The 122,500-nt window shown below is 41.0% G+C and overlaps 8 protein-coding genes across 8 annotated transcripts in view; 5 read left to right on the plus strand and 3 right to left on the minus strand.

The window, feature by feature from the left end:
* Positions 1-4,326: 4,326 nt before the first annotated feature.
* On the plus strand, positions 4,327-20,354 carry LOC310952255 (uncharacterized protein; the record flags this gene model as incomplete). Its single annotated transcript, XM_083920821.1, has 3 exons — positions 4,327-4,423; positions 17,867-19,614; positions 19,890-20,354. The coding sequence occupies exons 2-3, from the start codon at positions 18,025-18,027 to the stop codon at positions 20,352-20,354; spliced, it is 2,055 nt and encodes a 684-aa protein (XP_083776947.1). The 5' UTR covers positions 4,327-4,423; positions 17,867-18,024.
* A 3,100-nt stretch (positions 20,355-23,454) lies between these two features.
* On the minus strand, positions 23,455-29,020 carry irf10 (interferon regulatory factor 10; the record flags this gene model as incomplete). Its single annotated transcript, XM_083920506.1, has 8 exons — positions 23,455-23,559; positions 24,741-24,859; positions 24,983-25,369; positions 25,472-25,576; positions 26,283-26,340; positions 26,578-26,654; positions 26,964-27,159; positions 28,856-29,020. 8 exons carry the CDS (start codon positions 29,018-29,020, stop codon positions 23,455-23,457), a joined length of 1,212 nt encoding a protein of 403 aa, XP_083776632.1.
* A 2,335-nt stretch (positions 29,021-31,355) lies between these two features.
* Positions 31,356-53,469, minus strand: bmp7b (bone morphogenetic protein 7b). The gene is made up of 7 exons (XM_083920382.1): positions 52,784-53,469; positions 38,325-38,517; positions 36,933-37,081; positions 34,857-35,060; positions 33,717-33,793; positions 33,023-33,133; positions 31,356-31,793 (listed from the first exon to the last, which is right to left on the minus strand). The coding sequence occupies exons 1-7, from the start codon at positions 53,181-53,183 to the stop codon at positions 31,644-31,646; spliced, it is 1,284 nt and encodes a 427-aa protein (XP_083776508.1). The 5' UTR covers positions 53,184-53,469; the 3' UTR covers positions 31,356-31,643.
* Positions 53,470-60,154: 6,685 nt separating this feature from the next.
* Positions 60,155-67,750, plus strand: spo11 (SPO11 initiator of meiotic double stranded breaks; the record flags this gene model as incomplete). The annotated part of the gene is made up of 13 exons (XM_083919636.1): positions 60,155-60,267; positions 61,421-61,534; positions 62,329-62,417; positions 62,767-62,833; positions 62,985-63,093; positions 64,333-64,419; positions 64,670-64,706; positions 64,869-64,978; positions 65,087-65,186; positions 65,642-65,679; positions 66,024-66,100; positions 66,512-66,623; positions 67,631-67,750. 13 exons carry the CDS (start codon positions 60,155-60,157, stop codon positions 67,748-67,750), a joined length of 1,173 nt encoding a protein of 390 aa, XP_083775762.1.
* Positions 67,751-69,956: 2,206 nt separating this feature from the next.
* LOC310951427 (5-aminolevulinate synthase, non-specific, mitochondrial-like) lies at positions 69,957-74,513 on the plus strand. Its single transcript, XM_083919635.1, has 11 exons — positions 69,957-70,047; positions 71,154-71,359; positions 71,475-71,651; positions 71,831-71,950; positions 72,042-72,261; positions 72,389-72,573; positions 72,769-72,948; positions 73,126-73,290; positions 73,389-73,657; positions 73,814-73,976; positions 74,194-74,513. The coding sequence occupies exons 2-11, from the start codon at positions 71,170-71,172 to the stop codon at positions 74,352-74,354; spliced, it is 1,830 nt and encodes a 609-aa protein (XP_083775761.1). The 5' UTR covers positions 69,957-70,047; positions 71,154-71,169; the 3' UTR covers positions 74,355-74,513.
* A 4,238-nt stretch (positions 74,514-78,751) lies between these two features.
* LOC310952314 (dual specificity protein phosphatase 7-like) lies at positions 78,752-84,150 on the plus strand. Its single transcript, XM_083920890.1, has 3 exons — positions 78,752-79,437; positions 80,123-80,551; positions 82,502-84,150. The coding sequence occupies exons 1-3, from the start codon at positions 79,050-79,052 to the stop codon at positions 82,810-82,812; spliced, it is 1,128 nt and encodes a 375-aa protein (XP_083777016.1). The 5' UTR covers positions 78,752-79,049; the 3' UTR covers positions 82,813-84,150.
* Positions 84,151-93,904: 9,754 nt separating this feature from the next.
* tnnc1a (troponin C type 1a (slow)) lies at positions 93,905-98,242 on the minus strand. The gene is made up of 6 exons (XM_083920194.1): positions 98,157-98,242; positions 96,758-96,788; positions 96,425-96,571; positions 95,296-95,410; positions 94,759-94,895; positions 93,905-94,589 (listed from the first exon to the last, which is right to left on the minus strand). The coding sequence occupies exons 1-6, from the start codon at positions 98,178-98,180 to the stop codon at positions 94,558-94,560; spliced, it is 486 nt and encodes a 161-aa protein (XP_083776320.1). The 5' UTR covers positions 98,181-98,242; the 3' UTR covers positions 93,905-94,557.
* An 18,134-nt stretch (positions 98,243-116,376) lies between these two features.
* slc6a1a (solute carrier family 6 member 1a) overlaps positions 116,377-122,500 on the plus strand; it is a gene marked incomplete at its 3' end in the record, with an annotated part of 7,178 nt that continues 1,054 nt past the window's right edge. Inside the window, exons 1-12 of the mRNA XM_083920829.1 lie at positions 116,377-116,423; positions 117,425-117,808; positions 118,050-118,181; positions 118,319-118,419; positions 118,592-118,701; positions 118,852-118,984; positions 119,685-119,819; positions 119,918-120,021; positions 120,706-120,830; positions 121,019-121,131; positions 121,817-121,948; positions 122,150-122,252. Of these exons, the coding sequence (XP_083776955.1) occupies positions 117,577-117,808; positions 118,050-118,181; positions 118,319-118,419; positions 118,592-118,701; positions 118,852-118,984; positions 119,685-119,819; positions 119,918-120,021; positions 120,706-120,830; positions 121,019-121,131; positions 121,817-121,948; positions 122,150-122,252 (1,420 nt within the window). The 5' untranslated portion in view covers positions 116,377-116,423; positions 117,425-117,576. The remainder of the gene's footprint in view (positions 116,424-117,424; positions 117,809-118,049; positions 118,182-118,318; positions 118,420-118,591; positions 118,702-118,851; positions 118,985-119,684; positions 119,820-119,917; positions 120,022-120,705; positions 120,831-121,018; positions 121,132-121,816; positions 121,949-122,149; positions 122,253-122,500) is intronic.

A 122,500-nucleotide genomic window follows, 5' to 3' on the forward strand; every position in this document is an offset into this window, starting at 1 on the left:
GTTGCATTTACGTGGTCAGGTCCTTTCACCATCTTATGCAATACGATATTTTTCACTTTGTGAGTAACCCTGGATATTTCTGTCTGCTCCACCGAATCAGCTATTGTACCAGTGCACCATAAAATAAAAGATGCACATCTTCTCTCACTCTCCCAAAACTCTCCCAATGGGCTTTGAATGTTGGAGTGTGTTCGTGTGTTTGTGTGTGTGTGTGTGTGCATGCGTGTGTGTGTGTGTGTGTGTGTGTGTGTGTGCTGAATACTACTAGTTCTGCTAACATGGCCCAAAAATAGCAAACTGGAGAGGTGTGAAGTAAAAAAGGAAAGGACATTTTAGTAGAGGAGTAACTGACACGGGGTGAGTCACTTACACACACACACACACACACACACACACGTACACATGTTGTGTGCTCATCCAAACTGATGCACATATAAGCACACACATGCAAATACAGTGCATACAAAGGCAGAGTAACAACAACACACACACACACACTCAGCAGTAACAAGGTCACTGTGAAAACTGTGTGTGTGTGGTATGTGCCTTTGTATACACTGTATATCCATGTGTGTGCTTATATATGCATCAGTTTGGATGAGCACACTACGTGCGTATCTTGTGTGTGTGTGTGTGTGTGTGTGTGTGTGTGTGTGTGTGTGTGTGTGTGTGTGTGTGTGTGTGTGTGTGTGTGTGTGTGTGTGTGTGTGTGTGTGTGTGTGTGTGTGTGCGTGCGAGCATGTGTGGGCAGGAATAATGTGATTAGCTCTCTTTCTCAGTTTGTGTAGTTTGTGTTTTCATTTTTTACTTTTTTTCTCAATGGATTACAGTCCTCTGGCAGCCTTTACAATCTTGTGAGCTCTGTGGACTACCGTAGGTCTGAAACTGTAATAGGGTGAGGTGGTGAATATCCAATAAAAGTGTCAACAAGGTCAGGTGTCCCCTAGAATGATACTAACACCCCTTCTTTTACTATAAGCTTATCACAGTGTGATTGGTTACTCACCAGGCCACACTGTGCTCCACCAATCTGTATGAAGAAGTGGACTTATCCAGGCCCCCAGGAAGTACAGACTTTAAAGCCAAATTGATAAAGTGGCCAAACCGTGGAATTACAACTTCCGTGTCAGTCACATGATACCATTAGGCCCATAAAGACTTTCCCATTGAATGACATGGCGAAAGAGACTCACAGAGTCTCTAAATCCGTGGGTATATTTTTTTGAGCTTCACAACCCCTGTAAAATGATTCATGTTAATGTCAAATTTTGATCTGTTCAGTCCGATAACACTTTGAAAGTCTATAAGAGCCTCAAGATTACATCATTTAATCCCATTCAAGTTAGCCGGGGAGCTTAACCAGAAGTAGTTGACTTGACCAGCAGAAGTCTCTAGTGCAGGACTCAACAGAACCCGTTCTCTTGATACAATACATCTATGATTTAGACGAGAGAGTGCATGGACCTGGGCAGGAGCAAGGGGTAAATCTGATTGAGGACCCAAGGACACCATTGTGGTAGCGACTTGTCAATCACATGGAAGCCACACCCTGCTTTGACATCTATTTTACTCGAAATTGGACCATAATTTACGAATTAATATCATGCTGCATAGAAGAAGACTTGAAACCAGCCATTGGGACCATAAACTCATTAGGAAAATGTTTGCTGAGGTATAATAAATTAAGTGATAAGTAGGGTCATTTTGTTAGAGACTTACTCAGACTTTTTGTGCAACCAGTGGAATTGACTCCCTCATGACTTTTCTGCATTAACTTTACTTTTGATGATCATTTCATTTCTAATCTAATAACTTTTTATCACTGATTCTATAATTCTTTACTAATAAATAATTGTTTTGGATTTTCTTAACATATATAGATTTATTTAAAATGTCTGCTGGCATTGAGTGTCCATTTCTTACGTAGTCGGACCGGCATCTTCTGGGGGGGTCCTCTGCCATTATCAGCTGAATTTGTTGTGTATTGGTACAGTGATTTGTCATAATTGCTTCACTGAGTCTGCAGTATCATCAATGAACTGAAGAAGCAGGGTTACTCATTTTTGATCAACAAACAAATTTTCACCAAGCGAGCAGAGGAATGTTTTTTTCCCAATTCTATTTGCATCGGTGTTCATAGGATGTTGTAGTGTGAATGCAGAAGTGAGAATGGGAGCGAGAGAAGGAGAGAGGAAATGATACTAAGACGCTTAGCCTGAGCAGTGCCTAATGATCACAAGAGCAAAACATACACGCATATGAACCCATGCGCACACACCATGTGATCGTTTGATTAGTGCAGTAGTCACACCCACCCACTCCTTCTCGTTGTTTGATCACAATCTCTCTCCTGCGCCTGCATGGGCTCCAGTCAAACAGAAACTTTCAAAAGATAATGCTAGCTCAACATGAAATCAGTGATGACCTTTGTTGCTGCAATAACTTAAGATACGGTATGTAGAAGAAAGATTATGTTCAGTAAAAAAGGTCTATTTTAGCATAAAAAAGCATTTATAGACATTTAAAGTGTCTCTGTTAAAGATCCCATATTATACTAATTGTTACATACTTTTATTTTGGGTTTCTACTAGCACATGTTTATATGCTGTAGTGTTAAAAAAAAAACATAATTTATCTTATACTGTCTGTCTGAATATACCTGTATTCATCCTTCGTCTGTTGTAGCGCCTGTCTCAGTCCCAAAAACCCAGTCTTCTCGGATCGGTCAGTGTCTCTGGGTCTTAGGTATGTCTTAGTTCAACATTTCCCATGCCCAGGAGCCTATTGACAATTAGGGGGATAAAATAATCAAATATGGTGATTTTAACTGTTCATGTTTTTATTATAAGAGCTCAATCCGGCATGTAGGACAGCGAGTCTCAATTAACTGCAGGTCATAGATTCCAACTCTCTTTGACTTTGGACTGTAGAGAGATCCCAGTGCTGTAAGCTGCTCATGTGACTTGGCCTGACCTATCCTGACACCTACAGCTCTGGACCTGAGTCAAATGTGATGACAAAGGGAAAAAAATAGTGAAAGTACTGGCCCAGGTGTTGTTTAAAGGTCCTGTGGTTAGGATTTAGGGTGATCTATTGAAAGAAATTGAATATAAGTGGGTTTTGTTTAAAGAATGGTTGCTTTTGTTACCTTAGAATGAAACATTTTTTTATCTACATACGGAGAGGGTCCTCTTCCATAGAGTCTTCCGTGTTTGTTGCAATGCCATGTGTCTACTATAGCTCAGAAAGGACAACCCAAACATTGGCTCTAGCCACTGTAGTTCTCCTATGTTTGGCACATGGGGAAAGTTTCAGTTATTTACAATCTGCAACCTCACTGCTAGATGCAACTCAATCCTACACATGGGTACTTTTTTCAGTAATTTTGTAACTAAAAACATTTGAATACTATTATTATTTAAGCCCCCCTTAAAGGTTTATGCCAGGTCATGATGAGAACTGGGGCAGTACAGTAGAAAAAAAAGCCCATGACTTACTGCCGCATACACACAGGACATCCCCTTACCTCGCAGTGGTTTCACAATAATATGTGTGAGTGGTCTTTTGTGGTTTCATGCTTGAAAGAAAAGCACATGATGCCACTGCATGCAGATCATGACCAAGTGACTAAAAGAGAACTAACTCCTTATGGCTATGATGAAACCTCAATGTGTCAGATTTGACTATGGTATTGGTATTACACCCCACCTTAACACCGGTAACATTTCAATACTTTATGATAATGTTTAGCTCCCTCACCTACTGTACTGTGTCCAGCAAGCACACCTTTCCCATCATCCCTGTGTGCTGCGATTGGCCGATGAGCTAAGAGGCTGAGGTGCTGCAGCAAATAGCACAACTCGTGGGCTGGTCCATTCTGCAGCTCGAGGGAGGTTAATGAGTGAAGCCGCTGGGCTATCAGCCAAACATGAGCAGCAATGCTAAGGCTCCCACAATGAGCCTGACTGTATTACCACTGAGCTCTGTCTAATTATACACTCCCAGAGAGGGAGAGAGAGGAAGTATATTAGGCAGGGGAAAGAAAAAGTTATCAAGTGTCACTGTGTGTCAGAGAGACTTACTCAGAGAGATGAGTGTAGAATGAAGTTGTAAGGGTGAGATAGAAGGTGTGTGTCAGTTAGAGTGAAGGAGAGAGAGGAGGAGGGAGGGGGTTGGAGAGATCAAGCAAGCTGGGGAGAGAGAAAGAGAGCGCACTCACAGGGAGATAGAGGGAGAGAGAGCAAAGAGGCGTTTAGAGAGTGAGAAGGAGGAGAGGCAGGAATAGGATGAAGGGAGGGGAGGCTGAGCAGTAGAGAGAAGGACGAGACTTGCGGTCTCAAAACTGGATATTCCTACGTGCCTGCTGCTGCCTGATCCAATGAGTAAACTCTCTGCTACCTGCTACACAAAGGCACCCGGCGAGGTATGTGACCACAACACCTCCACCTCTGAGTGTGTGTGTGTGTGTGTGCGTTTGTGTGTAAAAGAGAGGGAGCGCAGGTGTGTTAGCAACTTTGAATGAAGGGATAAACATGACATGCTGTTTGAATGCTCTGAGGAAATTGGTTCATGAGTTTCTGTCGGTACCTGTCACCCCGAGAGTGAGCTGGGTTAATTATAGGGAGAAATATATTTGAAATGTGTGTGTGTGTGTGTGTGTGTGTGTGTGTGTGTGTGTATGTGTGTGTGTGTGTGTGTGTGTGCGTGCGTGTGCGTGTGTGTGTGTGTGTGTGTGTGTGTGTGTGTGTGTGTGTGTGTGTGTGTGTGTGTGTGTGTGTGTGTGTGTGTGTGTGTGTGTGTGTGTGTGAATGAGCGTAAGCACTCATGTAAATCAGCACCTGTGAGTGGGTGTAATTGTGGCATTGGAAGGGCAAAACAGAGTTCGAACAAGAGGGAGAGTGTGACAGATCCGGAGACAAGGAGTGTGCGAGGAAGAGGGAGACAAACAGACAGACAGACACACAGAAAGTGATAGGTGGAGGTTCATCACTGAGCATGACGGCAGATCAGGACTTTCAGAATTAGAGCAGTGGGCTTAAATAGCCCTGGTCCAGAGATAGCCAAGGGCCCTGGAGGAGCCCACTTAAACTGGGAGGGACGGATATGAGATTGGAGAGGGTGAGGTTTGTTGAGTTGGGGGAAAATTTGGAAAGGGATCGAATGAGGGAGGAGGAGGAGAGACAAAATAGAAGGTGCAGATGTTGGATCTAAATCTGGGAATGGTCTCCTGCAATCAAAGGGAGGATGTGCAGGTGTGCAGGTGCATCAGGCATCTGTAATCTAACTTCTTATTCAGGATAGGTGAGAAAACATGCAGTGAAAGAACTCCCAATGTCACCTTTAATTTTAAATGACAACTTAACAACACCGCTTTGTCAAGGACTAAATGTATCTGTTTCTGCATCCCTCTGTTGGGAACACAGAGCTATGTTTGTGGTTCTATTATTGACTCCACCCAAAGCCCTCCTCATTTCTCACCATTCTCGATGGAGAAATACTACGCCAATGTGCACGATTATGATTTCTTTATGTCTATTTCTGCTACAGCAGGCGCTGTCCTTCTGCTGCAGTAATACCCCATATGCTGCTTATAGGAAAATTTCACAGGTTCAGATAGTTCTCAGCTATAGATGTCTGACGAGCAAAATGTGTAGCATTTGTCCCCGCTGAGTTAATTCACTTATTTCAATTACGTGGACGATCTGCTGGAGTGTCCAGGAAGTCTTGTGGCACTGAGAGATTGCTTCAAGATATGCTCGTTTTAAGTGCACAGTTACAAAATGTGCTTCATATATAAAATGAGCAATTTTCCTTCCCCTTTTCTATTGTTGGATTTGTCACTATCATGGTGTAGCGAGAACTAATATAAACCTGGAGCTTTGTTTTATGACTCTGGCTATGTAACAGAGAAGTGTCTTCCTGAATGATGTAAAGATGAGAAAGAAAAGCTGAATGTAGGTTTGTTCCTGTATCTCATGGGAAACAGAAAAACATGTGACTGTGGACTGAATGACAAATACAGCATGTTCTCCCGTCCCATGTTCCTTATTGAGTAGTGTCACCCCGAAGAGCCGAACAGGCCTCTTGTGGGAGAAGGTTGAGTGGCTGCTGGCCCTTTAAGAGGTCTATTTTTACAGGGGCACACTCATGCATGGAGCAAGGCGCACAGTGGAGGCAGTGGCACACGGAGACTCTATCTGCTCAGCCTCACTTCTATGACTCCACATAAAACATCCTATAGGACCATAACCTTGTGCCTGAATGGCAGGGAGAGATTCATAAAACTTGTTCAGCCCATAGAGGAGCATGTTTGTTTGTTTTTTACCGCAAGCTCAAACACGAATATCATCAAAACTGGAAGTTACGAGGTTTGCTCCCGACGAGGAGAATCAGCCCCTTTCAAGTGAATCTCTCTGAAGTCTAAAAGTGATAATGAGTGGGAGCTTGCAATAAAGACACCCTTATGCACACTGTACACAAATGTGCCAACATTCCCACATACTTGTTTTGATATGCAGATAGCTATGAAAGAAATCTGAAAACATTAATGCCCCCTTCTTACAAACACATAATACACTTAGTTTACTAACGCCCACACACGCCTCGAAAGAAGCCACAAAAAATGAACACATTTTAGAACATTTTAACACAAACACACATCCTTGCACTTAGAGATAGTGCTATGCAACCACGTAAAAAAAATTACTTATACATCCTCAATATCTGGACCTAAAATAATCTTCTCCTTATGCAACCTGTATGTTATATAATGCATGGCCTGTCATTATCGCAGCGCTCTTTCACGCCCTGCTGTGCCTCTCCATCTACAGCACCGTACAGACAGGCAGATACACACAACCTGCACCTTGTGGTGACAGTCATACTCTAGCACTCTCACCCACGTTGAGTGTGTGCTCTCAAACAGCCAGCCAGTTGAGTGAAAGGGAAAGACAGAGAGTGGGTGGGGTGGGGGGAATGAAAGTGAAAGAGACTAAGAGGGAAAACTTAGAGAGTGAAGTGTACATTCATGCAAAGACTACATATTTGTATGATTATATGATTTTGTGCAAGTGTGTCAGTAAATTGTTGGGGCTTAGCAGGTATTTGCGGCTACATAACTCCTTATACCTTATACCTCCTCCTAACTTTATTTGTGTAATAACTTTGTCACAGTTATGGGCAAAATACTGACTTGCATGTCTTGCATGTGCATAAGCTTGCACTCTCCTTTAATTGAAAAAGTATATAAAAAGGCTCACATAATTTTTAAATTATCCTAAATTTAATTGACAAATCAAGAAATATGCAATATATCAATACATGCATACAGGGCTCTACATCCAAAATGACCTTGCCTTACTGCAAGTTATCTAGGAGACAGTATAGCAACTCAATGATATTTCACAAATCTATCCTATAAGATACATGCTGATCGTCAAATAGTTTTGCTATTAATGCATTTTTGAATGTGTCGAGGGGACCTCCATGCCAAATGTTCTCTCTCACATTTGAAGGGTATGAGAATTGGCCTGGGAGCTCAGCCGAGGAGCCAGGAGTATGATGAATAATCCCAAATAGAGGCAGGTGTTTGAATACAGTTGACACCGTGCCAGACTACTTTAAGGTGACAGACACAACACACCTGTTGGTGGGGGTGCCCCATGAGAAGGAAGTGCAGGAAGTGGTATTTCATAGGATGCATTTACATTCAAACCCGCATATGGGTGAAGGGAAGAAGATGTGTATGCACGCGAATGTGTGCATGTGCGTACGCTCTTTGTTGTTAGTACTGATCGTTTTCTTCGGCCTTGACTCGCTAACTCTTGTGTATGATCAAGCAGTATGTTCTTCTCCTCCTCCACACTTCATCTACAATAGGGGTCAACGACCTTTCAACCCTACCACCCACCACTTACGCCCACAGTTTTACAGCCATCTACTGCTGGAGCCCAGCACTCAACACACATACAACAACACACATATATTGCACAGTATCGTTTTGGTATCACTGCACAGAAAGTGTATCATCTGAGACATCCAGTAGCCTATGACATCAATAGCATGTTGAAAGCCTGTCTTGAAGTTGTGTATCACTTTCCCTACCACTGCTCCACTATTCATTTGTTTTTTATCCTACGTAACATTAAAATCACTCAGCAAAACATATTCCTCTAATTTAATTTGACTTCTTTTTTTCTAATTAATAGCAGTGATTATCAAATAGCTGCGTTGTAAAGGTTCTCTATCAAGTGGGACTCTCCCTATTTTCATTTTGAAAACAAGCATTAAGCCCACTCAATCCTATTTCAATATAATTTGCAGCACCCTCTTTGACAAACAGCATAAAACGTGTGTTGCGTAAACGGCTGTGACTGTGTGTGGTTGGGTAGCAGATTTGGTGTGGGAGGGGTTGTAGAGCAATAGCAATAATGGCAGTGTGCTGTATAGAAATGTTGCCTTGAATACCGGCAGTGATAAAGGTACTCCAGACAGTATCTTTGAAGCCAGTCTAGACAGTCACTCTTAAAATGAACGGCTCTTGAGCTTCCAATGGGTGACCTGGCCATGCTCGCTCAGTGGAGAAGTCTTGCTGCTGCTTCAGCTTGCTGACATTTCGCTGCTAAAGAGAACCAACAGAAAACCAAGTTTGACTATCAGTCGCCAAAAACAACAAGTTTTTGGAACGAAAAGTAACCCCATCACCCACCCACCCTGCCTTCACACACATACATACATGCTTCTCCTCTCTCTTTCAAGCTGTTTCTACCCAATCAGTCTTTGTCCCATTCTCTTTCTCTATCCTCTTCTGTTCCCTCAATCCCCCCCCTCCCTTGTAAGGTATTGATCTCATGGCGTGAGACTACTACTCGCATCAAAGGCTCTGAGTTAGGCTAATCATGTCACAAACTAGTGAGAGTGACTGCGACCTGTGAGCCAGTGCAGCTGAGCAGGTAAAAGTTTGTCAAACTAACATAGAAAAAACAAGTGACTGTGCTCCAGCAGTATGTCACATCACTACCAGAACAGTGGCACATTTAATGTTTGTTTCAGGCTTTGTACATGCTTTTGATGCATATGATGCCAACACAATGAAACCAAATTCATATCTTTGTGGTTGAAAATGTAGCTTGTGCAGATGAGGCATATTATCAGATTAAAGCAGTGGAAAAGTGCAAAAATGAAACTCCCGTCAGAAGCATTTAAATGTCAATGAATGAAAACAACATCACACCCACCTTAGAAAATGTCAGCCATGAGGTTTGCAGAATACCTGTTAACTGTTCCACTTGTTTCCTGCTGACCTCTGCATGTGCTGTGTATGTACAGTATGTGTGTATTAACAGGAGCAGAGGAACTGAGGAACACTGCGGTAGTCTGCCATGGTCAAAGGAAAAGGAGAACGAGGTGGAGGAATTTTTGGTTCTGCTGACTGGCTGACCTGCATGTAATTAGTCAAGTCATATTTTTAACTGATATTGCGTAAAAGCCAGCTTAAGAGCCATAGCTGCCCTATTTATACCCTAGGGGCTAATGGCCTGTACCACTACACAGGGGGATTTCCTCCCAGAACTATACTAAGCCTTCCTTAGGCCGTACCAGTTGGGATTCACAGGGATTAACCCAACAATACATTGCAGGTGTCACCCTCTAGTCTGCTACACTCACACTGTTCTGCTCTCTTCCAATCAGCTCTTTTCTTACATATTTAGCATGGTCTGTTCACAACTCTGCTTTTAAAGTAAATTCTGTTTAATTTTGCTGCACTGATGGCACACATGGTCAATCGTATTCCTCATCAAATACACCAGATTTTCCCATCAAGGTGTGCAAGTCTGTCATGCTTGAGGACATTTCCACAAAGAGTAAATCTAAATCTTTGCGTGCAGGGCTGCTGGCTCATCGCGTTAAAGAATGGGTCAGAGCCCTGAAGACTGGCCTGGCCTTTTGCCCAATAAGCTATTGCCTGTATCACCCTGTCCTTTTATCAGCTTAGCCCGGCTCCTTGTGGAGTAAGCCACCACACACGGCTAGTAGTACTCCCCTCCTCCCCTCACCCCCCCCCCCTCCCCCCGCCATCACTCCGACTCTCTAGCTATCTATCTATCTATCTATCTATCTATCTATCTATCTATCTATCTATCTATATACACAGGGGGGATTTCCTCCCAGAACTATATATGTATATATATATATATATATATATATATATATATATATATATATATATATATATATATGTGTGTGTGTGTGTGTCTGTCTATGTGTGTGTGTGTGTGTCTATCTTTCTATCTAATATCTCATCTAAAAATATATTTAACTTTTAAATATAATTCAACTGAAAAATAAATGTTCAAAATGAAATAAATAAAATAAATAATACATAATAAAAAATATGTATATAAAATATGTACATATAAATTAATACTGTCAAAATAATAAATAGAAATAAATTAGATCAAAATAAAAAAGCCTGTCCGTCTGTCTGTCTGTCTGTCTGTCTGTCTGTCTGTCTGTCTGTCTATCTATCTATCTATCTGCTGTGCCCTCTAGCCCCCTTCCCCCACTCTCCTCTACTCTCCCCTCTGTTCAGATCTATTACATTCAGCAACAAATTTCTGCTGCATCAGACGTCCATCATAGATCCCCCACTCAGCCTGAAACGTGATCAGACACCCCATACGAGGCTACGCATGAGGAAGAGAGAGAGAAAAGAAAAGCAAATTGACATTTTAATGGCGAAAAGGAACGAGGCTAAGTTGTTTCATGTTCAATCAAACGAGGAGAGGTCTCACCTGTGGAGGTCTTTGACCCCTTTTACTGCTTAGTTACACTTCCATCACTATTATTTGTCGGGTGTTGTGTGACTCATCTGACCTTTTCATGTTCAGCCCTGACCCTGTTTATGTGTGTGTGTGTGTGTGTGTGTGTGTGTGTGTGTGTGTGTGTGTGTGTGTGTGTGTGTGTGTGTGTGTGTGGAGAGAGACAGACAGACAGACAGGAACAGCAAGCATGAGATGGAGAAAGAGTGCCCAAATGTCTCAGTGGTGTCATAAATGATTGACAGCACAGTGTGACTCCACTGTGAGTTTGCTAGTGTTGATGTTTGCCTGTCTCTGTGTTTGTGCGTCTTCAATATGCTAAATATCAAAGTGTGCATACATAAGTAGAACACAACAGTCATTTCTATACCTCTATATTGTAGTAAACTCCCCTTTGATGAACCACGTCCTTGCTTTATTTTCTCCTCTTTCACTATGACTGGACTATTATTTATGAATGTATATCACACACTGACTAGTGATATGATTTAATTCTGCGTGCCTGATGCGCAGCAAGCAAATAATGTGCCTTTGTCGGGTTTCTTTTTATTCTTTATCTTCTACCTAAATTTTGACTCAAAGCTCTCAAAGCCTTGCCAACATATGCGCAAAAAATAAATCGAAATGTGCAGAATGATTGGGGATGGAGTGCTATGACTTTTCTCAGAGATTCACCTAGACATTTTCACGAAAACTGCAGAAAATCCCCCAAAAATTCCTTAAATCGATGTGAACAGAGCTCAAAACCATCCCTCTTTGGGGCTATACCAAATTGCCATGCTTTAATTACCTAAAAAATTACTTTTGGTTAATGTGTAGGAACTTTTATCATGCTACTGCAGAGGTTTTGTGTTATGTTGAACAGTATTAGTGGTTAAAAAAGCCATTTTAATGCATTCACTGTGCTGCCCCGAGCTAATCAGTATTAGCCGCATTCAACTGCTAGCGAATGTTAGCGACTATCTGGGATTTCTCCGTTAATAGTTGTTACACGGAAAAACTGTCTCGATGGCTTATTTGATAAGTGTATTTACCGAAAAGGACCCTGGGATGAATTTACGCCGGGATTTCAATTTAAGCTCATCTAAGTATTGTCCTCTGCTTGCAGAATATGTCGAACTGCAGATTTTAAGTTGTACTCTGTAAGATTTTCATCCATTTAATAGTATTTTAAGTTACTATCTGTCACAGAGTGAGTTAAAACAATGGTGATTGATCATATGACCCACTAATTAAAGCACTTCTACTTGCCTTTCTCTAATATCTGCGTCTGTGGCAACATTCCCTCTCTAAAGGCAAATCCACCGCCATGTTAGTTACGCTGCTACGTCCCAACCGCTGTTGGTCTTTTGGCCAAGATCGTCACAACTATTGTGCTGCGTTCATTTGTAATCGGAAAATAGAGAACTTAAGTCTATAACAATAAAGTCTACAAAAGAACAAAAAAAAAAGTCAACACATAGTGACACATGGAATTTGCTCCATTATTGTACCTACTTAAGTACTTACTTACTTTCTAATAATTGAATTTGCTTTAGAACTTTACATTTGTTTTATTTTTATTTTTTTAATCAATATATTACTTGTGACCTTGAGTTTAAATCATATTGTTGTAATGAATTATTTATGTGGTATATAATGTTAAACACTTCAATACAAATTTCCAAGTCAACTCTGACACCTTATGAGCAGTTTATAGAGGTGACATACTACCAACTGTACTTTCAAATTAGTTATTACGGTTTTTTAGTTAAAAACAAAAAGCAAACTATACTACAGTACAATTGTCGTGTTTGTAAACCAGCTTTTATAAATTAAGAAACCTTAAATTCTTTGCCTATTGACTCTTTTTTTATTGAATATTAATACAATTATGAACAGATGGATTTTTCCGTTATTTTGTATCATCATAAAGTCTTTGTTTCTAATTAATGTATTGCTCACAATTACATATTCTTAATACATTTTTTTAAAGACTGTATAGGGATTTAATTTCTATTTGTCATTACAATGCAGCCCTACTATCAAAACAAAAACCTCACAATATTGTTTATCCCTTCCAAACTGCTCCAAAATGAATCTTTATTCTATTAATTGTGAGACTTGTAATAAACCCACATAGATGCAGCAATTGCCAGAGCAGACACTGCTGTGCCCACACAACCTCAGTGCACAACATTTCCGACAGCATTCTCTTTGAAAAATTAAAGTAATCTCAGAAAGGCCAGGGGAGACTATCATGGCAATTGTTAACTCACTGTGAGGATGTTTAAATGTGGCCTTCAAGTTGATGTGTCTACACGCACATCCAAATCTGATTTACTTTCCAGTCCATAGAGGTTGCGGAGTTCGGCATGGTTAACCTCTAATTTCAAAACGTTGTGTATACTTTTTGCTCTGTGTTTGAAAGGTTGGATTGCCTGGAACTCTCATAGAAAAAAAGAAAAAAGAACATACTGCAAAGATTGGGTTTTATAATTCTCCACCAATTATGAGATGATTGCTTCATTATATCCTATTTTTCCCTGTGCTTCAATTTAAGTTTTTGTTCCTTTAATGCCTTTTGCACACTGGTTATTAACAAAACCTTGTTTGAACTGAGGTGCGGCCCTTTTTCTTTGAGGAGGAGATGAAGGGGTTATTTGCATGGCATTGCATTTTCAACCCTGTGCCTATCTATTATTTTGTAAAGAGTTTCTATATTGACAGGTTTCTGATTTATTGCCGTGAATGAGCTACACTGCTCTCACCGATTCAGTCTGAATAAGCCATACCAGCCATACCAACATACTTCACTTACGCTGACTAAATCACTGAGGCATGTCATTCAGAGCTCTCCTGCAGTGCTCTTGTTAGCATATGAGCCTCTGTGTGTCTGTCAGTGTATTCATAAAAGCTCCTTAAACAACAGGTTTGTCACAAAGTGCTTTGATGAGAACAAAGGACACAATTTCAAATGAAAACTACAGATAAACAAAAAGAACTAGTGTAAGATTTGTGTGCGTGTGTGTGTGTGCGTGTGTGTGTGTGTGTGTGTGTGTGTGTGTGTGTGTGTGTGTGTGTGTGTGTGTGTGTGTATGTGTGTGTGTGTGTGTGTGTGTGTGTGTGTGTGTGTGTGTGTGTGTGTGTGTGTGTGTGTGTGTGTGTGTGTGTGTGTGTGTGTGTGTGTGTTTGTGTGTGCATGCTTGATTGATGTGAGGTTTAGTTTTGAGTCAGAGGCAGCAGCAAAAGCCTAAGTCTGAGAGTGTGTGTGGGATGAGCCTCCTACCACGTCCCTCCCTGTCTCTCATCAACTGTCTGTCTTCCTCCCATCCATCCTTCCCTCTCTTTTATGTGCCTACATGTCTTCAGAACTATAGATTCATGGCTTCATGACTGATTAATTGATTTATTCATGACTTTTCACGTTTAAAGAAACATTTACATAAATGGGGAAACTTAAATGGAAAGCGTACCTTCAGACAGAACAAAAGTGGCATATAGTCAACATACCTATACCGCCTACTAGTATATAATATGTATGTGCTGCATCCTTGACTGTTTGTGTGTGTACGCACATAATATGAGTGTGTATGCATGTTTGTATCCCTCACAGTGATTAAAGCAAGTGGGCGGCAGCAGCAACTGGTCTGCCTGTGTGGCTCTGCATAGCAGACATGTTTCTCACTGCTAGATATTACTCATTTCCTCAGCCCTTTGCACACACACACACGCGCACACACACACACACACACACACACACACACACACACACACACACACACACACTCTCTCTCTCTCTCTTGACACACACACAGTCACATACACAACGAGACAGATAGCAGGCTCTCAGTTCTTTCCCTCAGTTTGGTGGGCTCGCTGGTGTTATTTCATGCGTACAGAGATCAGAGGCAGTGTGTAGCTGAAGGCTGCTGATATCTGTTATAACTGGCGGCAGTGCTGTGGAGGAGCAGTGTAGCACAGTGAGAGGAGTGGGTTGACCCTCCGGGAGGACAGGAATATGAATGACTGCCAAGACTGGGACGTCTGCTCAGCCCGCACTAAGGTCAGTCTCACATCGCATCACAACAACTACAGACTCCATCAACCCGTCTGCATGCTCGGTATTCTATAACTGCTATTTTGGTTTAAAAGAGCTGTTATAGACAGCTTTTATATTGCAATTAGCACTTCTGGACAATCAATTGATGTTTTGTTTGATAGTAAAACTGGCAAAACTAAAGACTAGTATTCTATAGTTCTGTTTTTTTTACGTTTGGAGGCATAAATGCAAAAATGATTTTATGTGTTTATGCTCAAGTCAAAAGTCTTGAGAGTTATTTAATTGTTAGCTATGTATACTATAACTATGCCTGTTATCCATCAGATTTTATGTTTTTAAATGCTGTGAGCACCGTAGCACCAGCTAAACTCCCGCTCTTTGTGCATGTCTGCACAGTGTAGGAGTATTCTGTTAGAAGACATTTCTCTGCAAACTCCTCCACATGCACAATTGTGTTCTTTGTTTTCTTGTACTTTTTTGGTAATTTAATGTTGGTTCTATTTTGAAAAACGTTATCATAAGGGCTGTCAAAATGACAGGGGTGTCAGAGTCATTTGAGGAGAGATACTGATACCAGATTTTTTTAATGTAAGAAATCTGGATTCTCGACAAGGTATTGTGCAGTCAAGGTGAAGTAGAGTTCCCAAGTATTAAAAATTGATAAGTTAGACATATACAGACCTTTTAGTGTGAACTAAGCTCAGCTTTTTTTACGTGGGAAGTATTGTGGTTTTGCTTTTTCTTTTTTAATTGGCAAATTAGATTTATGATGTACCGTAATATTTATATGTATATACCTGTATATTTACAAGGACCGACCAAGAATAAAATACTCCCCAAGTACTACCCCTCGAAACATTATTAGTTATGTAATCAATGTCATCTGAAGAGAACAAAAACCGAATATTAGTTTAGGAAACTTTCTTTTTTTTTTTGCATATTGTGTAAAATGGAAGGAACCCATGAGAACACCTGTGTCTGTTTCTACACCCCAACAGTGTGATACTTATAATAAATGATATTGGCAACTATTTTTCTCTATTTTATTTGAGTAATTGATGCAATATTACCCCTATTATATTTATAGTTGTCACATTTGATACATTGATTAGATCATCATGATTAATTTGATAAAAAACTGATTATTCTAGAAATATTTAAATGAAGATATGTATGGACTACTTCACAAATGATTGCAGCTGCTGTCTCAGGCAATCTTTTCTTTGAATAAAAGCGTTGTTTTTTTCCCAGAGGTCACTGGGTTTTCCAGCCTACAGAAGGCCATGTTATCTTTCAGCTGAACTGAAAAAATATCACTTCAACTGGACTTAAAATGTTTTACCATCACAACAATATGTTTGTTGACCTGATAGTTGTCAATCATAGACATTTCCCACAATCTGCTCCATCACACCAGTCCTGTCAGTGTCTGGGGACAATGAATCCCCCTCCTCTCACCACCCATCTTCAGTTTTCCACTCAGATGCTTTGACAGCTTGCTCCACTCTAACACTTTCTGTTTTTGGACCAAGTCACTTGATGAGCAACAGTTTACCCGCCTCTCCATGGAGTATCCCCATCTAACCTCTCTAACCGAGTGGATGTGTGTGCGTGTGTGTGGACACAGTTGCCATGGTGACAGTGTGGTGGATGGTGAGACGGCAGGGAGTTGGTAGGCTGTTGAGACAGACTTGTGGCTGAGTGCGGGGCTGAGTGGCAGCATGGTGCTGTGGTGTTGTGGCGGCGGCAGGAGCAGTGATGGTGGTGATGGTGGTGGAGGGAACAGCTGGGCTGGTGGTGCGGCAACCCTCACTTCAAAAGAGCTCATTTAAAACGTTTGGAAAAGAATGAGTAGAGCTCCCCCGCGCTTCTCACTGAATGAAACAAGGCTGCAAAAATCTCTGACACATTTGAGGACTCGAACACAAACACACACGCACACAAAGACCTAAACAGACAAACACACTTTCACACATATCTCCCAGAAAAAGAAAATTACACATGCCCACAAACATGGCACACATGCATGCATGCACATACACACACACACACACACACACACACACACACACACACACACACACACACACACACACACACACACACACACACACACACACACACACACACACACACACACAGACAATCGCAAACATTTCCCCACACCCCTGCTGTGACACATAATTAATATGCAAAGACACATATCCTGCATCCACAACAACTGGTGGTAATATCAACAATGTTTCTGTCAGCTTTTGGGTGGGTGGTGACCAGCTTTGCTTATCACTGGGGGAGTAAGTACAGCCGCCTGAGGGAGTATTTGTGTGTCTGTTGCTGTCCGTGTGTGTATCTGAAAGAGAAGGGGTGGGGGCTGCTAGTAGTAATCTCATATGGAATACAGAGAACGGCCGGGGGTGTCGTGGGGGTGGTTCATGAAAGTGGTACAAAAACATATCTACATATTCCAATCATCCCCTGAGAGTCAGAGATGAAAACTCTCCTGCTGTGAGTGCAGTATGTGTGTGTGTTTTAGCACACACACACACACACACACACACACACACACACACACACACACACACACACACACACACACACACACACACACACACTCACATACTGCCTTTGAACTTCATTGGCTGCTAAATGTATTTTTAGTCCACATGTGGGAGTAATGTGTTTGAATGAAATAAGTAAGTTGGGTAGTTTCAGTCCCACCGCAGTGCACATAGGTAATGACTAATTAGTGACAAGCTACGAGTTTCTAACCTTTTCATTAGAGTCGCTGGCTGATTTCTTGCCATCTGTCTGATGCAGCTGAATGTTTGTTTGCATGTCTGAACAGACTGACAGTTAAGTCTCAACTACAACTGATGCCAGGACCTGACAGACTGTACTTTTTCTGCACTCATACTTAATAATCTCTCTTTCTTCTGTCTCTATCCTCTCCCTCCTTTTTTACCTATCCTGTGTCTGTTTCTGTCCTCTTTCACTTTCTCTCTAGATGAGTGGCACATCAGTACAAAAGAATCAACAGTGATCTGACAGTGATGCTGTGTAGCAGCCTTCCCCTCTGTCTGCGCCCCTCATTCTCCCGTGTTGCCCATGTGACCTAGCCTACACCCACACACAGGGGGCCCCCAGAGCCGCTGGAGCCAACCCATGAATCCCAGCCCTGACCGTGGCAAAGAGTGCCTCCCTCCAAAGAAGAGGGAGTCTCGGCAAGGATCAGCAGAACACCACATCCCTCTGGATGAGTTTAAACCTCCTGTGCCGCTCCGGAGTCGGTCCAGCGCAGGAGGAGGGGAGGGAGGCAGAGAGGCCATTGACAGGGACCGAGCTCTGATTAACCCAAACCCCCACCTCCTACATACTCCTCCACCCCTTCCTGCTCCAGCACCAGGCCTCCCCCTGCCCCTACCATGGCACCTGAGCTACTCTCCCTCTGTCTCTCTCCCCCTTTTCCCAGGGCAGGTCAACGAAAGGAGGGGCTCAGGGTCTCCCGCCTGGAGAGATGATTCTCTCCCCTCACCTCTGCCCCACCACTCCCGGTGGCTTAGAGGGGAAGGACCCCTCTCCTTGACACCTTCCCCTTCATCCTCCTCTGCTTCTTCTTTCAAGACTCCCTTCCCAGCTGAATCTAGAGATATATGGTCCTACATTAACAGTGGTCGGCGGGACAACAGCTCCTCTCTCTTCTCCCCATCATACTTGTTTAGCCACCACTCTCTCTACCCTCAAGATACAAGCTATGTTGAAGCCAGACATAGATACCTGAGCAAGAGGCCTAACGGCCTGGATGGGCCAGGCAGCAGGACTGCCTCAACCTCCAGGCCGCTACTAACAGGAGAATATGGGAACGATAGCAACAGAACAAGGCTGGACATCAGTCCACACAGCTCTCATACCAACGGTGGACGGAGACAGCAGGAGGATCTGACATCCCGTGTCCATTCTGGAGGGCCATTTTTGTCAGACTCTCAAACTCAGGAGGGCCCTGAGTCACATTCCTCACTGCAGGACAGACATACGCATGGGATAGTTAAGACCAGCTTACTCTCCACCAGTCCCCATTCCCTCGGACCGGTCCCCAGGGCAGGAAGAGGAGGACTAGTGGACCCCCTAGGGGTCACACCAGCTGAGGCCCAGATCTACTACTCCTTGGGATCGGTGTGCCACCCAAGCCCTCAGGTCCAGGCCTACCCACCCTACAGCCCCTCAGGAACAGCTCTGTACAACCTGCACAGGGAGCCAGGACCCAGGCAGCACAATCTACGGAACTCACCACACTCACCCCTGGGCCTGCTTAACAGCCATGACAGGTTGCAAAGAGACCAGGAAAGAGACCAAGAAAGAGACAGAGAAAATGTACTACAAAGGGACAGGGAGTGCGGTCAAAATAAAAAGAAGCACCTACAACAAGACCAAGAAAGAGACAGTGAGCGTGAGAGACGACGGGACAGAGAAAGAGACAGAGGGAGAGAGTTCTCTCCTTCTCATCTTCACACCTCACCCCCGGCCCTTCACCCATCTCCCCCTGCGCTCCTACCTCACTTCACCAAGGGTTCTCTGATTGAGTTGGCTAGCGGGCGGTTGAAGCGGGTGGAGGAGCTGCGGACGGAAGACTTCCTGAGGAGCGCAGATACGTCCCCAGAGTTCCACCTCAGCACCTGCACTGTGCTGCTGATTTCCCCCAGTAGTGCACAGGGCTTCAGCCACCTGCAGGTCCACCTCACAGACCGCAACACTCAGGTCAGCTTTCTCTTTAGATATATGCTTCAGCTTACACTAGTCCAGCAGATGTCTACATTACATTATTTACAAAATAAATAAATGATTCTCTGCATGACCAGTAGAGTGTTAATGCAAATCAGTCACAGTTTATGCTGTAGATGTCCTCATGTGAAAACATCAGTTTAAATCTAAACACGTGTGAATCCACGCCAAAGTCAGACTGTGGTGATAATAAGTGACAGACATGAGAGACCTCTTGGTTAAGTGTGTAACAATGTTGTGGTTTTGTGTAGGAGTTACTGAAGGTCTTGGTGGAGTATCCCTTCTTTGTGCAGGACCGAGGCTGGTCTTCTTGCTGTCCAGAGAGAACCGCACAGCTGTATGGCCTGCCCTGCCGCCCACTTATGGAGGGGGATGTCTGCCTGGCTCTCACCCCCACACCAACCCAAACCCACCGGACACACACGCGTACCGGCTCCAGGGTTCATCGCACGCAACTTCTCTCCAGGGCTGCAGGAGAAACCAGCAGCTCGCACAGGCAGGAGATGCCACCTCCTCCTCCTCCTCCCCCTCTTCCTCATCATCCACCTCCTGTCGCACCGGCCCCTCCTCGTGCTCTGGCTGCAGAGCTTCCCGCTCAGGAGCAGCTGCGTCCACGCAAGCGGCGCTGGTCTGCCCCTGATACCCTTCCCTCAACTGGAACTGATGAAAGCCTTCTGGATTTACCTCATGGCTCTAAGCTAATGAAGTGGCAGTAGAAACTTGGAAATGCATACGTGCATACTACACACACACACACACACACACACACACACAAGCACATACACACACCCTCCTTGTCTCTGTTGCACCTACCAAGACAAATAATGGAGAGACCTAAAGGTAGGGTTGCAGGGAAGGAATAAAAAAATAAATAGAAAACGCAATTTACGGGTGTCCACTCTGCTGCCCAAAATATGAACTTAGTCCACCCCAGTCTATCCCTTGTTTTTTTCCTTTCCTTTCCTTTCCTTTCCTTTCCTTTCCTTTCCTCAACCTTACTTAGCACAACCCCCAAAAGGTGCAGCAGCTGAAGGATCTCTGGATGGCTCCTTACAGACACACTGAAGACATTTAGTGAGACAATCAAGCACTTGTCTGTGTTCACTCTGTTTTTGTAATGGTTGTCCCACACATGTACTTACTGACAGTGTTTTCTGCAGGGTATCGATTTTCAATCAGTGTTATGAAAGTAAACGCTATTGAAGAAGTGCAGATATATATGAACAAAAGTTGACAATATATATATTACATTACAAATGTTATATACAGTAAATATGCTAAACAGATTTAATGCAATCTCTATGTCAAATTTGCAATGCATTTTCGTTTTTATTTTTATTTTTTAAATTGTCTTGCTTTTGAGCCGATGTCTACATGTCGACCTGAGCAAGCAAGGTGAATGTATGAGCAACTCTTCGCCTTTTTTATTCTCATCACTGGGAGTCATTTCAAACAAATGATTGTTCGTCAAGGCATTACCCTCCAATATGTTCTTAACATTATCTCTGAGAAAGGGAGAACACTAATGAAAACTGCGTAACAGACAATCCCACCCACACAGACAGGTCTGTGCCACATCGCCTCGACACTCATGGTGTTTTTCCATTAAAAACTGAATGATGGAAAGAGTAAAAAGGGCAGTATGGCTGAGAGTAATGGTGCTAATAACACGTTGGAACATGATGCTTTGTGAATACTCTTGACCCCTGTGTACTGTATGCTTCTGTTCCCCATCTCATTTTTTATGTACTGTATTTGTTTGAAGGCAGGGAAAATGATGAAAGTATTTTAAACTCAGATACGGGTATCTCCTCTGATTCAGCACACTCTCTCACTTTAGTTTTTGTGTTTGTTTTTTTAAAATTTTATTTTCAAAAAGAAAACCTTACTTGTTGATTTTTCTTTTTAAATGTTATAGCTACAAAAAAATGTATATTTTTAAAATTGTGAATCTGTTATATGATGTTCGCTAGAAATAAAGGAAAAAAAGCTTTATAGATTTAATTTAATGTGTGAATTTATTACCTGCATGTGTTATAAAGTACTATACACTTAAATTAGCATTTAATACATGCTAAATATGAAAATACAGGCACCTTTTTTTACATTAACAGTATGTTCAGTATCATGTTTTACTGGGTTAAACAAGATGTTTTCTTTTATATCTGATAACTCTTCCCAGACTAGTTGGATGTTGGACAGGAAAAGACAGAAGATAGATATGGATATATGACAGAATATCAGCTGTGGCTATACCACTGCTTTATTAGCATGTTTTTTAAATAACCTAGGCACAACAAAAACCTGTATTTTGTGAAAAAATGCAGTGAACAAAATTAGAGAACACTTTCTGATACTTTCAGATACCTCCCAGTTATTGGTGTCATTCTGGCACCTGGTGACAATTTACTTCATTGTTGGAAACACCCTATTTATCTGGCAGCTCTCCTGGTTAATTTGCAAGATAGCAAGCTGCTCTAAGGTGACTGAAACCCTGAGACATCCAGATAAAGGATAAAAGGATGACCCTCTCAGCCATTGCAAGAGAGGTTGAGCATTCCAAGTCTTTGATTTCAAGGATACTGAAACTTTACGCGGACACAGATTAATTTAAGTCCCTCAAAAAGGCCGGTCGTCCACGTAAAAGTGCACGACAGGGACAGGATTATGCGAAGACTCTCAATAGGGAATCAGTTCAACGCTGCAGCTTGAATTGCTTGCCAGTTCAGTGCTGAACAGGGCAAATATCTGCCTCCGCACATAGTGTCTCGTCCGTTAAGACAATTTGGACTAAAAGCCCACTCTGCAGTGACCAAACCTCTCATCAGCAGAAAGAAAAAAAAGGCGAGACTTGCCTTGGCTGAGGAGCATGTTGTGTGGACAGAGGAGAACTGGTCCAGAGTGACTTCAGTGATGAGAGTACATTCAATTTATTTGTGTCTTATGGGAAACATTATGTTCGACATAGGACTGGGGAAAAGACTGAACCCAAAGAAGTCAGTTAAATTTGGAGGAGTAGTTGGGCCTCTTGTGTGAATCTCCTTTGGCAACATGCAATACCTCCACTGCAACTGTCTCCCAATCAGCCCACAATTATCTTGCAAGACCATTCCCCCTGTAACACATAACGGGTTAAGCAGTTCCTTGAAGCTAAGAATATTGAAACAATGAAATGGCCAGCCCAGAGTCCAGACCTAAACCCCATAGAGAATCTCTGGAAAATCCTTGGTGACAAAGTAATGGCTAAGAAAGCCACTACAGTGACTGGGCCAAGATCAAAACAGAGCAGATTTGCTGAAGTCATTCAAAGCAAGAATCCTTTTTTAATCATATAGCCCTAACAAAACATTGTTTAAATCTTCTTCTTCCTCTTCTTCTTCTTACTGTTTTCAAATTTTGCTCAGATTTCTTCACAAAATAAAGGTTTTTGGTGTCTTGGTTATTTAAAAAAACAAAACATGTTGGCAGCAGTGGTATAGCAACAGCAGATATTCTATTAAATTCTGAACAGTAAAGAAATAACAATATTTTAGAATAAATCAATTATCAATAATGTGTTCTCTAATTTTGATCTCCAGTGTAAGGTAACCAAAATAAAGAATTTCCCATTGTGCATTGCAAATAGGTCTACAATGCAAGACATTCATCATTTCATCATCATATATACATTTCCAATGATTTTGCTCTATCTTATGTATTATTTTCTCTGCTCTTAGGATGTCTTTCATGTTGATCACAGGGAAGGAATAAAGTTTCAGTAATCCACGTGTATATTGTCCATGGCCACCCTGGTGCAAGGTAGCTTTCCTTGTCCTCCTACATCTTCTCTCCCTCTGTGTTGCAGGTGTGAATCGTCTGCTTCTCCTCATTCTCTCCAAAGTTGAACCTCTGCAGCAGTTCCACTGCAAACAAGGGCACCACCTGGCCAACAAGACAGTGTAGTACACATTCAGTGTGATTATGAGGACCTCTACTGGTGCTTGAAAATACTACTCTACACTTCGACTAGGAGGAAGCGTTCCTAGGAATTGTTAGGTTCAGCCTGGGCTGTTGAATATACAAGGGTTGACATTATTTTCAACATAAGGCAAGAACCAGGAAAAAGATCAACATACTGTATTAAAAGTTTTAATTGTGCAAAAGTTCCGATCTAACTGAGATCCTCTTCAGGCATTGCCAAACCACTATCACAGAGCTGAACAAGCAATTAATAGAAACAACTTTGTACAGTTTTCATGCTGATAGTCTTTTCTGGATGATTTGTGGAATTTATGATATATATCTGATTCAACTTTTGATGTGTCATTCCTGTAATGTTAATCTTGAAGTTTCTAGTTCCTTCTCATAGAGGCCTGCTCTGTCCCCTGTGCGGGTAAATCAGACAGCATTGTTCAGCTCTTCTCTGATTGGTCAAGTTGGAGAGTAGATTGACTCTGAATCACGCAGATCACGATCACCTGAGTGATGAATGTGTTTGTGTCTATATTTTGCTTGTTCTGCTTTGTGATGGTTGTTGTCTTTTGGTTGAAAATATCTGTTAGATCAAAATGTTGCAGAATTTACATTTTCTGGGAGCTTTTAATACAATATGTGATTCCTTCTTTAGTTTGATTTTTTGATCAGTACCTGAAAAAGTTGTTGGGATGTGCGTACCTTTCAGCCTGTTCATACTTTTCAACATGTCATAAAATCAATAAAAACTTTGTAAGTCCAAGCTCATGGTTGTTTGAAAAGATTATGGTTTGGGTTAAAATAAGTATGTTTGTAAGGTAACAAATAGTTAGCTTTGACTTTTAGTTTTACACGGGACACAAACAGCAGCATTCTGGGTGAAAGTCCTGTGTTTGTTGACTCATCCATCTGCCCCGACCTTCTCCTTACGCAAACTTTGTCATGATTATGGGGTTTATATACAAATTAAATGGAGCATTACTTTTCATTGGTAGGCTATAAGTACAAACAGTGAATGAGAACAGCCTGGAAAGTAAAGCATTTCTAAACTGAATCCCTGATAATAAAAAAAACACATATGCATTCATGGAAAATATGCAAGAGAAGAAAAACAAAAACAAAACCTGACCCATAGTCTCTTTTCCACCCACCTGTGCCATGATCAGCTTCCTGTTTTTAGATATGTTTGGGTCAGGATACTCCTCTCCGAAGCAGAGCTCAATCTCATAAGAAGGTGTGGGTCCCTTACCCTGTAAACAGCTCTGGAGCTCTGTACGCAAACATTTTTATATTATTTATAAAACTAACAGGTATCTAATAATTTCAAACTGATTTTTAGAGGCATTTTAGAGGCATTTTTTCATTTGGTTAAAGTATGCATGTATTGTCTTACCATTGAGAAATGTGGGTATATCAAGCAGTTTAAAGGTCTTTTCTCGCTCCAGTTTGTTGGGCCGGTCAGTGTGTCGCGCCATGGGACCGCTCCAGTACACCCTACCCTGGCAGAACCGCTTGATGAACACCCCATCAGGAGCCACCCATAATAGCACACCCCTCTCCAGATGACAAAGAAGACGGTTCATTGCTTCAACCATGCATGGCGGAAGGGATACAGAGCATGGGGAAGGGAAGGAGAGCTGCTGGGCAGTGCAGGGCCCGTAGATCCTTTCATTTCCCAACGGGACGCGGCCCTGCAGGATGAAGCACCCATCTGGGCTCCTGGTGGTCACTTTCATCACCCTCTTGCCCTGGTACAACAACATCACCTGCATACGAAAGTCTGTCCACACAAAACATGACTTGTGTTTGAGGACATAAAGTGCAAAGGCCAGTTATGTTGTTTTTTGTTTGTTTTATTTAATGCTTTATCCCATAGACTTACCTGATATAGTAAGTGCAGGGCTGAAAAAGGTTATAGGAGCAAGACTCTGATTGACAGTTTTTCTTCCTGTGAGCTCACAATACATGTGCTCCCTCATCAGATCATCTAAAGCCGAAGGGAGACATTATTCAATCAGTACTTTCTCAAAACAGTATGGGACACAACAAACTGCTTTTCAAATATGTTCATGAGTAAAAATCCTACCAAAATCATGTGATGTGGGCCCAACAGAGGGCAGCATTTCTACAAACCAAATGGGGTCAATATACAGTATATGTGTTCAATAGATCCACATAGGCAGCTAGTATATCCGCCCATGTGGGCCAAAGATTGGTCAAAGATGGGAAACAAGTGAAAGCAAATATTCACAAGCCCCATGTTACACTTGCGTTAACTTGTGAATGGACCAAGGCCAAATACAAGTAGGGAATATTATTGGAGAAAAAAGGGCCTAATTTGATTACAGGGAGCGATAGTGCTAGAAGAGGCAGAAACAACTAATCAGTCTATGAACTAATCGGCCAAAAAATTCTATCAGAATATCTCTACTCAAAACCAGAATTTTTAACTAAGAAAAAGTAAGAGGATCACAAAGCCAACTTTGGTTGGCTCGTTTAAGAAGCCATATTGGTAGCCCCAATATGGACAAATGTGATCAGGCTCTGTTTGGATTGTTCGAGTTGTATTCAAATGGCAGGCCAGAACAATACTGTGCCAACATGGATATAGACCATTATATGGTTGATCATTTAAGTTTCTTTTCAAGGGAAACTCTGCTTGAAATTCTGTAGAAGAGAATAGAGTTTGTTACCAGTCAATGGTTTTACTTCTTCTTTACTTGCGTGAATTGATTCCATTTCACAGTGAAGCTACAAAAACAGAAACCACGATTAGACTAACACAACATGAAGTTTACAGCTAAGATTTAGGATATCTTTTGAGAGATCAGATCAGTTGAAACGGTTCCTGTTGTAAGAACACACTGTTGTTCACCATCTAAACTCACTCACACTGTGGCATGAAATGACTCATTTCCCCGCTGTCAAGCAAGTTCAGTGCTACAGTAATTCAATGTATAGCTTATTCACGCCAAGTATATGACTTACTTGTTTGTCCAGAAAACCGGGACTCTTTGGAGACCTCTTAACCTGAATGATCACTTGATCCTTTGTCTGGGGAGATACTAAGAGAGCAACAAGAGGGAACAAAAATCAGAGCAAAGAAACCCAAAAGAGGCCGTTTAATTTAAAAATAAATAAATAAAATACACGTTATATTGTTGAAAAGCTGAAGGAGAAATGACGAAAAGGTCATTATTTAAATACAACATTTCATTCCCGTTTTGTTTGCTTTAATTTACAGTTTTCTCTCTCTTATTGTGGTGCATTTCTTCAAGGAGTGTAAAGAGGACACTGTTGATCAACACACACATAATGCACATATAATGTAATCAATAAGTGGATATGAAAGGAGCAGTTGTGATCATTTTTACCTTGTGTTCTGGCTTCCCCACTGTCATGCTGGATAAGGTAGACTTTATAGGGTTCAGTTATGTCCAGCTGGTTGCGTTCAGGGACCTCCTGGAAATCTGTGCTCTTATTGAGTGCACAGCGGAGACGGGTCTTCCACATGGTGGGGTCAGCTTTATCCCTTCCCTCCCTGAACTTGCCCTTGTATACGGCCCAGGCCTGAATGTGAAGATTGAAATATTAGTTGCATAATCAAATAAATAAATGAAAATTTTAAAAATGTGTGGTTAACACATATTTCAGCTAAGTGCAACATCTCTGGACAAAGCCAGAAAAAGTTGGATGGATTTTTTAATCGACTTTTCATACAGTTTTGAAATTCTATATCTCCTGAACACTTTCTGCTAATGGAACCACATTTGGAGAACATGTGTAGATTATGTCTGAGTCCCAAAATAAATTTAAGTCAAAAGCAACTGGACTTGGTTATTAGTCTAAGAAGACGTTTCACCTCTCATCCAAGAGGCTTCATCAGTTCATGTACGCGGCTGACCAGGCTGGGACTGGTCCAACTAACTGGTGTGGAGATCCAGGTATTTAACCTCACACAAGGCCGATGATGGCAATGGAACCTTTGTGCTTCAAGTGCCAAAGACCGTCGTTAGAGTGACAGTCGTTGGTGAGAAGTAGGTTTGGACTTCGTTAGTGCACTATTGAGTCTAAACGACAGTGATTGGAGTCACAGGAGGCCATTTGTGAACAGTTGTTCTTTGAGGTTAGATTGTTGAATCTCATGAAGGGATGAAAGGCCAGCATTGTTAATTGGAGATAAGTGGTGTCTCAGACCTCCTCCTCTGTTTCTCTACTTTTACATAGATGGCTTCTTTTACTCCTCTTTCAAAACCATCTGTCCTCACTTTCCAGGATGTGGACATTGTTGTCCTCAAAGGAGTCCCAGCCTGGTCAGTTGCGTACATGAACTGATGAAGCCTCTTGGATGAGGGGGGGAACGTCTTCCTAGACAAATAACCAAGTCCAGTTGCTTTTTACTTTTTTTTTCTTATTTCTTTGGGGATAACGATGACCTGGACAAATGAGAATATTCACAGTATTATGTCAACGACATTTGAGTGGACAACGTTGGTGCCCTTTGGCCTATAGGTGGCGCTGTAGCCGCATCAACTGATTATAAAGGAATTAATCTGTATGTAGACAGTCTGTCCCATATCTCAAGAACTGTTCTACTGCAATGGTAATAGGAAAGAAGAGAAAACAATAATTGTATCCAGCCTACTACAGCACATCATTCCAGACTAAATAACCCAGATTCAATTTTCAAACTTTTGAAAACAAGATGGATGGATGCAGGCCAATATGTTTTGATTGGGCACCCAATTAAAACCTTTAACTTAATGGATGTCTCCTGGATATTTGAAACCTTTTCCTTTGCCTCATGAACTGATCGGGATTAAAATGATTTAATGGCATGGATCTATGAAGAAATAGCCTACAAAGTGTACCTTGTAAAAAATAAATAAAATAAAATAAAGTAAAAATAATAAAATCAAAATAGTTAGGCAAATAATGTAACTTTTGGTATGGAGATTAAAAGTTGACAATTACGAACTTCTGCTAGGGACAGCATTTTACTATATTTTACTTCATAATATGCAATTATAAACCTGTTTACAATTATAGCATCTCAACATGGTACAATGTGCAAATATTTATTATTTAAGTATTTTGAAAATACATTTAGCAAAAACATTTAAGGGTGAATGTTGGTTTGATTGGTTTACAGTAGACTGGCGTTCCTGAATCGATTTATTTATCGGAATAAACTCAAAACCTGCTCAAATTATACTTGACAATAACTTTTACATTATATACTTTAGGAATATGAAAAAGGGTCGACCTTAAAGAGCGCTGCGTCCTCCGTCTGTTTGTAGTCCTTCTTGGCTGCGTGCTTCCACGGAATCCTGAACATAGTTTTGTCCTCATCTTCCCAGCACAGTCCGTCGTATTCCCCACTCTCTATCTGAGTTATCAGCCACTCTTTCATGTGCATCTTAGCTTCCATCTCCAACACAGACTGGAGTCTTACGGGAACAAAACTTCACTTTCAAAAGTCAGACATGCATGTGCAAAGGTGCTTGAGCGCAGTTTAACCACGCTCCCACCTTGCAAGCGGAAAAAATAAAATTGAATATTTTATCCTGATGCTGCACCAGCTCCTAAAATAGGTTTAATCACAAAGCTGTGCCCTGATAATATAATGCAGTTCATAAGAAATGCAGACAAACAGACCTCAAATTTACAGCATATGGAGAAGTCTTAAAACTTAAGTGCGCGCATGGGAGCGAAAGCGAAAGCTTTGAGCTCCTTTAATACTTTCGGTTTCCTCCTGCTTACCAAGTTGCAGCCAAAGTTGAATCATCTCCAAGTAAGGTGTTGATATAATGAGCTGGATCATTGAAAGGCTGTCTTTGTGTGAAACTTATTCACAAATACATAACTATTCTGCGAATATCATATTTGTGTTTGTATTAGTCAGTTTGACTTTTATTTAACAAAGCACGACTTCTGCCTTTAGACTGTTGAACGATACTGTTCACAAATCTCCAAGTCACCTTAATATATATTTATTATGGAGAAGCTAACATTTACAGTCCACAAAACTTCGAAATAAAATGAATATATATTTCATTTAAACTGGAAAATTCTCATTTCACCCTAGCATGTGGGCAGGACATCACCAGTAAGAGTGAATCACACAGACCAAAATGAAGCACACACAAACCCACACACACGCACGCACGGACACACGCGCGCGCACACACACCCACAAACCAACACGCACGCACACACACACGCGCGCAAACACACACACCCCTATACTTTCATATCGAAACGTTCTTGTGAAAATGAAACTATGTGGGTGTAAGGGATTTTTCTCCCCTCCTCTCCTTTAGAAGCTTTATAATGCTGAGAGATGTATTTATTTCTTCAGATCAGGTAATGATAGCCTACTGGGTAGCCTACAGGTGGACAACACAAAACCAAAGTTCACATCTATAATAAATATCTGAATATGAAGGTTCATAGTGTGACATGTAGAAAAACACACTTTATAGTTTTCCACAGCAGAGGGCAGTGTCAACCTTTTTTGCTGCCAATTCCCACACAAAATTATCTTTTTTGTTATTTAATCACCCAAGCGCCTGTGTATTAGAGGGAGATTATGCTATGACATAACTATTGACATGTTGTATGGAGCAGGTTGCAAAACATCTAGCTTGTTCCAATCTAGGGCGAATCTAGTATTGGCTGGGGGAGTCAATCAGTTGAGAATAATGTCAACAATTTAAAAAAAGACAGGGGGATAATTTGCACAACTGGCAAAGACAAAAAACCTGCATCCACATCCCAGGCCTAAACTACACACACACACACACACACACATACAAGCACACTGAACATTTTATTTTGCAAATGGGAAAATGTCCGAAAGATCTCAGGTCAGCAGGTAAAAGGATGAAGCTAAAATTCAAGCAAACATTTGGGCGTGTTGAGAAAGTGCAACAGCAGCGTGTCAAATCAATTCCGCTTTTCTCCCAGTTTATTGTTGTGCCAGTTCAGCAGTAAAACATGGTTGAGACATCAGAGCACAATGTAGAACGTCTTAGCCAGCTCTCAATAAATAGACCTTTTAAATATGACAGATTGTGTTACAGCAGAGGAATAAAAACCTGGAAATGCCTCGCAAACAGAACGAGATGCTTCGTACTCTCTCTCACTCTTGACAGTTCAGCTGATTTTTGCTCTATAAAATGTGTCAGGTGTATGGAGCAGCTTCGACTGATGAACTATGCAGACATTTAAACAAGTCTAAGTTGTCATAAATTGCCTCCCACCATCAGTGTGTAGAGTACACGTGAGGCAGAGAGAGGCAACGCTCGTGTCAAAGTCTCTTTCTGTCAACTTTGTTTTCATTTCCTCAGAGTTTGAGTGTACTATTGTGTAAAAGGAAACAGGCAGCATCACATACAGGAGAAAACACAAACCCAAGTGACATTCTAGGAAATAAATACACTTCTTGCTTTGTTTGAAAAAAACAAATATTTACACAGTATTGTACATTGAAGAAATTCAGAACATCCATTCGGGTCTCTCAGTCATAAAAATATATATATATATATAATAAAATCTACAGTAAAAGAATCAACTACAATAACAATTATTGAAATAAACAAAAGATTGGCAACTGAATGAATATACAGTACAATCACTGCTTTTAATGTCTTGTATACACAGTAGAAAGCACAAACGTGTGTGTGTGTGTGTGTGTGTGTGTGTGTGTGTGTGTGTGTGTGTGTGTGTGTGTGTGTGTGTGTGTGTGTGTGTGTGTGTTGTGTGTGCGTGTTTGTTTCTGTGTGGCGAGGAGTCTAAAATTGATTCAAATTCCTCTTGAGCCCGACAACATCATGCAAGTAACAAGAGTATCTTCCCAACTGTCTTTAACTTTTAGAATGTTACATGCGCTATATTTTGTAAATCATTCCCAATGTTTCAAATGTGTCCTGACAGCAAGACGAAGAAGCTCTTTCAACTCATATGTGTGTGTGTGTGTGTGTGTGTGTGTGTGTGTGTGTGTGTGTGTGTGTGTGCATGTGTGTATATCTCTATGTGAAGATGCTGACAGTCTAGTGGCAGCCACAGGCTCTGACCACCATGTTGCGGTACTTCTTGAGAATGACGTTGGAGCTGTCATCGAAATAGAGGACTGAGATGGCGTGGAGCTGTGTGGGGGCACAACAAGGCTTGGGAACCGTCTCTGGGTTAATAAAATGAACCTGGGAAGAGTAGGGGGAGATCAAATGTTAAAATCATCATTACACCACGAACAAATATTGATAAATGGTAAAGGATCACACAATAAATCTCACGGGTGTGGGAAAAAAAGGAGCCTTTAAAATGTTGACATTATCCTGTGTCACATCACTGATGACAGAAGGGGTTTTCTTGGCTCAGAATGGGCCTCTAAGGACTGATTACGCGTAACAGTAAACCTTGGATTGGTCCGCATACAGAAAAGGCAATGCGTCTGTGTTACCGTATTGCATTTTCCTGTTGTTTCGGACCATCTGATGAACAAAAAATGTCTATTATACAAGTTAGTTTGTCTTGCACTGCCAGACAGCGGTGTGTCAGTGCTGGAGAAAAGTCAGGTTGCCTGAGTAAACATTCTGGGAAGGGGGAAAAATGTTTCGGCTTGTTTTTACTTCTGCTGTGACATTGCACTTGCAAAATACAGTAGATAGTGGAGATAGTGGAAGGAGAGAGGAATGCCTGCTGAAAGAGGTGTGTCAGGCTTTATCCCCACAGTCGACATCCCCTGAGACCATGCTTGAGTAAATTAAAGCACAATTCAGAAAACTGTTATAAAAACAATAATTTTATTACAACATTGGAAGAGAGAGGGGTGTGGGGTTGGGAGAAGAACGGCAGTCTTTCTAGTGGTCCGCTAGTTAAGTAGAAATACCAGAGGTAGCTAACATGCAAACCAAAAGAGCTGGACAGCCTAACCCTGGACAGTAAAACTGAGATCCCATGAGCACTAGCTTCTCAGTGGAGCACTCAGGCCCAGTCAAAACAATGCAGCTTAGCTGGCTCCACCGTGAGCCACATGTGTAAAATATAGCGTCTTCAGATGAGAGGGGTGTTGACTACTGGAAGTCAAGGACGTATTCAAGTTTTTGTTCTGCTTGTTCAACAGCTGTTTGATAAATTGCTATTAAACACATTCAGAGAGGATTTGAATTTATATTTTCATTTTCAGTTCTTCTAACTTTGATGCTGGTGACCTTCCTTTAGCGTTGGCCAAAACTTCTTTGTGGATGCCAAACATTCCTCTATGCAAAAAAAAAGTCTGGACATTTGCTCTAAAATACAATCTGCAACTGCTTTGGATAATCGAATAAAGTAGTTCCAAAAGCAACGATGTTGTCTTGACAGTTGATGAGATGATTAGACTCTTAACATGACTGCTGGGTTTTTGTTCCCCACTTTCATGGTTACTCACAAGGGTTTGCACAATGGCATGGTTTGTGGCGTTCATGTAGGAGTTCAGTGGGAAGGCACACTCTCCCTCGCAATAGTACGCTGCATATCCTTCTGGAGCGATGATCCAGTCCTATGGGTGTGGAGGGAGACGTAGAGAAATTTAGGTTTCTAGAATTGGGAAAATAGCATTTATTTATCCCTTGATAGGGATAGGGTAATGATAGATGACATTGTGTTTTTCACTGCACTATCACTGCCTTATCATTGATGCTGGTGTCTTTCATGAGAATATTATAATTGTACATTGTCAGCTGTCAAAAACTAACATATATTTTCATTAGCTATTAATCTGCTCATTGTTTGCCCATTTGTGTGAAAAAATTCTCATAGCTATTTCTTAGTCCCAGTTCAAATTTTTCAATAGTTTTTTGCCTGATCAAGAGTCCATAAACCCATAGATATTTGATTTACTCTCATAGAAGACAATGAAAAATAGAAAAAATATATTTGAGAAGATTGAACCAGTGGCACAACTGTAAAAGTGTGGTGAACTTGTCCCCTGTGGAAATAACACCCCTGGGTTTAAGTATTATGTGAGCTGATACTAGGGTGTCGTTTATCAGGATTCTGGGATAAGACCAGCATCAAAAGGAATGTCTAATTTAAGCTACGACCAATTTTGGGGCTACCTTGGAGAGGAATGCTTTCCGTACCTGCCACCCCAAGTCTCTGAAACTGACGTAGAGCTCATGTTTCTTACACGCCTGCTTCTGATCAGTACTGCTGTTTTCTGAGGAAGAATACAGACAGACAGAGAGAGATTATACAATAACACACATGTTATTATCCCATTCAGCTACAACTGTAACTATTTCTTGGAGTCAGGCCCCGATTAGACAGAAATGATAAAGAACAGAGCTAAACACAGCTCATACAAAACATTAACATTTAAACATTGGCCGAAGGAAATCACCTCCAGATACAGCAGCAGTTTGGAAATTGTCAAATGAATGAGCCACCCTGCTTAAAGGTCACTTTCTTGGGCTTTGAGTTTCAACTGAATGAAACAGTTGTGCACACAGTGTAGGCTCGCCTCTTTTTTCTAAACATATGTCTGTTTTCTTTTCCTTACTCTTCAATCATTTCAACATTTCTTTTCCCCTTTACCCTTATCCATGTGTTAAAAAAAAGAAGTCTGTTTTCTATCTAATGGTATCTCTCTCACTTCCTCTGGTGACCTCTGGGGCTCTGTGGTACATTAGTTCCTGAGAGTGGTTCTCATTTGAAATGATCATGAGCGACTGGTTCTCATCATCCAGTTAAAGACCGCTGGTATCTAAAGTTCCAAACAGGCCCATTTGGCCCATGTGTTTTTGCCCCGGTTGCCCCACAGCACCGCGCAGATGTGTTCTGCCATAAAAGCCTGGCCTGCCTTACCTCTATGCAGGGAACTTGGCCCTGACTGCTCTGTAATGCTTGAGTAAATAAACAAAGACAGCAGAGGGGTATTTGAGGCTCAGGCATTACTGTCTAATGTTTCAGTGCTTCACGTAAACACAGCCTGCTCACACCTCTTAAACAAAGCCTCAGAGTACGCATTGCATGTTTTGTTGTGCAACAATCACATCAATTCCAATGGCACAATTGTGTTTGTGGATGCTTGTGTTAGCATGCCAATGAGAACCCACCATGTGTTAAAGAAATCTCATACGGACTGACCAGTCATCTGTGTCCCATTCCATGGATTCCTCACATAGCCAACAAAAGCCAGATTAAACCAGCAGTCTGCTCAATACAATACAACAGAATAAATCAGCACTGGCTACCTAAACACACACACTTTGCGTGTCTACCTGCAACATTGGCAACTCTCAGTGCCTCTTGGCTCTTTGTCCCTTTGGAGCGGTTGGGGTTACGCTGTTTGGCCCCCCCTTGTGCTGAGCGGATGCTTCGCAGGTGCACCTCAGTGGCTTTGAAGAAGGCCACCATGAAGGGCTGTTTATTCTGGGGCCCACTGCGGCCAATCAGCCCTGCCACACGCGGATTGATGCTATCTCCTGTAGGGGGCGGCAGAGAGAACAGTTCAACAGGTGTTAGCATCACAGACATTTTAATTTTATTCATGCAGGGTGATGGACAAAGAGGAAGGGAATGCTTTTGTAATCAAATAAATGTGTGCCCACTTGGTGTGTCTGTGTTGAGTTTATTTTGTATGTGTGTGTGTGGTCCTCGCTTCCCTCACTGAAACCACTTTTGTCTGTTTTATAAATGAGATTTCTCTCTGTGAATTCCTTTCCCTTTTTCTCATCCCTTCTCCACCTCCAAAATGCCAAGAACAAACGCAGCACTGAACATCAAAGTGTCTCTACTTGTGTTTGAGTGCATGTTTGTGTGGGTGTGTTGGTGCATGCTCGTGCATGTGCTCTCCAGCAGTATCTTCTTCTCACATAGAAGAATGTGTGTCTGATCGCTATTATGTGGTAAATCAAGGCTCCTGGTCGCCGCTGGCGACAGGATGTCCCGCGTGCCTGTCTGTGCATGCTCACCCATAACCCTTCATACACAAACAGACACTCATGGATACAGCCTCTCCCGCACTCCCCTTCCACAAAATGAAAGCATACAGGGTCTGTTTTCCTCACCTTACATGTAACATCCTGCCATTCTGTAAGAGATAATATTCTCAAACACACTCTTCTACTTCACGCTGTTTGGTTATAAGGTTTTACACTAACTAACGTCCAAGCCTTGTGATGACATCACTGCTGAGATGTTATCCTTTGGATAACGCAGTGTATTTTCTGCATGCCCACTAATGATGCTGAGGGTATGACGGATGACGACGAGGATGAATGACTGATAATTGATGAGGTGCAGGGTTTGATTTATCTTTGCTGTGCACACACAAAGAATGAATCACTGGATTTTTTTGCCTTTTAAAAGAACAGTCATGATGTCAATGCATGTTGTATTATAATGTAGATGTTTTTTAGATATCCAACAATATCATCCTCACATTACAGTGAAACACAAAGTCAATTTTGGTCTGTATTACCTAAAGGATGGAGTTTTATGTTTTGTCTTTTATTTTGCAATGTTCGCGCATAAAACAAACTTGAACTCAATCCACTTAGCAATCTTAATTCTGAGTACATTTAAGGTACCACTCGGTGTAACTGTTGGATATTATAATGCAAGACAATATTTTAATTGTAAGAAAGATAGTTACCATGTACCACTATTTATTCCTCTGTATCTAAAGCAAACCAAATCCAACATACTGTTTTCATCCACTGTTCGTACTTGTACCAACGAAAAGTAATGCACTATTCAGTTTTTACCTATAACCCACACGATCGTGAGTCAGGCTATGTAGGGCTGCCTGAGGAGGAAGTCAGGTGACCAGGTGACAGTGCGATGAAGTCCGCATGGGGGGGGGGTTGGCTGGATCGATGGGTCGAATAACACAGGACTTTCACCCTGTGGTCTGTTGTTTGTGTCCCATGTCAAATCAAAAGTTACTTAATTTGACTTATTTTTGTTATGTAACTTACGTAACACACATTATTTCAACCCAAACCACAAACAGTTTCTGCACTGCAGGGGTTGGCACTGGAACACTAATTACTGCTATTGCTGGACATTTGTATAACACAAAAATTCTGAATAATCATACGGACCACTGTATGAGGAACATCTGAATACAACAACCCTGCAATAACTCATATGTTTGTAATTTCAGACAAGTGAGTGTCAGTTAATTTCTATGATGTGTTTTCTGGTTCCTCGTCACCTTGTCTTTGTACTTTCCTGGGGTATTTTCTTCATCTTCAGCCGTCTGTCTCTGTGCAAAACATACCACGCCAGTAACATGGTCACCTGTGACTTCCTATGTGCCAGGGGATACACAAATTTGAAATGGCACTCACCGTTTGTGCTCTCCAGGGCAAGCTGGAGACCCAGGTTCCTGCCAGGGTTCAGGACCCAGTGGTTACTGGTGGCTGTCACGTCAAACACCAACCAGCCCTCCTCTGCTGCCCAGATCACCCGGGAGTCCAGCAGAAACAGATCTGACTCTCTGAAGAGGACGCAGAAGACAATAATAAGTTCACACTTAAAGACAGAGATGAGTCTAAGTCAACAAGGATTATATGCCCAATTACAAAAGAGCGATGGAAACCATGTAACAGAGTGTAAAGCTAAGTGACCGAAGCGCAAAGTAATGGAGTGGAGAGAGGGAGTCGGAGGAGTGTGACTAAGTGAACCAAAGAGAAAGAGATGGAGCAAAAAAGAGAGGGAGGTGGGGAGGGAGGGCTCCAGATGGTGAGGCCCAGGGGAACACTTCATTTTCTTAATTGACAATAATGGCTTTATAAACGACCAGTCCTTTCATACACTACACAAGGTCCATCACTGGCTGGAATTTTGTGGCAGAGCCAGAAAGCCAAAGAGAGAGAGAGAGAGAGAGAGAGAGAGAGAGAGAGAGAGAGAGAGAGAGAGAGAGAGAGAGAGAGAGAGAGAGAGAGGGGAAAAAACACAGCTGCGAAAGAGGAAAAAACTGTGTGAAAAGTAGTGAGTGAAATAGTGCGTATCCAAGTCAGCCCTATTGTCCAATGCTGAACTCTGGATTTTCTACTCTTTCACCATCAGAGACTAAAATCCCTTGTTCTTCATGTGGCCATTCATCTATCCCGACCTATTTTCTGACTGGGCAGATAGTGTGTCACAGAGCTCTGGTTCATTCATGTACCCAGGCCTGTCTCTGGCAAAGGAATAAATGACTGTGTTGTTCCCTCTGGACAACAGAAACCTTTAGGAGGGGTCGGGAGAGCAGGACATTGGCCATTCCCGAGTTACATACACCTTCTGGACAGCCCAGATTAGCCGCATGGAGAAATTGGGGCTAAGAACTGGTCTGATTGGATAAACCTCCAGATAAGGACTGCCTAATGTATGCCTTTTTACATTACTGATAAATAGGTTGATTTTTTTAATTATTTGTCTGTTTCTTTGAGCTAAATGCTAACATCAGCAGACTATCATGCTCACAATGACAGTCTTTACATTGTCAGGTTAGCAGGTTTAACGTTTACCATGTTCACCATCTTAGTTGTGTTCAAATGTTAGAATCGTACTGTAAAATAAGTTTATCAGCACTGAAGAGAGGCTGATGGTAATGCCATTTCGATTTGCAGGTAATATAAACCATAGTATTGGTCAATAACTTAATAACTATAGATATAGCAACTTGTGCAACAAAAAAATCTAATTGATGGCTAACAATACTCAAACATACATTACTGACATATACCCATGCTTACCTATCAGAGTGTTCCTCCAACACCTGGTAGACGCTGATGCGGAAGGTCTCATTATCGAAACGTTCATGGATGAAGTCTTTATATATACGAAACTCAGCAGCAGTGACCGCCTCCCCCTCTGGGATTCTTGATAAGTCGAATCTGAACTCTCTGTGATGCCGCCGCACTGATAGGAATTCCTTATCGTGCTCTACTGCAAAAAAATAAAACAAGAAAATTAAACAAAAGTAGAGACCATGTTAGGATTATCACACCAGCCGTAATGCATACAGTAATGAGCCAATGTCCCCTCGCCAACTTTCTACCCTCACACACAGAATCACAAGGTTAAAACAACCCGAACATCACTATCTCACCCTGATAATGTATTATCATAATCTTCAGACAAACTGTATCCGTGTATCTTTTCACATGAGCTCTTTTGCATCACCGTGTGCCAGCAGGGACACAAAATGTGTGCAGGGGGACAGAGTGGTAATTTGGCTTCATATGAAACTAAAAATATGTGTGTAGTATTGAGTTGCATCTTAAAAGCAAAAAATGTTTGCATAAGAGGTTGAGAACAAATGTCTTTTTCCCTCAGATTTCCTACAAGTGAATCTTCCTCCACAGTCAATCAACCTCAGTTGTTAGCAAGGAGTTGACATAGCTTGTCACACTCTGGGTCAATCCAAGATTAAAAACATCTATAGATATGCAGTACACATGTTGGTTTATACTTGAAACATTTATGAGCACTAGCACTAGGCACAATGCATCTGGTGCACACTAAGCCATGATAGAGAGATGCAGGCAGACTCTGACAGCTTTATGAGCCCCTTTCTTCTCCCTCTCTTCCTCTCATAGCCCCAGAGGGTCATCCAGTCTGCCATTCATCTGGTTCTCATGAATTGGGGGCTCCATGTTTGGTGTACCCCATCCCCATGCCCCCCCCACCCAAGATGTGGCCCCCCTGACCCTGCTCGTCTCATGTCCCAGCAGGACATCGTAGGGGTCAGCGCCTTGTCTCTCATCATCTCCTGGCTCTACCTTCACCTCCCTCTTTATCAACTGTCAGACAGACCGCACACACATAGCATCCATACACATTAGGGATGTAACGATACACTGAACTCACGATTCACGATACTGGGTTCACGATATGGTTTTCTCGCGATTATTTTTAATAAAATGAGATTGAAGACAAATTTATTAATGTATCTCTTTTTCAGATAACATAATTATTATGAGGTAGGCCATAAAATGAAACTAAACATATATTTTGTTTTAAATAACAAAAGCAATAAGTGAATTTAAAAGGCTTGGTCATTAAGGTTTGGCTAACATGCTCACAGTTAAAGACCAACATGTGTGTAATATTTAACATGTTTACCTATTAAAAAAATCACAGCTGAGGCTTATGGGAATCTCATTAGCAGGTATAAGACAGTGGAGGAAGGTATTTGGTCATAAACCAAAGTTTTGGACGGATTGATATTTTGACTTGATGATGAAGCCAGATGAAAAGTTGGGGGGGGGGGGGGGGTGGACTGTTGTTCCTCCTGAGGGGGGCATTTCATTTTCCAATAATTGGGCTATTGAAACTAAGGAAAACAAAAAGTCAGGGGAAAAAACAAATAAGATTCATCAGACTGACAGAGCCATCACTAGAGCCATGCAAATAAGTAAGTAAGTAATAATTTACAGTACTAATACAGTTGGATCAGTCACAGCTAGAGACAGACAGCCCTGCCTATGTCATCTTCAGCAGCCATCCATCAACCATCCATTGGTACTTGAAAGTTCTTTATCAGTTGACTGCCTCTGAAATCTGCACAACCTTAGTTGGAAAAAAAAAAATCCTAGCTTTGCCTAGCTATCATCGCACTAGTGCACAGACACACATTATGATTCAAAAGAATTCCAAACGAAAGCATATTTGTTCTATACCAGCTGTTAGTAATATAAGTGTGCATGATGTAAACGTTATGCATGTTTCATTATACAGCTAGTGCAGTGTTTTTTCTTTCACTGCACACCTGCCTCTTTGTCTTCCTCAGTCCTGTTTCCCCTCGTCCCTCTTATGTAGTTTTCCCAGTGGACTCTTTCCCCTACACCCCCTTTCATTTATGTCTCTATTAAACCCAGTTGCTGAAGGACATTATACAAAGGCAGCACTGTGAGATGATTGGTCAGAGAAGAGGTAAAGAAAGGATCTAATTACTCTGCTCTCTGTTGGCCATTAGATGGCCTAGCTTTAGGCTCCCATTGTCCTCGATCTGCTCTGGGCACAGATTGGAGTGGTTTGAAAAGCTGGTAAATTCTTCCTGAAAACAATGGAGTAAGACTTTTCTCAATTTAGCATCATTAGTATGCTCTCTGTCCACACCTGTACCAAGTCTGCACTGTGGACCAATCCGTCAATTACAGCTTTCATCAGGCCTCAACGCTCCAAGTCACCTTTCACGACATTATACTATAGTGCTGAAAAGTCTTAAACTACAACTACACCTGAAGCTGAGCTCACACTCTGACCCTACTACACACAGTGTACCAGCCCAGTGACTAACACCCTTTTGGATTTTGCTTAAAACAAAACAAACGTTTTCTTTTCCAAAGAAGAAAAAAGTGAGAACTACCATTTTCATTTTTTTCATCCATCCAATTACTTCATTTATTGGTGCCCTTCATACCTCTTTGCTCCAGGGCCTACTGTTTCTTCTACCACACCAGGGACCTCTCCCTCTTTGTGTAGCCCAGCGCAGGTGCACTTCCTCTGGGGAAAAAGCCAGACCTGTTCTTTTAGCTTACAAAGTAGCGGCCCGCCCTTCACTGTAAAAACTCATAATCTTTGCTTGTGAGAACAGCTGGATGCTGCTGTAAAACTCCTACGCTAACTATTTCTCTCACATTGCTTTCCATTTCCACTCCTCATTGCATGAATATCTGTTTAGTTTCAGAGAGCAGCCTGCAGACTTCAGTGTAGCTTTAGGTCATGCCACGATTCTCCCTTTGTCTGTCTGTTTTTGTTCTCTTTCAGGCCATTATAGCAGTATGGCAGTCATTAGATGAGGGGAAGAGGCACAGTCAACGCCAAGCGGGTGCTTTTATGACTTCCTCTGAGAGGAAGTGAGTAGCCATCGCCCCACCTGTGCCACAAACATGCACACACCACAACCCAAAAGAGTGAACACACCCTCTCATGGCTTATGAACCCTTCATTCTGAGTAGCCGACGTCCAGATCGGTTGCTGCTCCTTACACATACACACACACACGCACACACACACACACACACACATACAACTATCACAAAGTTTTTCGTGACAGTCGTATGCGTCACAGCACAGTAACACAATCATTATGGGTTTCTGTAATCCATAATTAGAGATGCAACAACACACACATGCAAAGACACAAACACACACACACACACACACACACACACATACAGAATGAGCTGCTTTTATCATTCAGTCAGACGTCTGATTTGCTTTTCATACAAACTGCTGATGATGCACGTTTGTCCCACATCATTTTGACCGATGCGGGCCACACACATGCACAGCAGCACACATCAGAGACGTCGGGTTGATGGCGACATCCTCAAACCTACCGTGCACCTGGCAACCAGAGGGTTACTACGGTAGGAGCACTGTGTTTGCATCTTTCAAGAAGATGCTTCCCACAAAGCGCACAGCTCCCTTAACATATTCTTACCTACTGTGAGCCTCTGCCAGTTAAACCAAAACCTCTGATCTTTTTCCAGAAAATAATCAACAGTGATTTGAGGTTCACTATTCTACAGCAACGTAGTGATTTCAGAATTTAATTGAAAAAACTGTATCTCCTTTTCTTATTTTTAAAGTAAAATCCATCTTAACATTTCTGCACTTAATTTTTTTCTGTAATAAACTTTTGACTGTCTTTTAAGCATACATCTGATGGTATTCTATATTTTTAATGTCAATAAATCCCATCAAAAGACCAATTAACTGATCCTACTAACAAGATTTGATTTTGTAGCCAAAAGCTGTTATTCTTCTTGCCAAAAAATAATAAAAGCACATCATGGATGACGTGTTCCTTCATTACCATGAACATGGGCACTGCAGTTTATTGTGAGTCGATCCCACACACGCAATTCTGCCGCTGTAAATACTTGCTAGTGACCAAATCTGCAGTGGAAAAATAGTCCCCAACATATACACTATTCACTGTTTTAGTAACATTTGTTAAAAACTATACCTGTTGTTTTAAAATAAATAAAATATATCACACGTTTGTGACATATTTCTTCAATAGGATTCGTTGACTATAACAAACAATACAGAATATAACCAGCCTGATCCTAAAACTTTTTTTTTTTTTTTTATCTTCTTGCATGTCCCTCTCTCCCTCCTCTCCCGTTTTCCTGCCGGGCCAGTAGACCTAAGACACTTCTCCAACACCTCAAGCTCCGGAGCAGCAGCGGCCAAATCTGACGGCTCACATTAGCCAAAGCGTCTGTTCGGCACCCTCACACCTCTCAGTCCCGCCTTGCACGCTTCCGCTGCTCTGCAGGGGGGGGATCTCACCCCTGGCACCACTCTCACTTCTCTCAACTGACAGTTTAAGCCCCAATCCCACTCTCTCCCCACTCCTCCTCTTCCCATCCCACCTTCAGTTCTCTTGAGATAAATGTGCAACCATTATCTTCACCTCATTCTGCATCCCTGTAGAGCACATTAAATCTAAGAGCACAGCTGATTCCCAAAACGAAACTAGTCAGATCAGATTTCATTATGAAAATATGGAAGCAAATGAGACTGTGAGACTACATAGAGTCATGCACAATGATCATCTGTCTATCTTTCTTTATTTCTGTTGCTCTAACTTCAATAAGGTTTTAGGCAAAGTAGTGGGAACAAGTAAGTCATAGTTTCCATAAGCTAAAAGGAGAGAGGGAAAAAAATGGAGTGCAAGGAAGGGGCAGATTGCTCAAGATGTTTATCCTATAAAGAGTAGAGAGTGTTTGATCTCTTGGGTACCGGGTGACTACCCACAGTAGAGCGATTACCACGTTAGGAAACATCCTGGCCACTGGCGACTACTAATGACATCATGCTTGTGATGCATTTGTACTGCTGTAGGACCTGACAGCACTGGCTCCCTGGGAAAGGGTCAGCAGAGTTTCATGCTATAACTTACTCACACTTTACGATCATTAACTCACTGCAGCGTGTATGTGTGTGTGTGTGTGTGTGTGTGTGTGTGTGTGTGTGTGTGTGTGTGTGTGTGTGTGTGTGTGTGTGTGTGTGTGTGTGTGTGTGTGTGTGTGTATGTGTGTGTCTGTGTGTGTGTGTGCACGATTACGTACACATGCTTTTGAGCCTGTGTGCAAGTAGAGGCAGTAACCACAGGAAGAAGAGTCTTTACATTTAAGACTTGTGGTCAAACCAAACGTCTCTGGGTTCTCTAGCCTGAGGGCCTTCGAGAGGTTTCAGATTATACTCCCAGCAGCTTTGTTGACCTCCCTCTCTCTCTCTCTCACTGAAGCCATCAAACATGCTTGCCTTCTGCACCCGTAAACTGTAGTGCTGGGTTCCACCTCATGCTTCGCTGGGCATCATGGACCAGATATTTATACTGGATATGTAACAGCCTGGAACTGTTAAGCCTCTCTTTTGCACTCTACCTCAGGCCTAGCACAGCAGCTGAGCGAAAGGGTCAGCTCATCCAAATTAAAAAATCGCAAATTACCTTACCTCTCCTGGTCCGTGGCCATGCTGATAGTTTTGGTTTAAAGGCTTCGGAAAACAGAAGGAAACAGCTAGCCTACCAGCACCTCTGCTGCAGATCTGCTGCTTACCAGCACCTCTAAAGCACACTGATTAACACGTAATATCTCGTTTGTTTATATCTGTACAAAAACTGAAGCATAAAAGTGACAATTTACGGATGGTGTATGTGTTGGACCATTTGCACAAATTAAATAAATAACATGTTTGTTAGTTTACTATGTAGGGGCTGGTAAGCAGATTTTGTTACAGAGAATCTTTGTGCTAAGCTAAATTAGCTGCTGGCTGTAGGTTTGTATTTCGTGTACATATAGAGTTATATTGCTCTTCCTGTCGCACTCAGGGCTTCTTTGATACCACTAGTGGTAAATTAGAAAATATATTTGATATTTCCATATTTTTTATCATTTAGATGAACTTCTCATTTACTCTAAGCCAATGTGTGGAAGTGCCCACACTACATTTACTGAAGGTCCTTCAGGACATATTGAATCGTCTCCAAAATTGGAAACACCATTGCATTCCCAACAGAAGTCTGTCAAGAGAGATTGCACATAAGTGAAAGGCAACGTGACAACAAAGAAACCACATCCTAAATCTTCAACGGCAATTGTTCTGTGGTGTGATGTAATGCGTTGAGAGACGGGGATGAAGGGGTGTGGAGAGATCTGTGCCAAGCAATGAGGGATCTCTATGTGCTAATGCCACAGTAACCATCTGCACTTCCTCTTAACTGCAGGATAAAACAGTTCAGAGACGTGGAACCACAGTCATTCAGTTTCCCCCTCTCACTCTTCCCCTCATCCCCTTGTTTTTATGTTCTTTAATTTTGTGGCCACAAGGACCACACCCTCCTCAACCAGCCAAGCCACCTCTTATTATAGACCTCCGGAAATTTCACATACAAAACGCACATTGGCACAAAGTGACACACAGATTTCAGAGTGTCTACATAAAACCTTTTATAATTTCCTCCTGCATCCCAGAGCGTCATCTTATGTACACGTGACGGGCATGTTGGCACCCTGATTTTTAACAGCTTGTTGTTTATTTTGTTTAATTACAGCCCATTGCTTTTAAAATAAACTAAAGAGCTTCAGAGGAAACAACGGAAACACAGCTGCACGCTTGCCTAAATAAGTAGAAACCTGCCACATGCAGTTCATATTCCATGTTGCACAGACGCAAAATATCATCACTTGTCATAAAAACACTTGCATACAGTTGTTGCTTGGCTTTTACAAGCTTTGGTTTGGCTGCTGGAACCTGTTGAGGAATCTGGTCAGTATTACGAGCTTCCGCTAACGCAATCTTCCGCTAGGAGAACTAACACACATCACATAGTTCAGCTGGTGACCGGGCAGGGTAAGTGGCGCTAAAAAAGAGCTGTTTTTCTATGCAAAAACAACCATAACTGCCCTAACAAGAATTCTCTTAAGTACATTATGTTCCCACAAGAAAATGGAATAAAAGAAGGGACTGCATTTAAAGCAATGCACGGCATCCGTTTGTGATCCACCTTTCCCCTCTCCTCCTTTCCTTTCCTCTTCTCTCCTTTCCCTCCCCCTCTCCCCTCTGCCCTGTCAGTGCCCCAGTACCAAGGAAAGAGTGCTATATTTGTTTTTGCAGCAGCAGAGCTGTTGGTCCCAGGCTCTCTGGCTGTGCTCTGGCCCACATCTGCTCTCTCAGCTTCACTGCTTGGTACCCGCTGTCATAGACGTGCAGGGGGAGTCTTATGTGCTGCTGGTCACTGATAAGGCAAGGCCAAAGTAACCCAGATGAAAGAGAAGTGGCTAAACTGGTGGAAATATCCTTCATTCTGTCATCCACTGCAATTTTTATGGCCTCAGGGCTCAAGTTAATGTGTCAATGATTATTTTTTCTATGTGCATTTTGTCTGAAAGGCAAATTATGTGATTTTAACACAAAATTGGAGTAATAGGGAAACTAAAATGAGCCCAACATTCCTGGCAGGGAAGGAGCTCAGTCCATCATTGTAGTACAGCTAGAACACCCGCTGCTTTGTACATCTGGGCCTTTTGACCACTCGCCACATTGTGAAGTCCCACACACAGACTGTTTCATCATCCCTCACAGCAAGTGCCTTAGCCTGGCCAAGAGAACAGAGTCTCTGCTATGTACATCCAGATGTCATTCTGGACTCCTGGGTTCAACAGGTGAACTTGAGGGATAAGAAATGGAAAAAAAAAAACAGGATTTTTCTAGATCTCTGTGGCTGTGGTAAAGCTGCCTGAAGCCTAAGAGGAGAGATTCTTTGTCTTCATTTGTGTACTCATTTACACACCTCAGCATAATGCATCTATCTGTGGAGAGTATTAAGAGACATTACCTGACAGGAAGGCAGTACTATCTGTAGCAGCTGTTACATTCTTTTGCTTCTGCTCACTCCCTGTCCAAAGGAAGGCAATAAAACATGCACTCAATAACACTAATTAGCTCCAGAGACATTCCTCTTGGGAAAATAATAAAAATAAAATGTCTGTGCATTTGTCTCCACACATGTATGCATTTGCGTACATAAACAAGCATGTGCTTTTAGTTCACGAGGAGTGTATACAGAAGTGATGACATAAATCTACGGAAGGGAGAGAGGCATACTACTAATAGTCTCAAGGACAGGAATGAGTGGCTTTCAATTCAATTCAATTTTATTTATAGTGCCAAATCATAACAAAAGTTATCTCAGGACACTTTACAAACTAGGTAAAGACCACACTCTATGACTTATTTATGATAAACATAGACCCAACAACACATACTTGTGTTTTAATTTCCGGGTCCTCATGTGATGAGAGGCCTCCTCAAGCACATTTAGGGAAGAAACTTCCAGTGTAAGATGGAGAGACCGAAGCCCTCTCCACACATGCACTGCAAACACGCAAATTAATCCTTGGTACTGAACATCAATCATTCAGTTTACCCTCCCAGTGCCCTAGTACAATGACCATATAATCTGAGAGGGAGCCCATGTGTGCTGCCCGCTCATTCTGTGGTGTATTCAAAGAGAGTGAGCATGTTGCATGTTGCATGTTGCATGTTGATGACGTTTCCATCATGCTACGGCTGACAGAGGAAAAGAACAAACCTCAAAAAGTGAAGGAAAAGATTAATTTGCAGAGAGAGCAACAAAAATGTCTAACTGGAGACACAACGAGATTCTGGAACTTCTGTCAGTAAGGGCCGACGCCAAAATCATCAAACAAATTCAAACAGCAAGCGACTCGGTTGTTTATGACCAAATTACAAACGAGCTTTGTCTGCTCAATGTAATCCGCGTCATGTCCTACCTCCTGCATGCTCTACCCAAGCGCCCCGCCTCGTCTTAACCAAATAAAAAAAGTGTTTCCAGTAAGTGAGAATGCATTTGACACGGAAAATCTCCTGTTGTGTGCTACATGTGTGAAAAGAAAAACTCCAGACTATGTCCGGACCTGATTCTCCTGGCATTGTTCATATATTCATATGTTAAAACGGCTCGATGGAGACAAATCCCTCAACTCAACGACGGACAAAAGGTTAGAGAATGTGTCTGAAGGAGTGAGAAATTAAGTAGAGAGAAAGGGAAAGCTGTGTTTTGGGTTCAGAGAAAATGTGTGTATGAGTGTATGTATGTGTGCATTTGTGTGTGAGAGAGGTGGGGAGTGGAAAAACACACAAAAGAACTTGAGAAAGTGTTGAAATGTTTTATGTCTGGAAGCATGGGAGGTTTAAACCCCTGGAGGTGAGGGCCCGAGCAGGAGGTTGGAGACTAAACACCACTCAGCACCACGGGGACCGTATGATAACTAACTAATTAAAAGTAGGAGGCCAGTGCTGATAATCAATACTGTTGGTTCAGGAGGGTAGGGAGGGAAATTTTGTGTCAGATGGTCTTGCGTGTGGGACAGATTGGAGACAGGGCCAGACATGATGGTGGAGGTCATGATGAGGGGACTTGTTGGACCCTGAAAAGATAAAGTTTCTCTGCACAGCTGCTTTGGCCTGCAGACAGAGGGAAACATCTGTATTAACCTTAGCACCATGGGCAACCCGCTGTGAAGAGGAATGCAAGGAGCAATAGAGAGGGTGGGGATAGAATGGACGGGAGATATGAGCGATACTGGAGCTATTCATCTGAAATTATAACTGTGGACCTCTCCGCAACCTATTGGCTATAAAACCAGAGCTGCGTGCCATTAATGTGAGGGACACAAAGCCAAAGTCTTTAAGAAATCCAAACTAATTTACCAGTTAGACATTTCTTCCCCTCATTTCTTGCTTTCCATTTCCTTCCTATTAACGCGTTCTATTAAACTATGAGAACTGGCAGCTCCTATGGGAGCAGATGGAGGGCTATGAATGGTGGAGGGCCAGGTGGTGCCCTGTCAGGTCACCAAGGTAACACAGAGGATAATTAACGGCTAGTGCACTGACTCACTCAACAAAGTCTGTTATGTATGATACCACTCAATTCTCTGATCACAGCCTCAATTCACTAGTTAAACATAGGAAAAGCTTCAACATGACACATACTAAACTGGTCACCATGTACAACATCACAACTCAAATTGGGGGAGATAACAACTATCAAAATTGTGCATATTGCAACAATGAGAGAAATCAAGTAGTGGAGATTTATACTGCTTTTTAATACTAATGTATCACATCTGGTGCCGTTTAACAGAAGCAGAACACTGAGCATTTAAATGCACCCTGGAAGCCAATTTATTTTCAATGGCTTTACATTTGTTAACTTTTTTGATGCTTTTATTTTACAATAGCATCCCCCCTGCGTGACCAGACAAAGGGGCTGACTTAAGGCATCATTGTTTTACTTGCAGGGACCCATCAGTCAGGGTTCAATAAAAAAGCTGCAGAATGAACAAGCAAGCCATGCCAGTCTTAGTATCATGCAACTGAAACTGAAGCAGCTATTATGATATTAATGAGGATATTTTAAGATACTGCTTTTTACCAGTATAATATGGAACATGTATGCAAAAGCACTTATGCTTGTTTAGTAAAAAGAAATAATAAAAACAACAACTTTTGTAACTTTTTTAATGACTGCTTACAGCTTTGAATCATTGATGATAATTCTGATGATGTTACTTATTTTTGTTAACTTTTTTAGAGAAAGGATTTGGCTCTCCAAGCAAAATCTAAAGCTGTGAACTAGGGCTGGGGTCTATGACAATATATTTATGTTGCAAAAATTATAATAAAATTTCTATTATATATTATATGTCTATATTTTTCGATATTGATTAAATCATATTACTGAATTACCAGAAAATATGCCATATTATGATATATATCGTTCTCAAGATATGAAATGACCTATATAAGGACAGAACATGTTGGCCATATCGCCCAGCGCTAGTGGGAACCAGTGGAATAAACAGAGTGGGTAAGTAATATCATAAGACCATATCGTCACAGTATGAATTCAGTGAATATGAATGAACCATTATGATGAATTATTGGCTAGACCTGATGTACACACACACACAAACATGGAATGTAGAGCTGCCTCCCTTCCTCAAACTCACCTAAGGCTACATTAATCCATGCCAGATGATGCACGAGAACAGACAAAATAAGGAAGCAGTGACTAACACACCTCATGATAACATTTTACAGTAAAAGACTCCCCCCCCCCACACACACACACAACACAGGTGATGATATTGCTACTCTTTCAGTCATCCAGGATGCAAATAGCAGACATTCAAGTCACAGCCCCTTCCTGTCGTCTGGGAGGTGTGAATAGGCATTTCAGGTTGTGCGTGTGCCTGGATGACTTTGTACAGTATGAACCGCCTGTGTGAGAGTTTAACATGAACTGAACTGAACTGTAGCACAGCACAGGCCAAAGTAGCAGCCAAAAGCCCTGGAAGCTGTGGTTCGTTAAGGAGGAAATGCCTTAATTCACGGTGGCTGAGGGCTAATGCTGCCAGAGACCACTGAGACTACATTAAATAATAGTCACATGTGCGAGCAGGTAGATAGATGGACATTTTTTTTAATGTTGGCAAGTAATATATTAAAATATACTTAAAAAATCTTACCTATTTGTATACTTTTCTGTCGCCACCTTGAGAGACTAAATGTGTGTTACGTTCACTTGCTGGCGTGTTATCATGGCACGTCCGGCACACACCCAGTGCCTGGGCGACCTGTGTTTCGTGTAGCAGTGTACATTCTGAATGTATGCTGTAAGCCATTTACACAGCTGGGCTTTTAAACTGAAGTGACTCAGTGAGAGGACGTCCCTGGACCTGGGGTCTGTCCCAAGCTTACACCCGCCCTAACTGGCTGCACTGGAGTCTGCAACACTCACACATGTTGACAACAAAGTGTAGCAGCTCCCCTGACGAAGGGCTAGTAAAATCTTTTTTATGTTTTATTAAATGTAGTGCACTGAGGTATGTTCTTTGACTCTGTTTACATTCTATCACTAGTGCGCCCAGAGTTAAATCAGATACATTCTTGTCATAGTACTTAGCTTAACTAAAAGTACAAACCAGTGCATGCAAATAGGCCTCTCGGGAAGCAGCGACCAGTGTGCAAAGTCTGACTAATGTATCTTGGCCCAGTACTTAGAGTATGGAGACGTGCAGAGCTTTGAGGGACAGTTTTTGAATAAAAGCCACACTCATTTTGCTCTCAGAAAACCTAAATAAGAAAACAAACCCACAATGAGCAAATGTGGAAAGAAAGGAATTTGGATTGACTATTTCCTCTCCATTCGATAGCCATCACTTACTTCTCTCTCCCTCTCTCCCTCTCTCCTTCCCTCCCTCTCTACTTCCCTCCCTCTATCTCTCTCATGTGAAGGATAATGAAACAACACACTATCTGCTGTTTCAAATCAAGCTGCCTGGACACATATTTGATGGTATTACATGACTCGGAGGGGAGAAACCTAACAATGAACCCTACTGACAGATGCAACACGTGGCAGATAGTACACACAATGCAATGACAAATGCCCGCTTTATATCCAGATGAGTGACATGTTTGGAAACACTGAACATGTGCCATGAGGAAGATACAACCTGGACAAATGCCATCAGTAATGACATTAGCCACAAGACTTCAGGAAGGCAGTGTGACTGTCTTTCCATGATCCTCTAATATATTAAATTAAATGTTCTCCCCAGCTGATGTGACCCATCTTTGTTTAGATTTTAAGGCTGCTTTATGCACCATCATGGCAAAAGAAACAGACCGTGTCCCAACCATCTCCCGTCTTTCTTTCTCTCTCAAAAGCTCCCTTCTTCCTTGTCAAGCTCGGCCCTCGACTTTGCAAGTCTCTGTGGTCAAATCCATCTGTCACAGCCTGTCAAAAATAGTCACAATGCAGCAGCTCCCACAGTAATTACACGGTGCAGCAGAGGAACCAGTGTCACCTCCCTCTCTCTTGCCAAGACACTCCAACAATGATCTTTCCAGGATTGAACGTAAACTTCCAGTTCCTTGCAGAATGTCACTAAAATTCTGGTGGCTTGCAGAATTCCATCGACTATTTTCTCTTTCTTGCGCCAAATTGTGGTCAAGTTGATACACCAAAATTAAACACAGCTAATCATTTGGAACATAAGTGGGGCAGTTGCTGACTGCATAATTTGTGGAGCAAATTTAATTATAATGATGTGTTTATAAATCTGACACCGCCTGCTAATGATTATCTAGAGGCACTTAACAGCCTCTAATTGTTGCTGTCCAACTGTAACTAACTAACTTTGGATCATCATTGGCCTTATTTTGTGTTCTGAGTGTCTATAGGGATGTCTCCAGATTAGAGTGAAGAGAGGACACAGTGGACTTTGAACCCATTCTGCTGTTGACTTATTCATTCTTTAGATAACACATGGTTGACATATTAGCTGCTGGCTGCTCCATCATCCACAGCTCTAGCACTTGAACATTAGCTGGTCGCACAGCTGTTTAGAGACAGGCACTAGAATGTGACTCTCCTGGTATTAGCTGGATAACTGCACCCCAGTTGAAGGTAAACATGGTTGCTGTGCTGGTCTCCTGTGTATGCATTGTAGGTGTAACATCAGAAAAGTACATGTACTGCTCCTTAAGGGGAAGTGGCAAGCTAAATTCTACAATCATTCTACCATCACCTTTGCCTTATAGATATCCTTTGACAGAAATACACATGATTATGATTCATGACTAAAAACCAGCAGTGAGTTGCAAAATGTGGAGAGCAATACAATTTCCAATGAAATAACACTGCTAATGAAGCCCTGAGAGTGAATTCTAGCAATAACAGGTCTATGTATGATCTCTGACAACAGCTACAGAAACTTCAAGCCAAAAATATGTGACAGCGTGTGTGTCTTTAACTAGGGTGTAACGATACATCAATCTGGATCGATGAACGGCTTAAATGATCAACGATTCAATATCACAGATTTAAGGTGTGCCTTTATTTTGAAATTCACACTATGTATTATATTTATTTAAATAATAGTTTGTTTTTCAGTTAAATGTCTGGAATAGCTCAGTAATTAACTTGTCAATTCCTATTTTATGCATGCTTTGCATGCTAATTTTTAAAATATAATATTGTGCAGAGTAGTGCTGCAAGCTGGTGATTTCAGGCCTGAATCTTGTCATGTCAATACAAAAATGTATGTTCAATAGTTTTAGAACATACAAATTGTGAGAATAAAGAGCCTACCCAAATTAACAAAGCTCATGACCATGTCTGCGTCGTTCAAGAAGTTGTTGTCTTGCAAGCTGGCTATCGGCGGCCCCTGGGTGGTGAAAACGGGCTTGTAGGGGTAGGAGTATCTGTCCTCGTCCCCTTCTGTGGACATGGCGTTGTACAAGTCCAACATAAACATCGGGGCAGCATTGTTCTTTCCGTGGATGTGGGGTCGCGGCCGGTGCGGCAGCCCCAGGATCGACAGGATCTCCCGCTGCATCTCTCTGCGCTCCTGGCTCTTCAGCCGACGGTGGATGAAACTTGAGTGGAACTCGTTGTCCAAAGTAAAGTTCGTAAAAGCGGTATCCGCCAGGACGCAGTAGCTCCAAACCAAAAGCAAAGCCGGAGCACGTCTATCCAAAATCGGTGCCATGGTACTCGCCGTGCGTAATTGCGCCCAGTTCTGTTCGCTGAAACTCTGGAAAATTAATAGTGAACTTGTAGAAACAAGCAGCCTGTGTTCAATATCCAAAGTCAGGTACGGACCCTCATGTTGAGGGAGGTGATCCCAAAATGAAACATCAACTTCAGAGTCCTTTTGTCGTTTGGATTTTCTGGGCAGATTGTGTTCGCGCGGACCTCTGTCCTCATCCACAGCCTGTGGCCAACAGCTACCAACGGTAGTGCAGCCTGCAACTGCAGAGTGGAGGCTGCGGACGGACGAGTTTCAACGGGAGTGACATGAACAAGTTCTGAGGAGTCGCTTTGTAAAGGGAGGGGCGGGGGAAGGGGGGGTAAAAAAAAAAAGAGAGAGAGAGAGAGAGAGAGAGAGAGAGAGAGAGAGAGAGAGAGAGAGTGAGAGAGAGAGTGTGTGTGTAGGTCTATGTTGTGGTTTCTAATGGGGATAGAGCGAAGTTGGCCTTTGTTACAAGTTCGAGAAAGGCTGGAGGCTACATGTGCAAATACAAAATGGATTAGCATGGGATTTGTATCATGATGTTTCAGTTTATGACAAGGCACATTTCGTCATTCCTTTCCCACAATTCCTAGTGTCTGGCTGTATGCTTGTGTGAATCCAATAATGACAGATGTCCAGGCAGTAACAATAGATCTTTCAGTGTTAGTGTGCTTATGGAAAATAACAGACTTCATATCTGAGAGTAATTATTTGCCTGTGTGGGTGAATACTTCAATACTGTGGGAGAGGTTGCAACATGCATAAGTTACTTAGCAATCTGCAGGTGTACTCTCTGAATACATTTGGTTCACATGGTTCGGTTGTCTTTTGATTTTGAAGAGGCGGTATTATAGCTTCACAGCGGCTATTTCATGCTGCATTTCTGAAGATATCCAAGTTTGCTATCCCCACTGCTGGGGCAGGAAGTTTGTGACAAAGGCAGCGGCACACAGACAGAGAGCAGGCTGCCAAAGGGGAGTGCAGATGTTTGGCAGCTGCTTCATCCCTCCATCTGCCCCCTGGCCCCAGCACCTCTTAAACACCACGCTTTAATGGAACGCTCCCTACCCTCTTGTGCGCTCTGCTCTTGTCTGACAGAGGCGGAGGCATTTCAGATGCACCAGGAACATCCGCTTTATCAAGACAGACGTCTTGAGAAAGGAGTTTTAAAGGCTCTTTAGTTGAGATGTTTTAGGGCTTCAGCTTGCCAGGTGATTTTTATGACAATAAAATTAGACTTCAATGGCACAGCAAGGGCGGCTGCTAGACAGCTCAAGCAATGATTGCAAACAGAGGAAGGAAGAAAAGGAGGCAGAGCGTATCTTGGGGTCTTCTACACTTAGCTCACCTTCCTGCCCATTACATGTGGTTGTTTCTGGTTTTCAAAGGCGTTCCACTTCTCTTTTTCCAATGACAATTCAACATGGCTTAGCCCGAAAGCTTACATAGCCTGCCTCTACTCATTCTGTATATCTAATCCTCTATTTGCTTTTAAATGGCCTTTCAGTAGTAACATGTAGCATATAAACATTTCTATTTGGTGCCTCAGATAGAATCAGCTAATGGCCGCAGGTGTTTACATTACAGCAGTTTCCGACAGGGTACTTGAAAGGGTCTTGGTTTCAGCTATAATTATACATCTTCCTCTCGCTTTCTTCTCTCTCTCTCTCTCTCTCTCTCTCTCTCTCTCTCTCTCTCTCTCTCTCTCTCTCTCTCTCTCTCTCTCTCTCTCTCTCCTCCTCTCTCTCTCTCTCTCTCTCTCTCTCTCTCTCTCTCTCTCTCTCTCTCTCTCTCTCTCTCTCTCTTTCTCTCTCTCCCTTATTGTCTGACACTCGTTCTCCCGCTCTCTCACCCTTGCTGTAGGGTTGGTGAGGTCAAATCCCCGGGTGCTCCTGTAACAACCCCCAGCCCTTGGCTCTGTTTGTGCCCAGAGAGGAGCTGACAATCCTGGGCAGGATAATAGAACAGACCCCCCTTTGTTTGGGGCCTCCATGGGCTTGATGACAGTCACAGTAAACAGTGGGCACAGGCTGAGGCCAGGCTGGGTAAGCTGCACTGAGGGGCCTTTGACAAGGAGAACCAAAGCAGGAAAAGCAGAACAAACAGTGTTTGAACCTTCAGTCGACAACATAAAAATGCCAAGAGTATTTCACACTAACCTCAATATTTTGTCTACGATACGGACAACCACTTCTATATTTAGACATCCAGCGATACACATTGTCTGACCTATACCATTACATTGAAGACAATTAAGCAGTAAAATAAAACATACACTGATACTGCCTGCTTAGCCATTGAAGAGGGTGGGCGCAGTATACTTAGTAAATCACTGGACTGCAGAATGCGTTGAGTTTGATAACTGTACAACCGTGAGTATAAAACATTATATTATAAAGGCCTTACAAAGATGAACTCACAAGATCTTTACATGTCATATTAATGGCCAGTTTCTTCTTCCTGTTCTTCTTCTAACCTTAAATTTCATTTGGTTCAAATTTAGCTTTTGGCCTGTAGCATTTCGAGTGCACACAGATACACTCTTCCCACTATGATCTCAGACAATCTGTACAAATACACACCTTCCCACTCCAACAGGTTGGAGCATGATACTTAGCTCCAAAGAAGACCACACAGCAGTGAGAAAGTCTTTCAAATCCACATAAAGAAAATCTCTTTCTCTTCCTTTCTATGTATGTAAAGAGTTGGGGCTTTTTCCATCTGCCTGCTTATCTCCATTTAGGAGCTCAAAGCATGCGGTCAGAGGGTCAGATTAATATTTATTTCATGTGTTGCCTCAGCGAGCAGCAGGCAGCAGTCCTTTGATGGCCCGTGTATGTGGAGTGGCAGATGAGGTTCGGTGGAGGGGGGTCTGACCAAGCAGACCCACAGACGATACAGTAACACTTTTTCAGGGTAAACTGACCCTCAAATGAAGCAGTGTGGGGTCGGGGTGGAAGGATAGGAGAGGGTGGAGGCACATTTTTTTCCTCTCCCCCTCCCTGTCTGTCCACCCTTGTCTACGTTTTTGGCGTAACCCCACTGTGTGCACTGCACAAACCAGCGGCCCTGTTAAAACAGCCAAACCAGGTGGAGCTGAGTTATTGCAAATGTTCCCCTTCTGGTGTCTCACACTTCCAGGGGCCTCATGAACATATGAGACACAGCTGTGAGACAGGCACAAGAAAAGAGAGGAGTTGGGTATACGAAACAGCTTTAAAATAGTTATAATGTAAATCCCATTTAGGTTATGAGTTTGAGTTTAAATTATTGAATTCAAGTGCTCTTCCCACAACAAATGCTTTTATTTTTGCATTTGTTCAAGTTACACATCACTTGGTTTTCAAGTTTTGCCAGATGATTTACTTATTTACTTACTAATTTAGCTCCTCCTTGCTATCACTCAGTTCCAACTTTTGCCTGCATCCGGTATGTTCTGTCACTCCTGGTCTGTCTGCAGCCGGGACATGGCACTAGGGAACACCCGAGTAGCTTGGATCTGATTCATAGCTTTCAGCAGTCCAGCCAGACCCATCAGTTATAGTTGGTGTCACTGATAGTCAGAGATACCATTTTAGCTAAGCCTTCCAAAATGCTTGGCTTAGTAGAGCTTATCCATTGCAGGATATTATCACTCAGGCACTCTGTCACTTGTGTCATCGGCACAGAGTCCAGGTTTGACACTGACCTGGTCTCTTCACATTTTGCTTATCAGCATTCATTACTGAGGTGTGAGGGCCTGATAAAGGTCTACCCAGTTTCATGCAGCGACAAGTCAGAGGTCCCATTTAGATTGCTGTCTCTGCAGAGAGAGGCCTTGCCCCTTTGACTCTTGATCTCATCACTCTGTAAGATTGTGTTGGTCTGTCAATCAAAGAGGACCCTGGGTAATCAGTCAGCTCCTCTTTAGGGGATGCTGGTCTGAGGAGCCATTAGAAAGGAGGCGGCATACCCAGACTGGCCTAGTCCAAAAGCTGATGAGAAACAGAGGAGCAGGAGAGCCCGAGGTAGAAAGTGGGGGGTGGGGGTGGGGGGCAGAGGAGCAGGAGGTGGATGTGCTGAACTATGTGGATTGTGAAGGGAGGGCCGCTCTGTTTTCTATTTGTGAGGATTAGGTTGACAGATCTGTATTTAGTTTCTTTGGGCCTCTAGCTTCAGCTAATCCCCCTCACCTGCAGCGAGTGCCCCCACTCTCTTTCCTCTGACCCTGCAGCCCCCTACTTCCCCCATGCCCCCCCGTCCCCCCGTCCAGCACAAACACTCATCCCGAGACAAGCACATGACTCGTTGCACTCTGTCTCCTCGGGTTAGGGCCTCACACTCGATACAAATCTCTCCCGGGCCAAAAGAACAGCAGGGGTCTCAGCCTTTCTGGAACAGAAAAAAAAAGACCCCCACAACCTGTGGTCTTACACATTTTAAGATTTTTTTCAGCTTGGGTGAGGGCTTGGCCCTCATCACTTAAAGATAGCAATTACTCAGAAATTAAGAGCCATTACTACGGAAGCAGCTTGTCAAAGCCACTCAGGGGAAAGGAGGACCTTTGGTGTAGCTGCACATTAGGAAATATTCGGGGTCAGGTCAGGGGCACAGACCTCTTCTCTTTAGATCCTGGCTCCCACACACTCTGACCAGGCCTTCACACTGTGAAAGAAAGACCTCAGTGCCTCCGCAAACACACACAGCATGCCTGCCAGCAATTCTTGAAGGTGGGGACACTGGATGATCTAATAGTTATAGAATCCAAGCACATTTCTCTGTTTTTAACAACAGAGTGACATGGCTGCAACATGATGCAACAAAGAGAGTGAAACAGAGTTTGAAAGGTTCTTGATGAAGCAATATGTGTAATATCCCCAAGGCGTCGTATTCATGTAATGTCATTTTATTGTTTGGCGCTCAAAACAGCTGTAATTACTCTATAACTGTCTGATACAGCGAACATAACTGCTGCTACAAAACAGAATGAGCATCTCACTGAGCCCTAAAACACATGTTGGCCAGTATTATTGTCACACACAACCATCATCAAAATTACATCTAAAAATTACTTCCACATATAAATGTTGTTTCTCAAAGACTTAAGCCGCAGTCAATTATCCCCCACCCACACAAACAGAAACACACACATACAGTAGACACACCTTTGGACAAGTAGCAGCAAGCTCACATAAAGGGTCTCATGAGTGCCACAGCGGGTGCTAATGGGAATTTTTTTTTAACATCGCCAACATAGGACTTCTACCTCACACCAACAAGGTGATAACTAGCCCACACACATTTCTGGATCTTATTTATGGACGAAGGTTGCAAATGTGCACTGACCTTTAGCTTGAAAAGGAAGACTAGTAGCTGCTTGCAGGAATTTCCAGGCTGCTGCGTGCCTGTAAGGACGACAGTAGTTATTGTAGGTTAGTCTGGTATTTCAACTGTGGCAAACCTGACAGCACAATTACAGAGGGGATGATTAAGCGTATAAAGTCAAGACGATAACTAGTTTAATTTAGATGTGACAGCACATCGTAAATGCTGAATGATTGCTTGCAGAAAGTACACATTTGCAGCAATACCAAAACTATGTAACTATGTCCTGTATTCAGAACTCAAAAAGTAATGAGTATTGTATATACTATATAGGCCCATATAGTATGTAACTCATACACTTTTGTATAATCTATCACAATGCAATGCATCATATTTTAAAAACTGACCAGATGGTTACTGACTTGATATTGTCATATACATATAAGCCCTGTTTGTGCCTTTCATAGAAGAAGTACTCAGATTCCTTCAGGCCAGGACTGGCCATCCGAAGCAGGTGAGAGCAAGAGAGAAAGAGGGACAATGGTGCGGAGCGCATAGGAGAAATGTCCTGAAGGAAAAGATACAGATATGTTTTAAAAAATGCGGAGCCAGAGCCATTATATCACAATTACCCTTTCCAAGTTTAATTATGTTTTTAAAAACTAATAAATGGCATCAACTCTTATTGAAGCAATGTGTTTTGTGTGTGTGTGTGTGTGTGTGTGTGTGTGTGTTTGTGTGTGTGTGTGTGTGTGTGTGGGTGTGTGTGTGTGGGGGGGGGGGGGGGTGGGGGGTGTTTGTGTGTGTGTGTGTGTGTGTGTGTGTGTGTGTGTGTGTGTGTGTGTGTGTGTGTGTGTGTGTGTGTGTGTGTGTGTGTGTGTGTGTAGCAATAGTATTGAAAATAAAGACCTGTGTACTCTTGTACTGTGTTCCATGCCAGGTGTAAGTACCTTCAGTTATTCAGAGCTAGGGTTTCATGAGAGGGTTTCATGAGAATCAACAGAAGTGCAGTGCTTTGTGAAAAAAAACAGGTGCAAAAGAAAAGCCACACCACAAAGGAAGATATTTATTCCTGCAGCCTTAATTATAGGGGGTGCAATTGACTAACCCTTAAAACTGAAGGCACTTGGTAGATTTTGACATTTTTAAATCCGTTTTTGTGTATACAAATCAAAGCAAAAACATATGTTAAAAAATATGTCGGCAGAATTGTAACAGTGTATGTAGTCTGTGTGAATGTGCATTATTTCTGAAATGTAGTCAGGTATACTAGAATTAAAATGCAGGAACAAGATATGTTAGTACAAAAACCTCGAAAAGTGCAGTACATAATAACGTTTCATGCACTTTGCCCTCTTAATCAGAGAGGCCCACACTGGGGCAGACTGTGGGCATATTAGGCTACATTGATGTATGTCATGTTGTGAACATGGTCTTACCGTGTAAATGTGGTAGTATGATATGGGAAGAAGTGAAATAGCAATAGCTAATCATATGTAAAGCAATGTGAATGCTTCTGGTGATTTCAGCCAATCAGTCAGCTGCGCAAATCGCGCGATATTTGGACAAAATCCTTACGCGGGAACATCGTGGTTTTTTTTTTTATTACATACAGTCAGTGTAACGTTAGATAGTAATACGCGATGGGATCCCGTGTAACAGAGCTGTTTTCAGAAATTGACAAGGTCCGCGCTGAACTACTGAACAATGTCGAAGTCATGACAGACCGCGAGCGTGTCGAGGACGCAGCCAGTCAGTGAGTCAACGTCACGTTAAACTCGTGAACACAGAGGGGTTACACTGGGTCGTTAGCTACTGTTTGGTGAACGTGACTTACAAATGGTTGTCCATCAGCATAATGACAACTGGTATTTGACTTGCTCACTCACAATGTAGCGAGTTGATGTTAAAATGATTGATTTTGTTTGTTAAAGTGCGGTTTTGCTTGATTTTACTGGCTGCCGCTGTGAATAGCGTCGCGATCATACGGACTTTTCCCGCTATCATCAGTCTTTTACCGCTTTTGGACAGCTACTGCAAATGTTAAGACGGAGTGTTTTCTCTCATGTTACTGTAGAAGTCGTGAATCAATCAATCCACCTTAAACGTCCAAATGATAAACGATTTGTTTTCACCGTCTTTCTTGAATGACTCTTCAACAATCCTCGGATCTTGAAGTGCTCAAAAAAGGCGTATGAATGTCGACCATACTCAGACTGCGACTCTACTGTTTTCATCACTAGGATTGTCAGACTGGGCTCCTTTATGATGTAACAATAAGGGTATGTGTCTTACAAACAGTTCGACAACTGTGAAACGTTCCCTTTTTATATATTAACTTTATTGGAAGAAATATAACGTTAGCAAGTAATCTACATAGAAGTTGTGAACGTCTGTGCTGAGACCATAATGATGAAAGACAATAGGATATGTCTAACCTAAACGATTAATGTTAATCACCTCATAAAAGTTTGGCTTCTCTCTTGTAAATCTTGATATCAGAGCATAGCATTTAAGGAAGCAGGTCCTGTAATTTTCAGTGAATCCAAACTATATTCTTTTCAAAGTAAAGGTAAACATGATTAACAATACATCTTTGACATTTTCTGTACTATTTTAATGTGTCCACCATCACTGTTTGCAAACAGTATGCCTCTACTGTAGTACAGTAGGTAGGCTATCAATTTCATGTTTCTAACATTAGACCATTTTTGCTTGGCACAGGTTAATTTATTGGATTATCCAAAAATAAAAATTTCTGGATTTTTTTAACCATAAACTGTTTCTCGGATTTTCTATGACATATACTATACTCTATAACAATATATCATTGAACTATCATGAAAGAAATTCAGAACCCCTGTGCTTGGTGTCTGCCCATTTTCAAAGGAATGTATCTTTATTTCCAGCAGGGAAATTTTGAGCCGCATTGAAAAAGTAATCCTAGGTATAGTGACCAGTCTTTCCAAAGATGAGGCCCCTGTCCTGGCACTGCCCAACAGGTCCAGCTGGGCCAACATCAGGTAACTTTATTTAAACATGCTGTAGCGGGAAATGTTTTTCTACCCACCCCGCACTCTTGAGATATTGTACACACCGACTGTGTGGGACCGTAAGCCATCTGACCTTTAAAAGATAAACACAAGCAGTCATGTTGGGTAAGAAATAAATAAACATTTACCTACATAGGTTTATTGTGGGAGTTCAGGCCACACAAGATGATCAGATTGCTGTATAATATACACTTCCACTCCGTCTGAATTTGTATAAAGGGTGCTGTAAGCAGACTGCACGGGCAACCAGGTGGTAGGGAAAAAATTTAACTTCCAACTTTGTTTCAGAGAGATTAAAGTTGAAATAACTTCCTGCTACTTAAAAGATGACGGAATGATAAGGAATTGAAAACCACTGGCCTACACAAATTTACAAAGGGCTTTAATGTGACTAGGCTGCAGAGACCTTATGCTCACTAAAAAGCAGACTGTCTGGTCTTGTTAGGATCAAACTGCGCCACAGCTTAAAGCACTTTCTAGCACAGCCCTTTCAAATGTGAGAATCCCACAGATCGAGCGCCGAAGGTTTCACAAAGGAACCAGGATGAGAGGTGAGGTACGGGGGAGGCCTTTTCACAGGTAGCCCAGCCCTCAGGGTGTGGGGAATTTCAGATGGCGTACAGGTGGTGGAGCCTATTTTTCAAAGCTACAAAAGTAAATGTAACACACACAATTTGTGTAGATTTCTGTTAATGGCCTCCTTTCCTCCCTTCTTTTCCACTTTCATTGCCACATGTTTTGTGTTTCATTACCTCCCACAAAAGTTTTGACAGTGCCATCGGGCTTCAAATGAGTTCAGGAAGTTCTGTCACCACCATTAGGAGCGACTGTCCGTCGTCTGTCACTAAATTTGGTGAGAAGATACACACACCTCTGTTATTATTTTTCCTCTTGACAACCGACATTCCTTTTAGTCAAAAAACGTTATAGCTGTACTGTACTTCATGTGGCTTTCATTTATATTCATTGTGAACACATGTAAAAACTGCACAAACAGCAGTAAAAGTCAGACTTAGTTTTAGATGACAAATTGGCAGAGACTGTATGTGTTGAAAGATGCTTTTAGGGATCAGTTTACCTCATGGATATTCTTATTAAGAACAGAATATTTTTTTATTTGTTTCCATTCCAGTCCTTTTTAAAGATGTGATATGTGAATATAGGGTTTATAATGATTGGTTTGTTTGTTTCTCTGTTTGAAGCACAAATTCTCAAGATTCTCTTGGTCATCTACCGACTTGTGCAGAGCAACTCATATGCGACCAAAAGGTTATTTGTCGTCAGTTCACATTTGAAATTTCCACTAAGAAGCTAAAATTCAAAAATCATATCCTGTATGTGACATGGGAGTGTTTTTATGAATCGGTTTTGTTTTGCTGGGTTATTTCTTAGTTTTAAGATTTACATTTTGTTTTCACAGAGACATCTACTACAACAACACACAGCTGTTTGGTTCACAAATAACTGTTGATAGTATAGTGGATGACATTTCCTGCATGATAAAGGTGCCTCGCAGATCACTACATGTGGTAAGTATGTATGTGTCTGTGTCTATGTGGCACTATGGCCAAAATCTTCTATCCCAATATAGATAATTTCATATCTCGATAAGGATATATATCAAGATATGACATGTTTTCGGGTAATTCAGTAAATAGTCCATCTGTAATAACCACACTGTAGATACAATTTGTGTGAACTAGACAAATGAAAACTTGACATAATGTACAAGGAGTAGAACGATCCATCCTTAATGTGAGAAATGGTGTGTTGTGGGTTTACGTCGTAGAAGACACACACACCTCAGAAATTAAAACCTTGCAGCAAAATTCCTTTGGATATTCTTTATTATTATTAGTTCAGGTCCCACAGATGAAATCTGTTAGTTTAGTGCGGTATTTTAAGCATTTTGTTCTGCTTCATATCTTCGGAAACACCTGCGGGGAAAAAAGGTTCTGATCAAACAGAAATTGAATTAAAGTTGAATTCAAAGAAGCAGTGCCAGAGGTATGTGTGCATATTGTATTAATATTTTAAAAAAATATCTACATTCCATACAGAGGGTGTAGTTCCAGGTGCTTTTCAACAAAGTGAAGAAATTACAATATATAAGAACAGGCAACTCATTTACACTTGTAATAATAAAAGCAAACAAACTGTCAAATGAATAGCAAATAGGCAGCAAATGGCAAAAAGAGGTATGCTAAGAACAATATAATATGTGAAAGATAAAAATATAAAAGGGACAAGTAAGTATATAAATATAAGAATAAAACAGAAGAGTGACAGTTCAAGGCAAGTTTTTCAATTGTCATTTTTAAATGTTTACAGAATTTCCACTCTTGCTGCATAGTTAAAATCAATAATAATGAATGAAAACATAAAAGTAGCAGAGGACTTTTATTTTGAAGAAGTGCTAGGATGCATCTTTAGACACAACACCGCCTCTAGTAAAGCAAGAGGCAGTATGCAACCTCAAAAGCAACGATAACTATCTGTATTAGGGCCACTGTTTTGAGATTTAAGGTTGCTTCCAGTCGTATTATTATATTAATATTTTAAACTGATGCTGTGTTTTCCATTGAATGGGTCATGAAACATTTCCACCATAAACCTGTGTAGAAAAAAAACACCCGGTTTCAGGAAATGAGGTGTTTGATGATCAAACCCACCCCTAATGTTGAAAGGAAACCTGCACCCTTGGCTATATGTGGTAATATAAGCGTGCATTAACATTAACTTTGTGTGTGTAACTTTTATGTCACCAGTTGGCCACATCCAAGGGATTCATCTCAGGTGACCTGTGTTATATGGAGGAGGACGGCACAAGGATCGACTGCCGCTCCAGCTCTGCTGTAAGTCCTATCCACAACCTCAACTGACTGAAATGGTCTTCGAGTTACTTCCATAAAAAATGTTACATCAACTATGACTTAAAGGTAAAAATTAAGTTGTGTTTATATGCATATTATATGTATTGCCCCACAGGCTACCTTGTGTTTCCTACCAATCCAATGATAGTACTGAAAGGCTTATGACAGAATTGAATATATTCAGACATCTTTTACTAGTTGAACCATTTTTTATTGTTGTTTTTTGTTTTAGGCTGTTGCCGTTTCATCAAACATTGGTGGGATTAGAAGTATCCTTTATGATTAGTTTGTGTCGTTTAGTAGTAGTTTAGTTGAGTTTTTGTAACTTTGTTATGCACATGCCTTCCCATTCTATCACGTCATTTTGTTGTTATTGTGGAGGGGGCATTACATGGTTGCATTGTGTGTGTATTTTCCTTTATCGTATACAGATATTGTGTCGTCTGCAAAATTTGTCATGATAGTTGAGAAGGATGCAACATTCCAGAGACTACTGGATGACGACTTCTGCACAAAGCTTTCTCCTTGCATCATAATCACAGTGTGTTTCCTTTTTCTATTTAGAAAAATGATTTATATCCATCAGAAGTTCTCACAAAGGGCAGTATTGGTGTTCTGTATGCATTACCAGTGTGTTTGTGTGGATTAGGGTAAAGGCGTGCCAGATGTGAACAGCAGGTTGATGGTGAGAAAGCTTTGGGACACGCTGCACGTCCCTATCTTCGCTCTGGTGGATGCTGACCCTCACGGTACTCGTCCACTTTTAGTGCACACCGGTCCTACACATACTTCACATATTTCTGCACATTTAACAAAACTTTAATGCCTTTTAATCTCCACACTCACACTCACACACACACACACACACACACACACACACACACACACACACACACACACACACACACACACACACACACACACAGAGTTGGATTGCATGACCTGCTAAGACAGCAGATGTTAGCACCTGTCCGCTACGTCATAGTGCCTAGTCTGACTATTATTTCCGTTGGCTTGATCTGGTCCTGGCGGGATGGCTCAGTTTCCATCAGTCTCCATACCTTAAACCCTTTTCCCATTGCGTGGCGAGACACATATGCAATGCTTTACTTTGTTCTAAGCTCCGTTACACATCTTGGAGGATAATTGGTCTGGTATGTCTATGATTGCAGCGTGTCTCTCCCTCTCCCTCTGATTTTCCCAGGGATTGAGATCATGTGTATCTACAAGTACGGATCAGTGGTGAGTCCCACCATGCCAGTTATTCCTGTACTGTACATTATCCAATGCGGCCTGTTCAATGTCTCTCTGTTAGCAATATGTAATTATGCCCCTCTTTAAGTAGAAAAAAATGTCCCAATCATCCATCTCAGAATATTTAAACTGACATTGTATGTAGCGAAAATGCTGAATGATTGTGTGGCAATGTCTTTGTTGATTTCTGTGATGTTTGTGTAATCATCCTTGTATTCATTAACTTACAGTGCTGATTAGTGTGTTTATTTGAGATGTATATTATGTGTATAAGCAGGGTGTGTGTGTGTCTGTGTTCCACTGGGCTTGTGTGTGTTTGGGTTTTTCCACAGGCCATGTCGTTTGAGGCCCACAGTCTGACCGTCCCCAGTGTTATGTGGCTAGGCCTCCTCCCCTCTGACCTCCAGAGGTTTGGACTCAACATTCGCTACTTCCTACTTCCTCCTCCTGCCTCTAATTGGGATTATATTCTGGGGACATTTAGATTGTTTGTTTTGGTTTCTGTTGCTGTCGCCCTCACTTTATTTTTTTTCCTTCTAGGAACTGCATCTGAGAGCATATTGAGTTTTAAGTATATGTCCCCTTGAACAAATTTAGGCCAAAATGGCTTTTTGACATACATTTAATTGTAGTCTGTAGAGTTTTTTCCGCCTATGTTTCCCCCTAAACATACACATAATAACTCCTCAATGTGATTCTGTTGAGAATGGGAGGAAACGTACTGTAAGGACAAGATCGATCTACAGAACTGCCTGCTGACTGCTGTCATTTTCAGGAAATCTTTGGTTATGTGTAATAAAATCCACAATTTATTCTTCAGGTTGCGGGTTCCCGAGAATGCACTGATCCCGCTCACCAAGAGAGATGAAAGCAAACTCAGTAGCCTCCTCAAAAGGCCATACTTAACCTGCCAACCAGATTGGCAGAAAGAGGTTAGAGAGGAAAGTGCTTTTAAATTAGAGTGAACGACAAAAGTAGCATAGACGTGTGTTAGCTTACTAAAGTAAAATGAAGTGAAGTATCTGAAACGTAGCTCTCGGAAACCCATCAGCCGTGGGTCACACATTGGTCTGACGTCTATTTTGGCTTTAGAGTTGCAGTTAAGAGATATCTATAAACAGTTATCTGCATGCAAATCTAGCCGATGGATTCAATGGAAGCCTGTTAAAACACCATTGGTCAATACTACATACCAATGGAAACCAGACTGTTTCTGATCCCCATTGCCCGCAGATTCTGCATACATATACAGAAACCTTTTTAGAGATACGGCCGGTGGCTCAAAGGTTCAAGCAGGTGCCCCATATACAGAGTCTAAAAGTCTGTTACGCAGCGGCCCGGGTTCGAATCAGACCTGCAGCCTTTTGCTGCATGTTGCCCCCTCTGGCTCTCTTATTTCATGTCTGCTGTACTGTCCAAATAAAGGCACAAAGAATAACCTTTAAAAAAAATGTTTATAGATATTAAACTTCAAGTAACCTAGTCATAAGAAAGAAATATAATCTAGTATTATTGAATATTTACTTTTCATAGTTTCTCATATGGATGCAGTACCTTTTTGTGTTTTCCTATTTAGATATAATTTTAGTTGTCTAAATAAATAAGTTGAGACCCCGGATAAGCGGATGAAGATGAGATGAGATGATTGAATTCTGTCGAAATACTTTTTTTTACTTATACACAAAACAATTATCAGTAAAAAGATAATGCTCATAGATCATTTTTCCACATCACTCATCCCTAACCTACTATACTCAGCACCTACTGTATGAGCCTACTTGGGAATTTGTGTGAGAGGACTCTTAGTTCGCTGGTACTGAGGATACAGAAGAGCCCCTCTGTTGTGGAGCGGCTGTTTGAGATAAACACCTGATGATTTATGCTTGTTGGTACAGCTTCCTATTGCATGCTCCTTAAAACTGCGTGTTTTCTCTTGTAGATGGAACTGATGCAGGAGAGTAAGGTCAAGGCTGAAATACAGTCCCTAGCAGCCATAGGTCCTGATTTCCTCACCAACATCTACCTGCCCAATAAGCTGCGTTATGGGGGCTGGGTATGAGTGCAATGCTGCCACTAAGTGGAATAAGGAGTGAACTGCTAAAGCTGGTTGCAAAACTAAAGAAATATCTGTCATGTAACTGTCCGGACCAACCTTGTCAGACACATTTAAATATTATGTGATGTTGTTTTGTAATGTTTACTAGTGACTGTGTGTGTTTATGATTTCTAACTGTTTAAAAAATGTCTCATGCTCTCATTAAAACCCTGTAATCACATTACGTCAGAGCATGTTTTTGGTCTTTATACTTTAGTTAGCCTTGTTTATATTCTCAAGATGTTCTGACCTGCTGTTATAAAGTCACAAAACATGTGTTGATTAATTTCATTCATGGAGTTAATTATTCCATAATTGTTTCATCATTATCTTGCATGCTTTACAACCACTGAACACCACTGTGCATGCTGGTACAATGACTAGTGAGTGGATAATGATGATCTAGTGCTTTGGAACTGGAGTATCTGTGAGACTGTTCCTTCATTAATGGACATCATATAAAGGCTCATGTTACTTCTCTTTATATGATCTGTTCACCAGCAGGTGGAGACAGTGTTTATTAAATGAGAGAATGGGGCAATATGGTGAACTTGAAGAAAGAGGTAAAAAATATAATATAATACAATATAATATACTCACTGTAGGCAAATTGTCATCAGACACATTGAGAGAATGAAACATTTCTTAGTTCAAATGTTTGGTAAATGTTAAAATAGTCTAGTGATGAGTAGAGCAGCATACAGCCATTCAGATGACACGCCTGAGCTAGACAGCTGATTTCAAGGCTTTATTTTACTTGTGTTTCCTCTTAACCTGTTTGTTTATCATTTTCCAGTTTAAAGTTTGAGTTGGTATTGTTTATCAGATTTTTATTTTAGTTGTAATTAGCCAAGAACCTCAAAAAAACGTATAATAGATTAGGAATAATTGTACATTGTATATTAAAATATTATTTTGCTATGAGGATTGCAAAACATCATTTAGTGCATCATTATTACTTTTCCATGTGAACAGTTGTTTGACGTGGTTTAATCTTTAGCAGTGCAACATCATTTATAAATTGATAAATCAATAGCCTAAGATTTTTAAAGTCATTATCACAGTATATAGTAGCTAGTAACAATGGCAGTGAAAAAAAAATTCAGGTTAGTGACAAGTAAAATGTTTTCCCCTGTAATGTAGTAGAGTGTAAAAAGCAGTGGTGGAATGTAGCATTTACTTAAGTACTATACAATGTTGATATATATTGTACTTTAATATTTTCATTTTATATTACTTTATTCTTATAATCCACTACATCTCAGAGAGGAATATTGTACTTTTTACTTCACTACAATTATGTATGTGCAATTACCCCCTGGTGTCATTAAAAAAAAAAGGCTTGTACTAAACTGAGGGCACATATTATTAAACTTGGCAACCCGAGCCTACGGATATGACGTCAGCTACTTCAACGTTAATGAAAGGTGCGGTATGGTTTGACGTGACAACCACAATAAATGTATTATATTTGTGAAAATATGCAAATAAATGTGTAAAAAACACCTCACATGTAAGTCAATGTATTAATATTTACGAATAGCCTTTACAGTTAATGCTATGTTGTGTTGAACACTGTATATTGATTGCTTTCGTAGCGTTGCATCTATTGTGGTTGTCACGTCAATCGCAGCTCTCATTAACGGCGAAGCGTTGAAGGAGCTGACGTCATTTCCGTAGGCGCGGGTTGCCAAATTGAATAACCTGTGCCCTCAGTTTAGTAATCCGTCCCCTCAGTTTATTACATGGCTTCTTTTTTTTTTGACTGACACCAGGGGGCTCAGTAACTTCTAGTTCCTTTTAGCCAAAAAAACACATGATGAAGCCGTTTACTGCAAATCCAGCCAGTAGTTCACAAAGTATCTAAAGTTGGCTCCGCAGAACTACAACATTAAAATGCTCTTCCATGTATGTAATGATAAAAAATGGATAAAATGATAGTCTGTGGTATAACGCTGTAAATGAGGCGATCTGAGTGATGACAACTTACTTACTTTTATACTTTTGAAGTACATTTTGTTGATAACTTTGTAAATAGCAGATGTGAAGTGCTTTCTGTATTGAATAGACGATCTTTGATAGTGGCATTACATGACTGCTGGTGGGCGTGGCTCCCTGCTTGTGCAACATACTACTACTACGTCATCGCAGTTACCCAAGTAATATCATTTCTCCAGCTGGAGTTTCCTCGACGTGGAAGAAGAATTGTCTTTGGATAATAAGACTGAGCAGCAGCATTTCAGTTCTAACGGAGAAACCAGGTGGGTTATTATAAGAACATAAATATGGCAGAGATGATTTACATGGGATCAGTCTCATGTCCAGCTGCTTGAAGATAGTAACTGTTTTTTTGTAAGACATTAATAAAAGCTTGGCTTGATATGCTTTTACTGATCATAACTAAAAAAACATTTAAAGAGGAGCTGTGAAGATCAATCTTATGCGGAATAGGCTAACTGTTGTTTGGGGGCACTTTATGCATATTTTTATCCCTTTGACAACACCAGTTTTCACCTTAAATTATGTTTTAATTTATCATTATAAATGCTGTTATTATAGGTAATAAAAGTTGAATGGGTGAAATATGAAGCATCAGGATGTGTGCCGTTAATGTTGGCTTATAATCTATGTAGGTTTTAAATCTGTTGTCCTTTCAGTGGTAGTCTCTTATGATATCTGAGTCAAGGTCAGTTACATCAACGCTGTTCATCTTTAGAAATGAAGTATTTACTAATTGGTAACAATAGTAATTCAAAAAGAGAATCATTGTCTCTAGCATCTCATTTTTCTTCATGGGTGTTGTGAGCCCCAGCCCTTGTTTTGTAATATGGGAAGGTGAGGGCTCAGTCTGTTTCATGTGAAAAGAAGCCAGCTGGGTCTTCTTCTTTTTATTCTAGGTGAGACCACACAGTTGTTATAGCAAGACAGGTCCTTGAGAGGCCTTCCCTTTCCCACTTGTCAAGGACAGCTGACTACAGAGCAGAAGGAATGAAAGTGTAGTGCTTTGGGCTTTAAACATAACATACCTCTCCGGACTCGCTGGTCATAGATTAGTGTGGAGTCAGTCATGTTTCGCAAGACATTTTTCATCTGTTACTTCAAGTTGGAGTGGGATGTGTTCAGGTAAAAACAAAATTAATGTGTGGCACTAGAAGATAATTAAGATAAAAGTAGATAAAAGTAGCATTTTTATGGGATCTGCTTTTGTGGAAAATATTCTTAAATGTAACCTGAATAGTTAAACTTTTCGATGGGTTGCTTTCCAATGTTGGATCTTTATGTGATGTATAATGGCTGTATATTTTGTCTGCCTTGAAAACTCAGGACAACTATCATATATAGATATTTCTTTCTCCTTCTCATTTAGGTCAAGAATATTTCATATGGATGCAGTAATCCGCCGGTGCCCATTCCTCACTGCTGTGCCCAGTGTTGTCCTGCAGTTGACTGGGAGGTCATCGCTGATGAGCTATGCCCAAAAGTGTCCTGTGATGATGGATCTGGCCACCAGACCTCTGGCCAGAGCTCTGTCCTCTTCAGCTTGTACGTCCAAAGGCAGTCCAACAAATGATGGTCAGTTGTAAAGCCTTCTCATAACTGTTAGATCCATAGCATTAATGGTGATTTAAATGCAAACAATATTTATTTTGACAGATTATGATAAGAAATGTATTCCTGTCTTCTGTAGATCAAAAGCGTGATGTCAAGTTTCCCCAAGGCCACAACACGCCACCTGCTGGCCAGGCTGTAGGCTCCAAATGCCCTTTCCTGGCTGCAGAGTTAGTGCAGAAAAACAACAGAGTAGTAAGAGAGGTCAGCATGGAGATGCAAGAAGACATTCAGGAAGTGCACTCTGTGCGCACAGGTAGGATATTGCACAGCCACATGTGTAATTATACCCATACATTTAAGTCAGTTATGTAAAATATGAAAGTTGCTTGTTTGGTCTTGGAGCATGCACACTAGTGACATTTAATGTTGATAGCAAAAGGATTTCATGCATTGATTTAAAGGTCATTAATACTATGGATCTTTCTTGAACAGGGAAAGCTAATATATCGGTTATGGCTCTTATCGAGGCCGACAAGGCCAACACAGCGACACCAAAACAACTTTTTAAATCTTCCAAAGTGTCTCACCTGCTAAAGGACAATCTGCCCGAGGGTAAGAAAGAAAAACTTATCTTAGTTAATAATAATTCTCAAAGGGAATTTTTTAAGCTCATAAAACCCTCCTTCGATTTTTCCTCTTTCAGTCGTCACCTTCCAGTATGACAAGTATTTTGACAAGAAGATTGAAAGCAAGAAGACGGATCACACATACAGGGTTTTTAAGACAGTGAACCGGCGTGCCTCCTCGTTCCCCATGGCAGACGACTATTCAGAGTCTATTCATGCAAAGAGAGACGTGTCTGTGTGGTGCAGCAACGACTACCTCGGCATGAGCCGTCACCCTAAAGTCACCCAGACAATCATGTGAGTAGGCCATAATCCTGATTTAACAGAAATCATCTGAGGATGGTAATTATTACTGATTCAGCCCTTTTGAACCACGAGAATAACCTAGTTTTATGATAATAAACACTTTACTTTTTCCATCAAGGTCAACTTTACAGAAGCATGGTGCTGGTGCTGGAGGCACACGAAACATTTCAGGGACGAGCAAATTCCACGTGGAGCTTGAAAACGAGATAGCTGACCTGCACAACAAGGATGCTGCACTGCTGTTCACTTCCTGCTTTGTAGCCAATGACTCCACATTATTCACTCTGGCAAAAATGCTACCAGGTATGGAAATGTATTCTTGTAGGAACCCAAAATACAAGTATCAACCTGAAAATGAGCAATATAGATCCCCTTCAAGTTCTGTGTTTTTGCTTTTACAGAAAATTATAATGTATTTGATCAAAAAAAAATTGTGTCAGAACCCGTCTCTACCCATAGTAGAGAATTTCAACTTTTTTCGTGTGTTTACTCCTCTAGGTTGTGAAATCTACTCTGACGCTGGCAACCATGCTTCAATGATCCAGGGCATAAGAAACAGCGGGGTCAAGAAGTTTATCTTCCGTCACAATGATGTCACCCACCTGCAAGAGCTGCTTGAGAGGTCTGACCCATCCACTCCAAAGATTGTTGCCTTTGAGACAGTGCATTCAATGGATGGTAAGTACTTAACTCCCCCTGCATGTGTCAGTCATATTTAATAGGGCAATATATTATCATTTATTTATTCCTAATTGCTAGGTTTCATTAAATTGTTAGAGGACAAGCATTACTGTTATTTAAAATAAAACTACAAAAATGTAAATAATGAGTCTAATGAATGCTGTGCTTTTACAGGTGCTGTGTGCCCACTAGAAGAGATGTGTGATATTGCCCACAAGTTTGGTGCCATTACCTTTGTGGATGAAGTTCATGCTGTGGGCTTGTATGGGCCCAGAGGAGGCGGGATCGGGGACAGAGAGAGAGTCATGCACAAAATGGACATCATCTCTGGTACTCTTGGTAAGTAATTCCCTCTTCACTAATTAGGGGAAACCCACCACAACACCCTCACCAGTTACATATGTGCCTCTCTGACTTGTTATGGATTTCGTTTCCAGGCAAGGCATTTGGCTGCGTGGGTGGATACATCGCCAGTACCAGCGCCCTGGTGGACACTGTGCGCTCCTTCGCCGCAGGCTTCATTTTCACTACTTCCCTGCCCCCCATGCTGTTGGCAGGGGCAAAGGAGTCCATCAAGATCCTGAAAAGTGAGGAAGGCCAGATGCTCAGGAGGAAACATCAGAGGAGTGTCAAGCTGCTCCGACAGATGCTAATGGACTCAGGCCTTCCGGTGGTCCACTGCCCGAGCCACATAATTCCTGTCCGGGTAAGGAAATAATTCATTTATCCAATTAACTGGTGCTGATGCAAGGATTCACTTGGGAGTCTTCCATTTGTAGGACTGTCTCTGTAATAGCTTAAATGAAATTTAAATATTTTGTAATGTCAATCTGACATATGATAAGATGTGTCTGTTTGGCAGGTGGCAGATCCACAGAAAAACAATGAGATCTGTGACATCATGATGTCTCGTTACAACATCTACGTCCAGGCAATCAACTACCCCACTGTGGCTAAAGGAGAGGAGCTGCTGCGCATCGCACCCACACCGCACCACACTCCCCAGATGATGTTCTACTTCGTTGGTATGTAAAACTCTTAGTTGGATGAAAAATATAATGGCATTATTATGCTCAGGAATTAACCTTCTCAAAATGTTTTGGTAAGCCCAGTAGCTACATTGGATAGTGAGACAAATACTTCTTTACGACTACAATTATTTTGACACTGTTGATGCTTTTAGGTGTACCAAGTATCCATTATGGTAAAGATCGTTGTTTATTCTCTGCTTCATCTCCACAGACCGGCTAGTGAAGACGTGGAAGGAGGTGGGAATGGAGTTGAGGCCACACTCCTCAGCAGAGTGTGACTTCTGCCAGCAGCCACTTCATTTCGAGCTGATGAGTGAGAGAGAGAAGTCCTACTTCACAGGACTCAGTCACATGATATCAGCAGTAGCTTAGCTTGACATTACATACAACACTAAATCCCAACAAGCCCCCTTTTATTCAAGCCATTTATTGCATTTTCATTCAATCATAATAATAATAATAAGTTTTATTAAAGAGCACTTTTCAGGGTACTCAAAAACACAAAGTTAAAATGATCATTGAAAACAACATTAATCGGACATTAAAAAGCAGTTTGAAAAGGTGTGTTTTGATCAGTGATATAAACACAGATAGTTGGGTAAAGTCTATGTGAGTTGGGGAGAGAGGTCTGGCATCAGATATAAATGAATTGCATATACAATGTTCTGTGTTACCAATAAATGTGTGGGATAAGTCTCATGTACCCTTGTGTGTTTCACTTTAAATGCAGGCTATTGATTATGTCTTAAGAAAGCCAAACATTTATAAATACATATATTTGCACATATATTTGTCCTATTATTTACATCATGATAGTTTACACATACTCCGCCCCCAAGTAAAAAAAAAAACTAATGCTCAGCATGTAGATTAGGCTTTTTATATAATCCCAGGTTTAAGAGCATATAAAGGTTAAATTAGCATTGTCTAACTCCTAGTGGTTGGTAAAGAAGTGTGTCACAGAAGTTGGGCTGTGCTAGTAGGATACAGCAGCGAAATCAATCCAACATTGTTTAATTGTTGTTTTTATGCAGCCTTTCTTCACAAAATAATTTCCCCTAGTGTAGTACTATGTGGGTTTTCTTACTGTCTTATGTGTTCAAGTATGAAGAGAATGAGACAGCAGATGGAATGAAATACCACACACTCACTGCAACCCAAATACACAGCAGCTCAAACCATGTCTCGCATATAGTTTTACCCCAGGAATTGAAGACGGGCTTGTAGTCAAAACATTAGTAGGGATGCAACTCATGATCATTTTCATTGATGATTATTTTGACGAATATCTTCTCTATTAATCGATTAGTTGTTTGTTCTATAAAAGGACAGTAATTCAGTCTTTCCCAAAGCCCTAAATGACATCAACAAATGTCTGGTACAATCAATTAATCTAATCTTTGCAGCTCTAAATGTAAGTCAGACAATAAAGAATTCTGCCTGCTGTCTGTGTGTTCCAGTATATTTTGGATCTTATCTCCTGAAACCACATTGCCCTGTCTTGAGAGCGCCGAACAGGTGTGCAACTCCTTCTGAAGGGCGTCTCTCCTTTCAATATATAGTTTAATACTTTTTACGTGAATCCTGACACCAAGGATAATTGCTGAACATATGTAAACTATTTCATTATTTTCAGTGCCCCTGGCAGGACTATCTCTCATATCAGCTATAACATGTAATGAAATGTGGAACTGCTTTCTCCTGTAGATAAGGCCCTAAGGTATGATACAAGGTGATGGGGAAGGCTTAGATCTAGGATTATACTCTTTTAATGGATAACCTGCTGGTTTAGTAAAAAGGCAGAGATACATCAAGTAGTGTGTTCATGTATAATCCGCTTAAGGGCAGATTTGTGGTCATCTGCAGGTCATTGATTCTTGAAATGCATTTGATGGCATTCTGGGTTTTCACCACACGGAGGCATACTAGGTCTCCTGTTTGGAGCTGTGAGGCTGTGACTCCAGACTCCTCCTTCCTTTGCAGATGACTCACAGCTTGTGCAGCAGCTGCCATGATGAACCACTAGATGGTATCAATAGAAAACAGGATATTGTGTTTCCCATCTAGATAGCATGTTGGTTGTAATAAAATGCAGCAAATACACAATCAATGCACCTCAGTGTGTGTGTGTCAGATTCACAGATATAGAGTGTTTTAGATGAATTGAAAGATGTGTCTGCCATTAATGTAACAGCCTAGTTATGTTATGTCATTTTATTTCTTCCCAGATAGAACCAACATTTTATTGACTATATTCATTTTTTTATCCTGTGGCCTATGATCATCCAGCTAAGCCCATTACTCCTACATGCAAAGAAACATCAATGGAGAAGAAGCTCTCCTCCCATCTGTCTCATCTCTGAATGCTTCCCACTGTACATGTGCACGTGACAGGGTGTGTTTATGTGTCTGTCGGGTATGTGTGAAAGCGTGAAAGCCCCCGAAGCATGCACTTGACATGCAGAACCTGGGATTTTATAAATCAAAGACCATAGTTAAACCAAAGTTCCCTCTCTTTCTTCTGAGAGAATTACCATGAGCTCACGTTTGGAGCGCATTATGTAACCAAAGTGTTGGTGAGAAGTGGAGCAGTCACTGTCGTGCAAGGCCAGCCAGCTCAGAACATGAATCAATACTCAAGTCTTAAAATAAATCTTGAGACATAGTCATCATACAGAGATTCACACATAACAATACCATTCAGTTCTTGGCTTTGATTAATAAACAAGGTCATCCTTCCGCCTAAAATAACTCTTGCTTCATATACAGGGAATCTTGTAAATCTACAAAATGCCAGGAAGGTGTCATTGGCAGGAAATATTGTTGTGTGCATTGTTTGACCTCAATGTCACACATCATTTCCTTCATCCATCACTGTCTTTTGTAGATACGGGCTACTTGCTCAGTTCCTTATTGCAAAAAGTCTGAGAGGTGGTTCCAACACCTCCTGAAGGAGAGTTCAACTGGAACAGAAATGTGGGTATGAGGGACCACTGGCTGTGTGTGTGCTTGTGTGTGTGTGTGTGTGTGTGTGTGTGTGTGTGTGTTTGTGTGTATGTTTCCTGTGTGTGCGTGTGTTTGTGTGTGTGTGTGTGTGTGTGTGTGTGTTCCTGTGTGTGTGTGTGTGTGTGTGTGTGTGTGTGTGTGTGTGTGTGTGTGTGTGTGTGTGTGTGTGTGTGTGTGTGTGTGTGTATGTGTGTTCCTGTGTGTGTTCCTGGGTGTGTGTGTGTTTGTGTGTGTGTGTGTGTGTGTGTGTGCGTGTGTGTGTGTGTGGTTGGTTGTCGGAGGCAGGTGCTGATATGATGGTGTGGTGTAGTGTGGTGATGACATGGTGCTTGTTCTTGTGTGTCCGATCAGTCCATGGTTGAGAGCATTTGTGTGTGTGTGTGTGTGTGTGTGTGTGTGTGTGTGTGTGTGTGTGTGTGTGTGTGTGTGTGTGTGTGTGTGTGTGTGTGTGTGTGTGTGTGTGTGTGTGTGGTGTGTGTCTGCGTGTGTGTGCAGGTTTAGCTCGATTCCTCATTCTGTGTTAATCCCGATGCTCTGCACATCTGTGTCTCTCCCACTCACGTGTGCTGACAGATGAGCTGTGTGGCTGGATTCCCACTGCATGCATCTCCATCTCCCTCTCCCTCTCTTATTCCTCCACATTCACCATTTGCTTGTATTATTGTACACATCAGTAGTGAAGCATGTTGTGGTTGCATTCTGAGGAGAGACGTTCATGCACTGCAACATGCTTGGGAATTCCCTGTTGTGAATATAACATATAAGGCTTCATTTATATGCTTCACTTTTTAAAATGAAATAGAAATGTAGGAGAAGCATTTTCAATGTGTGTCTAATCAGATAATACATATTATCACGACGAAAGATGACATACTACATGCTTCATAGTAGCAACAAAAAAAAATGCATCACCAATTTAAAGTACTCAGCAGTGTGAGTGAAGGGTAGTGGAGCTCCCCCCTTCAGGAGGAATAGTAATGAATTCAGCACGTTTGTTGTTTTGTACTAAATGGCGGGTGTGCTTTATTATAGATACACAATGCACAGGATTACTATGCACGTAATCCTGTGTAATAAACGTATAGTGGTTGTAATATAGCTCTATGAAGTAACACAACCTACTAGGTATATAGTGATGTATAGTATCTGGTGCCAGCTAAAATACAGTATATCATAGGATTTCTGTTTCGAAAGGGTATCATGACAACACTTCCACAAAATGCCACACAGGGGTCAGAGAGGTCAGGGGAATAATGAAACGATAATGCAATAATAATGCATATTATGTGCCATAAAGAAATCTCAACTTATTTGTCACATTTGCTGATAATATCCAACCTCAAAAGTTAGTACCATGCAAGTTCCAGTTCAAGGTTCAAGTTCATTATGCAAGGTTATTGTTACACCATGTGAATATTCAAGTGATACATTTATTAAGAAATTAAAGGTATACAAGGTCATGATATCGCTGAATATAACCAATTTAGTCTCGAACTAAAAAATGTGGGATTCATTTAGTGATTGAAAATAACATGACTGCCCCATTTGCAGTCAGTATAAACTTGCTATAATAACACAGACACTGGTTTATAAATATGATGGTGACTGACACAAATGTGAATAATTCCATTGAGATCTACTCATAACAAACTTTGTGATATTTCTGCTATGACTTTAAATCATAAGGAATAAACTCCTCCCTCTTGAGTTGTTCTGCTGTCAACTAAAAAAAATAAAAAACTCCCATGCGTCGGAATGGTAAAACGAGAATGCGCATGGAGGACCCTGGTTGGCTACGATGTGGAGTAGTTGGAAGTTGATGGGAGAAATTATAGGCTTTAAAACATTCGCATTTAAAGTTGCGTATGGTAAATGACAGTGTAATCAGGTCTCCATTAGCGCGGGGGCAGGTCAGACTTACTGACTGATGGAAATAGAGAAGAGGAAAAAGGAGAAATCGCACTGGCGGAGCAACATTTAACGCTTCTGTTTTGCGGGTGAAATGTAGTTTGTCGTCGTTGTGATGGACCATGTAGTAAGTGATTGTGTTTCGCACGTAGTATGATTATTGAGTCCGATATGTCTAATGTGACGCCGAGTAAAAGCGTGGAATGGCTGCAACTCGAGTTAGAGTCCGGGGGCACTTCTCTGCTCCTGCTGGACTGCCGTTCACATGAGCTTTATGAATCATCCCACATAGAGACCGCCATAAACCTGGCCATACCGGGGCTGATGCTCCGGAGGTTCAAAAAGGGCAACATACCTATCCGGACTATCATCCCCAACCACGAGGATAAAGAGAAGTTCATAAGACGCTGCAAGACGGACACGGTGGTCCTGTACGATGAGTGTACCGTGGACTGGCAGGACAGCGGAGCTCCGGCATCGGTTTTGGGTCTACTTCTTCAAAAACTATGGGAAGACGGCTGTAAAGCGTATTATCTGGAAGGTAAATATGTTTCGCTGTCGAATTAACTCGAAGAACAATGAAATAATACGTCATTGTAAAAGTTTTTAACGGAAGAAAACGTTAACTGACGTCGCTTATTGGCAAATAGCAAGCTAGTTTTGCGAAGTATTATCACAACCTTTCATCTTTAGAAACTGTATAAAAGGCTAACAAGCCAAACAGAAGGTCTATTTTTTTAATGGGAAGAGTTCTGACCTCTCAAATACCGACTTTATGATCTAAAGAAAGAAACAGTAACGTGTATCTCAAATGACGTTACACGCTACGGCGCCAACCAACGTTCATGCTGTGATGTGTTGTGGGTTTGTTGTTTGTAAGCTGTTCAAAAGTTGCTGTGTGTGTGTGTGTGTGTGTGTGTGTGTGTGTGTGTGTGTGTGTGTGTGTGTGTGTGTGTGTGTGTGTGTGTGTGTCACTGAGATTCTCAATTAAAATTCCAAAATGGCTGCGCCATGTTTTGCTCCAGCAGGAACAGGCATGCATTTCATGAATGGTTCTTTTTGGGGGGAACTTGAGCTCCTTCTTTACAGCTCAATGCCCAACAGCCCTTTGCCTTTAAAAAAATATGGTTCAAATTAACTGCTTATATAAGGTGTTAGCTTTTATTTAAAAAGGATTCAACCCCTTTGGTGTGACTTTTTTAACTTGTGTTTTGGCTATTGTCCAGGTGGATTTGTAAAGTTTCACACAGAGTACCCAGAGCACTGTGAGACCCTCCTGGACAACTCCTGTCCCAGCCCCTCTCCTCCGCTGTCTGTTCTGGGTTTTGGAAATCTCCGGATCAGCTCAGATTGTTCCGATGGGGAATCCGATCGAGAGCCCAGCAGTGCCACAGAGTCGGAGGAGAGCCCTATCCCCAGCAACCAGCCTGCCTTCCCCGTCCAGATCCTACCCTACCTTTACCTGGGCTGCGCCAAAGACTCCACCAACTTAGACGTGCTGGGCCAGTACAACATCAAGTACATCCTGAACGTCACACCCAATCTCCCCAACATGTTTGAGCATGACGGCCACTTCAGGTACAAACAGATCCCCATTTCGGACCACTGGAGTCAGAACTTGTCCCAGTTCTTCCCTGAGGCCATATCATTTATAGGTGAGTAGGTTAATAACTGACTTTGTTAAATCTAAAACTCACAGACACTTACTTTTCAGGGCATAAATGTGTTCATAGTGTGTGTGTGTATGTGTTAGGTGACTTGTTGGCACATGTGGGCGGGGCAACTTTTGATACCTAAGGCTTACTATTAATTTAGATTTTTTTTTCTAATTATTTAAAATCGCAATTCTGAATAGTTCATGATTATAATTGTGGTAAACTAGTTTGTGAATGGGTTTGTGGGACAGGTGGGAGATTTTGTGTTATTTTCATAAGCAAATGGTGGTTTACACTGCAAGACATGATAAACCCTAACCACTGGTGTAGGCTGTCAGGTTGTGTACAACAATGAGGCTGAACTTCTTTGATACACAGCAACAACACAATCTTGAAACTAAACTACTTTTAGAAAGCAAACTTTTTGACACCATAACATTATGTTTCAATTTCACTTTTGGTGTTGATTGTCACTTGCCACGACTGCACCTGAAACCACAGCATGTTGACTTGTTTGTTTGGTGGTTGCAAGGCTGTGTATCATGAGCTAGTTTCCAAAGGGTTTAGCGGTAGAATGAGGAAGGAAATGTTGTTTCCACTCTCTGAGGTTGTATTTGAATGCAGTTTCACAAATTAAGCATAGTGTTGTTTAAGTGACAGTTGTTTGCTAATGTGTGTAAGTAATGGTATATTAGGGAAACCTTTTTCTAGATCAAATTAATTCCCCAGTAAACAGCTAAAGCTTATGGTATTGTGCCATAAACAGAGCTACTTATAGAGATGTAACGAGGCATCGATCTGGAGTGATATGTCGATTTGATGACCAACAATCCAATATCATTGATGCATATATTAGAGCAGCAACAATTAATCGAATAATCAATTAGTTGTCAACTATTTTGATTATTCGATTAAGCAGTTTGAGTCATTTTTTAAGAAAATAAAAATTAAGGTTTCCTGATTCCAGCTTCTTAAATGTGAATATGTTCTGGTTTCTTTCGTCTTCTATGACAGTAAAGAAAGTTTTATATGTCATCTAGGTCTTTGGGAAACACTAATCAATCATTATAGACTAATTATAACAACTAATTGATTATTTGAGAAAATAATTGACAATCAAATTATTTGTTAGTTGCAGCCCTAATATGTCTAGTCATCTTTAAGGCCTTTACACACCTGGGGTGTGACGAATAAATTCCATGAAAATTCGAAATGCTTGCGATTATTCATACTGTCAGGTAAACAGTTACGCAGACTAGGGCTTTTATTGTGAAAGTTAAGAAAGGAAGGATTGGATCTGGTGTCCACTGTCATTGTTAAGGTTAAAATAAGTAGAATTTGCTGTCTTGGTTTGGACTAGGGAGCCTTTGTGTTGCTGTTGTATAATCCTCATGATTGAATCCTTTATTTGCGGTGCGAAATTCAGAAGCATTATTGTAACTTTATAAAATGTTGTAAGTATTATATACTCCATAATATTTGCGTTCTGTGTGAAAATACTCATGATAAAAACAACAGCTGAAAATTTACATGAATTAATAGCACGTAAAAAATTGCCCCCTTGTAAGACCTTTAAGATGCACTTTTATACACTTAAATAGAATAGTTTGTTTTTCATACAAATGTCTGGAAAGCTCAGTAATAAAAGTGTCATATCATATTTTAGTTGCTTTTTGTCAGATGATATAAATTAAATGTGACTTATGATGTTAAATGGGCATATAATTTGGTTTTATATCGATCGCATGACTTTATTGATTACAAAGAATCAATCGTATTATGATAAAACTTGTGATTTACACCCCCTAAATACTACTACTACTATGAGCCAGAATCACATTGATAACTACAGAAAACCCTTAAACATAATTTTACAAGGAAGAATTGATCAAATGAAAATATTATTTGGAACAACTTTCTGCTCACTGCAGATATCTCTTCCTCTTTCAGATGAGGCTCGGTCTAAGCAGTGTGGCATCCTGGTCCACTGTCTGGCCGGCATCAGTCGCTCAGTCACAGTCACTGTGGCTTACCTGATGCAGAGACTCAACCTCTCTCTCAACGACGCTTATGACTTTGTCAAGAGGAAAAAGTCCAACATTTCTCCTAACTTCAACTTCATGGGTCAGCTCCTGGACTTTGAGAGGACGCTGGGGCTGCACAGTCCCTGTGATAACCGTTCCACCAGTGAGGAGCAACTGTTCTTCACCACACCAACCAACCACAACGTCTTCCAGCTGGACACGCTAGAGTCAACATGAGGATGGATAGGATAGCCTTTTCGTCATTTCCCATGGTGTCTCTGAGGTTTTTATGAACCTGTCAGATACCGAACTAGCTGACACAAGCAGTAAGTCAGTTACACTATTTCTGCACCAAATTGAACTCCACTGATCTGCTAAAGGAATAGAGCCCGTATTACAGAATTTGATATATTAGATCCAGCCTGCCTTAATTTTTAACACAAGGATGACTTTTGCTACCCAACATTACTTGGCATTAATCAATGGTCATGTACGACCATAATAGCAGGACATTTCATAACTTTTATATTAAATCTAGGATTGTTGTTTGACTGTTATTTGTTATTCACCAGCTGTAAAGTGGATGCTAATGTATTTCTTTGTATCAGTTCTGATTATTGCCTTGATGGTCTTTGGAGTCTTTGTCCAATCAGAATGTTTTCTGGGGACCAATCCGAGATGTCTTGACGGTACTCTAGCTGAGTGAAATAAGCTACTACAGTGATCCGGCCTTGAATTTCTGAATCATTTTTCTTCTGAGGAATGTTAACAGCTCACTTGCAGCACCAGACATTAGCAATACCTTCACTAATGTCTGGTTAACACCATGATGTTATAGCTATTCTCTAATTACAAGATTGAGTGGCGACTTTCTGTAAGTAATAATATCAAAGTTAAAAGATTCTCCAGAAACGTCCCTATACATTCTATTGCTTAAAACTGCATTAATTGCATGTGATAATGTTCTACTAAGGACCTTTAGGTCATATTTCCTGATGTTGTTGAGGCCTTGAGCAGAACTTAACATGAAATTGAACTATATGTCATTCACCAGGTTGAGGTATAGCATGTAGGACTATAAAGGAACAAATGTGTAAGTACTCGGTGTATAAAGGAATGGATATTCAGTTCACTTTATTTTTTACTCCTGATAGTCTTCAGTCTGCAGCTACTCATTCCGTGGCAAAATAATGTTAAGGGAAACATGATGTGTAATTAGCTGTTCTCTATTGCCAGTCTCGTCTCAGAACAAATGAATGAGTTTGATATATGAGATGGTATAAAAGGAAATGAGTTGTGTGTTCTTACCTCACAGAGAGACATTTTCAGGGATTTTTATACAAGTCATCTGTATCTTGTCATGGCCTCTTACGGTGCATCTAAGGGCTGTTTCGTTTGGTATGTTTGTAAAGATGTACATAAAATGTGGTTGTTATAGGGGACATTTTTCTTAAAATCATGAAGGATGCGAAAGTGACCCTATTTTGACCCTTATGTATAGTATATGTAAAGCTAAATGTCCAAGACATTCTGTACAAGTTTATACAACAAATATATTGTATATTTTTACTTGAATACATTTTGTTTGTCTTTTTACAGTCTTCTTCTGAAAGTCGATAGCACACTTTCATAAAACAAAACAAAAGTGGTTGTGTGGTTGAGTCAGGACCTCAAGAGTGCACTGAAAAGTCTGGTCTATCGAGCCCCAAGGCTCTAGGTGTGGTCAAATGTCCACTGTCAACTCTGATGCCTGACTTCCTGTTTCCCACAGGCTTTCTGACACTAAGACAACTGACAGGGCTAGATCTGTCAAACCACAGTGCAGACACACCCACTACCAGTCACTCAAACTGCTTAAAGGAAGAGGAAGATGACACAGCATGTACTCTACGGCAGATACTTGTGACCGCTCTCTAAAACTTGGGGAGTGATTCAATTTCATATGAGTGTTGTGCAATAGGCATTCAAAGCTTATAAGCCTCAGTTAAACGTTGTTTTTTATTATGATTTAACATTTATTGGCAACGGTGGAATTTCCAGTAAAGCCATAAATGCATTCTGTTGTTTAAATAAATGAAAAATAAGGAAATGAGAGTATAAATATATACTTAAAGCATTGTCATGATACAATTTAAGGAGGAAGTATTGTCACCAAAGTAAGGTCAAATAATTCCGGGCAAAATTAGATGCAGGTGTTCACACGGTGAATCAGAATTGAATTGAATTGTCTTTATTGTCATTGTTCAAGTACAACGGAATTTACAGTACAATCCCTTAAAGTGCATTGAAGTAAATGTGTAGGTCCTTACTGGTATGTTATTGCCAGTGGGAGAATTCAGCTGTGCTTACTTTGCTTTATCACCCAGCAATTAGACTACACAAAGTCTGAATGTTTCCAAAGTTGCTAGAAGAAATGTGTGCTCTCCTCCTGAGCGTTATGTCAGATTTATGCTTCGTTCCAGCTCTGAGAATTCTCGATATTGTTTCTACCTTGTCCGGGAGATTTATTATTATGTTCTTTACCAGATGACAGAAAGACGATGCAGTGAATTCTCTTCCCTGAAGAAATCATTTTATGAACTGCAGCCGAGCCATCTAAGTCAGGGAAAAAAATAATAAGAGAAATGTTCTGTAGTTGATCTGTGCAGCAGTTCATGGTCCAATAACTGTCACTCTGTGGGATTTAATGACTTAAATGCTGCTTTAAAACACTTTTGGTTCCAGCTTCAGGTCTGAGATGACTGAGAATTGAAACTAAAGTCTTCAACTTTCACAGCAACAATACAGCACATGAAGAGACTTGCCGAGGAACACCTTGCAGTTACGATAATAAAGCTGTTGAGTGATGGGTTTTCCAGCATGACTGAACCCGGCTAACCACATACCTTCAGGGCAAACCTATGATTACGCCTGAAAAAACACCTACGATAAGGCAGAGGCAATGGCTGGCTACAGTGCATGAAAGATAGGAGCACACTGCCTGGGGATGACGGATTGGGAACCATTTATCACAAAGGTTGTATCTGTAACTGGCACTATGCATCTACAGTATATCAGCAACACTGTACACGAGTAACGAGAAATGATTTATATACACACACATCTTCAAATACCAGTTTTTATTGAGTCTTTAAACTCTTATCTTCAGATATACGGTGACTGTTCATGTGTGGGATTCCCTTTCCGCCTTTTTTTGGCACCAGCTGGGTGTCTCACCTGGGAGTTAAATATAGCCTTTTTTTCATTCTCTAATTATAAATCATTTTGTGTCCTGCTGCCAACTACAAAGGCAATGTGTGCGGTCTCAACAGCTCCTGTTTTATCCGGTTACTAAGTTACTCCTGAACATCAGTACTTGTGTCTGCTCATGTAAGTAGAAATTACAGAGACATTATTCCAAACTGGGACAGAGAACTTTTAAGGTAAAACCTTTGTTTCGAAAAAGTATAACTTCCATAAATGAAGTAGTAGAAAAAAGGATGACTGTGTGTGTGGTTCATAAGGCTTTTTTCTGTCACAATATGTTTTGTGTGACAGATAAGTGGAGTATTTTTGTCCTGTTATGATCACTCATGAAGGGAAACAGAGGCTAATGCAGTGCTTAGTCAGCATAGTTGCTAGGGAAGCAGATGTGTATGAGACTGACGGGATTTTAGCTTGGGGTTGGGGCGACCAGCAGCATGTGTCTATTTGCAAGCATGGTGAATTTGTGTGTGTGTTGTAGAGGCTGAGCAGAAGCCAGTCAGAGCTGGTTCACACCTGCTACGGCTATGAGAACATACTTAGCATACTGCATGACTGACAACAATTTCACAGCTGCTTCTGCCTCTGATGCACAATAACTTGCTGAATATAGAGACTCAGTCATGTTTAAATGAGGTCCGATTCACTTTGTAGTCTCAGTAGAATTAATTAGTGTTTTGTATTTCCACGTAATAATAGTTTCAACATTTCTGAAAGGGTCACTATTATCCTATTACAGATAAATGTTTGGCCATTTGCGGTAAAAGCCACTCTCATCTGAATAAATGCCATCTTTACTGCAGGAATTTTTACTCCCAGCGGTCTCACTCTGTTTGTTTACAGCAGATGTTCAGGGCCGAGGAGAATAATCCTAATCTCTGTATTTTGCTGGATGCTGTCTCTGACATCATGTCAATGAAGAGAAGATGACATCATGGATGCTGTGCCGTCCTCTGAGCCATGCTGTCTTTATTCCTGAGAGAGGACATTTCATATTTTCAGCATGATGATAGGAACAATCTCTGGTCGTTACCAACTCTCACGATTAACGCAGCCTTTTGGAATTCCTCTAAATCAGTACCAGTAATAGTTGCACTGAAACAGAAGTTCCCTTTAGAGATGGTTCCATGGAGCTATGTATAACTGCATTGGAATGGCATCTATTATCATGCCAGTGATTTCATCTGTTGCGGGGGATTGTCATTTGATTCTCAGAACCCTTGAATCACATCGAAGCCATTTCGAATGCGCCCTACTTCCCCATATTTGTAATGGAATGAGATCCGGAGTTAGATAGGCTCTCTAAGACATAGAGAGGGCGGTTTGTCGCCATACTGTCAAACTTTAACAACATTACCACAACTAGTTATAACAAAATACTATGAATGGTATGCTTTAGTGATTTGCAGTCCTGTCACCAGGGATGATTCATATGTGTACTGTTACGACATCCATCAAGTCATGCTCGCTACGCTTTCCGGACATCTTACAGGAAGTATGTTATCTCTCCAGGAACCCTGTACAGATATATTATCTTTTCAAAACAGCCGTCACAACCCTCCTAACTTGAGACAAATCTTTTCTGAGAGAAATGCATGTCCTCTGATGAGGAAGAAAAGTGTGAGTTTTGGCAAGGAGGATACTGGGTCATTTGTAAAGCACAGCCACATGGAATACTAGTGGCAGAGCGAGGCAGCCATCTGTTAATACCAGAAGTCTCTCAATTTGTGGCCAATTTCACCATCCGGTGATGTACAGTAGCCCGCGCTCACCAAGCACATGAACAAGGTGATATTTGTTTGCAGTTTAATCTGTGGCAAAGTGAATGAAAGGGAACATTCCTTATGTCTTGCTTGACCCAACACAAAGTGAAGGTCATCTGTCTATCATGTGTTCTTGCTTGGGAAGTACAGATGAGGCCAATGTGGGAACTGTCGTGCCTTCTGGTATGCCATTCACACAAGGCCATATGTTGCTCACAGTACACAACAGCCAAAGAGTCTGGGCTTCTACAACATCACTGACCAATATAAGGATGTCAATGGATCAAATTACTATGTGAAATTTAAAAGGGGCCATCTGTAGTGACACAGTTCCCGTAACAAACATACACATTTTAATCCAATCCATGATCTTTTCCTAAACCTAACCAAGTTGTGGCCTGAAGATAACCAAGTTGCTCTGTTTCACAAAGTTCACCACGTGTTTAAAACTGCAACCGTTAAAGTTTAATACGGTCATGTATAACCCTAACCCTTACTCTTTGTACATGAACCCCCATTTTATATACGCTGGTTTAAGGTATGAGGATGTGTTAGCTCTATAGAGCTTTATAGCGTCTTTCCGTTCATTGTTTGGGTTTTATTGACCTCAACTTTACTGTTCTGGTTCGCTCTCACAGCGTTGCTTTCGGCTCAGGTAAGCAGCTGTCTTCCACGAAAAAGCTCTGATAAAACTATTCTACACTACCTGCCCAGCACCAAACAGTAAACAGACATAGCTGGTGACTAGCTGGCAAACATAGCATTTATCAGCCAGAGGGACAGATATTGTGTGTGGAGTTAGTGGAGACCAAAAAAGAGACAAGCAGGGCTCCTAGTGAATTCAATATTTCCCTATATAGTAAATAGTAGGGGTGGAAGGGTTCACAAAATCCACTGTTTGGTTCATATCACGATTTTAGGGTCACGGTTTTTCGGTTCGGTTCGGTTGTTTTTTTTTCTATTTCTTTTAGATTCTAAAAATACCATGTATCAGATATTCTTAAGGACATGTCATGCAATCATGCAAAAACTGAAATAATAAGGCAGCTTGTTTAGGGATTACTGTAACAATCTTAAATGAAAGTGAAGTGAGATTTTGAAACAGTAGGAGAGACATTGCTGCATTTACGCATTTATATATATTTATTTGGCAAAAAGGTAAACAATTGTTTGCCTTCTAGGTAAGAATATAAACACTTTTACATGATCAAATCTTGGGAAAAAAATGAAGAAAATAGGTTTTCTTTCACCAAAATACGCACAAACAGCAATCACTGAACTGACTGAATGAAGGCTACATCAGGGTTATTCAAGTCATTGGGAATTTGAGGCCGGTTGACAATAATGATCCTAAATGAGGGGCCGGAAAAATATGAATTAATGGATATTGTAAAACAATGCAGTGACATAGGAGTACATACAGTATATTATCTTTATTTTATCAATGTAAATAGTAGGCATAGGCCTCAAAGTGCAAAAACATGTCAAAAAACAATCCTTGTTGAATGAACAAACCTGTGAACCAGAGGTTTTCACTCAATTATTGGACTGACGTACAAGTTTGAGGTTCTTCTCTTTTACTTGAGTATTTTATTTACATGCTACTTTATGCTTCTACTTCTAATCAGTGGGAATATATTACTTTTTACTCCACTACATTTATCTGATTACTTCAGTTACTAGTTACTTTATTTATTCATCAAAAACTGGACTGACACAAATTAACTTAAATGCAGAGTAGCATGATTTTTATCAACTTCTCCTCTTTCCACGCAGATATGGCTGCAGAGTAAACGCAGGCTTCACAGAGACAGAAACAAAAACGTCTCTGTCCGTTCTCTGGTGAACTGATGGTTTTCTGTGTCAACTTTTCTTTTTCAGAGTAGAAAGAGACATTGATGTGGTGATTTAACCACGGATTCACCAGACAGAAACAAACAAACAAAGTGGAGTTTAGCGAGCTGTTACCAAGAGGATTCAGAAACCCACGAAGAAGAGCGTAGCGGAAACGTGCGTAGCGAGAGCGTGCCTACAGGGAGAGCGTGAAGCAAGTCTCCCAGCGCGCCGGGACTTGACGCGCATGGCGCTGAGATGGATACGAGAGAGGACAGCGGTCATGAAGGTTTACGCTGTCCTGAGATAACTTTTGTTATGGTTTGGCACTATAAATAAAATGGAATTGAATTGAATTGAAATTGAATTGCACCTCATTAACCGTGTGTACCGAACCGTGACATGCGTACCGAACGGGACGGATTTTTTCAGTAAACCGTTACTAAATAGGCAATTGTTTGCTATGTTTCCTATATCAATTTAAAAAGTAATATGTCCATTTGTAGGGTGTGGTAGTTAGCACTGTCGCCTCACAGCAAGAGGGTTTCTGGTTCGAATCCTGGCTGGGACCCTTCTGTGTGGAGTTTGCATGTTCTCCCTGTGTCTGCGTGGGTTTTCTCCGGGTTCTCCGGCTTCCTCCCACAGTCCAAAGACATGCAGATGTTAGGTTGATTGATGACTCTTAATTGGCTGTGTGTGTGCCCTGCGATAGTGTGTACCCCGCCTCATGCCTCAGCTGGGATCGGCTCCAGCCCCCCCGCGACCCCGATAGGGACAAGCGGTTGAAGATGGATGCATGTCCATTTGTAATAATGTCCAAAAATAGTTCCACCTTATGTAGAACTTTTACTTGTAGTTGAGTATTTTTAACATTGTAGTATTGCTACTTTAAGTGTATGATCTAAATGCCTCTTCCAACATTTTACAAATACAAGTTTCTTTTTTGAAAGAGATAAAAATAGATAAAACCTCCAGTGGTACATTAATACAAAACAATCACCGTTATTCATTTGAATCAATGAATAGTCATTGTGGAATTTGAGAGTTCTGTGTCTCGTAGTCTTGCTGTTCTATGAGCCATTATGGACGGGGCAGTCCAGTAACAGTACTTCAGTGTTCTCAGCAGCAGAAGTGGGATGGAGCATCATGATACAATATTCTGTCTGTTCAAGTTCAATTTGCAGTCCTTCCACTCTCTCTTTGTCTAAAGCCTTCCACTTCCTCATTGTGTATTTATGGCAACAAAAACAACCTACCATTTGCTCTCTAAAACAGGCAAACATCTAACTCTCTGTATTTACTCAGAATACAATTGTTTATAATAATTCCATGGTGTCGTTTTTGTTTTTGGAGAGGGGGAAGTTGCTGATAGATGGCAGCATAAAATCATCCATTTACTGAGAATGTTACTAGCACAAAACATAAGAAACCATTATCACATGACCTAAAAAAAGAGATAGCTAACAATTATATTATTTTATTATTTGGGACATATATTCATGTATTCCATACATTTTGAATGGTAATGATTAGAGATAAAAACGTGATATTTGGTACTGGACAACTTCCAACACCATGTGATGAAGAGAAGCAAGAAAAACAGGAATCATCTAAACCCAAAAGCCTGCTGGCTTCAAACGAGGACTGCGTGCGTGGGCCGCAGAAAAATACTCTGAACTGTGTCTGGGATATTCCTCTCTCTTCCGGGGAATTTATACATCTATAAATCACACTGAGCTGGGGAAAAGGTTATGACAGCATCACAGTGTTGGCATAGCTTAGCTTAACACAGTTTTAGGGCAATTTCATGGTGGATCATGACTCTATGTGTGTGATCTACGGGGTCATTTATAAAAATCAATAAAACAGTGGAGCAGTGTGTGAGTTTGTGTGTGTGTGTGTGTGTGTGTGTGTGTGTGTGTGTGTGTGTGTGTGTGTGTGTGTGTGTGTGTGTGTGTGTGTGTGTGCGTGTGCGTGCGTGTGTGTGTGTGTGTGTGTGTGTGTGTGTGTGTGTGTGTGTTTTCCTGAAAACCTTTGAGGACATAATTTAGACTAAAGACAAGTTTTTTGGGGATATTTTGTCCAACTGGGGACAAAAGTCATGTCACCAATTAGGAGAAAGCTGATTTTTGGGGCAATGGTTAAGGTTACGCAAGAAGTGGTTAGGGTAGGCATGTGTGTGTGTGTGTGTTTGTGTGTGTGTGTGTGTGTGTGTGTGTGTGTGTGTGTGTGTGTGTGTGTCTGTGTGTGTGTGTGTGTGTGTGTGTGTGTGTGTGTGTGTGTGTGTGTGTGTGTGTGTGTGTGTGTTTGTGTGTGTGCGTGCGTGCGTGTATGTGTGCGTGCGTGTGTGTGTGTGTGTGTGTGTGCATTTGTGTGCGTGCGTGCATGACCGAGAGTGGATGTTACACACAATGAGAAATAGGTCTTATGGTGGCTTATGTGTCCCTGAAATCCCTTTTACCAAAAGGTGGTTCATAACCGCAGTGTGTGTTAATAACAGCGGGGCATGAGTCATCAGGCTTATCTTATGTAACTGCGTCACTTCTCCACCCAACTTGCTGCTACAGTATAGTGTGCCACACCCCAGATTCATTCACACACTGCTCTGCTGCTGCCCAGCCTCCCATTGATGGCAGGGAGAGCACTACTCATCTTGTTCCATGCTGCAGACGGCAGCTTATAGAGCTTATAAAGAACTTGGGCAGTGTAATAAAAATGAACACACATTTTAACATGCATCTTTTCACCTCATATAGTCTCAATGCAGTATTTATGGTCAGTGCAGCTGGACTGGAGATAACTGTAAATAGTGCGGTTGATGTAGTGTGTTATATTTGTCAGACTGCTGAGATTGGTCGGGCACAGCAGCTGTGCTTCACTGCTGGCTGGGGCTTAAAAACTCATCAGTAACACGGTCCACCAGGACTGGATGGAGCTAACAAGACCCTCAGGGAAACAGAGAGAGATGGAGGGAGGTGCAGAGGCCTTTGGACGTTGTCATCAGTCAGGCCACTGACGTCACCTGCTCACACAGAACACAGCTGATCCCATTTCACAAAATGAAACTGTGGAAAAGTCTCATGGTTTTAAAGAACGATGGGCACTTTCTTTCCTATTTTGGAAAGAGTTTGAAATTATTCACTTAAGAAATCTAAATGGGTTACTATAATGAACCAATGGTGTATTCATGGTCATTTTCAAAGATTATTTTAAACACAAACTCATTTTCATCCTGACTGGATCTCTCTATGTGCTTTCAAAGACTGGTAAGCAAGTATTATCCGTCTTTGGAAAGAGTGTTAGCTGTGCCATGAAATCGCCTCATCTTCTGGTTTCTGTAACTGAGCCAAATAGACAGATACGATTGTGTTTTCCTGCTGACATCAAGTGGCCACAGTGCTAACTGCATGACTTCTCTGCAACTGAAACTTCAGCCTGTTCACCTGGAAATTATGTTTTACACAACAGACATATTAGGATGTTTTTTGTATTATTTTGGTCAGGAATTCCCCTGAATGTGGCACCAAAAAATAGCAGACCATATGTATTCATTCTAGAATTAAATGGTTGTTGGTATGAAATGAATCATTCTACTCTAATGACCCAGATATTTCAATGTACTCGTGTGTATACGTGTGTCAGAATTAAAGCTGTTTTAACAATAGAACTGTTATCCCTTTGTAGTTAAATAGCATTCTTATTACGGACAAAGGCATCTGATTGTCAACTGGTGTCGGTCAATCCAGATCCCCTAACATGGGCACTAACATGATTAGACATAAATAGCTCCTGTCTCAATAGACTGTGTAACTAGATACTTACAACCATGAGAATAGTTCAGATGCCGCAGACAAGAGCCACTATAGAATACAAATAACACAAATAAATCAAAATGTAGGGTAGACAGCACAATTTCACACAAGAGCATCTTGTTTTGATATTATATCTGTGATATGTTAGGCCTCCTGTGCTTGTTAAGTCATTAGTATGAACAGCAGGGCAGAGAGGCAAGCATGTGATCAGCCAGTGAAATCCAAAGACGAGCAAGGCAAATAAGGAATGAGATAGTAAATTAAATGTTTTCCACTTCTTACTAACAATTTCAGAAAAGCACTAACCTAAGGACTGAATAAAATGTCTGCATCAAGCTAAACACTTGTTGCCTTGAATTCTTGAAGAAAACTTTTTTTGTTGCTTGGAGAACCAAAAACGTTGTGATGCATTGAAGTGTTTAACAACCGAAAAACATCTGTTTACAGACTCAGTATAACCCAAGTCATGTTTATCCTGTTGTATGTCCCCAAACACATCAAGGATTAACTCTAGTCACCGTGGAAGCATGAGACAAAAACAAAGTTTTCTTAATTGACTTATGAATGGTCATTTTCAGAGTGAAGTATTCCTCTAAAGTGCTTATTGTGAGAACATTGAAATTAGATTCTTCAAAAAAATGAAAAACTGACAAAATGACTGCTCTGACAAATGCATCTTGTTTATTACATGAGCGTACATTCCAAACAGACTTTTTGTGCAGAAATATGCAGGCGTTCCAGGGGCATGAGAGGGGGATAAAAAGTCCTGAGGGTAAACATACAGAAATGCACACAATGTGCACATCAGACCACGTACAGTGCAGACTAGATCCAGTACATTGCCCTAAAAGTATGATTAGTCTCCCAGAGCCTGGTGTTAAACTTTGTTGACTCAAGGATATGTCCTGCTTTGTGCACACATGCATTTTCTGCCCAGCTAAACAATATCAGCCTCTCAGTAAGAAGATTTGTAAACTGGCTGTGGCTCTTGTGAGATAAGATTTAATCGGAAACAAACACAAAGTTGATATTTTGAGCAGCTGAACTGGAATACTACGTATCTGGCTTCTATATAAATATAAGTAATTTGGATACATTTACACAAATTCTGTATACATGGGCACCAAAAGTAGTTACAAACTGTATTTACAACAATGCAAGAGTTGGTAGAAAAATACAGAAACATTCAGCAACAGTATTCGACTGAATCTTGCAAAGTCGTTCCATTGTGTCTATCAGCGGCGTCCAAATCAGTTTCCAGTTTTCCACAGATGACTATGGCGTCACAGAGGAATACAAAAATAATGCTCTGGATCTTTATTTGTTTAGGATTATTCCACTCCTTTCATGAACTCCAAGAACTCTGTAGAATTAAGGAAGACATAGTTAAGACAGAGCTTCTTAGCAAAGCAAATGTCCTATTTGGAATGTATTTTGGTAGAATTAATGATGAATCATAGAAAATGAGAGCATTTGCTCTACATAACCATTTCACCTTAATTCTTTTTTGAAACATATTTGAAACTCCTCACCATCATAGTCAATTTTGCCATCGTTGTTCTTGTCCCCGTCTTTCATCAGCTCCTCGATGTCGTCCTCAGTAATTGCCTCTCCTGTAGATTCCAGCATCATTTTCAGCTCGTCCAGGTCAATGTAACCATCTGCGTTCCTGCACAATCAACAGAGTAAACTATATAGATTCACATAACAAAACCTTAGTTAAGCTCCCCAGATGGTAGTGGAGGAGGTGGTGTGTTTGTGTGTGACATGTGACTGATCATATCTTGTGTTCAAGTGTTTGAGGACCATCATTGTGAGAGAGAAAAAAAAGTTTGTTCTTTGATGCTCAGACGAGGTGTCTGGCTTACATGGAGTGGGTGTTTGAAATATTCTGTGCTGTCAAGAAGGATTATGGAGCAGACTACATGCTGTACTCTGCAGAGCTACTTGGCATTTTGTCAGCATGCATAATTGCACATAGGGAGCATACTTTGCGGATGTACCAGTGAACTTAATTTTTACAACTCAATGGGAGAAACTAGTGACAGGGTTTAAACATTAAAACTCACTTGTCAAACATGCGAAAAAGCTCTGCCAGTTCTTCCTCTGACTTCCCTTTGCTGTCGTCCTTCATGCATCTCACCATCATGACCAGGAACTCGTCAAAGTCCACCGTCCCACTCCCTGCACGCATACAATGCACTTCTTTACAGTACATCCTTAAAATTAAATCAAATAAATAAAAACACTGGATGTTCTCCTTAAAGGCCCAATCTATGAACGTAATGTTGTCATATAAACAGAAATCAAAACACAGTATTGGTACCTGCAAAGAACTAAAAACTGACAGAATTATCTTTTAATACAAAAGGACAATGCCTAAATCTAACTTACAAATGTTTAAGATTTGTTAACCAATAACTTGTTTTTTGACATTAAAGGTCCCATATTATAAAAGTGAGATTGACATTTGTTTGTTATTATAAAGCAGATCAAGGTACTATATAAATACTGTGAAAGTACAGTTGTGATGTCACATCTACACTCAAACTACACTATAAAATGCTAGTACAGTGCTGTTACAAAGACTCTGATAGCGCGAACCCGGAAGACCCAGAAATGCTGACCAATCACAGCACACCGGGCTTTTTGGGAGGAGGGCTTAAAGAGACAGGTGCTAAAACAAAACGTTTAAGACAAAGGTTGTATAAAGGTATATTCAGACATTAAAGCATGAAAACATGGTCTTTTAAAAATCCCAAATAAATATGAACCAGAAAATTAGAATACTTTAGGTCTTTAGATCATACTTTAATCTTAATGACTGTGTAAAAACAAATATACCTGTAATTCAAATGCCCAAAAATACAAAGTTACACTATTTGACAACGTGACATATACATCGATCCTTTTTTTTAAATGTTTCATCAATATGTCACAGGGAAAATTCAAAATGGCGCAAGTGCATCATCCGATATGCATCATCCGATAGGCATTTCCCTTTGATTCAGCCTGACACATCTTGTTGTATGTAAGACCCCATTTGACATTAAGTTCAGAGGATTTGAACCGCACTTGTCCGCACCACGATTGTGCAATGATGCGACCTGCCAGCTGATCCATGGAGAAGAAGATGTCAACAACAATCAACCAGTCATTTAGTTTCTCGTACTCTAGTGCAGTTGCATTTTGATTTACCGTCTTCATCCACCTCGTCAATCATCTCCTGCAGCTCCTCTGGTGTGGGGTTCTGACCTAACATCCTCATCACCTTCCCCAGCTCCTTGGTGCTGATGCAGCCATCCTCTGCATCTTGTACGAATATATCGAAGGCGGCCTTGAACTCTGAAACCCCACAGCAGCACACAGGGAAACAACTCTACATCAGCAACAGATTTAGTATGGACCTGGACATGGTGGACCACACTTTTACAAAAACCTCGCAACATAAGATGCAAATGATAATAATTCATTCATAATTGAAAAATTGATTTCAAGAAACTTGTGTGGAAGACTTTATTATATACGAACCATTTTTCTGTTCATCTGTCAGCTGCTCAACCTGCAAGAAGAAAAAAGTTTGAATAATCAATGCTTTGTTTACCTGATTGTAGTGCATGTACCAATATGAGAAATTAGTTTCTTCTGTATAGTCTTACTCAACATTTGTATGGTACTCTTACACCATTATGTATTTTTTGTGCCAGTTCTCAAAAAAGCCATAAGAAGTACTTCACTTTGGTTAAGATATCTCAAGATACCATTTTCTGGATTACATTATCCCTATCTGTTTTGATAACTTTTCAGTCAACTAAGGTAATATTTTGGTCCCAATCACTGAGCCATCCTTGGACCTACACATCATATATGAGAGCCAGTAAGAGGAGGAGTTAAAAATAAACAGACAGGATCAGGAACCACAGATAAGGACACAATACACAGTGCTTTAAATTAGCATAGCTGTGGATCTGACCCAACAATGGAACAGTAATCCTGGAAAAGCTACCACGAATGAGAGAGGGAGACAGCTGCTTATGTAAGAGTTATTGTCTGTCGTCTACTATAAATTAAACACACACGCGCACACACACACATACACACACACACACACACACATACACACACCCCTCTGGTGATGATATATGAAAAAAATTCATCTAAACAAACAAGTAATGTACATTCCTGTGTGTGTTTTTACTGTCTCAGCTGCACTGCTCACTTGGGATGTGAGTGGATGTGACAGCCGGCTGACCATACGGGTGGAGGTGGAAAGACCGCTACACAGCTTTCGGGCTCACAGATAATGCTGGAATTCAGCCGTGGGGGGTTTATCTAAACCTGAAGCCCTTCTGTGGCACCAGAGAACCACAGACGCAAAAGAGTCTGAGCAATTGGCCAAAATTAGCCATGTGAAGTGGGACTGTTCCATTTCAAGTCATGAATGAAACAGCACAATGCGGACCAGGGACCTGTCCTGTCAGTGACCTCCTGAGTGGCTCCTATCAGCTCTGATAGGGCTGAAGTAGGAGATCATCTAGAGACGTATATGGTGTGATGGCTCCTTTGACATCAGCTGGTGATGGAGTCGATGTGCTGTGCAAGCCTCATTAACAGGGGTTTGTTAACCATTCAAGTAATGTCAGTTGTCAGATCAACAAACTGATGGGTGACTTTTTTTTTATACAACAAAAGTGCCAGAATATTCCATACAACGGCCACTTAAATTGGACGAAACGCCAGTGTTGAGTCTTACATTATAAATCACTGATAGTATGTCACAAACTAATAATAAATGTTAGGGATTAGTGTTTGTGATCCAAAACAACATCACCCTCATACCAGATTTAGTTCACACACAGATTTTTGGTGAGCATCCAACAAACTAAAATTACTTAATCAGAGGAAGCCAACTGCACACTTTTGGACGTACCGCTGCCTTGTAGATGTCGTTCATGTTGGAAGCTCGTCTGCTGCCTGTCCTGGCAGCGTCCTGGCACAGTGGAAGGAGGTACTGTCCAGCTCAGGGCAGCACACTGGCCCCATCCTGGGAGGGTTTTATAGCTGGAGACTGGCGCTGTCTGGTCCCTCCCCAGGCGGACCAGCCTCCCCTCTGTTTGTGCCTCGGCGTGTGTCCACAAATGTGTGTTTGTGTATGTGTGTCATTTGGCCAATCTGTCACAATCACCGGGCTCAGATAAAAATGTGGCAGCTCTTAGGGGGAATACTTTGGAATGGAATGAAGTGAGGGGGGCATGGTGCCTAATCTCCAGGGAGGGGGCTATAGAGACACTCAACATTCCTCTAGACCTGGACCAGAGACGCAGAGGGCTCAGGAGGTTGTGTGTGTATGTGTGTGTGTGTGTGTGTGTGTGTGTGTGTGTGTGTGTGTGTGTGTGTGTGTGTGTGTGTGTGTGTGTGTGTGTGTGTGTGTGTGTGTGTGTGTGTGTGTGTGTGTCTGCAGGGTGGGGGTGGTAGAGTAGGTAAGAGGGGGGAGGCCAGGATGGGATAGACGCAGACTACAGCGAGCAGACCATGAAGGGATGAGAGAGAAAAGGAGGGCAGATCTGTGGAGTTAGAGCAGAGAAAGGTGTGAGGGCTGACACTGTTGTTCAGAAAGTATTGATCATACAGACAGGTTTGTGCAAAATAGACTTTTAGTATGACAGATGTTTTGAATAGAAGTAGAAAAAAGAACAGGGGAAAGTAATAACATGAGTGATTGTTCCATTCCATTTAAGACTTCTAGTAATGCCCGTGCTAAACACTGCCTTATCTGAATCCCACTTGCTTTCTTGGCATGGCCCGCCCTGCGTAGCATGCAAAGCGCTAGGATTGGCCAGGCGTCCATGCTTGGGCAAGGTACTGGAACTCAATTTGTTCAGGTTCTATCCCATGACTAATGATGCTATCCTGACCTTAACCACTGGAGGTCATTGCCTAACCTCAGGACAGGTTTTCTGCCAGGAAAGCAAGTGGGAATAATTATAATGCCGCAACTGCAGAACACTGCATCTGGGTGATCTAAATGGAGTGCAGCCATTGTTAATGTTATTAGTTACACCTTTGCTTTAGCACATGAGATGCCATTTTCATGTTGTTATCTGCAGAGAATGAAACATAAAGGAGGAGAAATTAAAGGATCCATTCACCCAAATGAGCACCAGAAATAAAATTCGTATTCCTCTAATGTAGTGGAAAGAAGACGAGAAATCTCAGGGCAACCAGGACAAATAAAATCAAATACCATTAGAGTTAATTGAAAAAAATACAAGTCTTAATGATATATATATTAGTGATAAAAATAATTTCAGTGAACCAACCCTTTAAAAGTAAAATCTTATTGAGTCCACATATTTAACCACGCAAAGTATTGATTTACATCCCATGTACAATGACGCTGATATCATACACATGAGATTTAGCCTATGAAGAAGACAACTCAAGCAATTCCTACTTTACATGATTTATGAGGAATTTAGTTCTTCGCCTCTATGTCCAACACAGATTTAGTCAGCAGAGGGTGCTGTTCACTATATATCAACTAAATTAAATTGTTGCGCAAGCCTGCCTCCAGATCTCCAATTTATCAACAGTGGGGTAGGTGAGAAATCTGGGTCAAACAAACCAAACACTTGCAGTCACATTTAAATTGAATTGTACACAGTGCAAGACTGCAACATTTTTTTCCGTATTCTTTTGAAACAAGGCCATCTTAATCACTTGACAGTGATTCACTCATGTGCTCTCACAAAAAACTCTCTCTCTCTCTCTCTCTCTCTCTCTCTCTCTCTCTCCCTCACACACACACAAACACACACACACACACACACACACACACACACACACACACACACACACACACACACACAGCACGCTGTGGCAGGCATTCTAAGTGACGAGTGATCATGCTGGTTTATAATGGGATGCTAATGGGGACTGGCACAGCTTACAAGCATCATGCAGCCACTCTGAGAGACGGAAAGAGCGCTTACACTGAACAACATACATGTTCTACTCTTACACGGTTACACACACACAGATCCCCTGACAAAGACCGCACGTCAGTGAACATCAGTCACATGCAAAGGTGGAGTCTCCATGAAAATAGACAGGCGGTGAGGTACGGAGAGGATGTGAGGAGGGACAAAATGAGAATTTCGTGCTTGTTCTCGACGTGTGTTTTCTCAGTCATTGGTCAAAATTTCATAATCAAAACACACAGCGCTGCATTGTACAGTGCTGTTGGAATTCATAGCAGAAATGAATCGTCATCAATGGCATCGGCACCTTCAGCTGAAACCAAAAGCATACTGATGAGTCTACATGGTCAGCCAGACAGATTCGTTTGTAGAGCTGAGAGCAGTGCCAAGAGTGATGAGCAGCTCTGCAGGGGGCACTAGATTCTAATGTAAAGCTTCCTTGAGTGTGCGCACGCATGCACGCACACACACAAACACACACACACACACACACACACACACACACACACACACACACACACACACACACACACACACACACACACACACACACACACACACACACACATACACACACACACACGCTATAGTACCAAAGACTTGCACAGACACAAAAAAAAGCATATGGAGTGTTGTTTCATTGGAGCTCTCAACCAATTTCCTCTTACAGAGGAGGGCTGACGAAAGAGCCAGCCATCTCCTCCACACAGCGCAATCAGACAGCGCATCTCAAATCCACAATTCACCGCACACCGCTTTTTGAGGGGTTGCCATAGAAACTCTGCTGGGTAGAAGCGGGCAGAAAATGAGAGGAGATGAGCGGGGCTATTTCCCCCTCCACCTCCTTCTCTGCCACCCTGCCACCACATTTTGTCCTCAGAGTGACTGTATTATGTTCTATTCTTTGCCTCTCACACGCATGCAGGCTCACATCAAAATTGCATACACATAAGGGGGTCACAATCAGGGTTAACAATGGTCATTTGTGCTCCATAGTCATTCATGCAAATTAACTAAACCCACAAGTCCAAATGATTACATTTCATATCTCAGGTTGAATACTGGAATAAAGCACACCGGTTTCAGTTATTTATACTTGCATTAAGCAGGTTATGTGAAATGTTTTTAAGTTGCACAAGCATGCACATTGTGCTTTTGAATCCTACTTAACATAATAATAGTTATCTGACTGACTTGGTATTTGAAAAACTGAATTTCAATCATCAACCAAAAATCTTTTCCAGCAGAAACCATTATAGATTCCAAGCGTGCAATATGTCAAAATGCCCGAGGCGTAACATCTCATGCTGGCAGTATTGAATCAGCTGGACTACATTTGTAAAGATCTACTACTATACACAGCATACATCATGTCAATTTAAATACTTGTGTGATATAATGATTGGGTTGACGTGCAGCTGAGCTTGAAGCATAGGTCCTATGCTCTCTCCCCCTCCTCCCCTCTGTGTCCTCACCTCCTTGATTGCAGAGGGGAGGGGGGGAGCTGAAGCTGTCAGCCTCTCTTTCTTTCCTTCTCTCTATTCTTTCCTCCCTTCCACTTTCAATCTATTTCTTTCTCTTTGCCTCCTTTCATTGATGACCAACGTGTCAGCAGCTCCTGTTGTGGCAGGCTGTGAAAGCTCTGCATGTGGCTGAATGATACACAGTGTTTTTCACCATGAAAGCATCTCTGCCTGTCCAGTGAGTGCTTTATCAGAGAAGCCCAATCTCTGATCAGTGACAATGTCTAACCCAAATTGAGGGATGTATCTTTAGAGATGAGGGAGAGGGTAGTCTTTACTTTGCTTCAGTGCGTTCAGTGGTTTCTTTCTGAAACTCTTTGCGCTGGGGCACTTGGCGTTACGCAGTGTTCCTTACATCAGAGCTCTAATGAACCAGTGGCCACATTAGCTCCAGCGCCGATAGAGCCACGCACTAACTCTCTGCCAGGGGGCAGCGTTTTCCAGTCCACTGGACTACCGAGTCGCCTACCACTCTTTCCGAACCCACCTCCCCCGCCTCTCCAGCCTCTATAATAGTGTATGAGACACCCAGAAAAGGTTTCCTCTAAGATATATTGTAGAAGAAGTTCCCTTCAAGCAAGAGAGAAAATGTGTTTCTTCTATGTGGCAGCAAAAAGAGCGGTCAAGATTCTGTCTTGAGATTCATCATCAAACACAGTTTGCAGTGACAATGTTGAAAAACAAACAGTGGATGTGTCGTGATATATAAAATGCCTGTTAAGTTGTTCTATTTTGGCTCAGTAATATATATACTTTGCTAGTTATTCAGGACACACACTAGAGGTCAATTTCTCTTTGCCAAAACAAACGTGCATGTAAGTCTCTCATACTGTAGTCACATCATCCTGGTGTCACTGCCCCATGAAATAAGAAAGTTGTATTAGTGATTCTTCATTACGGCTATTTGAACATAGATGACATATTCATAAACAAAGATACATACACAGTTGTGTCAAAGCTGTAATTGCCCTACAGTAAGAAATGATCAATGCAGTTACTTATACAACTCATACAAAAGCAAAACAAAAACCATCCACCAATGTTGACATTTGATCACTTAAAAATAGAGAGAGGGTTAATATTTTATGAAGCAACTGGAGTAGAGTTAACCCTAATGTTCTGTTTGGGCTCCTGGAGAGCCCAAAAAAACATATTCAACATTATTATTTATAAGACTTGCTTATATTATAAACATGGTTTTGAACTGATGGCATGTTTCAAAAGTCTGCCACAGAAATCATGCAATATGTCTGTTTGTGGTGTCGGAGACATAAGCTTTAAAATGGTTAAATACAATGGATTTTCATCGGCTCATTATATCTGGGTTTGTGTTGACTCATTTGTACGCAGCATTCCTCCCAAATCAGGAGTGTTTTATTACAGTTGTTTTTAATATTAGAATCCATGTATCGCTGACAATCTAATTGTTTCTAACTTGTCCCAAATAAGTAACAGCATTATGTATAACATATTATACAGTTTTAATTCGTTTTTGGCAATAGATATATATTTGTTCACAAATAGCCCATACATATAAAACATGATTATTTGGTGCAATGAGAATTTGTTAAATTCAAAAATTCAAAATTGAGTCAGATTCAAGTCCAGTTCACCTGAGGGGAAGAGGCAGAACTTCAGTAAGGTCTTTTTCTACACATTGAGGTCTAATTAAGAGATATGGAGCAAATGCAATGTTTGATGAAATGAAATACATTTTAAGCCCTTATGACAAGAGTTGCATGTCTTTGTAAAAAAAAAATCTCCCTGCACACACACACACACACACACACACACACACACACACACACACACACACACACACACACACACACACACACACACACACACACACACACACACACACACACACACACACACACACACACATACACACAATTTTAGATTTGTCCGTGTCTCTGCCTTCTCCTCTTCCCTTCAAATAGCAGCTCTCTGAAATGGAAGCTGTAGGCCCTCAGGGTTTCTGACAATGTTCAGACATTCCTAAGTAAAATGAACAGTGGTATCATTTTAAAAGTTTGCTTTATTGAGAGTGCATTGAGAGGAAGCGAGTCACAATTTCAACAGTTTTTACCCAACTCGTAGATTGTTGTTTGCCTTTTTGAGCTTAATCAAAGCTTCCCCATTTCTTCACTGAGATTTTGGAGAATGTCGATGAAAAAGCATTGGCTTTTATAACCGTAATAAAATATAGTACATTAAATGGCATCGTTAATATCAGAAATGGACCTTTACCATTAGATATTAAAATAATTAGAAACTATTCTTTCAAATAGATGGAAATCATCATTGAATGGTACATCAGTGAGTATTAAGTCCCCTGTTGGAGAATGCATGGCAGAAGATACAAGGTAACTGTTTGTCAAAAAGTTAAACTTCTCTAAAAAAAACCTGTTTATTCAAACTCATGAAATTTAATACTGATCTCAATCTATTCCAGTGGATCATCAAGTTTAAAGCATTGCTGTACCTAAGTACAGTCTCACAGAGCAGCTAGCATGACTGTAGACTTTTGTTCTCATAAGCAGGTACTGTATTTCTGCTCTGGTATTTGCTATTTGCTATTTGCCAGTGCTGATCTGGGCTCTCTGTGCTGTCTCCAAGAGAAAATGTTTTGAAATGGCTCTGTAACTGGGATACTGGGATACAGAACAGACTGTCAGCATTAACACTGCACCAGTTGGGATTCCATGTCATAATACACCAATGTAACTGGCCTACACAGTGAAACAGGAGTGCAAAAGAGGAAAGTGTCCGGTCACAATCAAATTATTAATTCTATTTTGGTGTTGGCTATTTGGTTAGAAAAGGAAATTTGCTAGAAAAGAAGCAAATCAAAATAAACCTACCCTGTGTATTGGTCTCCTCAATATTGCCATTTGGGGTGGCCAAGATGTAAAACTGCCAACAAGTTCAGCCTTGGCAGAAAGTAGCTGCTTGTCAGACTGTGAGATCTGCTGGAACAGATCTAAATTTCTGTCCATACAAGACTTTAAGTCAGGAAGAGTAGTGGACACCCGCAGAACCTCTAATTTTATCATTGCATAGAAAAAAAGACCCTCTGATGGGTCTGTGGACGATTTCATGTTTGCCAACTGTGAGATGTGGGAGAAGTACAGTTTTGTTATACAATTCAAGAAACTGTCTGGGGACGAATGCCCTCCAGAGGCTCATTCACAAGATAAATTGGCCTGAAATTCATTGGACCTGCAGACAGCCCGCGTATCCCTTTGTCTCTCGCACTCTCTCTCTCTCTCTCTCTCTCTCTCTGTCTCTGTCTCTCTCTCTCTCTCTCTCTCTCTCTCTCTTGCTGTCTCCTTCTTTCATGTGCAAACAAACTCTCACAAACTATCACAAATACACATTAAACATAAATGCATGTCCCCTAATGCCCTCATGTTGTGTCATGTTAATCCGGGTTGCAGTATGTTCGGTCTAAAAGAGGAGGAAAAAAAACACCTTTGCATCTGTCTGCGTAGCTGAAGTCCAGCCTAGGGCCTACTAGACTTCAATGAAGTATGCCGTGATTTGACAAGGCCAGTGACAGGAGACACTGTAAATATCCGGCTGTCATGTGACTCACTTGTTGGCCTCAAGGAACCAACGAAAGGTCAATGTTTCCTGATGCCATTGCCAACAACTAAATTAAGTGACTTCATCTCTTGCTCATGCATCTGTCCCATTTTAGGGGATAGATACATTGGAGGTGTTGCATCATACTGCCCATGCACAGCAATGACCATTCACGTTTCTACAAGGAACACACACAGACAGACACACACACACACACACACACACACACACACTTACACAGTGGGTTCGTTATACAAGCTCATCCGCCCTCTCTTGATGTGGGAACACGTATACCAACACACACACCGTCAGATATGTGTGCAAACACATGCAATCACAACCTCTGGGTTTGTCTTCATTTCTGAGAGTGACAGCAGTGAATTAACACGTCTCCGCAGCTTCTCTCATAAAGAAAATTGTGATCCGTGTTCTTTATCCCAACGTGGGCAAAAGGTTAAATTGCATCATTTCGCTCTGTCACTACAAGAAAGGAAATACTGTATACTTAAACTGCAGCTCAAGTGTGAATGCGTGTATAGGTCCTAAAATGGCTTTGGGGTTTTGCATTTATCCTGCATATTGTATTTAAATTTCCCCCCTGTTAGTTTAATGCATTTTTACTTGTGTGCAAAGGCCCCAAAACCTTTCTGCTCTAATGGACACCACAAAAAATGTTATGCACAATGATATGAAAAAATAACGAATAATCCAGTTAAATAAAACAAGTTGCTGTTTACATGCAGAGAAGCACAGAACCTGAAGGAAGTTCAAAAATAGACTGAAAACAGTCCAATATGGTAACCGGATAGAAGAAAAAGCAAAGCTGGGAAAGGGAGCTATAAGTAGAGGGTGCTTTAAAGCAATGAGAAAATAGATGGTGACAAATGTCCAAAAACCCTGAAACTCTGCAATGCCGCCAGTGAACAAATGTGCTAAAACACTCATGACACTGATTAATTGGGCAACTTTAAATCAATGTTCCAATCCGGCACTGGTCTATGCTTGTGGTATCCAATGCTTTCTAAAGAAAATGTGTATTCTTTTGCACAGTTTACTGTGCCATGGGGAGATCTTAGAGTAAGTAAGTGAGAAAGAACTAACAAGAGCAAGACTGGAAAGTTAAGGCCTAGTGGAGGCCAAGGGGTAATAAGTCTATCAACTTTGGTATTTGTATTCAAAGCTTAGAGCACTCTAGTGTGTTGATTGAAGCTAGTGTCTCTGTTGAGAGACGTGCAGTACACCAGTGTGGGCCACAAGTACAATAGTGCATATTATGACCAGAAGAACCCACAAAAAGTGTGTAATGGTAGTTCCAGTCAGTTTGTCCCCCACAGACTGAAATATCTTAAAAACTATAGAATGGATTGACATTTGTCCAGAGTGCAATAATACTTAGTTAATGAGGAATGTATTAATTACATAATGTGAACAGAGCAATTCTGCTGTGCGCAATTACGCAAGAGGGACAGCAGCAACTTCACTGATTTTTAGAACCACATTTTGTTTTAGTTTTAATGCTTGAACATCTCATGATATTTTTTAAGAAGGAGGTGTGGGGAGCGGCACTGCGTGGACGCTGCACTGAGATGCTAACTTTTGAAGACGCTACTCAGACCTCACTACAGCTTTACAAAGTTCCAGCCTATTGCAGATGACTTGAACAGTTGCTGAGAACAGAAACAATGCTCACAAAAACTACAGAATCTAGCACCAAATATAATTCCATTGTAATCTGTGACCATATATAATCTATATCTTCAGGGATGCTTATGAATTACAAAAACTTGACATGATATGTCTTTACACTGGAGACATAATGCAGAATTAGTTTTATAAAATTGTATGATCCTCATCCCTCTTAACATTTTTCAAAGTTGAACAAATCAAGTAAGAATGTGCATTACAATGTGTGTCTCTGTCCGGGGGAAAGATTGTCCTTGCATATAAGTTTTCTCACAGCTTCAAAAAAAAAGACGAATTTGCCCAAACTATGTTTTGGAAAAACGTTTTAGATGGCCAAAGATGTCCGCCCGGCTGTTATTTTCTCTACTGAGACAGAATCGACACAAAACATCTCAACAATAGCTGGTCCTAACACACCCTCATAAATGTTAAACGTGTCGGTTGTTGCACTGCTAGATGTGAATTTGAAAGAACAAATGACTTATGAAAAATGTATCAAGGACATAATATGTTTATTTCATAGGTCACTATTTGCTGTGTTACGCAAATGAAAATTCTTTCTGTGAAAGTGATAAACCAAATATTACTTTACTTTTTTACCTATTTTTGATCACACCTTTACAATACACATATATTTAATTTAGCTTGATAAAAACAATGGTTTTATTGTCAGATGATGTGGATTAGGGAAAAAAAATATGTTTGACTCTTGACAGTGTTTGGACATGTCTATAAAGTAGTACTAATAAGAATGATTTACATGCAAAATGCTTAATTTCTGACATGTTATTAAAATATGTAAGATGACAGCAACAAGCAAAAATAAATGCGGGTTTACCTTTCCCAATATGCATGTAGCACTGCCTTCATTTTCACTTGCCCGTGTTTAGGTCATGTTTACCTATGGGCTCCGTCCTCCAGCTGATTCCAGCTTATCTCAGGCTACCAGTGTTAGCACTGACCAGACTAATGATGTTGCTGATTACAACAGTTTTTTCTCCTGTAATTAGCAATTACTGAAGCTCTTCTCCGAGATGTTGAAGGGGCTGAAGAAGTGGTTTGGGATGGATTAAAACTGACGTCAAAGGCAAATGCAAATTTCTCCAAGCTTTACGTTAAAGCTCTGAATTGGGAGCTTAGCTGGGGAATTTTGTCCACATGCTCTAACCCATTCTTGTCAGTGCTGGAAGGATTGCATGGTCTCACTGATGGGTTGGACGACCAGCTCCCTCAGCTTTGAAGCTGATAAACCTTTTAAAACCATGACAAATATTCTCCTGCAATTTTGCCAGAGGAAAGGCAAAAAAATGAAATAGGTAGCAGGCGCAGGAATATGAAAATTTGCTCCATCTGCCTCAAACTCCACAGCTAAGTTTGTCTTTTAAAGGCTGAGGTGCTTACTCTTGCACAGCTTTGAGCTTATGCTACAGTGTCTGTCTCTTCTGGAGCAGTCTTCCAGACTTTAAAGCGCATGAACCTAATGGTCCTGCATCAATATGGCAGCCACTAATAGTCAATAATGCCACAGCATGGAACCATAATGGCATGTTGTTGAACGGTGATCAGGCAGCATTTGACTGCACAACCTCCATGTCAGTGGCCGACATGGCTGCGTGGCACAAGTTAGGCAGCAAGGGTGAGACATCCAGTCAGTTTCCATAGTGATGTGGTTGAATGGAGAGGATTAGCAGGGGCAGTGGGGTGAGAAAGGATTGCAGGCTTCTGTCAAAGCTTGCATTTAAAGAGCTCCATGTCTTGGCTTCCTCACATTTGGTGATGCTGATGATAGACACTTTGTCTCCCTTCACTCCCCAGACTTTCCCTGACGCAGACATGTTTTATGTCTCCTTTTTCTGTGGTGGTTTCTCAGGTGTACAATAATTGATGACCTTAGTGTGTAATGGAAATTTACATTTATGCTGTATTCAACCTTTATTGCCTTCTGTTTCTCTGACAGCAACACTAGATCTTCCGTTGTGACTGTGATATGGCAAACAACCATGTAATGAAAGTCACCTTATCACTGGCGCAGCTGCTACAGAGACCTACATGTATATTTAATACAACAAACTCTTGCTCATTCAGAGCGGAACTTTACTGCATGTCTGACCCTTTTGCCTCATTGCTTATTAAACCCACCAAAACATATTTTGCGTATGGACCCTTTATTGTCAGATATCCACCACAAGTGCAAACCCTGTTGCCAAATCTAAAACAAAAACCTTCAGGATTATCTTGTTGATCAGGTATTACAACCACATTCTTATTTTAATCTCATCAAACGTGTTGCCTGATTGCCTGACAATTATTCTGTAATCCACCTTTCCACCACGACATGCACACTGTTTTCTTACTACACACTTAAAACCTCCAGATTATGCTGTATGGATTAGTTGGACTTTAAATGTAGCTGTGGCTCGGGAGGTAAAGCAGGCTGTCTACTGACTGCAGGGTCTGCATTTCAATACCTGGCTCCTCCTGCCCACATGACGTAGTGTCCTTGAGCAAGACACTGAAGCCTAAATTGCTTCCGATAGTTGGCTAGCCCCTTGCATGGTAACTTGCTGCCATCAGACTGTGAAAGGGTGGATGAAAGGCTCAATTGTGTTGCTTTGGATAAAAATGCAATACATTTACTATTTAAATCTGCAGAGTTTGAAATTAAACATCCCCCAAAATTATCCAATCTGATTGTCGTTGGTTTGTCGTCATTTATGTCTATTAAAATTTCCATAGGCCTATATTAATACTTATTTTCCATCTGTGAACTGTAACTATGGTTGCAGCGGAGACTGGGCAGGTTTACCCAGCATATAGCCAGCCATAATGGGAGCTGAAATGCCACTTAACATGACACATGCCACAAAGAGCATTATAACAAGAAGACAATTTAGTCTCTAGTTAGGATCTGATACTGTACATGTGATGTGCTGAGATTTACTTTTCCACTTTGCTAAACCTGAATGCATTAACATACATTGAGGGGGAGATTCAAATATTATTCCGTTTATCTCAAATATATGTCAACTCAAGTAGGCAGATGTATATAACAATTAAAACTGAAGGCCAAATAGCTTTTAATACATCTTTTGATACTGATTCAAAAGACTGATTCAATTTTTCATATTTGAGAGAAGCTCATTATCATTGCCATCCACAGCTGAGGACATCATGGAGGTCTTTTACATAGTTTCTTTTAAAAAGCAATTTATTCTAAATAAGAAAATGAAAAAGAAAAGGAGCAGTACTCAAGTTCAATGCCAACAGTTGACCTCAGTGAAAAAAAGGCTTTCTTCAGAGGTTTCCAGCATATGATTTAAGTTATGTTAAATGTATCAAACAGTTGAACAAGGTCATCCACATTTATAGTATTGGACTTGTGGTTATCATACTGACACCAGAATGTGTATTGAATGTTCTATTCTAAGGATATGTTTACAATGCAACCTTGAGTGTTCAATTCAGATTTTTTTTTTTTTTATCAGTTTCCAGTATGAACTGGAGCAGTGGCTGCTACTGAGGTGTGTGTGTGTGTGTGTGTGTGTGTGTGTGTGTGTGTGTGTGTGTGTGTGTGTGTGTGTGTGTGTGTGTGTGTGTGTGTGTGTGTGTGTGTGTGTGTGTATGTGTGTGTGTGTGTGTGTGTGTGTGTGTGTGTGTGTGTGTGTGTGTGTGTGTGTGTGTGTGTGTGTGTGTGTGTGTGTGTGTGTGTGTGTGTGTGTGTGTACACGGATTCAAAGCCTGGAGTGGTTGGATCATGATGTGAATGGCTTCAATGAGACAGATTTAATCCAAAATGTCAGAATCTCAAAGGCTACTTTGAACTGAAATCGGCTATGACTGTTCGGACTGAGGTTGTATTTCAAAAAAAAAAAAAAGATCTACATCTGATTTATGACCAGATATGAAAGTGGACAAAATATGAAAATAAAAATTGGGCCACTTTTGCCTGCAGTCTGAACGTAGCCTGTGATTTGGGGAGGGAAGGTGTCAGATAAATATTCAGTATGCACATCAATACAGAATGGTGGAGGAAAAAAAAGGGAAAATCTAAACAAATCTTACATTGAACTGAGAATAACTGTTGAAGTAATCCGTCAAGATATACCGCAAGTGATCACCTTGTTGTAATTCTTTATTCAAATGGCAGATATAAGATTCAGCTCACTGTTCAAAACGTATATCTCTAGCAAATTCTGTGGTGTAATGTTTGTGTATAAATGCGATGTTATGTGAACAATTGATTTGATGAAATGGTTATTATGAGCATATTACAAGATACAGTGTATGTGACCTTACCTTAAAGTTCTAGTGCAATTTTTAAGTATGGTTCTAAAGATTTTGGGTAGTACCTTATCATACATTTATGTTTAACTGTTTTACATTGTTGTGGTCAGGAAATATTAAATGAAAGGTCAGTATCAGCCCAGTGCCAGGCATATTTCAACTTTATATCTGTATTCATTGTAGAAAAAAAAGAGGTGCTGCATGTATTTGTGTGTGTGTGTGTGTGTGTGTGTGTGTGTGTGTGTGTGTGTGTGTGTGTGTGTGTGTGTGTGTGTGTGTGTGTGTGTGTGTGTGTGTGTGTGTGTGTGTGTGTGTGTGTGTGTGTGTGTGTGTGTGCGTGTGTGTGTGTGTGTGTGTAGGTGTGTGTGTTTGTGTGTGTGTTTATACAAACATCATAAATCTAGACTATTAGTGTTCAACCATGCTGTGTTTCAACACACATCGATCTAACAGGATAGCATAACAGAATGTTATTGTATTGAATTGTTTTCTCATTTTGTAAACCAATTACAACAGATTATCTCTGTAAATTAGTCAGTGATGGAAGCAGTGTGTCCAATTTGCTATATAACCTTTTTTTAATATTGATTATATTGTTGTTAAAGCTGTTATTGCTAGTATACAACCAGATGCGTGTTCTAGGATAATTGGTTTCAAAGTCCCTTTTTAATCTTTGACATGCATTTGTATGTTGGCGTATATTTCTGTGTATGTGCCTTTTAACCCTCAGAAGCCTAATCTGCACCATTAATGGACTTTTTGTAGAAGTTAATTAAGCATTTTCAATGATAGCAGCACAGAAATCCCACTAGAGAGCCATACAAGGAGGGAGAGACGGAGACCGATTATGCTGTTGCCTAGCAACACATGTACAAAATTTGAAGCGATTTAGTGCCCCCATACTGGTTATCATAGAGGTCATATGTTTACTAAATCCACACCATGTGCTGGCTGTCACACAGGGCTGTCAACAGATCAACACGAGTACCTGTCCCTGTCCTGCTTGGTGCACATTGACAGTGTCAATGCCGAACATGTTAAACCTGCAACTAGGCTGAACGTCTCTTAAAATCATGGCTGTCTAATTCCATGGATTTGTGGAAAACTGCATTTCTTTTGTATGAGTGGCAAACACTACATCAGAATCCAAACAGAGGAAAAAGGTAGTCTTTTGCAGCAGTGGAATTTAACTTATTTGAATAGTTGATCCTTTCAGAAAGGTAAAATCAGAGAAAAAGGAAAAAAAACACCAAGGGCAGAAACAGAGCATGCTCCACAAATTTGGTAGATGATTCACTCACTATTCCTGAAATATCATTGGCCAGCCCACGACACTGATTCCTGCATCCCACAATACTTCACTACCCATGTAAATAATATCTGGCAAAAGCTGTTTGTTATTAAAAAAAACTGTCCTCTCAGCTTGTTTTGCTTGTTTGTAAATTGTGTGTGCAAGAGAGACAGAGAGAGAGAGAGAGAGAAAGAGAAAAGGAGACATACAAAGAGACACAGAGAGATGTAGGGAGGGAAGAGGGAAGAAGAGAGAGGCTAGACAGAGCTGCTGAGGCACTCACTTCACAGCAATTTAGGTCATGCTAAACAAATACTTAAGAAGCACAGACAAATAAGAGCATCCAGCCTCAATGTGATTTCAGGCTATACACTGTGGAGATCACAATGCGGAAGAAAAAGAAGCTGTAAACATGCAGTGAATATCTCAGGTGTCTCTGTGCAGCGCATGCAAGTGTGAGGTATATTTCATCAGTCATCCCCGGGAGGGCAGGCCAAATTACATTTAAGCCTTATACAGAGATATTGAGTGAGCGTTTATTCAGTTATGCATTGCTTCCCGGTCGCCTGTATCATCAAGACACAAGTGGTACACCACAGCGGTGTTGCACCGTACACTCTCTCACAAGTCAAGAAAAATGTACAGCAGCAATCACGGTTAGAGACTGATGAAAACAAAGAGCGGGCAGCAACTGAAAAGATGCTTCTCATTCAGGCTTCTGACGGTATAACTCTTTGTGGGATTACCTAATAATACTTATTTGTATTTAAATACCCTGTTGAAGACTGCTGTGCTGTCAAAACATGGGTTTTGAAAATATTTTTTTTGTTTGGGAAATGAATTATACAGATTTTATTTTGTAGCAACTTTTCAGCATCCAGATTTATCCTGAAAAGGGGACTGCAGCAACATTTACATCTTCTATCATATATTTATCATGTATACCTTCATTCTATCTTTTAGCTATTGCATGAACAAATGGTGAAGTTACGTTAAGTAAAAATCTTTGCTCTCATTGTAGATTGCCAGCAGTCCCCAGACTGAGTTACAGTTTTACAATAAAAAAATAAAATGGGATGTGTACACAATTTCTGCAGAAGGAGAAAAACAAGTCTGTGACAATATGAATAAAATATGTGAATTGCTTATGATTAGCATACTAATGACTAATCATCATGCTAATCAGTTCATTTTGTGGCCTCAAATTGCAGACTAGCGTTGAGAAATATGAGTCCATAAAAATGCATTCTGAAAAGTAAGAAATGCATAAAGATTACCAAACAGTTAAAGTAATAATTTGTTTTCAAGGTAGATTTTTAAATAGTAGAGACATCAAGGGAGAAAATGGAGGGCAGATTCTTACAGTGGCCTGTCACACTGCTTGAGCCACATACAGAGGGATTGCTTTTTAAAATTTGTTATTATTATTATTATTAATATTATTATTATTATTATTATTATTATTTACTTGAGCTTATGTTTAAGTTGTTAAAATGTTATCTTTGGTTTCATATTTTGTGTTTTTATTATTATGTCTTCATTAATAGAACCAATGAATAGAACCAGGATATTTTGGTAATATTAAGAATTTATATAATCACATTTGTAATACGGTAATTACACTGTATACAGTAGATATAATACATATTAAGAACACAGACAGTGTCACGCTGTATGTGTCCTTAAAAATCTAAATAAATGACTTGAAAACCAATATCAATATCATATATATATTAAGATGTTTTTCACAGCCAGTGGGACAGAAAAGAGGGGCAACCCAAGACTCAATCTCCCTCACATACTCTAAAAGCCATTAAAAGAAAGGACAACTAACCCCAGCCTAATGGTGCAAGCACATCCTTCACGAGGAGCCAAATACAATCTTCCGACTGAAATTAAGAGACATGGGGGCTTGCTGGTGAAAAGTGCAGTGAGCTGAATCAAAGCAAAACTGCGGGGTTATGAGGTCAGCTGGCTGAGCATACATGTCACCAGCCTATTGGACATGCCTGTATGCTCCTTCAGCAGGTGTATAAATATGTGTCATGTTTCACACCACATGTCCGCAGGGAGGGCAACACAGATGGGATTTTAAATGCTGCATTTCATGTGGTATCATTTAGTAGGTTAGTTCACCCCTCATTGGTTTGCCATCTGGTGCCCTCTCAGCCTGTGATAGGGACGTTCACACCAGAGTCGAAATGCTCCTGATCTCCCTGCCAGAGAATCTCCAGAAGTTTGCACCACTGTCAGTGTGCACCCTCTCCACCTCAACTCAGTGACATAGAAAAAAAAATAAATGCATACATGTTTTGATTTTAAGCAGGGAACTGATGATAGCACACGTGGAGTTTCAAAACAAAAGCATGACGGCAAACTGCAAAGCACAGACAAGTGAGGTGACATCACAGTTTACGCAAGAAAAACAGCTGAGCTGAAGTAAAACTTGTGCTAAATATTCAAGTCAAACAAGTGGGCCTCTTTATACATGCTGTGAATCACTTACCGTTACACTGACACTTGACGAGTTGCTCCTTAAAGACATTGTTTGTTCTTGTATATCACTTTCCGGCTGGTTTCTGTAGAAAGAAAAGAAGAAAATAAAAATCCGCGGCTGGATCCACTCTTCGCTGATTTGCTGCCTACGTGAATAACCCCCCCACCCCTACCCCCACCCCCAGCCTCTGGGTTGTTGTTTTGGTTTTTTTATCCCAAGCTTTAAAAATATTTTTTCTTTACTTTCATTTTTTTTTTTCATTTTTTTTTGAAATTATGAGCTTATAGTCCACGAGTTTATTCCTCCCATATCATCCTCTCATTTGTGGAAGACGTCGGGCTTTGGACGATTACAGCCAATGTTCCCTCCCTTTATTGACTGGCTCCCTTTATCACAATTTGCCACATTTGCAGACAGCCGCTGACTGGCCTTACCTTCCAAATATACGCGTTTGGACCCGATAATGCTGCTTATATTATCCCCCCCCCCCCCCCATATGTTTCCATTTTGCACCTCGACCATACATTTCATTACTGGAGGGGAGGGGGTCTTCTTTGTGTGTGTATGTGTGTGCGTGTGTGTGTGCGTGTGCGTGTGTGCGTGCGTTGGGGGGGGGGCACATTTTGTGTTCCTGGGCGCAGAGATAATTGCATTTTAAGCAGTTCAGTTAAATCCTCGGCTAAAAGCGTTAAAGGGGAACAAGCTCAATTGAAGAGTTGTCTTGAATCCCCTAAACTGACAGATATTTCCAACTTTGTAACGTGAATGGTCTTCATTTTCGGCCAGTTTGTACGGATAGCAAAACTTGCTTGCCTATCTATGGGAGGTCATGGCAAAAAAAATAAATGAATACCTCATTAGTTGTGTTTATTAAAATGGAAGGTAATAATGAAATATTAAAAAAACAAACATGCTCCAAATGCGATGTCAGTGCAGTCTATAGATGAGGAGGAAGAGGAGGGGGGGGGGGCGACTTTGAGATGACATTGAGGCTGTGTAGATGGGAGTTGAGTCTCTGGTTGTTGATGTTAGACAGTCGCACAAGGAGAAGCGGCTGCTGCCCGTGTTGATTCAGCCTCCTCCTCCTCCACCGCCACCACCACCTCTTCCTCCTCCTCCTCCTCTTCCTCCTCCTGGTCTTCAGCAGTGCTCCCCGCTGGACAGCTCCTGCTTGGACATCGCTAACGCTGCATGGTCCCTTTAAGTCTTTTAATGGAAGTAAAATCTATTTATGTTCCAAGAAATATTGGGAGTTTACAACTTCGTCCACAGGAGGAATCTACGGATACCTCGTTTCGATATTTGTGGCAGGCAGCGAATCCTCGGCGGCACAAATCCCAGATTCATTGTGAGTAAACTGAGATTCTTGCGTCCGTCTGTGCTTGCGTGCGTTTTTGAACCATCTTACAAGCGAGTTATGCATGATTCTTTTTTCTCGTTTTTGCAGCGATAGTGAGTGTGATTAAATTGTGAATGAGACTGTCGATGTGTTGCTGGGGTCAATGTAATGACTGCATGATGAGCTCTGCACCTACGCGCTACAGCCAATTAAATTCTGAATTGATTAGTGTTTGCTCGTCTATTGGATGGTGCAAATGTGGAAATGCATTCACGTTCGTTCAATAACAAATTTAATTGTCAGTTAGTCGCATATAATTGGGTTGGTATTTGTGCAGCCTGATGCGTAAAGCTTTTACGCATTGGACATCCCTTTGTCTCCACTGTGCGTTTAGTGTTCCAGTTTCTTTGAGACATCTCTGTATCCCTGCTGCTTGCAATTCTATATGTGGATAACTGTTTGGATAATCTGCAGGTGGTAATTGGTGGACTCTACTTCATTATGCGCAATTATCATACGCTATTTGCTATTGCTATGGTGCGTCTTGCGCTTGAAGTGCATGTTTTGGATCCTGTAATTTGTCTTAAAGTTTGTCGTTGATGTTAGTGATATCAATTTCAGTTTTCCCTTTTTTGGCTTATTTAATTGCAGACTTTGTTTCTCGCGTGTCGTGTGTGTGCTGGTGTGTTTTTTTGCTGCTGTTAATTTACGCGCAATCTGTCGTCTGTGTTTTAGTTATGGGAGCAAGTCCAGCATGACTTTGCCATCGATGTTTTTTTTTATCTTTGTTGAGTCTGATATAAATGGGATTTTTGTCAGGCAGCCAAATGTTCACGAGATGCTTTAGTGTGCGTTTTTTAAATGCATATGCTTGATTTAATTGACATTGCTGTATTATACCTGGCGGGTGTAAATGCATGTAGTGCAAAATGTGTTTGCTGTACAAGTACCAACATTTTCAGCCCTTCCTGAAAAAAAAATCCGACCAAATGCTCTATTCACGATTCCAGGTTAACGGCGACTGACGAGCCGTGAGTGCATAGGCTTCATCTCCAGACATTTGGTCCAAAGGTTAGGTCTAAAAACCGCGAAGCTGCTGTCTACGTGGACTGGTGCTGAAGTCTCCCGTCCGACTGCCAGGACCTCTGCCAAATCCAGAGACATGGCGACGAACGGCACCAAAACGGATGGACAAGTCACAGAACTGAACGAGGTGGCCGCTAATAATGACAAGCCCAAGTCACTGGACGTGAAACCCGAAAAGCAGAAAAAGGCATTGCCTGATAGAGAAACATGGGGAGGGAAATTTGATTTTCTCCTGTCGTGTGTGGGTTATGCAATTGGACTGGGAAACGTATGGAGGTTTCCCTATCTCTGTGGGAAAAACGGTGGAGGTAAAAATAATTTTCTCAACTAATTTAAGCAAACTGCACAGCCCATTCAGCTCCACGATGCACATAGTCGAGCTTACCTAACTGGCCGTGTCGATTACATGAAAAAGAATGAATATCACATACATTTACAACTCTAATTAATTGACGTTGTGCTGTGGTGTTTTAAGTGATGCGTCAGTGCAGTTTAAGGCAAAGATTGGTCTTTTTTAATGCATAACTTGATCTACTTTTGTCCATTTAGGAGCCTTCTTGATTCCCTATTTTTTGACCCTCATATTTGCTGGGATGCCCTTGTTTCTACTGGAATGCTCCCTTGGTCAATACACCTCAATTGGAGGGCTTGGTGTGTGGAAACTGGCTCCTATGTTTAAAGGTATACTTCACTTAAACTAAATAGCAGCTTGTCTATGTATATGGTGCTTTCATAGAAATCATTTTGACTGTCAGGATTTATGGAGGCCACATAACCCACAGTTTTACTACATTGCCTAATTCATTTCTATATGTTAGGTGTGGGCCTTGCAGCAGCTGTCCTGTCCTTCTGGCTTAACATTTACTACATTGTTATCATTTCTTGGGCCATTTACTACCTGTACAACTCCTTCACCACTGTAAGTATTACACAGTGTAGGCTATTCACGATTAATACAAAAACTGAAACCAGCATAGGGTCAAGGTTGTTATACATCAGTTCATTAGAAATGCTATCCTGTGATACCTGCAAGATCTAAAATCCATAAATGTGTCAAAGAAGAAAAAATCACTGTCATTTTTGTTTTACAGGATCTTCCATGGAGCTCATGTAACAATCCATGGAACACAGAAAAATGTTATACAAACTACTCTATTGCAGATACCACCAACCTCACCAGTGCAGTGGTGGAGTTTTGGGAGTAAGATATTGACTGCTTTCTCTTGCTTTCACAACAACAGATCTTTAAGGCATCCTGCATGCATCCCCCTGATACATAAGCCTCCTCTGCTGCATGCGCTGCTTTTCCTGTGTGTATAATAGTCTCATTGTTGCTCGCTCTGACTTATAGGCGCAACATGCATGAAATGACCGATGGATTGGAAAAACCAGGCCAGATTCGAGTGCCACTGGCAATAACGCTGGCTATCGCCTGGGTCCTTGTGTACTTCTGTATCTGGAAAGGGGTGGGCTGGACTGGGAAGGTAAGTTGTTTGCCAGATTTGGGTACCCAAGTCCTCTTATGCTATACTGGTTCCTGAATAAGTAGGAGTATGTGACAGCAATGCATTATTAATCAGTCTAATATCACCTCATAAATCATTTAGACTGCAGTCAGCATTGTCCAGATTGATTTTAAAATAAGAGACATCAAACACTCATGTTCACTAATCCTACTCTGCCTCATGGTGGCTCCTCTAATTCCAACTCTCCTGACACGGTGTCTATACTGAGTGTGGATTCATGATAGGAGGAGCAGCAAACAGCCATACGCTACAATCTGGTTTTGTCCTCTCCCAGTTTCCCTCCCTTGCGGTGCCACATTTCGAAAGTCTAGTGCATCACGTGACCATGGCAAATAAAATTTGTTTTGGTCGCAAAATACCCCCATCCCCCCCCTGCTCACTTTGCTCAAGAAATGCTTGCAGTGTGTCATAAATGCACATCGTCATTCAAAGTGAAGCTGCAGTGATTTCTTTGCTGAATATTTGGTCTCTCTATCGTTTTTTCTTTTTTTTATTTGGAAGAGACTCAAAGAAAAATAAATCTAGAAAGTCTTAACAAACCTCACGAACATTTCTGAATAGTGGGTGAATTCCAAATGTACAAATTCTGTATGCATCATAAATTTACTGATGATTCTGTGGCGTTATCCTGCTGATCCTGCTGTCTCACATTGTATAGGTCGTTTACTTCTCAGCTACATATCCCTACTTCATGCTGTTTATTCTCTTCATTCGTGGGGTGACTCTACCTGGAGCTATAGATGGAATTCTGTTCTATATCACCCCTGACTTCCAAAAACTCAAAGAATCGGAGGTAATGACATATTATCATGTGATTCATACCTATGCACTGGATGCCTGAGTGAGCAGAGCTCTGCCTCACGCAGCTAAATGCCTGTGTTCCTTTGTCAGGTATGGCTGGATGCAGCTACCCAGATCTTTTTTTCCTACGGATTGGGATTGGGGTCACTTATAGCTCTGGGCAGCTATAACCCTTTCAATAACAATGTTTACAGGTAAGACTGGTGATGACTCATGAGTAGAGATAATGTATGAAAAAGAAAGAAAGAAAGCTGCTGAATTTAATATATCAGAGAAATTTGTAATAGCTGAAGATGGGAGTAATTACTTTTCTGCTATTTTATTTAATTATACGCCTCTATTAACGACCTTATTCAAGGATACATGGTGAGAGCCCTTAAAGGGCCTTATTAATGTGAGTTGCTGGCATGACAATAACAATCTAAGGCAAAGGCTGATTATTGCTGTCGGTGTGCGTGCTAGAGGAAAAAAAACAACTATGATTGCAATGCCTGAGTGTTTTTTCCAGCAGCCCCATGGTTCTGGGTCACATAAACAATCAGTTACATAAAAACAGTTGCGTTCATTTTGTGCGATTTTTGTGTTTTAAATGAATCTATATTTCTACATCTATATTTAATACAAAAACATGAGATTTTTTTGATTAGCATTCTTAAATAAGATTTGTTTTTCTGTCATAAACGATTATGAAAATGTGTTATTGCCAAACATCTGTATGATCAAAATAAATGAATAGCAGTGATGCATTCAGCTACTGTTTCAGATCTCAGATCCCTCCTGTCTGGACTGTTTTTAAGGGAAGCTTGGTATAGAGAAAAACAAAAACGAGTCAACCTAAATCGTTGACAACAGGCCTATTTTATATTTCCTCTCCCCAGAGACTCTATCATTGTGTGCTGCATCAACTCGTGTACCAGCATGTTTGCTGGCTTTGTAATCTTCTCTATTGTTGGCTTCATGGCAAGTGTGACAAAGAGACCTATTGCCGACGTAGCAGCTTCAGGTAACTACAGATATGCCTTCTTCTGTAATGGTTCTGTTGCACACAGAAAATGTGCACTGTCATCGATACTGACTGCTAAACACAGCATTTGTCATCACTTCTACAGTATGTGAATATGTGTTTGCTGTCATAACAGAGTACTATGAGAATAACCTTGATGAAATATGATTTTCCTTTTTACTATTCAGGTCCTGGCTTAGCTTTTCTGGCCTACCCAGAGGCTGTAACCCAGTTGCCTGTGTCTCCTCTCTGGGCCATTCTGTTCTTCTCCATGCTGCTCATGCTGGGGATAGACAGCCAGGTAAGGGGCTTGGCGATGATCTGCTCATGGGCTGACCTAAATATTTAAATACAGGTACATATCATGCAGCATGCCCCTGCTCTCTGCATGATAAGCATGCAATTTGCTTCTTGTGGACAGATATATTTGAGCTTTGACATCAGCTGTCAAGTCTTTTTAATGCAACTTTATCACCTCAATTTGCCTGCAGGTTTCCCTGCCTATGTGTCTTTCTTTTGTGGGTTATATTTGGGTTCGAATAAGGCCACATAGACTAGGAAAAAAATGTATTCAAGTATACACTGGATATGACCAGCAGCACTTCAAAGTAAAGGACATAAATTATAACCCTATTCTATAAAGGGAAAATAGACTTTGCATATCAAAGCTATTAGCAAAATGGCCTCCAAGAAGTGGATGCTTGGTCATTCAGAAGATTAAGTTAGTGTTTCTGTCCCATGGTTTGGTGCACACTGCAACTCTTTGTCATTTGTCATCATCGGTCAGCCTAACCATTAAAATCAAACTTCTTTGGTGAAGAATACATTTTGCAAAATATTCACAGACCTTTAGCAAGCTACAAAAAAGATAAATATACTGTATATTAAAAAATATCTTTGTCAAAGAACACAAATGCAGCAGGTGAAAATAATGCACATATTCACATATTCACACTTATGCTTAATGCTGTTTCTCTGTCTTTCAGTTTTGCACTGTTGAAGGCTTCATCACTGCTCTGGTGGATGAGTTCCCCCAAGCTCTTCGGGGTCGACGAGAAATCTTCATCGCGGTTGTCTGTCTGGTTTCCTATTTGATTGGACTTTCAAACATCACACAGGTACAGTAGGGGCAGCTCTCTTATGTTACCACTGACTATAAATGGCACAAGATCAAACAAATTTGAAAGATGTAATTAAAAGATGAAAGTGAAATCCATGCATCTACTGTATGTAGTGGGCAAGAGGCAATTTAAATTTTGAAAACAATAGCAGAGTATGTTATGTTGTACTATAACACTTACCCATTTTTCTGCAACCAGGGCGGAATCTATGTGTTCAAATTGTTTGACTACTACTCTGCCAGTGGGATGTGTCTGCTGTTCCTGGTCTTCTTTGAATGCATCTCCATATCCTGGTGCTACGGTGTGTATCATTAGTGTTTCATGCAATATACCAAAATGGAACAAAAATGTCATTCAGAATTTAGATTTTTTTCTTTGCAGTTTAACAAATTAAGTTAGTGAGACATCACATACATGAAATGTGGGTTAAATATGAAGGTTAGAAAACATCACACCTGTGCGGAGATATCTGCTCAGCTTCAAACGCTGCTCAGCCTCAAGGTCGTGAGCACTCATGGGTTCCACCTCACCATCCTCATCATCATGCAT

The sequence above is a fragment of the Echiichthys vipera genome, assembly GCF_963691815.1.
Source record: "Echiichthys vipera genome assembly, chromosome: 9".
In the NCBI taxonomy this organism is placed as follows: Eukaryota; Metazoa; Chordata; class Actinopteri; order Perciformes; family Trachinidae; genus Echiichthys; species Echiichthys vipera.

Bases quoted from the DNA above. Each gene is read 5' to 3' on its own strand.
- tnnc1a (XM_083920194.1), bottom strand. From the start codon at position 98,180: ATGAACGACATCTACAAGGCAGCG. The intron at 96,572-96,757 runs GTTCGTATATAA...GTGGGGTTTCAG, and splicing joins GACAGATGAACAGAAAAATG to AGTTCAAGGCCGCCTTCGAT. The intron at 95,411-96,424 runs GTAAATCAAAAT...GTATGCGTGCAG, and splicing joins TGACGAGGTGGATGAAGACG to GGAGTGGGACGGTGGACTTT.
- bmp7b (XM_083920382.1), bottom strand. From the start codon at position 53,183: ATGGCACCGATTTTGGATAGACGTGCTCCGGCTTTGCTTTTGGTTTGG. The intron at 38,518-52,783 runs GTAGGCTCTTTA...ATTTTTTTGCAG, and splicing joins CATGAGCTTTGTTAATTTGG to TAGAGCACGATAAGGAATTC. The intron at 37,082-38,324 runs GTAAGCATGGGT...CGTCCTCTTCAG, and splicing joins TTGGAGGAACACTCTGATAG to AGAGTCAGATCTGTTTCTGC.
- LOC310951427 (XM_083919635.1), top strand. From the start codon at position 71,170: ATGGATGCAGTAATCCGCCGGTGCCCATTCCTCACTGCTGTGCCCAGT. The intron at 72,949-73,125 runs GTAAGTACTTAA...GTGCTTTTACAG, and splicing joins GACAGTGCATTCAATGGATG to GTGCTGTGTGCCCACTAGAA. The intron at 73,291-73,388 runs GTAAGTAATTCC...TTTCGTTTCCAG, and splicing joins CATCATCTCTGGTACTCTTG to GCAAGGCATTTGGCTGCGTG.
- LOC310952314 (XM_083920890.1), top strand. From the start codon at position 79,050: ATGATTATTGAGTCCGATATGTCTAATGTGACGCCGAGTAAAAGCGTG. The intron at 79,438-80,122 runs GTAAATATGTTT...GCTATTGTCCAG, and splicing joins TAAAGCGTATTATCTGGAAG to GTGGATTTGTAAAGTTTCAC. The intron at 80,552-82,501 runs GTGAGTAGGTTA...TTCCTCTTTCAG, and splicing joins TGAGGCCATATCATTTATAG to ATGAGGCTCGGTCTAAGCAG.